A 144,179-nucleotide genomic window follows, 5' to 3' on the forward strand; every position below is an offset into this window, starting at 1 on the left:
TTCAAAGAACATGAAAACTATATTTTCCATAGTGTCAGTAAGAAATTTTGTTAGAAATAATGTGCCAAGCTAAACATAAAAGATAATCTGAGATTTCAGATTTTCTATACTTCTGAATGTAGAAGCTTTATTACATCATCAGTATTTAGTTTTTGAAAATTTCTTGGAATTACTGTTTCAAACTGTACTGTGAGTCAGGATCAGCTCTTCTAGTGCAGGCGTAAGTGCCTAATCCAGGGTTCTGCTTTTCACTGAATAGTCATAGTATTTAGAGGATTCAGCCCAGTATCCACATCCCATTAATTTCAAGAGTTTTTGTAGTATTTCTTGTTATTACGGGATGGGATGCCGTGAGAATTAGAACATCAAAAACTGAGAGACAGATTTTGCAGTCAGAGGGCAAGTTAAATGCTTTACACTGATATCCATGGGTAATTCATAGGTAATGACATTGTCAATCCCTGACTGTCTACAAGCAACACAGGACCTATGCAACTACTATAAATAGCACAAGGTAATTTGTTGAAACTGCTTATTTTTGAAGTGAAAACGAAAATAATTATTTGGTTTATGAAGGACTTTAGCAACAAAAATGCTATGTAAACCTGTTTCATTACAAAAAAGATACTAACCTAATAAAAAAAAGGATTTAATGCTACAGTCAGCCCTTAATTACTTAAAATTTAAATGAAATGCAGCAACTTGTCTGTGCTGAAGTAACGTGTAATGGCAAACACAGAGCTATGAATATCTTGTATCTTAACCAAAATCGAAAGTAAATTTTTTATTCAAAAAGGCTGAAAATTTCTCTTCCCTCTTGCTATCCTAATCTGTCTCTCTTCCTTCAAGCATTCCTTTATGCCATGTCTTCCTCTAGTGTTTGTTGACTTTAGTCTCACCTCTGATGACCTCAGACCCTTGGCTGTGCTGTGTCCTTACCCCAGCTGATTTTCCAGGCCCTCACACCTCTGTCCAATTTCCAGTCCTGGTTCAAACCTCTAGTGTGCTGAAATGGCTGTTTACTTGCTGATGCTCATCAAGAGCTCCCCTCTTTGTGATCTGTGTTGCTGAGTCATCTGGTCCCTCTGGGCATTGCCTCTCCTCTGTCCCAGCTCTAACTCCCTCCCAGGCTTCCGTGAGTATCATTATGACAAACCCATTTGGTGTGACACATGTGTTTGTTACTTCTCTCAGCAGCCCATCTTGGAGCTGAGGTTTCGGGCATCCTAAAGGTCTGCAAATGAAGTTTCTGCCCTGAACATCCAAGTCCTTTGATGACATCAAATTTCAAGAAGCCTGCCTCTCTCTTCCCATCTCTGCATTTAACTATACCCTTTTGCTTCCCTTGATGTCTTCTGTTAAACCAGCAACAGCTGATTTAAAAGAGGGAGGCCCCATTTATTCCCAGTGTGCCACTGCTGCACCTGCCAGTGCCTAAGTCTGTCCCATCTCCCAGCAGTTTGACCAGGCCCACATGATAGGTCCTAGTGATGCTCTCAGTGTGGGAAAAGCTCTTAGACCATAACTGGATCTTCTTGTCAATTCTCCCCTTGCAATCCTGAAACATCCATGCCTTTCTTCTTTCAGATAAACCCACAGTCACCTGAGTTACAAGCAAAGCCTTTGCTTGTTACCCTGAAAATACCTTCATGTCCTGCATTGCTACAGACCCTTAAAAAGGTCTGGCTCAAGCCTGCACCCAGACAACCTTTTCCTGGGGCACCTGGTGCCTTCACCCAGAGATATGTAGCAACCCCTTGAGCAGAGGGGAAAGACACCAGCCCCGTCATGTCATTTACAGTTGTTTTCTTCTTCTCTGAGATACTGTAGAAGTGTCTCCAGGTAATTGCTCCTCATCAGTGGCCTGTTCTCCTGACTACCATCTATCAGCACTCCTGGTCCGTGTTTAGTAGATGTGCTTTGTTTGTGGCTTAGAGAGTTGGTTAATTTGGTGGGTTCAGCTTGCTTTTTATCATTGCATTTATTAACTAATTGCACAGAACACTTGCAGAAGATCCGTTCTTTCAGGCCAGTATGGCCAGTGTGGCTTTGCCTGCTGGCATTTTTTGTTCTGGTTCAGCTGCTAATGGGGTATGTTTCCTGTGCTCTGTCTCTGGGCTGTACTGAGGCATTGAAAGAATGTAGGTAACAGCTGTATATGTGGGCACTTAAAAGCCCTTTTGGGTTTTGCAGGTTGGGAGTGTCCCCTTTCACAGGAAAAAGGAGTGTCTTCATGGAATTATCCCTTCAAGAGAGGAAATACAATAGAGGGGAGAGAAGCAATGCAAAAATCTAAGCCCACGCTGTATCATGGTGTTAGCATCAGCAGGAGTTAACATTTTTTTTCCTAAATGTTTTAGAAGATAAAACTCTTGGTAGATGTGGTAATAGGAACTACAAACTAACACGCTGACCTCCTTACTTGTAATTAATATGTTTTGCATCTTTTCTGTGTCTGGCTTTTCCTTCTTACCTATTCATTATCTACAAGTAAGTGAAGGGATTAGCATGCAATTGCACATTTGCCCCAGCCCTTCCGATTGTCACTAAGGTGCATGAAGAACTGTGCAGCTCTGTGGGGTGACTCAGACCATAGGAACCTAAGGAAAGCAGCAGCAGGATTCTTTAACCCCTCACGAGGCATGTGAGAATTTGAACAGTCTTATTGGGTGAGTGCCACTTAGGAAGCAGAAGCATTTTACACTGTTCTGTAACACAAAAAGTGATCAAACGAGATTACTGCAAACATGCTAAGTGAAGTGAGCTATTCGTTTATGTGACTACAGGTTGCACCACATGAGTGATGGGAAATGTGTTTGCCTCAGCAGATAAAGGAGAACATGGGTGGTAGAGGACTCCCCTACTGAGAAACCCTGTGCCAAAACCTGTTTACATGTATAGCTCTGCTATGTGTGTACAATATCTCGCTGTCTTCTAGAGTGGTAATGCTGCAGAGGAGGCCATCAGGGCCTCATTTCCTCATGGAGGAATACCATACCTCATGCATACCATACCTGGCCATGGTATGCTGGTCAGCAGTTAGCAATGGGTGAGAGCTGTGTGTCCTTCATGCCATTCAAATTTTGTACCTTTGAGTTCCTCCTGAAAGTGTGTCCTTGCAGGGTTCCAGTTGAAGCCCAGCACACTTTCAGTGTTCATAAAGCACTTCTCTCACCCCTCCATCCAACGATATCAAAACTCTAGGATGTCCTGTCATGTCTTCAGTTGCTTCCTCCTGGGGCCCTGAGGTCTCCTTTATATTCACTTCAACCCACTATTGCTTATCCAGATGTCACAGCCTGATTCCAGCTGCCCCAATTCCTGTAGTATTCATGCTTATTCCAAATATGACCAAACCTTCATCATTTAAACTTGAAGTTTCCAGAGGTACAATTACAGTACGTAGGAGACATGTGAGACAAAGGGGAAAGATTAAGAAAACAGAGGGTATAAAAAGCAAGGAGGGAGAAAGGAGAGAAGGGAAACAAACTATAATACTCAAGAAAAAGTGAAAAATTGAATTACAGCTATGTGGTATTGAGAAGGACAAAGGAAGGAAATATATATTTTGGAAATCTAAGAAGTCAATGGTAAAGAAAAGGTGTCAAGGAATGGAAAGAAGAAACAAAAGAGGAAATCGGGAACAAAAGGTGGTGAAGACAAACATTTAAAATGGAGATACTCTAGTTTCTTGAAAGCAGTCTTGGTAGACTGGTCCTTTAAAAAGAGTAGTAACTAAAAATCTCTAATCCAGAAAATGTCATAGCATTAAATCTCACTGCTGGGGTTCTGATCATTTGGTTTTACAGACACCTGATATGTACACTGTGAGCGCTTCCTAGCTCCCAGCTCTCTCTTCTTTTTTTCTGCCTTTAAACACTGGGAAGAGATGGCGCCTTGCCCTCTAGCAGACTGACTTTTCCTGCCAACTGCTGCTTATTGCGCCCTTCTCTCCCTCAGCTAATAATCTGTAAATTAGTTTACTCCCCTCCTATTTTCTTTCTTCTGCTGAGGTAATGGAGTATCCTCAGAGGCTGATAACTATCAGGTAAGGAGCTGCAAGTTTCTACATAAGTTAATATGCACTTCTAAATCTTGTGCAATTGACAGTTGCTTCTTTAATTTTGCAATTTCTGCTATTCAGCTGGATGTCATCCAGTCTTAAAAGAAAAATCATACTCCAAATCCCTCCTTAAGCTGCATTTCTTTTGGCTTAGTATCTACTAGCCCAAATATGACGTAATTTGGTTTTAACAGATGATATCCTAGAATTTGTTAAAGGTTAAATCTTTTGGTCCCACATACAGATAAGTATTCAGAAAATTCTTCATATTCCTGGTCACTCTTAATCTCTAGTCCATGATCTCTGCAGGTGCAGGAACTGATGGCCTGTAACCCACAGTGGGAGGAAGCATTATACCGGTCATATTGCTGGTTTCCATCTCATGAGGATATGATAAACTTGCATGTAAGCCTGCAGAAATGTTGAGAGTCAACAGTGATTCAAAAAACTTTGGGAACTGCTCTTCTAGTTTACTGCAGTCCTGGGAAACTTTCTCCAAGTATAGAAAAGCGTCCCACAGCGAGAGAACTCCAGGTGCAGAGGACTTTCTCACTGTACAGGTAACCATTGAGGACTGCAGATATGCACCATGCATAAAAACTGAGAGAGATAAAACGGAGCATAAATTACACTTCAATTAGGCAGCTCTAAGACTGGTATGGTAAGTTCTGGGCTTTATTCAGTGCATCAGTAACTGTAGCATGAAAGAAACATGAAGACTATTTAACTGTGAGTGCAGTGATGTACAAAGTCATTAATGGTATTAGTATCTCTACCGGGAAAGTAATAACTCTCAGTTTTGGAGCTGTGTTCTAGTTATATGCTACATGTATACAAATGCTGATGCATTTGTATAATGGATGTAAAGTGCCATGCTTTTCTCAGTATGGTCACCGTGTCTTAACTAGAATATATTCTAGCACTTTTAAACTTACTTTAAAATAATTTTCCAGAAGATTCTGTCTTACAGGCTAAGATAACAAACAGCAGTAGTGCCCCTGCTCCTGTGAATTTTCTCTCCTGCTCCACATCTCCTTCCTTTGCTAACTGCTAAACTGATGGCCTAAGACACCACTCCTCCTGCAGAAAGAGTATGTACCCGAGCCAGAATGCTCATCTGACTCTGCTCTCCAGTGCTGTTTTTTGTATAGGAATATCTATATGTCAGAGAATAGTGAGATGGTCATAGCCAGTCTTGGTTGTGTTTCCACCTTGTCAGAATAACCCCAGGCTCATTTTGCCTGGCCTGTTTGAAAGCTAGGCAAGCATATACTGTTGCAAGGCATTTAGGGGGACCTGGCTATCAGCAGTTTCAAACTAGTCCAAGACTATGACAAGAGAAATCACAAAGCTACATCTGAACATGTTGAAAAACATGTTTGTCATGGAGCTCCATTTCTCCACAGCTTGTCTCTGTGGTCAGATGTAATACAGGTACCTCTGCCAAGTTAGAGATGCTTCTACAAACTGCATTGTAGTGCGAGTAAGAAAACTAAGCAGTAGAGGATGTACAAGGTTGTACTGGTTTTGGCACATTCTGTGTGATAAGCAAGATAAAACTGTGATAAGTACTACACTAAAGGAGTAGTGTGTGGTTTGCTGCCAGGGCAACTACACTTAAATCTTTGAAACAGGTGGGTTATTTTGCTTAATCTATCCTTAAATTACTAAAATATGAAATGTGAATAAATAAAATCATTCCACTTGAAGACTCTGCTTTTCATTCTACAAGTTGAAACCATCCAGCTTTGTACATTCAGATTTTAAATGAGATAACACTCATTCAGTTGTTCATGAGAGCCTTGGAGTTTTCTTTCTTTATGGCATTCCCTGTGGAGTCACTCAGAGTAGTGACTTCAGCACTTGATTTAGCAAGATCATTCTAGATAGCTAAGCATGTGTATTATGAGGAATTCACTCTGCAGATATGGAAGCCTCTACACAAAATCCATCTTTCTTCTCCACAGGTTTTCTTGAGGACAAGGAATCTCAACTTTTGTAAGGTTCATCAACTTTAGAGGGGTTTCTGTTACATCACTTATGCTAATGATTCTCTGAACTAATCAGCCTGGGGAAAGTTGGCCTGCTCTAATAACAGGTATCATGGTATTTTTAGTGTCCCATGACAGGTTTTCCAAGGTCAACCAGGTCTTCTTTTCTGATCAGGTTAAAAAAAAAAAAAGGATGATTGTTGTTCTTTAAATTAGGCTGCAAAAGGAGTTCTCCAGGATGCAGCACAGTGTGTCCGTGACCTGAGGCCAAAAGATGCTCTTGAACTTCCAGTGTGGGCAGAGCTACTTTTCATGCTGCAAATGCAGATGCTATGACACAGCCTACAGTTACTGGAGCTGCTAGTTTGTTATTTATTTGTTTTTCTGTCTTTGAAGATGATAATTTCCACTGGGTATGCCTGGAGATGTTCATGTGCTCTTTTGTTCGTTCATGCTCTTTGGTTGAACAAAATCTCTGTAAAAATAAAACTAATAGAACTTAACCACTGGATACTATATTCCATTCATCTTGACAGAGGTTTTCCGCAGTTGTCATGTAAAGTTCAATTGCCTTTCTCTAGAAAATTTATAAAAGCATAACTTCTACCAGCTTTTCACAGCTATTACATATTTCCTTGCTTTTTTTGGTTGTATTTAAGGTACTGCCAGATGAAGCAGTAATCCTGGGTCATGCTTGCATGACTTTAAGACCTTTGTTAACCCCTGCAAATGTCCACTTCCTTCTCCCCCACTGTCCTATCACACACAATCTGATACTGCTGCTCCATGCTCCTCACTCACCTCCTCTACCTATAGCTCACCTCTGCAAACTGAAGACCCAGCCCTGTGCCCACAGCTTAGCCTTGCTCCCCTGGGAAGAAGAAATGGGAGCAGCCCAGGAGGAGCTGGGAGGTGCAGGTCCATGCAGTGATCTGTCAGGCAGTGGAGGTGGCCCTCTCCCAGGGGGTTACTGTGTGGCACAGGGCAATGCCTCTTTCCAGGCAGTAGGATCTCTTTTCGGGTCCCCCCTCCTATGAGGAGGTTTGACTAAAGTGCACAGGCTTGTGCCTGCACACAGATAAGTCAGCGGTAGCTATTTACACTCAGAGGCCTTTTTCAGGGTTCAATGTCCCCATACAGGAGCTGTCCCTGCTCAGGACAGTCCCTATGCCACAGTGGGGAAGAAATGGCTTTGAAGGAGCAGGTCTCAGTGGTGGTGCTTTCTGTACTTCTCCTCTGCTTGGCAGGACAGCCCATGTCTGCTAACCACAGCAAAAGGATGGCAGCAGTGCAGGACCCATGGGGCAGGCACAGGTTGGGAGAGGTTCCCAGCCAGAGGAAGATGCCACGTTCCTTTTGGCTGTTGTGCTTGTGCTGCAAGGTCCTTCCCTGGAGCAGTCTATCCTTGGCACTCCACTGTCTTCAGCAGTGGGAGGGGAGTCCTTTACTTATAGAGATGAGATGGGTGGGGCCTCAGGTCATTTTATAAAATAACTTGTCATTGACTCCCACAGGAGTACATCCTGCAAACATGTCTTGGGAAGTGCTGCCTGTGGAGGTACCAGGAATAGATCCTGAAAACCTGTCTCTAGAACTGCTGCCCATGGAGTTGCCAGGAGTATATACTGAAAAGACATCTCTAGAACCGCTGCCCATGGAGTTGCCAGGAGTAGATCCTGAAAAGACGTCTCTAGAACCGCTGCCCATGGAGTTACCAGGAGCAGATCCTGAAAAGACGTCTCTAGAACCACTGCCCATGGAGTTGCCAGGAGTAGATCCTGAAAAGACGCCCCTAGAACTGCTGCCTATGGAGATACCAGGAGTATATCCTGAAAAGAGGTCCCTAGAACTGCTGCCTATGGAGATGCCAGGAGTAGATCCTGAAAACATGTCTAAAGGATTCCTATCCGTAGAGGTAACAGAAGTAAATCCTGAAAACTTGTCTAAAGAATTCCTACCTGTAGAGGTGCCAGAAGTAAATGCTGAAAACATGTCCCAAGAATTGCTGCCCATGGAGGTGCCAGAAACACTCTATTACATGAATCCAGGGAAGACCATGATGTCATCAAAGGCAAAAGGACTAGAGGTAAGAAAATGGCTTAAAAAATTTGCTTCAGGTCCTCTGCATTTGACAGAAAACAAAATCCTACTTTGTGAGCATATTTGTATTCAAGCTAGTGTACAAACTTGCTGTCTGATGGGAGTAGGCAGCAATGTCTCTGCCTTAAGGAATTTAAGGTGAAACATTCCCTGAAAGGCTCTCAGCGGCAAAAGTCCTCCTGAATCCACAGGAACCAAAGATCTCATCTTCATAGAAAAAATGAGAGAAGTCAGGGTCTTAAGGGGACATTAAAAGACGAGAAAGTGGAAAAAATGAACAGGGAAGGAAACATTCTTTAGGGGCTGAATTATCAGCCTGAACCCAGACCCAGACTTAAAATGCCTTTTTTCTTTTGGAATTGAATACTACTTTTATTAAAAACTTCATATTTCTGTATCAATAACAAAATTTTTACATGTATAATAATGTCTCCAACCCATATTTTTTGTTATTAAAAATGAGATAAGGACAGGATAGAGACCAGGAATAGAGAACTGAATTTTATTTACACATTCCCTTTTTAGTTTTGACTTTTCCATTTTGCTTCGCATTCTCTTCATCATTTCAAGATCTGCCTTTAGTTTAAACTAGTAGTACATTATGCATTGTTCTGTGTGCTCCCTGACTGAATGGAGGCACATCATTTCAGGAAGTACCCTGGAAACAGAAACAGAATATTTTCAAAATTTTTTTGTAGGAACTGTCCTTTAATAGTGTTCTACAAAGTGTTTCAAAAGGAGGCACCCTACATTGTAGAATTGTTTTGTAACTTTCATTTCCTGAAAAAAATGGAAACATTAAATTTAAAATTTTGCAACTGCAAAAAGTTTCACACTCTGTGTTTGGACTCAGAGAATATGTTCTGGGATATTTCAAACTGAGGTTTAACACAGCTAAGAGCAGGAGCAGATTGCCAAAAGATCATATTCAAAACAAAAAGCAAACCTTTATTCACAGAATAATTACAGAGACACGTTTTGATTATCTCCCATCTGTGATGGCTCTTCCTTCATTAACTTGTTGAAAGGGTACCCCTGATATAGATTTTGTGCCAGTGTGTGCCAAACCATGTGGTGATTTGTTCATTAATCTGAGAGCAGTAACTCAACTGGGTGTAACCAACAGCTGTTCTAATCGAGGTTTCAGCATAAATTATTGCAAGTAGAAATTAATTATCTACCCTGATAATGCTTCTACTGTTGTTTTAACGCTATTGCTTATCATTTCTTTCTTTCTTCAGGATGAAGACTCAGACTTCAATTCTTTGAGAGATGGTGAACCTCAAGAAAAGAAAGAAGAAACTTCTGTGCCAGACAAAGGTGATTTCAAGGTATTATAAAAAAGAGAATTTGGAACCAAATGGGGAAAAGGTTCAGGTAGATAAATAATGATGACAATAGTTTGTGTGTTACAAGCGAAACACCCTAAAGTCTATAGTTAGATCATTTTATTCTACTTATATTTATGATTTTCATAGAATGGCTTGGGTTGGATGGGACCTTTAAAGGTCATGTAGTTCCAAAACCCTGAGCAGAGACACCTTCAACCAGACCTGGTGGCTCAGTTTTCATAATTACTTGTTGTATTTCTCTGTTACATTTTATTTGGAGCAGGCAGAATATCTACTATTTAATCCCTCACTGACTTGTAAAGGAAATCCATTGATAAGTGTGTTCCACGATATATTTTGTAATTGAAAGAGCAAAAAATAACTGTGATGCATGTTCTACTGTAAAGGCTTCAGCACTTCCTTGCTCCATCAGGAAAAAACTATCAAGTGATTCTGTAAAAGGAATGATGCTTGAATGTGGTAGGGCTATTTCTTGTGCTCGAGTATCAGTCATAGATTTATTTTTGTTAGACATTACTGATTTTGATTGGGGTTCTCATTCTGCTACTTTGTTGTTTGTGCAGTAAATATAAGCTTTGTTTCCTATATGTCAAGATCAGAGAAGTTTAAGTGTGATTTGTATTACAATGTTGTCCCACAAAATATCTGCTTCCGAATCATATAATTCTGTGGCAATTTGAACTATAATTCATGTAGACAGGTTCTGCTGAGCCAAAATCAAGATGAAAAGGAGCTTTATCTGAAAACTGAAGTAATAGTGTGAACAGGCAGACGTGAGCTTTGTTATAAGTTGCTTACCAGGTAGTCCTGGTAGAATTCATGCACCAAGAAATTTAAACAAATTCATATTCACAATATTTTTGGTTTTTTCATATGGATGTTTCAAAGGTTAGCTTTTGTGTTTGCCCAATATTAGGATTATTATTAAAAAAATAAAAATCACTGTCACTAAAAGATTATACTGTATTTTCACAGGATATACTCTATTAGTCTGGGGTCTTTGTGGCATTTCATCTTGCAAATATTTAGCTTACAATGTCTGGTATCTTCAGCTTGGTAGGATACTGAAATTCTGGACCACGTATAGGATGAATAATTTTGTAGACAGTAGAAACTAAAAAAAATTATTGTTCAGTTTTTGGTTTAATGTCTGCTCCTTACAAGGTGTAAGGAACCTAAAATCATGATGAGAGAAAGAAAAAAGTTTTGAACTCCTGGTTTATAATTATTTATCATAATTATACTTATGACAAGTAACTTCTTGTCTCCATTTCTTAATCCCACACAGTGATGTGTTTGTTTTTCCATTATGTGCTCAGGATATAGATTTAGATCAAAGACATTTAAGGGTCATGAAATTTCGAGGGGGCAGGGGTGACAGTAGTGGACCAAAAGAATCTTCTGATGAGTGTAGGACCATAACATTCTTCTGGACCACCATATCGCTCCTGTCTCACACTGACAGATTAGTTTTTACATTTCAAAATCCCAAAAATTCATGAGAATGCATTGGTGAGGGACTGAATTGTTGTTCTTGCATCTGGTTACAGAGACCTTGTGTTTTCATCCTTGAGCAGAATATGGGGATCTATCCTATGCACTTGCATGATCATTACTTGATTACTGCAATGTATCATATGTTCATGTGAAGAACACATACACACTTTTCCGCTCTGTTTTTCTCAAATGCAAATTTTTCATCACTGAAACTTCTAGAAGACTTAAATATGAAGGTCTCTGCCTGCTAAAAGGGATTGCCTGTTAGAAATGTATGACAGCATATTCCAGCAACTTCATGTGCCTTTCTGCCAACATGCTGATTTTTATCTGCATTAAGAAATCTGTATTATTCGGGCCTTGGCTGGTACTTTGCCCCATGATAAAAGCAGCAGGCAAGGCCAGCTCTGGTATATCCAAAATCAGTGTTTATATTAAAATATATAAGGATTGCAGGAGGTCTCATATAATAATACATGTGAAGGAAGGTAATGGGAACAATTGGATACATAGTTCTGAATTCAGCATAAGCCATGTTTTAACAAGGATAAGATGCACTGCATCTCAGGTCAAGTCATACCTCATGTCCCTGCCAGGCAAAGGCTCCTTGTTTTTGCAGGGTTTGTGCAGCTGGGAGAACAGCAGCCCATTAACAGAACAGGGGCAGGTTAAGCTCTCACCTTTGTACAAAGCAGGAGCTCTGGCTTCTGCTGGGTTTTGGAAGCTGGAAGTAGTTCTTGAGATCATGAGAAGAGTGATGAGCTGCCATGTTGCATAGCAAGTTTAGGAGCAAGTTTTGACATTTGCTTCTACTACAGGTCAGACTCTGTAATGTGAACCAGCGGCTGAGGCAGGCAGGAGGGCTGGGTTCCTGCTGGCGCCAGGCATGGGCTCCTTGGCTCCCACAAGGACAAGAGCCTCTGGTCAGGAGCAGTTCCAGCTCCAAGCTCAGCAGCAACTGGGAAGACAAGAGTCAACATCTCCTGAGCTACCCCCAGCCCCATGGTGCTTGCAGCAACATGACACCAGCAGCAGCTCTGCTCAGCTGCAGAAGTTGTTCTGAGCCCAGGTGCCTCTCCTGCCACCCTGAGTGGTGGTATGGAGATGCCTAAAATACAGACTACCGAAATTACATGTTCCAGCACACCTCCCACTTAAAAAATGAACCTCATAAAGTCAAATGAGGCCACTTCCCTCATAAGTTTGAAATATGGTTTGAGATAAAAAATGAAGAACATCTGTGTCTTAGATAGACCTCTATGTACCCTTGAGAATCAGTAGGGTGATTCTCTGAAACAGACATTTTCAGAGTATGACTTATGTCCTGTGGCAATGTTTACCCTAGGATGAGAATCCAGAAATGCTCAACAGGTGTCAGATGTAAACACTTATTTTAAAGCTATCTGAAATTAGGTGTAAAGAATCTCAATCCTTAGATGGTTAATGCTCAGTCTAATTTCTTTCTCTTGGGTTTGTTCTGCTTGGGAAGGGCAAAGCACTATAAAAGGGCACTGTTTTTTTTTTAAAATGGACTATCATATTCCCCTGGTTACAGTTCTACATATGGAAATAATTTTGAATATGCAGCTGAATGCTCTAAGTTTTTAAATAGACCTATTTTTCAAAACCTGAAAAAGTCTGATCATTAAACATCTGTAAACACTAAAAGATGGAAGGCAACATTGACAGTACTAAAACAGCTATGCAACTAGCCTGAATTATCATAAATCTCTGCAGATTTATATATTAAGTAATAGAAATAATAAATACATAATTTGTTTATTTATTAAATAGAAATAAATTAATTACAAATCTCTGCATTGATGGGATCACTGTGCCCTGAGAGTATTCATGTTGTGTTGATCAATAATTGAAAAAAATTCTTGTGGCCTCGCATACGCCTGTCATGCTCCTGTGAACACAGATAAATTTTCCCTGCTACAATCAGGATTACTGTGGCTGTATGCATGAAAGGGGCTTTTTTGTCCAGATGTGGGAGTTTTTAGTTCACCAATATCCAACCCAGACTTCCTATAATTCTGGTGAAAAGGTGGTCTTATTAGAAGATATATTATTAATAAAAACCAGGAAACATACAACTTGTGAAAACTACCACAGTGATCATCAGCACTCCCAGCACCCACACAGCCCCACAGCCCTCTGTTGAGATGCCCAGCCCCAGTGCCTGGAGGAGGTGAAGGAAGGAAGCAATTAGAGCATCTGCTTTGCCATTGTGGAGTCTGAGGTTGTCAAGAACAAGGAAGTGCTTCAGAGACGTGGCCAAACGCAGCAGCCAACCGCGCTCAGCCCCGGCAGCATGCCACAGGGGAGCCCCTGGCACATCTGACAGCAGTGGGAGATGGGTTCTAGCAGGCTGGGGAAGGGTTTGGCTGAGTGATTGACACAGCCTGGAGCATTTCACCTGCAACTGTAAAAAACTTAAGGATGCACACTCTTTAAAGAGACTTGACTCTCAGTCAGCTCAAGATACCAGCTCTAGCACCATCAGCAGTGAAGTATTTTCATTCTTTTGATTTGGTCCCTGGCTACCATCTAGTTAAGTTAGCACCTGGAGATGAAAAAAGGAGTGTCCTGTAACATCCTGAGAATGATTTCATCTCAACAGAATGCTGCTCAGGGCCAGGAATGCAGCGGTACCTTAGTCAAGGCAAGGAACTATCTTTGCCAGGAAAGGCTACTGTGCTAGTAGATCACATAGAAACAGATAGAGGTATTATTACTGGGTGATTGCCGGGAATGTGTGGATAGAGAGGAAGTTCTTTTAATGATTTACGTAGCTAAGACACATTGTTTCAGGTTGGTCTGTAGAAATGGCCTTTTTCAGCCATTGTAGAAGTAAACTGATTGTACTGAAGATATTTTTAAATCTTGTCTGATCTTTGCAGGGTGGTTTGTGGGGTAGTGTGTAGTGTAGTTGCACTTAAATAGGTAATGGTACCAGCACACTGTGGCACATACTTTTCTCTGCTTCCTCATCACTGTTTTCCCCCAAGCATGACAAAGGCCACCCACTCATGAGACCAGATGGAAGACATTCCGCATTTCATGTAGAAAAGCACCTGCTTGGATGCTTTTTGATGATTATACGGTTTTCACACACACAAATTGAATACGAATGTCATGATCTGCATTATTTTTTTTTTTGTTAGTTTATGATTGCTTTGAAATAAATGCCAATCTAAAAGAGCAACAGTCAAGTCTGAGAATGTGTTGGCTGAATCTGAGGGTTCAAGAATAAATTCTCATCTCTGGATCAGTGTTTTTGGATGACTGCTCTCTGTTTGGGGAAGGCAGCTACAATATTCTGTTATTTGATCAGACATCTGTGCTAAAACAAAGAGCTAACACTGAAAAAAACCCCAATCCACATTAACCCAGCACACATTTGACTGTACTGTTGTGGAGTTGTGTGACTGGTAGTCTACAGTAGGTGTTCATACTGTTGATATCACAAGCTGGGAAGATGTTGCTAGCAATAGCCCATGCTGGAAGAGTCTGTTAGATGAAGAACCCTAAAGGCTGAATCAAGAAAAGTACTGAGAGAAAAGCAAGTAAAAAACGGTGAAGTATAGCTTTTCTCTGGTCTCATAAACTATTGTCTCAATAAGGAGTACTGCCGTTTCAGAGCTCTAAAGCCACTTGTCATGTGACAGGATATATTATACAGCTAAACTAGTGGAGTAATTTACAGCAGTGGCTCTCAAGATGGATGCATGCCACACATACCTACATCTAAACATAAGCATGACTTTAAAGAGGGCTGAGAGAGACCTATGGAGGCACAAATCTGCCAGGAATGCAGACAGCCTGCATCGCCAGAGTGCTCATGACAGAGAAATTCTGTTCTCAAATTCTTACTCATCTGGTGGAAGAAAGCTGGAATAATTCACATGACAGAGGAATCCCTTACTTTCACCAATATAGTAATTTGTTTTTTACAAGAAGCACTGAAAAATAGGAAGAAGAGACCAGGAGATCTGCTCTGGAGACTACAAGGTCAGTTGGAGCTGCTGTTTGCAAAATCCTAGTAAAACTTAATGTCCCTGGGGGTTCAGAGAAACTAACAATGCCTACTCTGCTCATTCACCGGCATAGCAGAGTGCTCTACCATGTGCAGCTGTGCTATACACACATGAGCACAATTTGGAAAGCACAAAACTGAGGACAAGCTGACAAATTGAGAATCAGTGAAACAGTCACAGAGTGACTACATGGGTCATGAAAAGCAAACTTACTATGTGACAATGCTAAATGGCTTTAGTATGTCAGTACACACGAGGGCAGGACGCTGCTTGGAGACTTGCACCATTAAAGGCTGTGGTGGAAACCTCTCCATATGTGGAATACCATTGCACAACAGCAGCCTTTTTTTTCTTTTTTTTTTTTTTAAGTGATCATATTACAAGTTAAGTAAACAGAATAACAGAACTTCTGTCTTTCGTTTCATAAATACGACTGCTATTTTCTTTGTCTCTATAACTAGATCCTAGTACATCATGTTGTACTTGTCACAGTTGCTATTTAAATACATTTCTTTTGTTTAAGATGTTACTGGAATTAATTAAAATAGCAAATCCTCCTGGGAGCAGAATAACTAGCAAGGCCTGATCACCAGCTGATTTCTACTCTCCCAGTTGTCTTTGCTACTCCCACTGGCACATGCGAGGACTGCCAGGACAGCTGATGCCTGGCTGCTGCCTTTTCCTCAGGTAACTGGCTGGTGGCATGTACCTGTCCCCTAGTGCAAGCACAGGTCCTGATTTCTGTAGCTTTGATTAAGCCACTGATTTTTTTTTTTTTTTTTTTGTGAAATTTCAATAAGTCTTTTTGTGAAACCTGCATCTCTGAGAATTTATTTCCCCGTGGCAGATGGGGAACTCTGGCTAACATATTAGAAAGTCATTACATGGGAACCAAGAGGAAGGTGATCAGATGGCAGAAAACACGTAAAAATCATTTAAAAACCCCACCTTTTCTCTTATCTAAGAATCTCAAACTGCTTTGCAAATATTGAATTCATTGATTCTCACTCAAGCAATGCCACTTGTCAGAGGAAGCATATCTGGAGCTGATCCAGCAGCTGGCAGCACCTTGTGCAATCCCTAGAGATAAATGCCTGCAAGAATTTCCCCTGTGCTTATTCAGATCCTAAGGAACAATGAGTTTCTCCCTTCTAGGACATATGCTGAGGTGCCCAAGCTCATTCCTAACATGTGAGTGTGGTGATCCACCTTTGCTAATTACCCAGCTGAGAAGAAGGGTTAATAACCGGGTGTAGAACTGTATTATTTTGGCTATACTGTATCTGAAATGTGAATCAGTGTCCTTGTATGGGGTAGCTCTGAGGACATACCCTTTCATCAGTAGTTTGCAAATTTTGCAGCTTCTGTTAGGCTTTTCCTCCTTTGAGAACACTTGAAATAAAAAGTGGATGGATTTCTTAGTTTGAATCATAAAGAAGCACTGAAAAAGGAAAAAAACCTAAAGAATTCTTGAGGCACATATAAGATGGGTAGAAGCAGGAATGCTTTTCAAGAGCTCAGCAAAGAAATTTTAGCATAACATGACATGTTAGAGAGAAGAGAGGATTTTAACTACACACTGAAAAAGTAATTTTTTGTCACGAAGGAGACATAATTGTCTTTCCATCTGAAAATAAGACCCTTTTGCTCTGTTCTCTTGAAAAAAAAACTGGCCACATTACTTATATTGTTTTAAGTGAGGTTCTTCTGTCTTTATCTGCCTTAACATCTATTTTGTCTGCTTGTTTATAGTCATTAAAGGACGTCTCTGAAGTGCTGTAGAAATAGAAGGATGCTCCTAAATGAGAGGAAATCAGTTGTTAAAAATAGCAGTTGTCAAAAAGAATGATTTGGAGGACTGTTGTAATCACTTATGCAGGTGGAAATGTTTCTAGGAGTGTGAGGAAATGACCGCGTGTCACAGCCATGGGAAATGCTGATTTATTTATTGCCTTGGTCAGAAAAACCTTTTGCAGATAAGTTTGAGCTAGAGACAGGTTTATGTAATGAGCCAGCAGGAAATCGCCTTCCTTAGAAGAAGGAAATACATTTATCTTCCAATAATAAACAGGAAGAGATCTCTGCAATCACAAAATTTGGAGAGACTTGTTTTATAGAAGATTAAGGTTGAGACATTCAAACTGAACAAAGGAACTTAAGCACTTTCAATCTTCAAGGTTTTTTGGAGGAAGGTAGTATTCTTTATTTTTCCCCAAAGGCAACCCGCACCTAACTGTTTGCCCTCTAAATCCTCTGGAAACAATTTTCAGCCATTGGTTTATCTCATAGTTATGATTTACAAAAGCTCAGATTATTGTTACTCATTTTCTCCTACAACTGTAAATGGAAAAACAAAGAAATCTATGTTTTTGAAGCAGAAGGCAAAAGTACCTCTTAAAGACTTGTACTTCAGTTTTATCCCATGGGAGTCCAGGACAACAGATATTCTCCACAGGACTTTTTTCAGTGCGATGGCACCTCATGGGTGGTTACTAAGAGGATTGACTGCAACTTTGAGTAAGACTGCCAGTATTTTGACAACTCCACCATGGTTCTCACCAGTGCATTTACTCTGTTCAGGAGACTTACTGCAGCTATGTTGTGGAGCTAAACTCAGCAGTTTCAGAACAAGAGGTTTTCCAAGCATCTCACAGGCTGTATGAGTTTTCAGGGATTTATCCCTTTCTTTTCTGCTCTGATGAGCAATACACACTCAAAACAACAAAACAAAAAAGACAGTGAAATATAAAAAATGTTGATTTCTTTAACAGCAGAAGCTTATGTTGCAGATTTTCTTCTGCAGAATAGCGAGATGCTAAACCCAAATGTTACCAACTGTATTATTGTAGCATCCGGTTAGTTTGCACTTTTGAAACTTTTTTCCTACCAAAGGCTTATTCAGACTCCATTTTGTACTGTTCTTCTACAGATAGAATCCTCTCCCTGCTACCTGTTGACCGTAAGGATCATCCGGATGAGAAATCTCCAGCGAGTGGATGCCTGTAAGTATCTCCATTCTTAGTGGTGTTTTGGGATACAGGCAACATAATATTTTTTATAATTGTATAGCAACTTTTTCTTATTGTTTCTGAAATAACCTACTGTTTATGTAAACAAATTGTCATAAACCAGTCAGTCTGTGCTGCTTGCTGCAGTCTTTTTGAGTGTTATGTCTGTGCTTTCTGACTGGTTTCAAGATTTGAATGTGTTTCTGAGGATAAGTACTTTCTCTCAAAGAAAGGAGAGTTTCTGCTACAGGTAGATGAAAAAGACCAACCACATTGTGTGTTTTCAAAAACAAGAGGTGATTCTGGTAATGCTTTGTAGCACCTTGGGAAATGTATCTGGAAGGAGAAAATCTTTTCATCCCCCTCAATCTTGGTTCTGACAAAGATGAAATGAACAGAAAAAAGCTTTCTACAATCATTACCACCAGTCTAAGCGATTATTAATTACCCTGAATTGACAGTCAAACAAACTATGCTGACTGAGAGCTGGATGATTTGTTCCTTCTAACACTAATACAGCAGTCTCGCAGTTGAGCAAGACTGTGAGTCACACGGCAGGAAAGTGGTGGGAAGCGAGTAAGCAGGAAAGGAAAACACCACTGAAGAACATGGACTATCCTCTTGCACGGAGAGGTGTTTTACACAAAATAGACAAATTAACTGTTTGTTTTGTTTGAATGAATACAACTATGTGACCACCTGGACGAAAGGATGCTGAAATTATCTCTTGATCCTTTTGTTTCTCCTGTTTCACTGTAAGCAGCAATAATTGGTTCCATAGTCTCTTGCACAGGAAAAATCAAGGAAGATTTTCTGAAAGATGAAGGTCTGGATTTACTATGCAGTACCATTCCCATCTTACCCTGTGATTATCACATGTTTTTCTGAAAGATGCATCAGAGGACTTCCCTATGTCACAGCTTCGAGTAAGAGAGATATCAACTGTATCTGAAGTCATGTCATTGGGTCACAGTCTCTGCACCTCCCTCCTTGTCCATTGCGGTGGGACATGTGTGATGAAGAGACAACACAGAAAGGTCTCTTCAAGGTCTCTTCTTCTGTGTGTTGGGCAACAAGACAAATAATGAGGTTGTAGAAAGAGATTGAGCAAGCAGAACTGAGGCAATATTGCATTAAATACACAGTTGACTAGTTTGGCTGCATCTACTCATATAATTAAGGATTGCTTGATATGCTCTGTATCTCAAAGTACAATTAAGATGTAGCAATGATGAATCACACCAATAGAACAGAGTGCTTTGCCAGCCAAGCAGGCAACAGTCATTGATATCCAAGGATAAATCTAAAGTCATGGCAGTTATGCAAAATTAATTTTAATGCATTTTAAAATTCGTAGCATTACTTCTAGGTTCTCCAAATACATTCCAATACCTATTTTTGCAGTTTCAAAGTTCTTCAAAGCATTATTATCTGCATGGTATTTCACAGATTGAAAAAAATAAATAAAAACACTTGAGGAAATGGAGTAACAAAAGGAGTTGTAGAAAGGCACCAAATACAACAACAGATCTGAAACAACTTTTACATCCAGAGGGACTAAGTAGGCTACAGTCCTAAAGACTGGAAGCAAAATTATTGAGGGGGTCATGGGAACTGTTTCTTCAAAAAGGAATAGGGAAAGAAGGTGAATAAGGAGCAATTTTCCCCTGTTTTTCACAATATGAGAATAAATGTGAGCGCTCATGAAAGTATCAAACAGCAAGTTTAAAATAAATAACATGCAAGGAAACTATGGAACTTACCTCCACAGGAATGTGTGGATGTTAAAATATATATGTTCAACAAGAAATTATTCATGGAACATAAGTCTAGCAAGGTATTCAAAAATGCAAAGTCTTGTTTGGAAATGCCAAAGTAAGGATCTCCCTGAAAGATGGAGGGTAGATCAGGTGCAGTACTGCTCTAGAATTACCTTTTTTTTCTTCTCTGGAGCAAGGTGTACAAGGGCTATTACCTGGTAGTGAAGTGATTAAGAATTTCTTTTTTAATGTGAAAAGGCCTCATGCTTTTTCTTCTGTCTCATCTTTGTATAAAAGCTAAACACTTCCAAATGAGACTTCCCAGTTTGACAGAGACATGCTTCCTGGAAATGTGTAGACTTAATTTTGGAATTTCACAAGTAGCAGGCAGTTACAAGTGCTTTCTTAAGACAGAAGGAGGGCAGCCTTAAATGTTGTTCTTAAATCAACTCTGTCTGTAAATGACATAAAAGCAAGTAACTTCCTTTGCAGGGAGAAGGTGCAAGTGAGACTGTGTTCCTCTTTCTGGTGTGCCTAAACAAGGCAAAATATGTCAGGCAGCCAGACTTGTCAGGCTGCCTAGACCTACCCTTACTGGGGAGATGTTTGGTGTAAGCAGACAATGTTTTCAATGTTAGCAGTCTCCTGCAGGTAACCTGTAGCAACATGCATCACCTGTGCATTGCACTGTTTCTTCACTGTTGTGAATAGAAGAGACTATTTCAGTTGAAAGGGATCTACAACAATCACCTAATCAAACTGCCTGACCAATTCAGGGCTGACCAAATTAAAGCATATTACTAGAGGCATTGTCAAAATACATCTTCAACACTGACAGGCTTGGAACATTGACCACTCCTTTAGGAAGCCTGCTGCAGTGTTTGAGCATCCTCTCAGTAAAGAAATGCTTCCTAATGTCCAGTCTAAACCTCCCCTGGTGCCGCTTTTGACCATTCCCATACATCCTGCCCCTGGACCCCAGAGAGAAGAGCTCAGCACCTCCCTCTCTGTGTCCCCTCTGCAGAAAGCTGTAGAAAGCAATGAAGTCATCCCTCAACCTCCTTTTCACCAAACTAGACAATCCCCAAGTCCTCAGCTGCTCCTCACAGGACATGCATTCCAGCCCATTCACCAGCTTTGTTGCCCTCCTCCGAATGCATTCAAGGACTTTCACCTCCTTCTTCTTAAAATGTGGGTCTTTCGATGCTGCTTATTGTTTATCTGTACCACAGCAGTGGTAAAACCTGGTTCTGTTTCCCAGACCTATGTGCAAAGTGGGCATGGGTGTCTGAAGTGAAAAGACACGCCTGGAAATCACGATTCTCAAGTAATCAGTCTGCAAAGCACATCATGCAATCTGTGTGAGGGATAACAAATACTATTGGGGCAATTTCTGTTGTTTCTGCCTGTGGGCTTGAACACAGCAGGAAGGCAGCCTTTTCCTTTCTTTTGGGACTTGGTTTGGAGGGGAGGGGAGGGGAGGAGAAGGGAGGGGAAGAGAAGAAAGGGAAAGAGAGGGGAGAAGAGGGGACGGGAAGAGGAGAGGAGGAAACCTGAATACTGGAGGTGAAATGTCTGCTCAACTAATACAATCAGGAAGAAAGTAGAGGGAAGGAGGCCAAGAGACAAAAGTGATGGGAAGATAGAACTAAAGCAGATAATATGACTCTAGACAAGTGAAGTGAAACTGCTGTCAGAACCTTTTTTTTTTTAATCCAAAATAAGATAAGGAATGTGGAAAAGGGCAGGAGAGGGAGAAGGCTAGCACTCACTGAATATTTTGGAAACAAACTTTTCCATCAGAGGAATATTTTTTTGACTCTGTAGGAATATATTTATTTCTCCACAACTTGAATCTGATCATTTTTTCATCATCTTAATCATCATCATCTTTTTTATTTTCATGCTAATTACTGTTAAGAACGGTGTAAGGGAGGTTTTCAAGGCACTGAAGTACTTTGCATAACCCGTATGAAGAAACATTGCATTCCCCCAGCACAGAGTACATGGTATTTTTGGGTAGGCATGTTTGAGATATACCTTAATTTAGGTGCCTTTGAGAAATGGGATGTAAAATCCTTTACTAACCCTCAGTGCATTTTGGGAGAGTCTCCCTCTTCCTGCAAGTGGCAATTATTTAACATACAATGCCTAATTCAACCCTCACCAAGAAAATGACTGGAGGCAAGGCAGAGATGGAGACTTTTTGCAGTTGCTCTCAAAAGGTGGAGGAGGGTCCCAGGCCCCTATTATCAGACAAGCACTGGAGTGTGTGCGTGCATGTGTGTGTGCATGCACATGTGAGCACAGGAAATCTTGTTGGCTGAGAAACTGAAATGGCTGACTGGAAGAGGAAATTCTCACCCTTTTCTTTTATATACAATATCACTGTTGTCTGCAACTCACGCAAGGAAGAATAGAAACCACCTTCTGTTCTAGGTCATCTTATGGTCTGTGCTTTTTCCATTACAGAAGGAAATCTTGAAAAGAGTGACATTATAACAGGCATTTCTGTCCTTAAATAACTTTTTCTTGTTGTTGGTACCATAGAGTAACCTTTCCAGTGTCACGCAGCACTGCTGACTTTGCCACATTCCCAACTATTTTGTCTCTTCCCCACCCAGTAAGCCAGGCTGATTGCTACGTCTCATTGTGGCTGCCAACTGCTACATGTGAGAAGTCACGCACTAAAACTGTGAGAAACTCCAACAATCCAGTGTGGAATGAAACCTTCTACTTCCGAATCCAGAGTCAGGTCAAGGTAAGGATCTAAAGTCATCTGCCTGATGCAACCTGAAGACTTTGTGTATCTATCTTCTAAACTGTTCCCAGGAATTGTTTAAGGGATAACTCATGATAAAGGACTTTTCAAACTGTGTAACAACAGAGATAACCAAATTCTTATGTCTGATCGATGCTTCTGCTCAGGAGGGCCAGAAACTGAGCTCAGTATTGAAGTTTTAGGGAAACTAGAGACTTGTATGAATCAGAGCAGGATAGATTCAGAATCTGGGAGTTAACTAAGTTGTTTTAGAGGTATAGTCAATATAGTATGGTACAGCAATTAAAATGAACCAGGCAAGAATAAATATTCTACTTACAGTACATTTTTGCAAAGGAGGATGATACTTAATTTCTTAACTTTCTTCTCAAGAACATCCTCAACAATATTTCTTACCTAGAGCAAATTATGTCCAGACTGCAGAAACTATAAAAAAACCTCCTCTCTCTTTTTCCAGAATGTGCTGGAGCTAACAGTGTATGATGAGGATTTTGCTACTCCGGATGACCATCTCCTCTGTGCACTCTTTGATACAGCTAAACTTCCAATTGAAAGAACGGTGGTCCTGTACTTTAAGCCTAGCCCAAATGTGAGAGCAATTAAACAACTAAAGCAACCAAGAAACCACTGGAGAGTTTTACAACACTTTAAAAATATTTCTGAACCTGCCATAGATGACTTATCCCAATAATGAGTACTTGAATTGCCATTCAAAATATAAACACAAAAAATGTTGTAAAAAATGAGAACCTGAGACACTCTTCCAAATATTTTTATAAATTATTGAAGACCATAAGACTGAAACAGTGTGGTATGTAGGGGAGCTGTTACTGTGAGCTACCTCTGAGCAAGACCAAGGCTATGCAACTGTTGAAGGCTGAATAATCTGTAATTTTTTTCCCCATGTAATTCATAATCAGTACCACTGCCCCTTTTCTTGTATCTACTTTCACCCCAAAAAGCAAAGATGAAGTTGCCATGCTGTGTATCCCACACTGAAAGGCTGATTCACTCTGTTTCTCAGTTTACCATCTATAAAATGGGGAAAAGAATCTTGATTCCCTTTGAGATCTAAGGGTGAGATCAGCAAAATATCTCGCATGTAACTTCTTGCTACCATGTACAAATTGCTTCCAGTAACCAATCTAGGTCATTCACAACCAGCTCATGCAGTTCAACACTGCCTTACAGGAGGTTACACAACACTAACTCTGAATCACTCACTATTACCAGTCTCTGTTTATTAGGTTAAAGTGATGGGTGTAAAATATCTTAAATTTCCAAGATAATAGCAAGTACAGTAAGTCATGGCAGGACAGTGCCAGGAATAGTTGGCAGAAAAAGATAGAATTCAGAATATAAAGGCAGTTACAAATTGTCTTTCTGCAGCAGCTTCACACTAAGAAATAGAAGTACAGGTTGTTTTGATGATGCCTCAAGGAAGGAAGGAGGTGAGGAAGGAATCCTTAAACTGTCTGGCTGAAATGTTGATTCAGACCACTCAGTCTGAAATATATATCACAGGCTATGCATTGCAACCAATCACTTCAATATTGCCCATCAGGGACCTGGGTTTAGACAAGGGACAAAGCATTATGTAGCTATTTCATTTAATATATTATTCTTGCTTTCAGGCCAAGGAGGAGCTAGAGGTTGAATTCAAATTGGAGTCTGCGTAAGTGATATAGATATTATTTTAAAAATGCAAAAATCATTATATGATAAAGAAACAGAGTTAGAAGTCGTGCTTTGTGGTATTTCTGTAAAAATATGCCGGCCTTCTCCTAGATCATTACTGCAGTCCCCAACAACTGACTGATTAGCTTGTTCTATAGCTTAGCTGCTTTCAAAGACACACCTACCAGTTACCCAGAGAGGTTGTGGATGTCCTGTCCCTAGAAGTGTTCAAGGCCAGGTTGGATGGAACTTTGAGCAACCTGGTCTAGTGGGTGTCCCTGCCCATGGCAGGGCGGTTGGTACTATGTGATATTTAAGGTCCCTTCCAACCCAAACCATTCTATGATTTTTTTGATTTTTCTACCTGTGGACAAATCAGAAGGCTTTCTGAGTCTGTGAGCATTGATGTCTATCAATTTTTCTTCGCCTGTTTCAGGTTATGTATAGTACAGACTCTTAGTGTTGAACCATTCCGGTTAGGTTTCCAGTGTATCTGTGATTCCTCCAATTTTCCCTTGCAGCACTGTTTGGGACCTAGTAATTCTGTTTTCTTTCTGCCCAACATAATGACAATGTGTTGGAAACTCTAGTGTAAGGCCCTTCCTCCAGCATGGTCAGCCTGCCGTCCATTTGAATGAGTCTTTTTGTCTCTGTGTTACTACAAGATAAATAAGGCATGGCTCCCTTATACTAGCAGGGAGCCAAGGCCAGAAGTCACTCCACACCATCTCCTGACTTCACCTGAATGATCTGGAAAGCTTTTTTTCCCCCCATGTAATTGGTACCCGCTGTCCTGTGCCCCTTTGAAATAAGTTCCCCAGGGAAGTGGTCACATCACCAAGCCTGCCAGAGTTCAAGAAGTGTTTGGACAATGCACTCAGGCACATGGTGGGATTCTTGGGGCAGTGCAGTGCCAGGAGTTGGACTCAGTGATCTTTGTGGGTCCCTTCCAATTCAGTATATGCTATGATTCTATAATTTACATACCAGCAAATACATATAACTGGTTTCCCATCAGGAATATGCTGGTGTATTAGCATGTTACAGCTATAATATGTTTATTTTACATGTTATAATGAGAAGAATTTGACTGCCTAACTGCAGATTCCATGTTTGGTGATCATGAGATTGAACTGTAAAAAGATAGCCATGATACATATTGCTCAGCTTTGGTACAGAGATGAGTCCCCTCAGAGCAGTGGTCAGTCCAAGCAAGCATGGAAAGGAGCTTGTTACACACCAGCTGGGGTCCTGCTTGTTACGTACCTGCTGGGGTCTCTCTGTCATTCTTCTAAGAGGGAAGAAAGGGTAACATCTTGGGCAAGGATGAGTGGAATTTGTTTGATCTAAAAAATACATGTTTTTCATTTTGTTTCCCAGTTCTGGTCCCCACGAAACCATTGCTACCAACGGAGTGCTGGTGGTATGTGTCTTTCCTAAGATATTTTCTTTAAGTGATTCCTGAACATAAAGGGGAAGGCAGGGCGGGGGTTAGAGAAACCCCTTCTTCCTCTTTCTTCCCTCTTCCTATTTAGATACTTTGAGAATGGAGTATTTAATTTACCTGTTTGTTGGTGATATCCCATTATTTCCCATTTACTGTATACTTCTATACACCACAGTTCTCCTCTTGTACCGGTACTTCAAAATACGTATGAGAGAACAATGGTAAAAATGCTGTGCAGCCACTTATTGACAACCTCTCTTGCCCTTTCCTAAACTTGCAGATGAGCCAAGCTCTGTGGGTAAATTCTGCACTAAATATTAACCTATCGTAACTGTATAATGTTAAAGAAGAGTGAGTGTCATAAACAAAAAAGAAACCAACACAAAACACTAATAGCAATCCTTCTTCAGAAAGCCCTTCCTCTACTACTGACTCTTGATCTCTCAGCAACACATCTTTCTTCTGCATTTTTTTCCCAGTTTAACCCTTTGGATTTATGCTACTATCCTGAAAATGCTCCTGATTTTCTTCCTTTGTAAATTCCTCTCACTGTGTCATTGTCACTGGAGGATGCATACATCTCCCTCCAAAGCTTTTCCTTTTCCTTAGTGGCTCATGGGAAAAAAGACCAGAAATGTCAGGAAATCAAGAACTTCAGGTGACTAGACATGGCCAAAAGCTCAGGGATTCATAGCTCTCCATAATGAGAGTGAGATGTGATCTTTCTCACAGATTCCTGCACTCTGTCTTTCACAGTGTCGTGAACTTTGCTGCTTGGAAGTTGAAGTGGCAGAGAAGATGAAGCAAAAATCAAGTAAAGTTATTGTTTTATTATCTATTTACCAATAATTGCATGCTTAGTGATGAGGAGATGCCCCTTTCATATAATGTATTAGTGGAATAAATAGTACTTACAGTATTCAATGAAGTTAATGCCAGGTAAACACTGGCATTAAACTATTAAGTTGTTATAGACTCCAGTGACTGCATCTAAATATATGTCAATTAGGCCTATTAGATCTGCATTAAAGTTGAAATACTGGTTCCATATCACAGTGAGAACATTCAGAGTCATCTTTCTATGAAAATAACATCTGCTTTGCTCCTTTCCCTCTCCTGCCAGCATTCCCTTTAGAGTGCTTCCCACTGGGCAAGGCTTGGTCCAAATTCTACGGCTCTGCTACCTGCACCCCACTTTTAATCAAGCCAGCACAATTTTCTGGTTAAATCATATTAACATTTCTCACAACCTGTTTTGCTACTTTAGAGAAAGAGCTTTCCCTCACTGTGAAGGGCTCCTTTGAGGGGACACAGGATATCACGCTGGGCCCCAACGGAGTGGTCAACCCATCATGTCCCACCAAGTTCCACTACATCAAGTACGCGGAGCCAACACTGGATGTCATGTTGCCAAAGAAGAAGCGCTACCACCCAGTAAGTCTGAGTGGCCTCAGTGATGGAGTGATTATGAGTGTCTCTCAAGGAAGTGGGAGCAGGGAGAGAGGGTAAACTCATTACTGGTTTTGTCCTAAAGCATGTTGTTTTCCAGTGGTCCTGTAAGTTCAGTACAGAGACGGGCTCCCCAGTCGTGATGCTGAATTCACTGCCCATGGGAAGGAAAACGACCATTGCAGAGGTAAGCATCACTTTTAGCTGTTGGGAATAAAAGGTTATGCAAGTAGAAACCATTCCCCATAATGGTGTCCCATGTAGCTGCTAAGAGCATTCCGATTTTTTCTTGGAATTTGAACAAACAGGAACTTTGTTTCTCCAGAAGTTTTCTCCACAGAGGCTACTCTTTACTACTCTGCTACTCTCCATTATGTGCCAGTAGTGTATATGGAGACCAACAAGGATGTCAGAAAATAAGATGCTTCATTCAGTACGTCTCTCAGCTTACCCAAAAACTCACTGATTCCTCTTTTGCCTAGGGTCCAAACTGAAAGCTGCTCCTTGAGCACAAGCTAGGAAAATGTCAATAAACCTTCCCTTAGACAACCGTGTACTTCAAATGACAATATATTAAAATATACTGAAAATATTAGGCAGAGCATGGATTTGAAAGAACGTAATGAGAATAATTCTTGTGTAGGACCATTAAAACACATTCTCGGAACAAAGCACATTTTTGTCAGTTAATGTGAAGACTGCAATAATGATTTTAAGACAGGATGAAGCCTTGGCAGAAGCAAATGCAGACTTGCAATCTCTTCACTGTGAGACTATGGCCAGGATGTCAAACATATGCTATGTATTAGAACATAAAGAACAAGAAACACACAAAAAATGGTAATTCGGGATGCTGCAGAAAGCTTATGAGTAACACATGAAATGGGATCTTCTGCATGAGTCTCAGTAACCTCCTATACCAGGATTGTTAGTGGTTTCTGCAGTCTGGAAGGATTTGGGATTTGTAGGTAGGGCTATTTCATTAAGGGTAAGTGAATGCTTTTGGAAATATATGCTGAGAGCTCAGACATTTAGCTTTGTGATTGCCAGACTTGCTGGGGTAGAAATCAAGCTCTGACCCCAAGACAGAAAGGAAAAAAAGAAATTCCTGTCTTATTAAAATTAAAAAATTACAGTACATGCTCTTGTTTTCCAGGAGAAAAGATTTGACTTAAATGTGACAGCACAAACCTGGTAAGAGATCTCCTGTTTTTAAAGACTTGGTTCATCAATTTTGTTATTGTTTTAGCCACATAGAAATGACAGAAGCCAGCACTCTCAGTCTGAAAACTAGAATGAGGTCATAATAAAACATAAAATACACGCACAATATATTATACATGATTAGCCTTAGGAAGATTTGGTGTTAGTCAATAAACATTGATAAGCATGTGTTTATTTTAGCATTATCCCTCTCCTTCTGACCACAGAATATTGTTTTTGGTCAATGTCAGCCTCTGAAATTCACAAAAAGAACAAAGCAATCCGAAAAACCCAAACAAGAATAGACATGAGTAAACATTTAACTTGATAAGAAATTATGAATTATTTTTTGCTTAACTGTCAATATTCAGTAGCAATAAACCTTGTATTCTGTTGTGTCCAGTTATACTATATAATGATAAGGTAAACAATACAGATTGTGATTTGACATCTATAGATGTGCTCATTAATACTCATCAGCAAATATGAAGATACTTCTTGTAACACACAGAACTGGGCAAACTGATGTTTTTCTGTGTGTGCCTGTTTAAGAAATAAAAGGGAAAAATGAGACAATTTTGAATTCAAACAGTGTTTTCTACCATTTGTTTCAGAAAGGCAAGTGATCAATGACAACAGGAAAACAGTGTTGTTCCAGGACAGGAAAAACACTTCCTGCTGATTTATTTTACTTTCAGAGAACTTTAAAAACAGTTTGTTTGCATCTTGATTTACAATGGAGAAAGGCTTTTGCAGCTCCACCTAACTCAATTCCCCTTGTGTGTCTTCATTTACAGATAAGGTTATAATAATCTGGCTGATTTTATCCAAATATGATGGTGAAGAAAACTCACACATATATTTAATTACTAGTTTAATTGGAATTATGGACACAGTAGAAGTGATAATTCTGTCACTGAAAGAAAAAGAAAGCCCCTGCCAGTGCCATTTGACAGTGCCTGGCCAGGGCTAGCTGGCCAGCCAAGCAGTCCATGGGTAGCTCTGATCTGACCATAACCCCATATCTTGCCCGTTGATGGCTTGTAGGTGCAGGAGAGGAAGAGCACAAATACCCAGGAAAATAAACTGCAACAGTGGGGTCTTGAAGAATGACTAACTAAATTTCAGAAGAGACACCAATGAAATCTCCTCTGAGAAATGTTGTGCCTTGAGTCAAGGTTGATGTGAAATAGAACTTCCAGCACTGACCTGTGACACAGTTTGTGCAAGTGCAGACACAACAGAGTGTCGAGGGGAAGTGCTACCCCACTAAACGCAGTGACTCGCCGACACTCATCCAGGGGCTGGATGTCACCGAGGTTCCTTCAGCAAGCGAAGTTCCGCAGCCACTGTCCCTAGCGATGCTCACCGCTAGAGGGGGAAGTGTTCCCACTCCGGTTATTTAAAAGGCGAATTTTCCTTCGCGTTGGAAATGCCAACGTTTGAAAACTGGGATTTATTTTAGATTTAAAATGAGAAAATAACATGTGAAATGGGAATCAATACACTCCCTTTTGACCACTGGAACAGATTTTCTAAACTTGTCACTGTTTTAGTTTTAGAATATTTATTGTAATATTTTATTTTATTCGTAAGTATTGTACATTGTTTCTTCATCATTTAGTAATAACGGAGTATAATGTCACTAGTTAGGCTTACTAATTCATATAAGTTTCTTAATTTTAAAAAAAATTGAGAATATTCTCTCTTGCTCCTGTAAAGTTGCATCACCCTGTTAGAAGAAAAGGGTCATGTAGTCTATTTTAGTGAAAGTCCTAAGATTGATGTGAGTGTGTTAATACTTAATATATATGTCTGTTTTTATCTTAGTAATTGTTCGTGCCACCAAGACCTGGACATGCGCTTTGGGTTTGACTTATGTTCAGAAGAGAGGGCTTTCCTGGGGAAAAGAAAGAGATATGTAGCAAGTGCCCTCAAAACTGTGTTTCACCTACCACAGGAGCTGCAGGATCAAGAGGTACGTTTGTGTTGAGGGGGTAGAACTTGAATCCCTAGTGCCTTTATGTACACTTCTAAATGAGTGATCAGCAAAATGGGCCACATGCATCTGTTATGCAGGTACCAGATTGTCCGTATGTCTTAAGTACGTTTGCTTGTGCTGCTGAGGTTTGCTATTGTAAGAATCACTAGTTGCAGTAATTTCATGCTTCATTACCATCAATTTGGAATTTGTCATATTTGAGGTGTGTTCGTTCCTGCCATGCTGTGCTATTACTGGCTTGGTTCAGAAATGCTGAATATATTACACAGCAAAGATTTCTTCCCTTGTTCAGATTTCACCAGTTTGTAGGAGTTTAGGGCAAACACCTCTGAGTGCTTCTTATGTCTTCTTATATCTTGAAGTTTTGAAATTCCTTAAAATAAATATAATTTATTTTAGAGTAACTTCATGATACTGAAGAATAACAGCATTGAAGAGGGTAACTTAACAACAAAGGCTGTGAACTGAGTGTATTTCTTCATGGGATTGGAATGGAGATTTTCATACAGTAGTAGTCAATGTGTGAAATAAGAAAAAAAGTGGTGAAGGAGTGGGAGATGTAGAGAAAATACATTGTTCCTTCTACAGAAGGGTTTCTTCTTATTAATCTGTGCCCCTGTTTGCCCTAGAGATGGGCAAGAACCCAGATTTGGGTTAATCTCCAAACCCAAAGGGAAGCAGCAGTAGCAGTCATTGCTTGGTTTTGGAGTCCATCCTTTGAAAATGCATCCTGAGCTCTGTGATCAGGACCTGGGTGGAGTGTGGTGACCAGGCCTCACTGCAGTTTGGGATGCAATGTTGAATGCTGTTAGTGCGAATGTCCCATCCTCCCTCTGCCCAACAGGTCCCCGTTGTGGCTATCATCACGACAGGTGGAGGACTGAAGTCAATGACAGGATTGTATGGCAGCCTCATGGGACTCAAGAAATTAAATCTCTTGGATTGTGTAACATATATCAGTGGGCTGTCCGGCACCACATGGTAAGCCAGCTCAAGCAGGAGGCTTGACCAGGCCGTTTGAGGGTGGCACTGCTGCAGACAGTAGCTTCTAAAAGCGGACAAGACCAGATTTTCTTCAAACATCATAGAAACAAGCTGTTTCTCAGTAACAGGCCATTAAATATTACCTTGATTTGATGAACTCTTGTTTTTATAAACAGTTCTTTACTGCACTTATCATCTCCATGTTTGCAGCAGTTAAATGCGCATATGGCAACTACACTTGTAAAAGTGTTTTCTAATTAAGTAGTTACTGTGGGTGTAACTGTGGATGACCATAACATCGTGCCTCTTCATTTCTCCACTGATGTTCCAGCTGTTATGGTTCCCATTAACTTCTGAGACTTGTTCTGATTTCTAGCTAGTCATATGGAAAAAACTGCAGGATAGTGCACACTTACCAGCGCAACCTGCCAGTTTGTAAAAGGACTAGATTCTCCTGGACAGTGTTATTCCCTGCTCATAGGACCTATAGCTGCCTAATATGTGATTATCTCATGCAGAGGATGCTGGTAAAATAGAGGATAGTGTTTATAAAGGATAGCAATATCATAAGGTATCATAAGATTAACACTAAGTGTATCAAAGCCAAGAGACAGCAGCTGGTGTGAATGAATTTAAGGCTCTAAAATACAAGAAAAGAAAATTTATTATAATTTTCTGCCTAGTTTGTGCTCCAGAAATGTACTTACGTTCACACCTGGCAATTTTATCCCTTAAGCTTCTGACAGTTCTACTTAAAAAACAGGTCAAGAACATAAAAAACCCACCTTATTCTTCAGGACCATCTTTAAAAACAGTCACAGAAACTCTGGAGTGTTCATTCTGCTAGACAGAGCAGCAAAAACAGAGTATGTACAAGCAGAAGCGAACCCCTGAATGTAAACCTCTGTTCCTTTTGACTTTTGCTGTCTGTATTATCTTTCTCCAGGACCATGGCCAACTTATACAGAGATGCCTACTGGTCACAGAAGGACTTGGACTCGCATATTGGTGAAGCCCAGAAACAAGCAACTAAATGCAAGATGGGCTGTTTCTCTATGGATCGCATGAAGTACTACAACAAGCAGCTTTGTCAGCGGAAAGAAGAGGGATACAGGACATCATTTATAGATCTTTGGGGTCTCATGATTGAGTACTTACTAAATGATGGGGTATGATGTATATTCATTTCAATCATGTGTTTTTCCCTTAGTGGATGGAGAGGAAACTAGTTCGTCATTTCAGAGAATGTACCTCAATATAGTATAATTATCCACATTAACCAAATAACAGATTTATGATTTCCTTTATTAGTTTACCTAGGGATAAATTCATTCTATATGTTAATAAATTAGGTTGTGGATGCAGCCATTTGAACTCTGGCTGATATTTAATTAGAAGTGAAGGCACTTTCAGGAAGTCTGTCTAAGTTGCAAATTACTTGTGCAGAAGGAGTTCAAAATATAAGTCTGAAACAACTGGAGTTCTTGGTGAACTGCATCCACTGGCAGGTAACTTGATCTGCAAGTACATTGGAGGCAAGTACATATTTTGCTTTTGCTGAGAAGCACTATTCATATGGTTTAAGTGATACTAGTTTTTAGAAGTAGTTACAAGTTTGCTTTTCTGTTACTGGAAGTGGTTTCTACCCTTACAGTGACAACAGTCCACTCTCTCTTCTTCCTATCTGGATCACAATTCAAAGATGTGTGCTTTGGCAGTTGGAAAGTGAAAAAAGGTGAGTGGTTGAGGATTGGGCAGTAGTGTCCTCCAGCGGAGGCAAAAATGCTGCAGTCATTCAACCATTCATTTGGGTCAATTTATTTTTATATAAGCACATATATAGCATTATATATATGTAAACAGAAAATAAATACATACAGAGAGGAACACTTGGCATCAAACAAAAGTATAAGCTAGATAGATGCCTCCCTTTTACTCTCAGCTAGATGAGATCCCCCTCACAATCTAGCCAAGCATTTTTCCCTTTGAGCAGTGCTGACTATTGATGCAAAACCATTAACTTCTCCCTAATCTTCCAAAACTAGCTGCTCTTAAATTTTTCATGATATATGTTTTTTATAAACCTCTTCAATGAGAATATGCTTTTTCAGAAAAGAAGCAGAGTGGGATGCAAATAATGCCAAAGTCCAGTCCCCTTGCAAGGCTGGATTGAGATTGCTGTTGTGTAGTAAGAAAGAAAACTTAAGTATCAACATATTCAAGGGCTTCTTTCAGATTCAGGAGAACAAGGATGGCTCACTACACTCCTCAGCCTAAGGAGCAGCTTACCTCTCCTCCTACTTGTTGGGGAAGTACTTTCTAGGATGTACAGACGTATGCAGAAATAGTTTTCTCTCTCCTCTTTTTTACCTTCAAAACTAGAAAGACCCTCACAAACTTTCAGAGCAGCAAGAAGCACTCTGTGATGGCCAGAACCCACTGCCCATCTATGTGGCAGTCAGCGTCCGGGACAGTTACAGCACCAATGATTTCAAAGGTAAGGATGGTGGTTCAGACCATGTGAGGCTAAAACTGGCATCTCAGTTCCTGTGATTTCATCTTCTCCGCTTGGTAGCACTTGGAGAAAACAATCATGGTGTATTCTTTTGCTTTTTGGAGAAACAACCTTCACTTCCATGCCTTACAATTTTAATATAAGGGGTTTTGGGAGCAACACTTAACTGTCTAGACATACACTGTAGAAATTCTGCCAGAAATGCCATTTTTGAAATATTATTGGACCTACCTAGAATGAAGACTATTGGAATTATCTGAGAATTGTTTTTTCTTAATTCCCAGTTATAGTTTCAATATGAATAATAACCACATAGTTATGATAAAGTTTGGGAAGGTTTCCAACCTACTCCCTACTAAATCTGTTTCTTCTCTCATTTTTTTGGTTATTTTTTTTTTCCATGAGGGGAAGTAGATGAGGAGAAGAAGCAGAACAAAAATTAAGTTTTCATTCACGCTGCAGTTATATCGGACAACTGCGCTTCATTTGGAGAGGATATCCAATAAAGTCAAGGACTAATTCCCTCTTCCTTGGTACAACACACAAAGAGTAGAATTGGTCTCTTATAAAAATACAGTTTCTGAAGAGCTCAGTACCTGTCTTTGTACATAAACAAATTATTTAAAGGAAGTTAAATTGACTGTATTGGTAACAGTGGAAGTATTGTCACCTAGATGTGGTGTATGGAAAGGCAGAGCAAAGCCTTGTACATCCTGGAAAACCCACAGAATGTGTAAGATCTGGAGACTTGCCTTGCTTCCAGTGTGCACTTTCTGCCTTAGGTAACACCATCATTAACAGTAAACTGCTCCTGCCTCCCCATTGCCACTGTGTCTGAGCTCAGCTGCCTGTCCTGGAGAGGGTCATTTATAAGCGAGGCTTTGAAAATTCAACGTAGTAAACACACAGTAAACACACAGTAATCAACGTATACCCTAGCTGCCCCTCTCTCCACACCCATGTGGGAGCCCTCTAAGTGTCCCATTGTGGCTGTATTACAGAGTGGGTGGAGTTCACCCCCTACGAGGTGGGACTTCTGAAGTACGGCGCATTCGTTCGCACAGAGAATTTTGGAAGTGAGTTCTTCATGGGACGCTTGTTAAAAAAGCTCCCTGAATCCCGCATCTGCTACCTTCAAGGTAATGTATTGCATTGTCCTGTCACAGAAGCACTTTGGAGGGATGCAACGCTGTTAACCAGAGGGTAGATATTTCTGTTCTAACATACTGAACACTGCTATGATATTGCCTGCTAGGAAGTGGGAACGGTAGTCTGCCCAAAAAAATACAGTAAAAAACCTGAAATCTTATTTCAGTTTCTTGTCACTGTCTTGGTAGATGAGATATCTGTGTCTTTGAGACAGAATAGATGAGGCTCCTTAATTCTTTCCTTGTAAGGAATATTTCCCACTTCTTTGGTTATTCTTCTGATTCCTCTCTGAATGCACTCCAACTTAAGGCCAATTGTAGTAGTCAGATTTAAATTTAAAATGACAGATGAAATGATGGCACTGTGTTTTGTCAATAAAGCCACCAGTGCCCCAGTGGGGAAGCAGAGAGGGGCAATCCTCTCTGGGTGGAGAAAAGAGTGCACAGTGGAGCTAGAGTCCACTGCATCTGTGAGCCTTTACAAGCTGCGGTGTGAGATCTTGTCATATAAACCAAACATCTGAAGACCCAGTTCATTTCACTTTGAAAAAATTCAGGGTGTGTGTAAGGTGATCAAAATATGTGAAGAAAAAAAAGCTGGAGTAAGAAAGACAGGAATGGAAAGGATATGTTTGTGTCATATAAACTCTTATTTTGTCTCTTGAGTGAATCGTGTCTTTTCTCCTTTACTTGTCTCACATTCTCTTCTCTCTTTACCATTAGCAGAGCCATGCAGTAGGTTAGGCTCAAAGCTGTTGGTAGCATGACCTGGCACAATGCCATAGAAAGAGGAATTTAACAGTGTGAAACTTCAGAAATATTTGTATTAAGCCCATTAAAAAATGAGGCCAAGAGGTCAAAATAGAAGGAAAAATGCATTTTCTTGTTATAATGTGTCCTTGTGTTCACTAATTCCTTTTACAGGTATGTGGAGCAGTATATTTTCTGTGAACCTGTTACAAATATGGGGACTTTCCCACAATTCAGAGGACTTCTGGAAGAGATGGACACAAGACAGAATAGAAGAAGTTGGTGAGAAGTTATTAAGCCTTTCATTTATGGACATTTAGGCATTTACTCTTCTGGATAACTTTTGGCATCATCGTTTCAACTATGTTGAACCTAGTATCATAGGATCTTCCTAAGAGATAGCAACTTCTCCTCATACTTTATAGACTAATAGGAAGGGGGTAATGAGAGAAAGGCTCCTGTAATCACAAGACTTACTAAAGCTCTACTGATTCTTTAAAAAGAAGTTTAAAAGGGGTCAGACATTTCTTAAGAAGTGTTTTGGCATTGCCCACTCTCAGCTACACAGAACCAAGAACCAGTGGCAGAGAATATGGTTATTTATGCTGCCTGTACAGAAAATAAACCTGAATATCAATTGGTAAATAATATTTCCTGGGGTTTTATTTTATTACTCAGTACAGTAATTAGTGCATTGGATTCATTTGGGCACAAAGATAAATAAGGCCCAGAGGGTATTTTGCGAAGCAATATAGGAACCATGATTTTATTGCTAAATCATTTAATATGTTAGTAACTATCATTACAGACATCCTGAAAAATACAGAAATACATCTCTGCAATCATAGAAACCACCAAGTCTCTCCTGCTGCATTGTCAGCCTCTTGATCCAGCAAAGCAGGTTGTGATTTCAAGAAACCACACCTCTTGCTGAAGTACGACAGGTACCCACCCTAAAAATTAGACATAGTTTCTGAATATGAATGCATGACCCAGGTTTTTCTGCTCTCACTCTGCTGATTAAGCACATGCTCATGCTGCCAGGAGTGAATATCAGGTAGCAGCTGTCACTGTTGCAATAGACCCCATGGTTGCTGTTGTTGCCCATCTGACTGAGGAGTAGCATATGCGTCAGCCCCATTTTCTCCATGCTTGCCTTTGCTTCTAATACCTTCCTGTGAGGACATGTAACTTTCCTTCTGACAGAACATTCTCTGAATTTCTTAGTTCCCAAGGTGTCTCTTTTCCAGGACTAAAGACTGCTTCTGATGAACCGTCTTTAGGCCAAAGCTTAAGACCATCAGTAGAGCTTTGTTCAGCAGCCACTCTTTTCCTTTGGAATAGGTTGTGTGTATTTAGTGAATCATCCCAGAACAGACTCTGTACACCAGGGCAGCCAGAAATGAACATTATTTAACAAGCACTTCACCAGCTTTTCTGCCCTCCTCTAGATGAAGACCCCGTGTTGCCCACAAGGCCCCATGAGCTGAGGACTCGCATGTACACTCCTCCTGGCCCCTTGTCCAGTGCCTTACGGGGAGCATTGACAGATCGTTTCTCTGTCGCCCAGCACCACAATTTCCTGAAGGGCTACCAGCTGCATAACAACTACATGGAGAATGAGCACTTTTGTCAATGGAAAGGTGATGGGGACTGGCATAATTTTCAGGTAGTTTCAGGGTGGACAATTTAGGAAAGAAGCCTGTCAGGCTTGGCAGTGGAAAAAAGCCTCCTGAGAGAATGCTTATTTTCTGAACAGAAATAAGATACTAAGACTTCAGTGTTGCCACTTCTTTTAAACGTATGTGTTTATTTGCTTGGCTGAGCCCTCTGCAGTCCAGACTGATAGGGTAGGCTTGCAACTGGCAGAATCAAATTTAAAGTGGCAGAGAGCAGAGTGAACATGGGAGAAAGCTTAATTTGGCAAGACTATGCCTCTAACTTCAGATGCAACTGGAACATCCAAGAAAATGTCACCTACGAGAGAAAGCGAGAAAGGAATGGGGTTTGTAGTCCAAAAAAGAGGGGACTGAGGGGGAGGCACAAATCCAAATGTACAAAGGATTGAGAATATTGTCTTCTCCAAATCAATGATAGATAAGAGATGAAACAATGATTGAAATTAAGCAAGGCAGATTTAGGTTAATCATCAGATGTAGCTTATTTGCACTAACGAGTATGATATGCTAGTGGAATATATTGCCTGGAAACTCAACACAGAAGATTTTTTAGAACAGGAGTTTAGGCATTTTGCAGTCCTACTGGCACCTGTTTGACAGTCCAGTAGTATGGCAATTAAATTGAACCAGGCCTCTGGGATGGTCAATTCCACTTTACACTTTTTTTTTGCAGTCAAAATACATGCAGATCAATTCTTATTCCGAGAAATATTTTCCTTTTAGACACTGTGCTAGACTCACGTCCCAACCAGCTGGTGCAAAATCCTGATCAACTGGGCATGATAGATGCTGGATTTTTCATCAATACCAGCAGTGCACCCCTTTTAAGGCCACAGAGGGAAGTAGATGTCATCATATATCTAAGTTATACGACTGGATCACATACATCGGTGAGGACGTTCTTGTTGCCATGTGTTGTGTTTCCTTTTACTTGTAAATGTCCAGCCTGTAACATTTAGAACTGCTGGTTATTTCAGCTCTTCAGTTTTTAATGTCTGCATTTTAATGTCTGTTTTTCACCATAGGGATTAATGTTCTTATTTCTTCCTGTCACTCCCAGAATCCTTTTCTGGCTTATGAACACATCAAATTATTCAAGGGAACATCAGCATGGTCTCTTCCAGAATGATGGAAAGAGCCTCTTCTGTTTTATGCTGACTCAAGCACGTTTCCAGACCCTGCACAGGAATATTCATAAAGATGAGGAAGTGATTTCTTCTGACTTAGAATATAAAAAGGGTTAAGTGGATATCAGAAGCAGATAATTTCTGAGCTGACAAAGAAGATGCTACAAGTAAAATTCAGTGACAAGCATCTTCCTGCAGAAACCCCAGATAAAGTTAATTAGCTGTCTATAAGGGCTTGCAGTAAAGAAGATTGGGCCTTTATATGTCAGAAACTGAGGTTAATTGGAAACTCATTATTAGCCATCTTGGCCTACCTAAAAAGTAATTTCTTTTTCTGAATGAGAACAGCTGCGCTACCCCTAATAAGCTGTATGTTGCATGAGACATATAATTAATGAAGTTTAATTTCAATCTCATTCATTGTTAGATAAAATTTAGGAAGAAAGTTTGCTAGAGTTTAGGAGAAAATTTTTCTGCTTGATAGTGTCCACTATTAGATGGTGCAGAGTAAATAACGCAGTGCATATTAGGACGTGGTATTTTACTAAACATTTTAGGGAAAAGATACGGTTTAGCCTATAACTTCAGACTTTCTCAGTAAACTGTCAATCTCAATTAACACTGTGCCATAATGCCCGCACAGGTAGAGACATAATTGCGCATTTAAAATTAACTTTCTTATCTTCTGGCTTCCAGGTACACAATAAGATGCCTAAAAGATTTTCTTGCTATCGTTTTCTTTTCTAGTTAATTCTATACAATATATTAAACACAGCTCTTTTATTTGCTAAAACTCATGCTTTACCCTAAACTTCTGCAAATTGCTTCAATTTTTTGAAAAAAGCATTGTCCTGGATGAATTCTCCAACTCTAAAGTTTTGTTTACATCTTGTGATTAGAAATGTTGTTACTATCTTCTGTAATTATGTATGGAATAACTCTTGATAAGAAAGAACTCACCCCATGGATCTGAGTCACTAAACCTTAATACTAGATGACAATTTGGGGCCTTTAGACAACAAAGTTGAATTTCATTGCTGACCATGTCTGTGATCTTCCAGTCTCTAGATAAGGCGTGTAAATACTACTCAGAGCAGAAAATCCCATTCCCAAAAATTTCTTTGACTGATGAAGACAAGAAAAATCTGAAGGAGTGCTACCTCTTCCATGATTCAGATTTGCCAGGATGTCCGATTGTGATTTTTCTTCCCCTTGTAAATGATACTTTCCAAGAGTACAAAGCACCTGGTAAGTTACAAGTAGTGGCAAAGCATTAAAAAAAAAGACAACACTGCCTGCTTCCCTGACTCAGATGGAGCCTTTTTCTTTGTTGCTGGCTATCTTTGCTGGCTGGGTTAATGGGGGACCTGTCACTCTTTTTCTTCCAGGCCACATGCTTTGTATTCCTCTTCTTTAGCATGGATTACTAGAATGCACTTGTTCTGTTCCTTGGCAGCAGGGAGGTTAAGTCTAAAATTCTGCTTTTGTGGAATTTGGGCAACACAGGAAATGAAAAGAAAAAGGTGGATCCTGCTGGCATCCATCCAACCACAACTGGGATCACAGGAACTCTAAGTTTCCATATGTTTCTATTGATCCTTTCTCATTTAAATTCTATTCTCTTGCTAGCAACTTCTTCCTCAGCTGAGGTTCATAGAAATCCCAGCTGCTCAGAATAAGACCTGAAGTGCACCAGGAGTGGTTTTTAAAGTGCCCTTTCAGGCTGACATCCTTGCTGGATCCATGGCTTTAACGAGACAGATGTTTAGGAGTAAGCTGTAGATAACCATTACAATGCAATCCCTCACTTCTCCCTTCTGCCCTCACTTCAGGCCCACAATGTTCTCTTGACTAGGAGTGGGTATACATGACTTACATTGTTTGTGCATTTAAACCCTATGAATTTTCTTCTGGAGAAAAGACCCCTCTGAGTTTTTGTGGGCAGCCTGACACTGAATGAGATGAACATTATGTTACAGCAACAACAACTCTTTCTCTCCAGGTGTCAAGCGCTGTTGCTCAGAGATGGAGGGAGGACAACTTGATTTGACCAGCTGCTGCTCCCCCTACTGCATGTTCTCGGTCAGGTACACCGATGACAATTACCGCAAGCTGCTGAATCTCAGCGAATACAACATCCTGAACAACTCTCAGATGATTATGCAGGCCTTGCAGATAGCAATGCAGAGGAGAAGGCAGAAGATGTGCTGATTGCCCATCCAACTGCCCTTATCTTCTCAGAGGGGTTTTCATGCTCTAGGACACAGAGGGACATAGCTTTTTCAACACTGGCCATTCTGCACTACAGAAAGAAACTACCCCAGGTGGTGCAGTGGTTTGTTGAGGGTTTTTTTTATTCCAAGAAGTGGCATCTATAGGCAAAGATACTGCCTGAGAAATTTTTACATATGTTTTGTTCTCTAAAGTCAGATTGTCTGTAGAACATTCTTTATTGAAAATACTTGTTAGATTTTAAAAATAGAGTGTTTTAGGCCTAACTGATTATAGCATGTGACATAAAGGAAAATAATTTTTTACCACCAGAGTGCTGCAGTTATGCAACGCAGCCAACACACCTACAGGCCATAAGAAGGGAGTATAAACTTCTGCTCCCACAATTCTTCTTCATGGAACACAAGGTACAACCTGGAAAATAAAGAGAACCTGAGACACAACTGGAAGCTGGCACTGGATCCCTGGGTCAACTCTGTTTTGTGAGCATCCCAAAGAGCAACTACAGAGGTTGGAAGGAGGAAGGAGGGACTAGTGTGTGAACACAGGCAGCCCTATGAATTGCATCCACATCCTGGGCTCTGTTGGGCTGTGAATGAATTATACCTGATGGGAAGGAGCAACTTAGGAGGAAGTGGCATAAGACTTTTCACACAAATTTTTTTTTAAAGCAAAGGGTGTAATTTGGGCACATCAAAATTTCCTGTGAATTTATGTCAGTTTTGTTTTGTACTGAGACAGTATATAAAATCTCAACAGTTTATTTCAAAGTTTTCAAAATAAAACACCCTTAATTTTTTTTCCCAGTTGAATTACTTCTTATATTAAAATACTCTTCTTAAATTAAAAAGAAAAGGTGCTTGAAAATATTTTACTTCCAATAAATAATGAAAACTTTGTTGTCTTACTCAATGCAAACAGTTTCGGACATATGCCTGTCAACAAAACTGCTTACTTGTTCAATTCTGCCTGTACAAACTGTGTGGGAATGAATAAGTAGTCTGCAGCAACTAAGACCATCTTAAAACAATCTGCACAAACCATCCATGGGATCTAGCACAAGACCATAAATAATATTTGTTGTAGTTTTGCATTTTTAAACTTTCTTCCTCTTTCCTTTTATGGAAAGTATCTTTTTTGAACTGTTCTGAACTGTGCAGAGTGTAAAAATTATAAATCCATAATAACTTTCGCATTCCAGGAGCAAGTAAAATTAAAAATATACTTTGTTGTCCTAGCAACAACTGCAAAAATTTTGAATAAAGAGTCTCTTCAGTAAAAAAAAAAAAAAAATCTATCAACTAGATGTTATAATCTGTGAATAAAATAAACCAGGTTAAATGCTTGGGTAAGTTGAAACATTTCGTGTTGATATTTTACAAAAGATCTTTGTTTTGAAACATAAGTTCTTTTTAACAGACTGCCTACCTCGTCAGCCCAGGGAACCCAACCTGAAAATAACAGGTTTCATTTACACCCAAATAATATGTTTGGCTCGTTGCAAAATGACTCTTTGAGGATTTTTGTTTTGGCAAGAAGCAATGAAAAATTGTCTTACAAATTGGTTCACAATAACTTTTCCCAACACTTTTGTCATTCATGATATCAAACCAAACCTTACGTTTTTGTGCAACTTTAGCCTAATATTACAAGCCTAAAGATCACAGGATAAATATTAACATTCAAAACTTTAGGTTTTGAATGACTCTGAACTTCTGCTGATATCTTTTTTATTCTATGGTAGTTTCACTAGTCATAATCAGAAATAGGATGCTATGTGCTTTGCATATAACTCTGGGAATTGCCTCCATTTTTACTTGAAAATCCTGTTGTGAAAATATAAACACAGTTTTTAGCCATAAACTCATGCCGCCTCCAGTTAAGATGAAATGTTATTTACATGCAAATACTTTGTGTATACAGTACCAGACAATAAAGGCTTGTTTGCAAAATGAAAATTCTGCCTTGCTCCACATATTCAGACGTTTCAGTAGCATGCTCCAGGTTCACAGTGTGTTCCTTGTTCCTGGAAAACAAAACTGTTGTTATCTCTGCAATGAGCACACCAAATATTTGCTGTGAGCATTGTGGATAAAGGAATGTGTCAGAGACAGTTTGCAGGGGTACAGAGTGAGCCATGGTCCCTCCCTCCTGCAGGGGCTGTCTTTAATGTGGATTGCAAACACTATTCATGAAAATGAGAGCTATTTCACCCCTGGCACTGTGGGAGTTACAGCCTCAGATTCCCAGTCCTGGAGGACAGTCTGGTTTATAGCTTTGCCCTCCAAGGAAGTGTCATTATAAAGCATCATCTTTAACTATTACTGAAAGATTCCAATGTTTTCAAGGGTTTTCTGTGACCTAATGAAAAATGCATTTCATCAAGCTACATCATTGCAACTGGCACACAAATGAAACATGCCATATATGTAGACACAACCCTTTGTGGTGTTACGAAATACCGTAGCCTATGCCAAAAATTTATTCTACCAAGTTGACTGCGATGACTGTTGATGTTATTTTGCAGGGGAATATGCAAAGGGGAACTGGCTGGTGGCAGCATTTAACCGGTAAGCTCAAGAATACTCAGAGAATGAGCACTTTTTGCTCATAGACGATGTACTGTGGGAGCAGGGAAACAAAGGAAGCTCCTCCCCCAGAGATTTTGTCCTGTTTTGACCTGTTGTAGATGCAACAGTATTTGGCTGTCTTTTTTAATCTTCTTCTGGTGCATTGGGAGTCACACCAGTTTTGGTGGTATAGGAGTCAGCTGGGTGCTCACAGGGGCAGGTGTACTGCTCTGGCAGTGGTTTCACAGGTGTGATGAGGACTTTTAGGAAGGCAGCATATGGTCAGTGCTGAGTTTTGCCTCCGGCTGGCAGATTTCATTGGATCCTTTGTAGGCACTTAAACGCAGCTAGTTTGCAGCTGGAGTCAGTCTGAGCTAGAAAGTGATGCAGAAATATTCATGGGGGTGAAGCTAAGCTGAGGAAAGTAATTGCTTCAGGACTCTACATCTAAGCATGTAAGTAATAATAACACGCCATAAGAAATAAGAGGGAAGGAATACAATGACTTTAGGATAGACCCAGTGCTGCTGAACCTAGGTTGAGTAGATCTAAACCACCATGCAAATGTATCTGTCCTGCATGCCTAGACCTGGGATTGTAGGGGCATATGGTTCAGAAAGTCTTAAACTGTTTTTTGCAGTAACCTGTTTAGGCTCAGAGCAATAGTGTTGTGTCTCCTTTTTTTTCAATAGCTGTTTTATTCTATCTGCTTACTGTCACAGACAACCTAAATTAAATTTATGTACTTTGCTGTATCTTATTATAGAGTAAGTACTTCTGTAGACTTTGAGGTCTTGCTCGCTTGAAAGTTCAGTGCTCAGATAAAAGGGCATCCTTCCCTTACCATTAGTTATAAACCTGCCATTGACCAGTATGGAGCAAAGTGACTCAAATACCATACTTCCACACACTATATAGGCAAAGGTATTTTTTCCTACTTATTTGACCACAGGATTCATCTTCCTACCATAAGAAAATGGGAGGGTTTAACTGGCTTTAGAAACCAGTCAGAGGTGGGGCTCTGAGTCAGTTTATAAAATAGTTGCTCACCTGCATATGAGACATTTGAACTGTTGGTGTCTGTGGAAACTGAGAGATGTGAAATTGCATTGCCGCAGATAACACAGGACTTGTATGTGACTGCAACCACAATGGAACAAGATGGCCTTTTGTCTCAGGTAAGAAAGGTACAGAACAAAGCAAGGCATCTGGGATCTCAGCTGGTTACACTGCAGGCAGTGCAAAGATGATACTACTTTCTTGGGATACCATTGACTATAATAATTCTGCATAGGATGAAGAAAGTCAGTGCTTCAAGATCTCAATATCGAAAATTTAAAAATTATAGTAAACCATAGGAAGGAAGAGAAAAGTCCTTGGGAAATAAGAACTTATTTACAAAGGGAGCATTTTGAAAATTTAGGGGTTTTCTTAATTTTGGATATGTAATATATGCAACCTTAGAATAAGTATTAAGTAACATGGAGGTGTACTTCAAGGTGAAAGATTAATGACAGGGTGTGTTTATGGGAGACAGGTTTGCTGTTCCTTTAACAGCCAGAGCCAGGAGCTGCTTCCCCTCCCCACGTGTCATGCAAAGGGTGGACCTTAACTGGCTGCTACGCCTCTGATCAGGCTTACTGGGGCAAGCACAGCATAGGCAGTGGTACCAAGCACTGCTGGAAACTCCTGTACCTGCCAAGGCTCTACAGCCAGCACTGATCATGGGCTCCCTGTCACTGCGGTTCTGAAGTTCTCAATTCCCAATGAGGATTGCCATTAAGAGACAGGATGGTTTTTCCAGAGATAATGTTGGCCCTTCTGGTTGCAGGAGCTGATCTCTCAAACCTCTCGGCTAGGAGACGGAACTATGTGGCTGAATCCTGAAGGGGAACAGTGGACTTCTCTGACAAAGGTACCACAAAGGAGAATTTAAAAAGGAAACTATAAAAGGGACTTTCCAGCTGGGTGGAGACTGGGTGAAAACAAATAGGGTTCAGCATCTGCCAAACAGTCTAATTAGCTACTCTAACCCATCCAGTTCCCTCCGTGAAACAAAGTCCCGTTTATCATTTTGATCACTCCACTTACATAGTCTTGCTTCATGTTAAAGTCCTAATGTGGTTTCCTGTCCTTGGCACATGGGAAACAACCTCTGTTTTAACAAGACTAATATCTTTTAAAGGATGGGTTTGAATAGGCTTTCTCTACATATGTCTTGTTAAGGCCCAAGGGCAAAATTACTGCCAGTGTAGATTGTAATAGCTGGGAAATTATGCCATTTATTCTCACAAAGAATATGGCAGAACGTTGAAGTGGATTTTCAACAGCTGATTTCCTCAATTTGATCCCTTCTCTGGCTTCCACAAAAAACTAGTAGTTTTCAAGGAGACTTCAGACGTGACATCTTTCCTCTAGGAAATCAGAGGACTAGATATGCTAGAAAAGTTTTTTGTCCTTCTCTCTAGTTCGAGGCCATTTAGTAATGACTAGGAACTCCCCCTTGTTCTGTTTTGTGATGAGTTAATTTGCAGAGCAACTGTGCTTACAATTTAAGGAACAGCCAACACTTTCTGTTCATTGGTTGAATGGAAAACCCAAAGATGAGAAAATACACCCTAAAATGCAAATCTCTATACGTCTGGGGTCATAGGTTCAGAAGAAGACATCAAACATCTTAAATTTTTTAGGCAAAACTCACAATGCTGAAGGGATTTTGGCCATTTGTTATTTATAGCTCTGTGATGTCTAAGCTAAGGCTCCCTGGTCATGACAGGGCACATCGACAAGCCTGAGTATTTTATTCAATCTGTACTGCCTTCTTGGCACTTTGGACTCATCACACAGCATGAAGGTAGGTGCAAGGGACCTGAACCGTGACACCGAGTTAAGCCCTTCCAAGAACTGCCTTCTCCAAAGCCAGCCACTGGCAGCATCAGTTATAGGCTCTGTAATTACTGAACATCTTCTGTACCTGCCTCACTTGTATGCCTTAGGTTTTAGACATGAATACAAGTGCCCTTGATGGTCTGATCCACAGCTACTCTTTGGACTCTTGGCAGTGGTTTGACATCCTTGATTTACACAAACAGTGACCTGCTGTGCAGCTGAACAGCATGAGTGTGACTTTTCCTAGAAGGGAATACTTTAGTTACCTAGAGGCTGATTTTTCCTGTTTTTTCATTAGTTTACTTGCTAACTGCCCCCAATCTCAACAACATATATTCATTAGCCCCGGTTGCATGCGTTAATACATTTAGGTTAAACATTTTGAGAGACATCAAATGGACATATATTCCACAAAACCTATGAACACTGATGCTCTTCACTTTTTAGGAATGGTAAGCCCAGCACATTATTAACACGGTACATACCAAATTGCTCTGCTCAGACCAACTAGAGCAAAAGTCCTGCTCTCCTTTCCTGCAGTACCTGTGTCACACATCTTTCTCAATGGGTCTAATGAGGTCACTGTCATGCTAATGCCACTTCAGGACAGGCAGTCGTCTTTTATAGTAATTTTGCAGTATAGGAGGAGTATAGGTGGAGTCACTACCTGTGCATGGCTCTGTAGTTGTGATAAACACTTTTTAGGTCTATTGGAGCAAATTTTTTATGCTGATTTATATTCCAGCATGTTGTGTCTTCCCCCCCCCCCGCCCGGCTGTGACACTAGAAATGAAAGGTTAAGTGGAAATTATTTATTTGTTTATTTTATGGTAAAAGGAGAAGAGATATGAACTCATGTTTGGACTCCAATATGAGATCAGAGCAGCAATATGAGAGGCTAAGAAGTTATGCAGGTCATGAGGTCAGAGACATGGGCTAATATGAAAGAGGAAAGCCAAAGGGAACAAACAAGAGTTTCCTATCAGGTGTAAAACACTGTTTGCATTTCTTATACAAAACAGTGCAAAGAAACTCCAGATATGAAGAGTTTATGAGGTTCAAAACTAGAGATAAACTTCTCACAAGAAAAAATCAGAGGTGACCTTAGCTCCAGAGGGCAGTTATAACCCTCGTTATAAACGAAAAACACATACACAGTGCATAGCATGGTGGAAAAGCAAAGCAAAGCAGCAATCTCTTTCTCTGACCTTAAAATCAGTTGGAGGATCAGAGACCAGCATCTGACTCTGGAAGTACTGTACATTTAAAAGAGCAGGAATATGAGAAAATCATATCCCATAGCCCAGAAGACCAAATATGTGTAATAATTGGATAGGAGGTAATTACCATGATGATAATTTTATCACTTGCAAAAAGGCTAAGGCATCTTTTCCATGCTGGAAATGTCAAAAGTAAATCTTCTCCTGAGCTGGGTCTGAATGTTGTCACTTTATACCGCTAGATTATTTGAGAATTTATTTGCTTCTTATCTATAAGACAAATCCTCATATCATGCTATAGATGTAGAGAAGTCTTTCTGTCTAGTACTTGATATAGATATTAGCAGGAATAAACCTAATGACCATTTCATAGCTGCATAGAAAATTCAAATAAGTTGTTCATGAGTTGGGTGTTTATCTCTCTTGATCACTTCTGTCTTCTAAATGCTACCTACCTTTAGCATTCATTCCTGTTTTTTGTATGTTTGGTTTTGTTCCTGCAGATAGAATCATCTCTGTGTTACTTACTGACAGTAAGAGTCATACGAGCAAGAAATATCCACCAGGCAGATGTCTGTAAGTGTCTGTAGTGCTCTATGGGGTCCCATTCACCTTCACAGGCTACTAGCTAGTCCTGCTTCCAGAAAAAGTGCTTTCTAGATTTCTTCCATGGACAGAGAAAGTCCTCTCATTGGTGTGCTGGTTCCAGCAAGGAACACAGTGTGTTGCTCTTCTTTGTGTCAGCCCTTGTTCTGTGCAGAAGTAACTCTATAAAGTCACAGCTGTGCCTGTTGCACATATTTCTCTGTGCCCCTAAAGGCAGCAGTGAAAGCTCTGAAGTCTCTTGAAAGCAAGAAATGCGGAAAGATCTCCCATGTTATCCTCTGGAGTATATTTATGTAACAAAGAAGACAAAATATTTGGGATAATGGAGTAAATACTGAAAATTGAGTAGCCTTATTTCAAATTTAGTTTGTTCTCAAAGCTTCCTCAGTGCTAAGTAATACCACAATTCCCCATGTGCCGGCTTTCCCAGATAAAAGCCCATCGGGTGTTGTTACATTTTGTAGCTTCTGTTATGCTGACCTGCAACTAAAATATATGAGAAGATTGTATCTTGACTTATGCAGAAATCAGGAATCTTTTTTACAGTGTTTTGTTTGTTGTTTTTTTTTTTTTAACATTCTGTTTGGCTAAAAGAGAAACTATCACTTTGTTTCTTTAACCCTTGTTGCATTTGTCCTGGATTATTTTATCCTGGGCTGAAGTGATTGCTTGATTACACAGAAGGGGGAGAAACCCCTTTGATTTTAACATTTATTATATCTCTGATCACATTTATTCAGAGAAGAATCATGTCAGTCTCTTTTTTTTCTCCATTCCTATTACCTAAATTGCAATGTTTGTATTGGAAAAATATAACATCATGTATCATAGTGCCCTGCTTTGAAAACAAAACTTTATGTTGTTCAATTCGTTCTTTCTTCTAGAGCAAATCCTCATTTTAGATGTGTTTTTGTTTTTTAACATTCAGTAAGCCAGACTGATTGCTATGTGACCGTGTGGCTGCCAACCGCTTCAAATGACAAATTTCAGACTAAAACCATCAAGAATTGCAAAGATCCAGTCTGGAACGAAACCTTCTACTTCAGGATCCAGAGTCAGGTCAAGGTACTGAACTGGGACTTCCCTATTGCTGTGACCTAGGGAGCAACTGCCAGCTTTTGTCCTTCTGCAAAGGGGACGTAAAAAATTTTCTAAAGAGGCAAGGAGGGATGCAGTAAGATGTGAGAATAAGGCGTGTCCTTATGATGGTTTTCCATGACATGAAAGATGATTGTTTCTCTCAGCCATGGGTAGAATATGACATCTGAGACATCTGATTTCATCTCATTCCATCTCATAGGCTGATGCCAACATGGAGTTGATCTCCTCTCCACCTCCTTCCCTTCTTGTCCTCTCATGCCTCACAACTCTTAAAACAGTTGTCCCCAGGACCTCCTGCTTCTAATAAAACCTTACACATTTCTAAAGTCCTTCCTTTCCTTTTCCAGAATATGCTGGAGCTGGCGCTCTATGATAAGGATGTCATTACTCAAGATGACCATCTCTTCACAGTGTACTTTGATGTAGCCAAACTTTCCCTTGGAGAGGAAGTCTTCATGCACTTCAAGTGTGATTCACAGGTGAGGTCTGACATAAGAAATGGAATTGCTTGGCAAGAATGTTTGTCTGCTTTTCTGTCTAAAATGTTGTTTGCAAAATTTCCCTTTTTTTCTTCTTGGATATGGGCTGCCCAGCCACTTAAAGGAAGTTGCTTTTCAGTCTGACATGATCTGTAGGCACACTGAAGGGTTTGATATTGGCCACAGAGGCTCATGAATTTCAGGTGTCTTGGCAAAATTCTCACTTTGCTAAGATTGCCCCAGTTGAGGATTGAGGAGGGTGTCCATGCCGGTACTTGATGCTTTTCTCATACCATATTACTTAACCTAGTAATTAGGAAGTAATAACTCTGTGATCAGAACTAAGTGTCAAACCAGACTAGTTCCTGATTATGGACTGTGGCATGGGTGTTTAAATAAGGTTTCTAAGCCATGCCTCTTAGCTTGGCAGCAAGAAATAATCCTATTTTGAATGTCCAGGGAGACTGAAAGTTGTACATCTCACCTCCCAGTATGTTCTGTCTATCATTCTCCTTTTCCAGTTTTCTCCTAGCCTCTTGTGCGTGTCATGCACCATTCAGTTGAGGAATTACCTTATCTATATGCTCCCGAACTCCACCCTGTAGTTCATTGTCTTTAAATACCTTATTTGAGAATTTCTTTCTTTGCAAAATACCAGAGGGGTAGTGTGTGGACTTCCACTAACCCTTGGTGAAGTTAAAATTCTGGCTAGTTGTAACCCACCTAATCACTATTTGAGTGGTTACAGGCACCATATTCAAGCCTTTTGTTATAGTATTCACACAACTACAGCAGTTAGAGCTCATACACTTCAAGCCTTTGTAAATTTTTTTCTCCTGTATTATTAACTTTTTGTTGTCTTTAATTCAGTGGGTAATTTGAGCAACTAAGTAACCCATAGCATGATCTCACTTCACTGTTCATCATCTCTTTGCCTCCACTTTCGTTTTCCTCTTGCCTGTGCTTTCTTCCCCCTAGGGATTATACTCTTTTCTACCACTCCACAGTTCAGACCTTAATGTCAGATTTACCTCTGACCCAAAGCCCTCAACATGTTGCCAAACAAAGTGATTTTCCTCTTCCATAGCTGCTTTGCATGTCACCATTTCTCTTCCCTAGACGGATCGGTCCCTTCGGCCGATCCCCTTTTTCTCTCAGAGACAGCATCTTGCCTAGATCTGTCCCTTGTGCCCCACAGAAGCAGGCAAGCCAAACATTTGTTAAAAATGGCTATCACAGCCTTCCACAAGCTTCCTATCAATAAAGAATCTTGAGACTCAAGACACGCAGATGTGAAGTGGTAGGTGCTTCTATTTTAAATGCTCTGCCAGTCACATATAATGCATGCATACCTATACGATGAGAATGAGAACTTGTATTATGAAGACTTCCAGTAAACTAGTGCCAAAAACATTTTTCTTTCTTCATTTTCCAGAGACAAGAGGAGTTAGAGGTGGGATTTGCCTTGGATAATATGTGAGTAAACTTGAAATGCAACATAACCTGTAGCAAAAAGAAACAATTTAGAGACATGAAATAATCTAGTCTAATTGTCTGCAGTGCATCATTCCTTGATGATGCTGTTGATGAACATGGTTTCCCAAGGAATCTGTGTTATGAGCTGTGTAACAAATCAGCGCATGCCAGGATGACCTCCCATGAACTTCAGGGAGACAGGAAAAGCATCCTAAAACCTTTTCTTTGTCTAGTGCAGTGAATATTATTTAAGATCAAAATATTACTAATTTCTTATGCATTTGTGTTTGAGATCAGCGTGAGGGTTCACCTCCCTTAAAAGCACAACATGGAATAATGCACTGGATTTCTGATTTATAGCTTTTACTGTCCCATCCTACCACAAACTGTAATTTTTTTAAAAAATGGATTCCATGAAACCATCCATGGACTCAGCTTGGGGCTTGGTATAAAATCACTACATGGTTTGGCCTTGCAGAACCTTTGGGGTTTTTTTTTGCTTAACTCCAGGACTGGATGAGCCAGTAGGGTGACAATTGTGCCATGACAGAGTAGAGTGAGAAAATTTGTACCATGACTCTCCTTGGACTTTTCTTTCAAATCCAATGTGCAGCTAAAAATAAACAAGAGGAAGATCAGGAGAAGGGTGTGGCTCATGAACTATACTGTAATTTTAGTGAGTTAATATAAATGTATTTTTCTGTTTCCTAGTTCAGGTCCTCCTGAAACCATCATTACTAATGGAGTGCTAGTGGTGAGTGTTGTATTTCATAATCTTTCTTGTCCTGTTGCCACACTTATTTCACTTGACTCACAGTCATAGTACAACATACCCTTTGACTGAGCAAACCCAGCACCGAAACACTGCCATTTCCCACTTCATCACAACATATCCTTGTGGAAGGCACTGCTGGAGAGGCTGAGGCTGGAATAGCAGGGAGATCCCCCATACCAACATTCCGTTGCTGTTGCAAGGGCGACACTTGGAAGTGGTTTAGATCTGAGACATCAGTGCAGCAGTGAATTCTTCCTTAGAAGAATCCTTCCTGAAATTCCTGTATTGCCGAAGCGATGGCACACGTCATTTCCTGCCTTCGTAACTGTGGTTCTTACACAAGGACTTTCCAACCATGACATTTGCTCATTTATTAGCTTTGCTTCCTCATTATTTTTGTCTAAATCAGTCTTCTGAATCTCTGTTGAGATCCTCAGAGTGCTGTTTTTCACTTTGCCCTTATCTTCTCCCTTCTGTAAGCCATATTCATCCACCCTGCACCCCTACCTTGTCCTGGTTGTATCCCATTTAGATTAGGAACAGAATGTCAGACTGGAAAATTCTCTGTCATAAGGTATTTTATTGTTCATATCTCTTACAGTCTCGCAAAATCTGCTGCTTAGAAGTTCAGGTGGTTGAGAAGAAGAAGAAAAAGAAGAAAAAGTCTTTATCAAGTAAGGTTATTTCTCCAGCAGCTATTTTTAGCTGATGTGCTAATATTGTGAAGACAATTGTATTAATGTAAGAATGAAAAAAAAACCAAAATGTGAGAACAGCCTTGTGATAGTCTCTGCATGAATCTTTGTTACCAATTTTGATGATAAAACTACTCTGTGTCTGCTTTTATGTTGCTTCCTTAGAGAAACAATTCTCCTTTAGAGTGCAAGGCTCTTATGAGGGCACTCAAGATATTATGCTGGGATCTGATCTGGTCTTCAGCTCCTCCCCTCCTGCCAAATTCCACTATGCCAGATACAAGCAGCCAACGCTGGATGTTACACTACCAGGGAAGAAACGACCTCCCTCCTTGGTATGTTACAACTGAGCTTTTTAAAACATAGCAATGGCATATAAAATATCAAGAACCATCTATAGTAACATTAATTGTCATTGTGGACAGATAGTAACATTCCTTACAATATAAACTTCAATGTATTTGTATTTTGTCAGTGCTCACGTGTTCATGATATAGGCTCTCCAAACGTGGAACTTCATTCCATTCCAAGTGGAGAAAACATGATCTTAGCAGAGGTGAGTGCCTGCTTTTGTGTAGGAGAGGCTGAGAAACCTGAATGTGAAAGTCTGCAGCCCCCTAATGATTACCAGGGGGCTGATTCTGACAATGAAAGCCTGCAGACAAAAATGACACAAAAAAAAAACCAAACAGAAGTAGATCTTTTGGCAATTTGTTCAGCTTGTGCCTCGTTCTATTTGAATGGATGTGGGAATATGGAGCATCTTGTTACTACACCCTGGTCTTACTTCATGCTAAATTTTGAGGCTCTGTTTTGAAAAAAACACACCCATGGGGCATCTGAACTGTCTGAGGTAGCTTCAGTCTCCTGCTGATTCTGACCATGCTTTGCAAAGCACTTTTAGACTCGTGGTTAAAAAAAATCCATATAGAATGAAAGGACCATGGCTGTTCTGGGGTACAAGCCACAGAAAGGGAGAAGCAAATGCTGCTGTGTAGAATGGTATTGTGGCTGCAGCCTGGCTGTCTGCCTAAGAAAGGTACTGTTAGTAAAAATGGATAAGGTGTATATTATCATTACTCTGTAAACAGCAGTTATCCTCAGATGTTACATTTACTAGAAAACATTAGGAATTACTTAACCTTAGCCTCCCTTTTGGTAAAACACTACAGTCAATTCACATACACTGCTGGATTATTCAATTATGCATTGCTAGAATGGCACAAGCTAAAATTCCTCCTGAGGCTGCAGAGGTGAAGTGCTAAAGCAGGTTGTCACACTCACATTGTTCATATTCTTGCTTTCCAGGATAAAGGATTTGATTTATATGCGAAGGCAGAAGACTGGTAAGAGACTTGGCCACTCTTGGAGGTTAACTTGTACTTCGCTGAACTCATCTCACCCTTGGCTCTTTACTAATGAGGAGGAGGAACTCACAGTAGGATAATAGGTTATGTGATCAAGTGATGTGATGTTCACATGAGCTGAAAAAAACTATATGTAATGTAGTGTAATACATGCAGATAACCCATACTGAGACATGAATAATGAAAAAGATGCATAAAATAGAAAAAATAATATTACAAGCCAATCATGCTACCCAGTGTTATGCTCAGCATAGTCTTTCACCATTTCTATAACACTGTGCAAGAGCATGGCTGATCACCTAGCACTGTTGATCATGAAGTATGTAAACTTTTCTGCCAAATTCAAGACAAATATTAGAAGGTTTTACTAGCAGCTCTCAGTGCGGGCTAAAAGATGAGATAATACAGACAGCAGATGTCTCAGAAATTAGCTGCAGAAATGTCTTTCCTCAGGTTTTCTTTTGATAACTGCTTAGAAATTTAGTAGTCCCTTTTTCTATGATTCTTTCATGCTGCATTGTATACCTGCTTTGGAATTTAGAAAAGGATTCTCCTGCAAATGTGGTACTTTGTGGATCTGATTTATTTTATTGTACTGGAAACTCTGAGCTTGTCAACCAGTAATAGAATGGAATATTCCTTTTTTCTGATCTGTGCTCCAGCCCAGACCACCTTGATGTGCGTTTAGGGTTTGATCTCTGCATGCAGGAACAAGACTTTCTATGCAAAAGGTGGAATTACGTTGCTCCTGCTCTGAAGAAGGTCCTGCAGCTGCAACAGGATCTGCTGAACCATGAGGTCTGTCATGCAAATATTCAAAACCTCTGAGTGCTTAGCAGAGAGGGCATAATGGCATAATATGACCTCTTTTTCTTCCCAGCTAAATTTTTTCCTGGTCTTTCCTCATCTTAAAACTTATGTACACCTTCAATAATGCCATACCTCTGAAATCATCCTGCTGTTTGTGCCCCTTGTTGTTGCTATCCTGATTTTAACCCTTCTCCTTCTACTCCTTCATTGCAAGCCTGGCTAGATATTCCTTATATAGAAATGGTTTCTTCCACATCATTGCCCTATGATTGTTATCCTTTTTGATAATCCTTCTCCTCTCTTCGACCTGTGAGATTTGTTTTTAATTCCTGCCTTTTCAACTGTTTTTTTTTTCACTGTCTCTTTTTTGGTTAGAATTAATGCATTTTTGTTTGTTTTTTACCAAACATCTATGTTGAACACATTGGAGACAAGCGTCAGATGCCTCAGCAAAAATTATCATTGCTTTTATTCCTGTTCTCCTTTATGAAATGAATGGTAGCCTATATTTCAGTAGAAATCATTTAGAAGGAAATCTGTGTCTGGGCACATGTGGTGTGCTTTATGTATCATGAGGTCTCTGCTGAGAGCCCCAGTCAGCTGCAGATCACTGTGCCAGCCCTTTCTGTCCATGTGTTGCACAGACCCCAGTGGTGGCCATCATGACTACAGGAGGAGGGATGAGGTCCTTAACAGCACTGTATGGCAGTCTGCGGGGACTCAAGAAACTCGGTGTCTTGGACTGTGCCACATACCTGACTGGCTTGTCTGGTACTACATGGTAAGTAGGACTGGGCAGGTCTTGGCTTGAGTCTTCCTGATGACTCCGATGTGCTGAAGTAGGCTGGTGCTAACGTACAGGAGGCTATCTATAATATCTTCTCACCAGTCCTACTTTTCTGATCTTCTTCCAAAATTGACAGATTAAAGTCTTATCGTGGGGGAAAGTCACATACTTTGCAAAAACACAAAAACAAACCTTCTTCTAAGAACAGTTTATGGAAAATCACTCAAGCTGTTTTGACAGGGATGATGACTGTGACTTCAAAGGGAACATGGCAGTTTCTCAGGGAACTGAAGACAGGAAAGCTTAATTTCAAATCAAGAACTTGAAATAGAAACATAAAATGTGGCTACTGCTTATTTCAAACCTTGATGTGCTTTTTTCCTCTCTTCCATATGTGTTTCCTCTTCCTAGGACCATGTCAAACTTGTACAGAGATGCTGACTGGTCACAAAAGGATCTTGACAAGCAAATCAGTGAGGCTCGAAAACATATGACAAAATGCAAAATAAATTCCCTTTCCTTGGAGTATTTGAAGTATTACAAAAAGCAGCTGTGCCAACGGAAAAGAGAGGGCCACAGAACAACTTTCATAGACCTCTGGGGTCTTGTCCTGGAGTCTTTGTTGCATGATGGGGTACAGTATGTCATAAAGCAGCATTTACAGGGCTTACAATTTTCGGAAAATTTGTTTCTGGAGAAGATATTTTTCTATTTCCTCTGAGAGCAGTAGTTCATTATGAGACTGTGTGTGTACAAATGCATGGCCATTTCCAAAACATTTGGTGCCAGCCTTTTATATACTCACCCATGGTGGAAATCAACATTCTTGCTTGTGAGATTTTGGATGTGTTTTTCTGAGAAAACTCCAAGACTAACATTCTGAAAAAAATATTATAATTCATTTTTTTTGCATATTCTGCAAATTAGTTATTTAGAAATAACAAAACTGCAGACTTTATGTACACCCATGAAAGGTGTTAAAAAACAGACCTGCAGACTTTTGAAAGATGTGAGAGGTCTTACATAAACTTGCAGCATAATGAATTAAGGTGTTTTATACCAAAAGTATTGCTTTCTGCTCTTCATTATTTCCCTTCACTTTCATCTTAATGAATCATCAAATAATCTGTCATCAAATTGCATGTCTGCAGGTATTTCAGATGCTTATGGGAATTTTGAAAAATATGGAACATTTCAGAATATAAGCCCAGCACATATTATACATTAGAGGCACAAATTTTTCTGCCCTACAAGCTTAGATGAAGCGAAAATGTCCCCATGCTAATTTTTGTCTCAGTTTAACCATATTTCTGGAATCACAGAAAGACAACCATAGACTCTCTGATCAGCAACGGGCCATTGATCATGGTCAGAACCCACTTCCAATCTATACTGCAGTCAATGTCAAGAACAACTATAGCACTCTGGATTTCAAAGGTAATTAAGAGACTTCTGAGAGTCATTTGTCTTTGTATTTAAGGTGATAAATCCTGGGACTGTCTTTTTAGATAGCCTAAACCCTCCACCCTCATTTAAAGACCAGAACCTTGGCTGATGTGTGTTCATATAGTGTCCTTGTGGTCAGGTAAAAGTGTGACTGCCTGTGCAACACACTCAAAAACATTCCAAAGCCTTTTCATGTTCATGAGTTTTCATTTGTACCTTGCTTACAACTCATTGCTATAGGTCTGAAATATTAGAATTAACTAATTATTTTGACGGCTGTAGTAGAACATTGCTTCCTTCTTTGTGTTCTTTTTCACAGAATGGGTGGAGTTCACCCCATACGAGGTGGGATTGCAAAAATATGGAGTTTTTGTTCGCACTGAGGATTTTGGAAGTGAATTCTTCATGGGACGATTGATGAAGAAGGTCCCTGAATCCAGGATCTGCTTCTTGGAAGATAAGCTATCAAAAACATCAAATGATTTCATTGTTTGTTTTGTTGGGGGGTTTTTGTTTTTTATTTCTGAGCTATATAAACTAAGAACTAATAAAGTATTGGTGCATGAATAACAGGGCAGTTTTACCAGAGAGGATAAATATCTCATTGCTGAATTAATATTTACTGTAATGCATTCAGTTTACAGTAAAAAAGAAAATTCAAAATGACAGTCAAATATTTACATTTTTAAAGTTAGTTTTGAATAATAATAAAGTATTGTTTCCAGTCTAACAATAAGGTAGTCAGTATTTCATGTGCTCCCTATAGACATTTTACATAGCCTTCATGTTGATTCTCCACTGCATTGGGGTGTGTTTGGGCATGCCAGGCCCCCTTTGGTCCAGAGAGTCTTTTGGCCACATTTCACTGCCTTTAGTTTCCACACTGCCCAGGCAAGACTGGAGGGAAAACGGCACAGCCATACTCAAAACATTTCTGCTGTCGACTTAAGTGGAGTGTGGATATGTGTTTTCCAGACAAAGAGAGAAGCTGTCAGCTTGTGACTGATTTGAGATGCAAACTTCTCTTTGACTGGCCATTTCACTTAGCAGGAAGGAGTATGTACTGTACTATTTTAGCCTCAGTCTGTGCTGCATGTGCACACATGTGCACTTGCTGAATCAAAAAACAGCAAGAACTTGTGCCCTAAGGGGTAACCAAAGAAATTGCTTCTCAAGCTCAAAAATACATGGTCAAAACAGATGCCTCAATGTGTTAACAGGCTTATTCTCAAAAAGAGAATCCTACAAACTCAGAGGCTACAAGATCATTAGCCCTTATCAATATAATTTCTCCTCAAATCTCTGATTGCAACCTTTCATCTATTTTTTTTATAAAAACTTCATGATACTTGGATTTTTTTCCTAAAAACTTTAAATCATATTATTTCAAAAAGATCTCCAGCCCTAAGTACCATAAAACAAACTCTGGATATCAAAAAAAGGTTTAAAAATCAGCAGCCAAATTAAAATTACACCTCACCCTTTTAAAATAAACTATGGAAAAACATAAACTTCACAAATTTCATCTCATGATAACAGTTTTGAGATTCACTATAACAGTTTTGAGATTCATGATATGTGAATGTTTGAATTAGAAAGCTCTTTCCTTTTACAGGCATGTGGAGTAGTTTGTTTTCATTCAATGTGTTGTATATCTGGAATTTGTCCCATTCGTCAGAAGATTTCTGGCACAGGTGGACCCGGGACCAAATTGACAATATAGGTAAGTGATCATACTTTTTCCTTATTGTGTATTTATTGTTAGATGGACTTGGTGTTAGATGTCTCATACTGCAAAGCACAATTGAAAAATTTAAAAATCTCCAGTCCTGTGATCTATGAGGGCTCAACACTTATGTTGGTAGATTATTAAAATGTTCAGAAATAATAAGATTGATCTGTAAATTATTAATAAAGCAAAATGATTTTGACTGCTTCAAGTAGGAGCTATGGTAATACAAAGAAGGACAACAGTTGTCCTTTTCCAAAGCCTGAATTCATTTTGTTCCACAAATGTGTGTATGTCTGGAGCAGATTTTCATTGCTGCCTGATACCAGATCTTGTTTTTTTTATCCAAGTCTGGATTGTGTAAGGAAGTTATTTGAGTAGTAAGAGTAACTTTTTATTTTCTTTTTCATTTGGTCATTTGTGCTTGTTATCCTTTTCATCCTAGGCCTTTTAAATAGAGAAAGCACTAGGTTTTATTACATGCCCTGATTTCTTGAGTCATGACTTTGCTCTAGGCAGATAGAACTTAACAGCTTTTTCCTGTGCAGAGGAGGAACCTCTCCTACCACTGAAGCCACATGAGCTGCAGACTCGTCTGTTCACCCCTCCCGGCCCCCTCGGCAACACTCTTCGTAGTGCTCTCACTGACCGCCTCTGCATTTCCCAGGAGCACAACTTCCTAAAGGGTTTCCATATGCATAATGACTACCTGGACAACACACACTTCTGCAGATGGAAAGGTAAAAGTAGACCTGTGTGCCTAGAGAGAGAATAAACAAAGTGAATAAAAGAAAACACCAAATTTGATATTAGATTAGAAGGCAGATTTGGGCAGAATCACTATTAGATCAATCTATGATTGGTCATGTTTCAGGACGTAATATGGTGTAGTGTTGAGCTGCATGCCAATGGTTTGCTGGTGGCACACCTCCTCAGGCTGGGCCACCAGGTCCTGCTAGTGGCTCTCCTTTCCTCTGTTCAAAGACGCACTCAGTGGAGAAGCATAATAAATCCCCTTCGTGAATGTTGCTACTGTCCAGAACTGCATGTGACTGGAGGTGAGAGGGCAGAAGAGAAGGGATCTGGCAAATCTCCCTTCCCCAAAGATGGTAAACCAGTTAGGGCTCTGTGGCCATGGTGTAAGGGTGGAAAACAGGCTAACTAGTTTTGCACTATTGCACTTACAGCAAGAAAAATCTTTCCTTTTAGATACTGTGTTAGACACATTTCCCAACCAGCTGACACAATCAGATGAATTCCTGTCTCTGGTAGATACTGGATTTTTCATCAATACAAGCATAATGCCACTTTTAAAACCAGAGAGAAAGGTGGACGTCATCCTGCATTTAAATTATAGTGCAGGATCCCAGATACAGGTGAGAGTAATTGAAGCAGTCCTTATTTCTTCTTCAGCATGTGTATACCTAAAATTTTTTAACACTTAGGTGCTTTCTATATTACTCTTACTAAAAGTCTTAACCACTATCATTTTTGGCCTAATGCTGCAGTGTGATACATCATTTATAGGCTGTACATATTCTCTTTTTTCTACTTGTATGATACAACTGTATTGTGCTAAGACTCAGAAAAATCGAAAGCCTTCTCTCCAGTTACACAGTGCTTTCCAATAGGGGTTTCAGAGCTTTCACACAACAAGTTTGGAAAATGTCCGCTTTGATGGTGGACTCAAAGACTTCCTGAGCCCTGTAATCCTGTTTTAAGTCTTAATACTGCTTTGTTCCTTCATTCAGGCTTTGGACCAGACCTGCAAGTACTGCTCTGAGCAGGGAATCCTTTTTCCCAGGGTGGACTTGAGTGAAGAAGACAGGAAAAAGCTGAAGGAGTGTTACCTCTTTGATGGTGCTGAGACTCCAGGAGCACCAATACTGTTATTTTTCCCACTAATTAATGATACTTTCCAAAAATACAAAGCACCAGGTAAGTAATCAAACATGTTAAAAAACATGTACAGTCTATTAAAAGGAATATATTTAATACTCCAACTCTTGAACTTCACTGTTGGCTCTTTTCAGTACATCAAATCTCTCTGCTGCTAAAAGTTACTTTTTTTACCATGTCGGATTCAATGCCAGGGCTATGCTGTTTCAGTCCCTAAGCTATTTAGCTTGCAAGTAATTAGTTTGCAGGTAACTTTGATGTACCCATGTAAGTCTCGGGTAGACATGTGTAAGAGTAATAATCACCATTTTCTTTCCCCTCATGTGAAGCAGCTGATATTCACCTGATCCAGCGACTGAACTGTCAATTTTAATAAGAATTATTTGGTGGGATTTTTTTAAATTAAACATAAATGAGTAATTTAGATTGTGAACTCTGGAGAGAAATCTTCTTTCCCTCCTCTATTAAGAGTATACTTTTTTTATGAGCAGAGTAACTCCCTTCTCTCAGCAGTGATTCTCGCTCCTTCCTCCTAGGTCAGAAACGCTCAGAGTCAGAGATGGAAGATGGCAAAGTTGATCTCTATGGCTGCTGTTCCCCTTATTCAACATATTCAATTCAATACACTGAGAAGGCATATGACCGTCTGGTTCAGCTGAGTGAATACAACATCCTGAATAATGAAGACTTCATTATGCAGGCCTTGCGCACAGCAGTGGCACGGAAAAGGCAGATAAAGAAGTAATGTCAGACAAGGGGGGGATGCTTTTATGTCCCTTAACTTGCAGAGAGACTGAAGCTCTCTTACTATTAGCCAGCAGGCTGCAAAGGATTCCTGCTCAACCTTATTAAATGGTAATCTCAGATGAACAAAAAAGAGACTGAAGAGAGACTTTTTTCTCCAAAGAATTTCACTGCAGTAATTCATTGCAATTCAGCGACAACAGTGGAGTATGTGTCATTGTGCGGTACAGAGGATGGGCAGCCACAAAGAAGAAGGTGCTAAGATGATAATAAACATGGTGCTAGTTGCCTTGAGAAAGAGCTTTAAATGTTTAAGTTTAATGTGCTCAGGGCAGACCACATTAAATGCATACTTTATGAACTCGGCTTGTGTTTTGCGTTTGCAAGGTGGTGGTGAGACAAACAGCATGGCACATTGCATGCAAGTGCTTAGAGAAAGAAAGGCACAGGCCACATGGAGAGCGGCATTGTGGAAAGGGACCTGGGGGTCCTGGTCAACAGCAAGTTGAATATGAGTCAGCAGTGCCCTGGCAGCCAGGAGGGTCAACCCTGTCCTGGGGGGCATCAGGCAAAGCATCACCAGCCAGTCAAGGGAGGTGATTGTCCTACTCTGTTGTGCACTGGGGTGGCTTCACATCAAGCACTGTGAGCAATTTTGGATGCCACAATGTAAGAAAGATATGAAGCTATTAGAAAGTGTCCAGAAGAGGGCTAAAAGATGGTGAAGAGTCTTGAGTGGAAGCCATATGAGAAGTGGTTGAGGTCACTTGGATTCTTCAAACTAGAGAAGAAGAGAAAACAGAGGGTCAGGCTAACGTGGAGAATTTTACCTCTATTTTCCCAACAAAAAGATGAAGACATCCACAGTATGCTTGGCTGAGTCGTGTCACTCTGAAGCTTTAAATAGCATCATCAGTCTGGCAGAGGGAGTGGGACAGTGCTTCTGCAATGACACACCAGCCAAGGATAATAGTGCTCTGTGCAGCTCTCTGTTTTAGACTACAGGGAAGAAGAAGTGTCAGTGGTTGGGAGGGGTGTCTGGGAAATGCCTGCCTTGTTCAGAGAAAGGGAGCTCTCTGGATATAGTTATGCTTTTATTTCTGTCCTGCTGACAAGTTGCAGATATAACAGTGTGGTTCGTCCAGCGTAGATTCTCAAAAGATATTTTTTTGTGGATTACGAACAGGTTCTGGCTCTCAGCTCTTTTTTACTTTACATTTATTCTCCCAGAATTAAAGTCTAAGAATTGATCTTCTGGTAGTCAGGCTGGACTGGTCTTCTCATGACCAGTTCACTTTCTTTGCACAGTAAGTGTGCACATCTCAAATAATGGTTCTTACAACTACAAGCATGTCAGATGTAATTTCCTTGCAGAGAATCTCTCATGCTTCCAGCTTCAGCCCTTCACATGCCAGTGGGTAGCTGGGTATCTCCCCTGTGGTTCTATGCTTACCTTTTCTTCTAGGATCCTACTCTCCCTGCCCCCTCCCTCCCCTCAAATGGATAGGCTTTTTGAAACCACTCTGGTAGTTTAAAAAATGTCTCATTTTAGACATTTTCTGGGGCACAGTATTGCTCAGTCAGGCTTATCTCAAGATTCAACAAGCTTGAAGGAGGCTTTTTACACCTTTCACATGTGAAACCCAAAGAGGAATTTCAACAAGTTGAAATAAGGTTGAAAGGTCTTAGGAGATATGAAGAAGGCCTTCAAAGCTGTTGCAGGCTAAAACTAAGCCTAGAGTGATATTTAGGTTTTTTCATCCTTTGCCTTTGCACTCCTTGTTTGCAAGTACATGATAAGCCTTTAGCAAAACGTGTGGGGACAGTTTTCTGGGCTTTCCCAGTCTTGCTTGCTAAATGGTCCTACCACCTTGCACTTCTTTAGTAAGTCTGTTTTATAGCACGGAGCTCTTGAATTGTTTAGCTCTGATTAGCTCCTACTATGCCATGGAAGAACAAAGTAAAATAGCAGATACAGTTTTGTATTTGCACTAGATTATACATGTATCTTATTTCTTTCCATGACTTATAAAGCCCAGAATTACCATCAGATCATCTTGTTAGACTTGCTAGATGTCAGACCTTTTACCTGCCATGCAGCTACTTAAATGTTAATCCTGATCACCTGTGGCTCATCAAAGACTATCTTGAAGAAAATGGATCCCTCTTCTTCTACAAATATCAGGAATGGTGAAGTCACCACATTTTATGGAGGTACATTGCAGTGCCAGCAGTAAGTATGCACCTTGTTTCCATCCTCATTTAATTTAGCCAGAGCCCAGACATTAGCATGTTACATATTTTCCTAGTAATTTAAAAGCTATCTCATAATGACTGTTTCTTCATTAGGATCAATTTTATAAAATATACCAACCTTATATCACAGTTTTCTTTTTGTCAAACCAGTAGATTCAACCATTCATGTTCTGATTACAAAAATCCTTTTATTTGCTATATCCAGCTATATCTCTTTTTTTTGCACTCCCTTCAACTCTTCATTATCCCTTTATCAAATGTAGACTTCAGTACCCTTTCCACTACTGCTACACACTGAGATTAACGTTGCTTTGTTATTCTTCTGCTCTCACATATGAGTTACTAGTTTCTATACACAGAATCCAGTTGTCCTCATTTACCTTTAGAGACTTCTGACAAATTGTTTGTCTTCCATAAGCTGGTGAATTAGTGTTTTCCACAGTACACTCTTCCCTTTTGTAAGGGGGAGTAAATTGTAACATACATTTGACATTTCTTTGATCATAACTTTGCACTTCAGTGCATTAGATTTTACCATGGTTAATCAGGCCAGTTTATCAAGCAGGTCAGATCGTTCTCTATAATTGCCCTGTCCTCAGTATTACTCCATCAGTCTTTGTTCTACTGCAAATCTGGCAGTCAGAGTGCCTTGTTTATTTTCAAAACATTCACAAAACCAGATAGAGTTTGAGACTGGTAAACTCTTAAAAATTCCTCAGAAGAAAACTTTTTTCAGACATGTTTCTCACTGAGAACTAATTCTGAAATCATTTAGAAAACAAATTCTTAACCTTAGTAATATATACTTTCTTTTCAATATTTGCATAACAAAATCTTACTATCTTTGCACAATAGACTATTAGTAAAAAAATTTACTATTGCAGGATAGAACAAAATCTCCTTCATCTTGAAAAACACTACTTCCTACTGACTGGCTTCCAGAGATGGTTCAGGGCTTACCAAAATTGCTCATCACTTTTCAGGGAACCCCTGGCTAATGCTAACTCCAGAACGATTTCTTTTCCATGCAGTTACCTTGCATCACGATTTTACTATCCCATGCACCTTACTGGTAGAACTTCCTGTAATTGCTTTGACATCTTTTGCAGCTTCATTGCACTCTGGTTACTTAGAGGCAGATTCAGTATCCTGCTTTGCAAGATGAAATGTACATTCATAGGACACCCCATATCAATTTTGGCAACACACTAGCATCACCTCTACAACATATACTAAGATAAGTAAAGAAGAATTTCTGTGCATAATCCAAACATAAGTAAGACTTTCCCAAAGCTTAATAGAAATAGATTAAAAAAAAAAAAAAAAGGAAAAGAAAAAGAAAGGCACAATTATATCTGTCTTTATTAATATCAACTTCCAACAGCTTTCCTGTCCTTTTTCCCTGCTCTTTTAATTTTCCATGTTTCTTAAGCTCTTTACTGAATCATATGGCTAGGCATTCAGTTCATATGCAAGTGAGGTGTGTACCTCATTTCTGCCTTCGTGCAAAGGTTTCAGACATAATTTTTGCTTCAAATCTCCCCTGGTGTTTTTATACACACACACACGCACATAACACATACATATATGGAATTTGTCTGGGTGGAATCACCTGCTGTCCAGACATTAAATTGTACTAGTTAATGACTGGCCTAAGGCCAACTAATTGCATATCAACAGTCTTTTTTTTTGGAAAATACTCCCTGAGTGCAGTTTTCAGTGTATAATTGCTATGTATGCTGAAAGCTATATGTAATATAAACATGCATATTAACAAATGCTGTACAAAATGTATGAAACATAAATGCTAAGAATGTGTTCAACTTGAAACAACTCTTGACTTAAAATAAGTATTGCTACTAACTACTTCAGGAATGGTGGAGCATTTGATGTGCGTGACTGCCAGCCCACATTTTGAGAAATAGAAGAGAACCAGGAGTGGTAATATATGATAACTGGTGGTTTAATTAGTCACATATTGGGCCCATTATGACAATGGCAGCCAGGGTAAAAAAAACTACTGGCACATTACCATATCCCTCTTGCTACTTTTGAAAATTGGCACAATATTCACTTCTTTTGTCTTTCCGTAGTTATGCGGTAACCCAAGAATTAAAATATCTGAACCATAGACAGTAAAAAATCTTAGATAATACTTTAGGCACTAATTGGTAAGAATGATCTCTGTTCAGTCTTAATATGTGTTATATGACTGTGTTGTAAAGCAGTTCATATTTGTTGATGAAACGTAAAGTGGTTTCTTTCTGAATATGGAATAAAAATGTTTTATTAACATTCCTGCCTTAGCAGCATAATTAGTAATTATTTTTCTTTCTATTTGAAGTAATTAAGTCCAGACCTTTGATAGCATTTTGCATTCAACTCATATACATTTCCTTTATATTTGCACATATACATATGTATAGATATGCTTCCTAATGTCACTCTTGGAAATGATGTTTTTTTCTATATTCTTTAAATTTTGGTTTATGTTGAAAGCCTTGTATTTTCTATTTTCCCATGTACTGTGCATTTCGCAACCAGCTGCTGCCTTCTTATTAACTCTGCAAAAGTCTAGGTTTTTCAGCCAAAATAGCGAAACTGGGAAAGCTCATATCATAACACTGAGATTTCCTCACCTGCAGGAGAAAAAATTGTTACATCTTCGGAGACATCTTTTAGCTCTTCCTGACCTTTCCCACTGTTTTTTAGTGTGAAGCTGCAATGTTTAGCCTCCAAAGCAATAGAGATTTCTCCTTGTCAATCACAAGTTTATTTACCAACAGCCAACCTGAGCTTATAATTGCCTTGGACTTGTGGAAATACAGGGAATAATTCATTTTCTTTTCATGTTGTATCTATGCAATGTGATCTGAGTAGGTTTCAGTCGTTGCATCACATGGGATCAAAATATCAAAACTATGTGAGAGTTGCATGCAATAGCTGCTTTAGTAACATGTGCCTCCCTTACATTTATTATAATGGATATTCAGCAACGTTTGCCACTACAAATTTGTCTTTCTTTAATCTGTGTTTTCTTGACCTGACCTAAGAGTCACGTTTGTCTTTGATGTCTGTGAGTTTTAGCACAGTATCATGTTGCAATGATGATTTAATTTAGCATGTAATAGGATGTACTTACATAGTTGCCTATCTCGATCTCCCGGAGAATGCTTCTTTCCTTACACACTGAAACACTTCCTTAAGATGTTTTGCAACTGTTTCTTTAAAGTCTTTCCATGTGGAGTTGCTCACATAATTTAATCTTTGTGATCAGCTCTTTTGTGAGTAAGTGGCCACACTAGATTCCTGCACAGGTTTGTATTTTATTCAGTGGGAGCTTGTGGAATGACAGTGAGACTCTTCTGCCTACCAGCCCTAAATTCTCCTATACTTGGCTCCACAGACAACTGTAAAGCCTTTTGGACTCTCTGAGAATTGTTTTTTTGTGTCCATATGGAGTCAGGTATGTAGCATCATTGAGACCAAGTCCCATGAGCAGCCTGTATGAGGCATGGGTGATAGCTCAGATAGCACAAAATGCAGCTTTAGGGGATGTCTGCGTGACTCCCAACAGAGCCTGGCTTTGTTAAGTACTGCTTATACGACATGCCAGGTGGCCTGGAAAGGCTATCACTTCATATTCCCAATAACAACACACTGTATATAGGGCAAGATTGGCTGCCATGCGCACGGCTTCGATTACACAATGGGTCACGAGGCTTGAAGTCAACATGGCAATGGAAACACAGCTTCAGCACATGTGGAGAGATACTGGATTCAAGAGCTTCTGCAACAGCCAGGCCTTCCTCATACAGGGAAGACACACCAGGAATTTCAGCACTGAAAGATGAGCTGGAGTGAGTACATCACCTAATCTTGTGCTTCCTTTTCAGCCTGTAAGTGGGATGGGAAATGCCCACAGTGGCTGGGAGCATTTCTTCATCTGGGTATGCCTTACCTAAGGATGTCATTTTCCTGTAACTCATGTTTTCTCACCAGGGCTCTCATACTGGAGACAGCCACATGCCCCAGCTTGTGGAGGAGCAGGGAGCTGTGTCTTTTAGGGCAGACTCTCTCACCTGTTTCTGTCCCTCTTGGTTAATTAAGAGAGAAGGACTTAATTCTCTCACAGTACTGCATCAGAGGTGGGCTCTGGTCTCATAGTGCACTGTGCTATCATCTTCTGTAACAGAAAAGTTAGGAATTATAACAAATCCTGAGTCATTGCCTTGTTGATAAAAGGAGTCTCCTGATGTCTGTGAAAACACTCTAGCTGTACCTCTCTTGGTTGAAAAGGCAATGCACTCAGAAAGGTGGCCCGGTCAGCTTTACACTGAGGAAGTAAAAGTGATCCTTGCCAATGAGGAAGGCTTTGAGGAACTGCCAGAATCAGTGGCAAACCTGTCACCTGCATTGAGGTCCGCTTGATCTTGTCTGTGACTCTCAAATCACAGTCCTCTTGGGAAACCACATTTTTCTCTCTAGTCAGGAAATGCACTCTGGTGACCAATAGATTTATGTATGAACTAGATTCTTATAATGCATTTTATCCCTTGGAGATAACTGCAATGAACACCGGAAATTTGAAGTTGGCGATAGCATATGATATGACATATATTAGACAAGAATAGCAAGCTCAAAGATGTACCTCACCAGCGCATGCTGATTTTATTAAGATACTAAGATACCATTAACTTACTACAGCTGTAAATGTTTAGAAGCCAGTTATTTTAGGATAAGTTGCTTTAGCAGTTCCTGTGTCTTTTAGTGTTTGATGGGAGACTATGGTGATGGTGGTAAGAACTAGAATACATGCAGGGCATGCCTTACAAATATTTAAGCTCCATAATAAAAAAAATTGTACTTGTGCATAAGCACAGGTCTTCTACAAGTCAGATCAGAAGAGAGATTACGTTCCGTGAAAGAATAGGCCGACCAAATAGCCATTCAAATCTGAGCTACTGTCAGTGTTTGTCCAGGACATTAAGTACTTCTTCAACTGTTTTTTGAAATATTTTCTGTATTTACATTTGAGTTTGGGTAAAGTTAGTATAAATGTAACTACAAATATCTGTACTTCATATTTGTCATGTGGAGGAGCATACAGAGCCCTCCGAAAAGGAATATAGTACTCCCAGTGTACAGACACACTCCCTTTTCTGCTGATTTTACTTTATGGTTCAAATTTTATCAATCCATTTCACTTTTTCTGTCCTTATGCCTTCATTGTTTAGCAGTGGACTTGGCAGTGTTAGGTTAATGATTGGACTCAATGATCTTAGAACTCTCTTCCAGCCTAAAAGATTCTATTAATCTATATTTGAATTATAGATAAATATATTTACATATACATTTCTCATTATTACATACATATTTATCTTATTCAAATAAAGGGCATATGGCTCACCAGAAGCAACTATTGGGATCAGCCAAAGTTTCACAGCCATTGCCATATTAAAACCTGATTCTTCCAAGTGATATTTGCCACTGCTGTCATGGGGATTGTTATGATCTCTTGATTTTCTGACATGAACTTGAACATTTCTGCTTTTATGCAGATGAGCCACCTTGTAATATACTTTTAATGTCTGAAGCATCACACTGATGCACTTTAGCTTCATCTTGCTCTAACCCTGAGGAGTAGAAGATGTCTGTTTCTAGCAAAGATACTAATCAGGAATACACCAGAAGGGCTTTCAGTGAAGCTGGACTGTCCCTTTCTCCTATGTTCCAGTAGGTGGTCTGTAAAATCTGAGAGGAAGATGTGCAAAAGCCCATGATATAGGGATGAGACATAAAGAAGAGTCTGTAGGCTGCAGAGAAGCTGTGAGAGCTTCCCTCTGAAGAGAGGGATCAGCAAGAATTATTGAGAAAAGTAAAAAAACCCCACAAAATCTAATCTTTTGTTTGTCCTTAGCAGTCAGTTTAATAAATCTTTGAATAATTATATCTGATCCAACCTGTCTTTGAGCATTACTATTAAAAGTGGCCTAGTTCAGCAACTGGTTGTAATTTCAGAACATGTTTATTGTAGTCTTAGACACAATCAGACCAGTCCAGAAAAAAAAAGTCATTGCAGAAAAAACCTTAAATGACAATCAATTCAAGGCACAGCACTTTTGGGTGAACTGCATTTAACTAGTAGCTCACCAACTGAGAGACAGACCCCAAAATACCCCAAAATTGCAGTAAGTGTAAATATCTAGCGGTGGCCCAGCATAGTTTCTCTGCTCCTTGAACTGCACTAAATGTATTATTTGACCACTAGGGCTCTGCCCCACAAGTCAGGAGTGCATTACCTTTAGGGAGTTGTTGAAGTCTCTCCTGTCAGTCTTCCCCTCTGACATTCCCCATTTGTCCCAAACTTGTCTCAGATTTGTATAAAGCTGCTGCTGAACTTGCACAGATTACAGTCTGAGGTTTCACGGAAAACCAAGCTTACTATTTCTCCCTTACTGCACCTGGACATGAACAACAACAATACAGCCTGTGTTTTATGAACAGCAGTCCCACACCAGACTGTCCACTTCATGATCACAGGGGCCTTAGGTGATCCTGAACTGGAATATGGCCGGAAGTTTATACTTGTACTGATACTTGCCACATTGAATTTTGCATTCTCTGCCACCCTTGTAATCCCAAAACCTCTTCTTTGTTATTTGAATAAATCCCTGAGAGGATTTTTTTATTTATATGCTAATAGAGCTTTTGCCCAAGGGTGTTTTGCAGCTTCACATTGCAAGAGGGTGAATCATGTGGTAACAACAAAACCAAGTTCCTCAATGTCAGGTTTCTCAGCATCCGTAACTCTGGAAACAAGTGATTAAAGAGGACATACTGATTACTTAGGGTGGGATTCACCCCGGCTACCTCCAGACATTCAGAAGTTAGGCGTCAAGTATGATCTGGACGTTTGGGCTTCTCCAGAAGATTCCAGTATAGAGGGGTTTAGTCACTACTTGCAGTTGCCATGCTTTCCTTTTCCTCCATTTAGTATAGAGCAAACACAAGCAATCAGCTTCTACTCTAACTTCTAGATGACTTAACAGTCAAGTGTATCCTAAGTGCATGCCTTGTGAAAGGGATGTTTGCCTCAAAAAGAATAGTGCTTCATAGAAAAAAGCAATTTTGAACCTTGAACTAATTTAGGAAATTCAATACCAGTGTCAGCTCTGAGTCAAAGGTACCTTTGGCTGCCTCTGGCTTGAGCTTAAAGAACAGGTATTTTATGTGTGGAAGGACTGAGTGAGGAAAGAAAAGTTAGTTGTTAGGCAACAAGCAACTCCTGGTCAGCTTCCTAAGGGATGCTGGAGGCTTCTTTCCCCATCTCATTTCCTTTTGTCTTAAAACCAAAGGTACACTATGACAATGTGAAATGAGAACAGGATCTCATGCAAAGACCTCAGACCTATTAGCTTCCATACATCACAGAAACAAGACCTCGACCTGATAACCTTTGTGGGGCACATTTACAAAAAAATTGCAGCTAATATTCCTCTGTTGTGGTTCTGTACCTCTTCTAGCATTTCTTTCAAGGATACGAATAGGTTGTAGCAGAAGAAACAGAAAATGTGTGTGTTTTCATGTGTACAGTTAATTTTCTCTATATGGTGTCTGGTCACCCTTTTTACAGGAAAAAAAAAAGTCAGATTCTAAAACTTTTTTTATGGAAGTACAAGTGCTCATATTAAGTAAAGCATTAGCCAAAACGTGGGAGAAGCATGTGACTCTCCTTAAAATATTGCTGTAGATTATCTAATTCTGGCTTCAATTAAGCAGTTCCTGTTCCATCAAAAAGTTTCAATACAATGAAGATGAGAAAGGAAGTTCAAAGCAAATTTTTGGCAAAGTAAATGTTCTTATTTCATTAAACAACGATGAAAAAAAAAGAAAATGACTATACAAAATTAAACCTAAGAAATCAAACTTTTGGAAAGATGGAATACTGCATATAAGATCATCAGCTTGTCTTGTTCTTCTTGTAACAACAGCTTTTCATATTGATTCCTCAGTTCATACAAGAAAAGTATGTAATGAAACTGCTAGCAGTGACTGGGTTTGTGTCTAGTTTCTGTCAGACGGGGTCCTTGTACAAAACTCATTGCCACAGTCAGAGTGGCTGTGATTTCATACTTATACCTGACTGTAAAAGGAAGCATCATGCCCTGTCATCCTAGTAATCTCAAGTTCTTTCGTCAGCACTACTTTTAATCTTTTGGGAGGACTTTCAATACAAACATATGTATGCCTAATAATGCTTGTATAATGAATTAGAAAATTTAATCATTGAGCTTCCTAGAGATGTGCTAAGCATATGCAGATCCTCGTGAGATTAAAAAAAAAAAAAAGTAAATGTACAGAATCAGTCCATGAAATTCCAATAATCTGCTAATAGTGCCCAGCTGGCTGGTGATTTGGATAAAGTTGCTCACAAATCTGGATGTTTCTTGCATCGGAAAATGGCATTATTGTTTGTTGAAATACTTCATGATTTTTCAAGGTGAAATGTTTAAATCTCATTTAAATTTGTTAAGATGCGTACTGTATTAAATGTGAAGCCCAGAAATAAGTAACACATTTCAAACTGAAAAAATGATACATTGTGTTTTAGGGAGTACAAGCTTGTCAAGTCTTCTTTAATTTCTTTTGAAGTAGAATACTACAGTAACAATGAGTTGTACACACAGAAACCATGATGCAACAGCATTTTTCAGGGAAGATATTCCTTCAGAAGAATTCTTAACATCTTCCTATATAAATGTCTTTTTTCTAGTGATCATATCCATTGTTGTTTTTTTAAATTTATATTTTATTATGGAGGCTATCATGCATGGAATTCAGGGTCTTTGTGTGGAGAAAACAGGTAGATGTGTTTATTAGGCTATTGTTGTCCTCACTTTTAGAACATCACTGTAAGGCTGTTTCTCATAGATGATCTCTATCATATAATCAATCAGGTTATTGCTGTTATTGCATTTCCACGAGCCCCCAGGTAGGAACCATCTGGTCTCTCAGTTCACTCTGCTCAGTTACAAGACCTGCACATATGAACATTCATACCCTACAGCAGACCTGCTCTTTGAACAAATAACGTGGGTGGGAAATTTTCCGGTTTCAGAAATCATGGAAGGGCGGAGCTCTGACTCAATCTAATAAAACACCTGTTCAGCAACTTCTGACATTCTTCAAGACTGTAAATTTGTTTTAGGAGACACTGGCAACTGTGCAGCCTACTACTAAGGTGCCATTCACAGCAACTTCTTTTAATGTAGCAGCGATCTCAATGGCATCAACCTCTGCCTTACCTCAGGTAAGTGGAAAACAGAACCAGCCTGGAAGGAGTCTCTGAGTTTTTGATTCAGATTTGTCCCTGAACTACAACAGTTCAAGTGTACTGTTACGTGTAGGACATAAATCTCCAGGAAAACAAGATTGTCCTTTCTTGGATATTTGCATCTACCAGGACTGGAGTCCTTATCTTTCCATATAGCACAGTGCCACTTTCCTGGCACAATCATTTTATTCACCACTATGAGGAGGTGCAAATTGCCCATTTCACTCTGCAATTCAATCTCAATTGAGGAATTGAAATAAGTAGAAAAATTGATTTTTTCATCTCTCCTTTTCATCCCCTTTTCTTCTTCCCTCAGCAGCATTCAAGCAGAAAATCAAGACTCTTGGAAAATGAAGAAAGAAAGTGGACGATGCCCTATATAGCCCCAAGCGATGATGCTAAGGTACCAACTTCAACTAACCAGAAATATGCAGGACTAAACCAATATTTTTTAGAAGCGTAGGATATTTTTTCCCCAAAATTGGCTATTAAAGATTCACATGCTTATTTAGAAATAGGAATATTTAATGAAAGAAAAAATTTTTTAGGTGAAACATCTCCATTCCATTATTTTTTTATTACATTCCTTTGCCTATTTTCACAAAGTGTGTTATTTTCATGGTTTTATTCCTTAGAGAAATTCTTTAGTGAAAATGCTCTCAATTTTCTGTTAAAATGGGACTGACTTTGGCATTATTTTAATGATATCTATCTTTATGGATTTAATGGAGCTTTAACCCAGAAGAGGTAGAGAATGTTGCCAGAACTGGAGAGTCAGAGCATGGGTGTTGTTGATCCTTTGGGTTCTGGACATTAATGCCTATTTCCAGAAAAAATGCCCACTTTGCTCACTGTGCACCTCATCACAACAAAAGAACAGCTTAAGAAACATTTGCAGGGCCTGTGACAGAGATTAATTGCATCAATCATGTAGCAGCTATATCAGTGATGATTTTTGTCTCTGCTCCTGGTTAACTTGCAGCTGGCATTGTGTCAAACTACCTCAAAATAAAATTTGGGTACTCTAAATAAAAAGAAAATTTATTTTTGTTGACATCTTCAATGATGCGTGATTACAGCGTCTATAGTCCATAGGAGACCTGTATTTTAAATTTTTTTTGTGTGTAATAAGACTTCCAAATCAACAGAAAACTACAAACACTGTTTTGATTATTTATGTCATAACCTTATCAAACTAATTGATCAAAGCGATCTCTTATTAGCACCATTCCGGCAGCTCCTAAAGATGGAAATTAGTGTACAAAAGGGTGACAAACTACCAGTGGGGTGTGAAACTTGATGTAAATGGCAAAGTAGCATAACCAAAGCTGACATGGCATTTAGGTGTTCGCAATTTGCTCTCTGTGTGTCTGTGTGCTAAAGTTCAGCAAGGGAGTGTACTCAAGCAAGAAAAGCAGCTATTTGGGAAAACAATGACCCAATCTCCTTAGCAGTTTTGTAATGATTTCATGTGTTCATTCTGAAGTTGTGTTTTGCTTTAGAATATCCATGGCTAAAAGCATCCAACCCTTCTTTACCACTAATATTGTTACATTTACACAGAGATTGTTATAATCCAGCGTATATTTTTGAATGTACATAAAGTAATATAAAAAAAGGATTTTGTGGCCATAAACTGCTATATATAGGGCCTATGAAACCCTTTCCACAGCTTTAATGTATTATTTGTGTCATAATTTCTCATTACTAAGGGAACTTCTGAAAGTTCTATCTGCTATCCGCAGGTTTTTAACAATGAAGAGATTCTCAGACACTCCTTGTTTGTCTCCTGGTTTTGAATATGTCTTCTCTCCTATGTAATAAAGCTGGGTAGAAAACTGGCATTAAAGGTACAGGCTTGTCTGAGCTGGCCAATTTCTGCATGTTACTGGCATTAGGTTTCCTGGATAGTTTTCAGTAGTTGCCTGGATTTTTGCAAGTCATGGCTTGCCATCTTCAACAGGAGGATAATCATTAGCAGAGATCTATTAGAAAGGATAATATGCTTGTAGAAGACATTAAGCCCCAGAAGAAGTAAAGAGGGTATAAAACTTTCCTTAATGTGAATGTTCAAACATTTGCCCAAGTACTTGCTTGAGTCTGAGAGAACTTTGCATAGCTGTGTGATAAACTGAATAATTACTGGATTTGTTTTAGAAAAACATGCCTGGGGCTGTGCATGAAATTTAGCTGTGTCTCTTACCTATAGTGCAAAGCCAAATATGCCCCACTACTAAATTTTCAGAAAAATGTACCAACCTTGTGAAACTTCTTTTGTATTTTAAAATTAGTGAAAGAATCAAGAGAACATCTCTTTAGCTTTTTCAGGGACTCCTGAACTGCCAGTTTGCCTTAAAGCAGTTTACACATGAATACAGGAAAGATGAAACATACTAAAGGAAGATCATAAGTAGTTACAAAAATCTGGAAAGTTTATCATTGGATATTATTTGTTAGTGCATTGTCTTATATAGAATAATTACTTCTTTCCAAAAATTAAAAAAAAGGGTATTTTCCTTGGGAAATTTTCAATTTAAAAAAATAGATATTGGCTTATTACCTGTGTATGCAATGAAAACTGATACACAGTAATGCAAAGAGCAAGAAACCAAGAAGCATAATCTCAGCTCAAGGTTAGTACTATTAACATAAGGCAGAGAGTCTCACCAAAGTAATCTGCTGGACATAAAATCAGAAACCAGAGAATTTTAATCAGTTTTTGATTTCTGTAGCTGATAAACATTAAGTTATACATATTCCTTAACAGTTTGCCGCAAAACTAGAAAAAACCATGACATTACTTAGGGCCCTGTCACCCTTCCTTCTTATAAAAAAAGCATCTGTGATTGAATTGTGTCATGTAAGGTTACCTTTTGCAAGGGTAACAATGAGCCTTTGAGGGAGGATGCTCAGTCTGCCCATTACTCTGAATTGCAGGGAGAAGTTCAGAGGTTCATGGTACACAGACTTATCTTTGTTTGCGGGAACTGCAAGAGGATTTACTCATCTGTGTACTGTGGATTCTCAAACTTTTGGTAATAATTCCTTTATTCTAGGCATCAGGAGTTGCTCATGGCTTGGTATGGATTTTTAAGGTAACACAAATGATAATCAGCAGAGGCAGCACATTTGCTTTTTAGATTATTAGCATTGTTCAGTGTATTATTGCAATGACTAGAGGAAAAAAATTTTTAGTCATATGACTTTCATTGATGGCACCAGGGACTTGAGCTTCAGTTACACGAAGATGTTATTTGCTCTCTGAATTATCTGCAGTATTTCTGTCTGGTGTTTGTTCATCAGGAAAATATTATAGGAAGTAATTTTTCATTAACTTCTGTGAGGAGGATATCTCAGAGATTTCCTTTATAGTTAATAGTTTGCTTAATAATTAGCTCTTTTCAAAGGCATTGGTGCCTCAAATTATTATTATCAAAGAACATCGTTCTTCATTTTATCCCCTAAGGAGGGGATGAAAATATTTTCTAGAACAAAGTCGTTTGTTTGTTTGTTTGTTTCCAAAGAACTTCGATTTCTGTAATATGGCCATCTGAGTGTCATTGAGGCGTGGAGGATGACATTTCGGGGTACATACTCGTTCTGTGTGCTGTGAAAAACCTTTTCTAACTAGTTAGAAATGGTGAGGATATGGAGATAAAACTAGTATTTTCATTATTCCTTCAAACTTAAAGTAATCATGTTCTTGAGGGAAGCCTAATAGCAGAAGGGATTTTGCTGATAAATCATTCTGACCCAATGAATAGACCCAGGGAACAAGGCTCAGGCTGAGGGAAGATCAGCTATGACTTGCCTGACTCCATGTTCTCTGCCACAAAACACACTGAATGTATCTTTCAGGCTCCCATCACTAGCTCTTTCCTCTGTTCTTAATTCCTTGAGTCACTTTTTCCATTCTCTCTCTCGTGGTCTTTGTTCCATGACTGAATGTTGAGTGTGCTCCGGCTGGCATCGCCAGTACCTTGCTCTCATAGGACTCTCTAGGGCACTATAGTGAGATTTCCTCCTAGTACACAGTTTACACGCACAGCTCACACTGGGTTTTCTCCTATGCAGCCCCTGCTTAGAGCTGTCCTCCTGGAGGTGTGGAATAATTCTTGGTTCTCATTCAATCAAATTTCTAATCTGCACATTTGGTCTGATTGGGTTCTCTGCCCTATGGTTCCCTTGTCAAGCTCTTAAAATTTAAATAAAATCCTGCTTTTTGCACCAAGCTATCTTCCAGTGACACCAAATATACCTATCCACTTTCTCACCGTGATTCTACAAAAATGAGGTGTTTGTAGCCTTGCATAATCTTTAACACTGTCTAATCTGTGTCATAATTTACTGTTCTTCATAGAAACACTGGATATGTTTTAATGTTTTGTTTGGGTTTTTTGTTTGGTTGTGTTTGGTTTTTTTCCCTTCTTAATATAGCCCTACCATACTTTTTTATCAGTTTGTTTTCGTTTGCATGCAAAGTATGAGGTTTCTGTGATGCATTCGTCCCATAGCCTGTACTTTATTCTGCTGCAATGTACAAGCACACAAACAGTGCTTGGTGAAAGTGTGCCTTCGCAGAACCCACATTTATTTCTGCTTCTGTCATTCAACTTACAAAGTCATAGTAGTTCATACACAACACTGGCAACCTTTAAAAACACATGTTCCAAAATGCTGGCTGAAGGACTGGTGCCATTAAAGAAGGCTAAGAGATCAGCAATACTAAATGCAATTTCTTTAACTCTTTCCATTGTTTCTCCTGAAATATGTCTGCCAAAGTTTTTATGTGTTTCTCTAATTTGAGTACTATTTTTGAGAAAGTTATAGAAACAAAAGGACAAACCCAATGAGTGTTTGTTCTTCTAAGAACAAAACAGTTTAAGGTAAGTAGACATGGAGTGGTTCCTTATTGATGGAAGAGAAATAGTCTAACAATGATGGTTGAAAAAATATTGTGGAGCTGGCTCAGCCTGTGTCCTGACAATGCTGAGATGTTACTTCCCCTGTTTAGAACACAACCCTATAAAATATCCTGTGCCTACACACAACTTGAAGCAACAGTGATTAATTCCTTTTTTTAGTTTTGGAATACACCTACCCAGAAGACAAGATATTCTACCCCTTGTATCCTGATAAAGAGAATGCATTTATTTGGCAGTAAGCACTCTTGTTTTGAGTGTGATGCTTCTGTACCTCACAGCAAAAAGCTTGAGCACATGGGTAAAGCTTTCTGGTTATTTTAGGCTAACATCTATTTAAAATGTCTTTCAATTTCCCCGCATTTTAGAAAAAATTCAATCTTGCCACTTCATTGGATTACTTCATAGCCTGAGAATTACTGCATTTTTTTGCAAACTCCTTTTATGACCTTCATGTCTTTCCTTCTCATAGTGATAGAAATTATTTGGGAGGTTAAGCAAATTTTGTCATGAAATATTCCTTGTAGTCTAATGCTTTACACACTTCAGCTGATGTACTGTCTTGTGTAATTGATTTCTTATACTTCGACCTTTTTAGCAGTCTTTGACCTTTGTCACAGTAGCAGCATGTCTGTGTGTGCTTTATCTTGTTTCAGTCAGGAGTTTATCCCAGTTATTTTATTTGAAGTTTCTCAGAAAATAACATCTCTCAATTATTTCGTCATCTTCCTCCATTTATTTCAGATAATGTTTTCAGAGTTTTGGTGATTAGCTTTCACAACAACTTATTTCTTTGGCCACCTCTTCTTGTTGTTGGTGTTTTGTGAGGTTACCTTACTAAGAATTACTGAGCTATTTGTCTTCTGCCATTATCTCAACTTCTCCTTGAGCTCTTTCTGAATATTAGTGGCTACCATCAGACCTCTACTGAAGTGGCCACCTATTGCTTGACACCAATATGTACTGTGCCTTCAGTATTATTTGGCTGAATATTTTTTTGCAAATCCAAAAGTGTCATCATAATAAGTTTGATCATTTTATAACTTCCAAAGACCCTCGCTATTAGAACTGCAAACTAACACTTCTCTGTTCCTAAATAATTTTAAAGCCATAACATTTTGTTTTGATTAATGCTTTGCTCAGAAGAAATTTCTTAGTACTTCATAACCTGACTATCTCAAGGTGGCTTTTTCACATATATATTATTTATAGATATACTATTTATATCTTTCCCATTTATTGGAGATATCCAATTCAGAATCTGCTTATAACATATTTGTATGCAGATTAATGCTCTTCATGCAGCAGTAGTCTGACCTCAGGATATGACAGAGTTTGCATTTTCTTTCTTGTGCAGAACTTCATCCTCTGACATTCACTGCAGTCGTTCTGTGTTACCCCTTCTATTTAACAAGACCTGTTCCTACTGTAATCATACATCAACTTGGGAACTTATTACTTAATACAGTCTGAAATTCCTGAAATTCCTCATTTTCATCTGCTTCTGTTCGTAAACAGTGATACAGGTAACCACTCCCACTGCTGATTTACCCTTTTCATTCAGTCTCTTGCGTACAACCACAGTGCAACTCTCTTTCCTTTCTATAAACTTCAGCTATTTTGATAAATCTTCTACAACTGTTCCTGCAGCCAGGGTATCAATATAGCCATCTGTGCTGCTATATGAAGCTTTGCCTGTTTTCTGCCCCTTTCTGCCAATACCCTGCTTGCTCTAGCTGCTGCTAATGGACATGATGAGCATGTTCTCTGAAGATGTAAAATCCATAAAGTACACATGATGGTCACAACTTTTGCAGACTAAGGTGGTCAGGCCTGGCACCTTCAATAAGGAATTGGAGACAGCCTTCTTTGAAATTAAGGATTGTAGTCCAATCTATGTACTTCATTACACTACTCCACGTCTATGAATAAGCACATTTGGTAAGGAAAACTTGTGTTCCCACAAAGCAAGATGGAAATGTTTGTCCAAAGCTGTGTACTGTGTATGTCCTGAGACGTTCCCCAAGGTGCTAACACTTAGACACTTACCCACCATGAAAATGATTCTTTTAAAAACAAGCAAGAAAAGGTAAAAAGACCAATCTTTTTTTCCTCTCTCCAGTTATCCAAACATTGTATTAAAAGCAGAAACTTTTGTATAGGCCTTGATTCAATCTACAGCACAACACAGGTTGCTGGTGAACAGCCAACCAAATATAAGCATCTCTGATTTGTGTATTCGCTGAATTTTGTCTTCATATTGGATGCTAGTGGTCAAGTATATGATTTAATATAGCTAGCTAACTGAACTTTCTCAGGTTATTTACTCTCCCTCCACTTTCCTATTCACTCTCTTCTTCCACATCTTCTGTTTGCATGCTTGATAACTATACCCTTTAGGGGTCAATGAAGTTTGTGGAGAAAGTGCATTTTGTCACGTATTGCATTTTTACTGTGATACCAAATGGAAGAGATAGCTTTAACAGAACCTGGATTCTTTTCAGTGTTTGGTTGTCATTACAATCACTTATTCAAAACTTTAAAATATATCTCCTTTGTTGTTTTTTTTTCATCAGGAAGTGACACCTTACTCCTTGCTCACTGTGAGAATCATAAAGTTGAAAAATGCTCGTCAGGCAGATTTTTGTAAGTATCAGATTTTCTTATTGACATTACACAGCTCTTAAATTACTGTTTCAGACCCTGATTGTGCTAGATACTGTAAATCATACTAGCTAAGAAATCACAATCAAAGGCAATTTCTGCCACAGAATATCTATTTACAATTTCAGAGGTTTTTTGGGTTATTTGCTTTTTTCCTTTACATTTCTTTACATTATTTATCTGACAAGTTGTCTCTTTCAGAGGTGTAAAAATATCTTAACATCAGTTTTAATACACAGATGTTTATATCCCATGTCCATGACAAATGCATAGAATATAGAGCTGAAATCCTTACACATCAGTCCCTCTAAATTCTTTGCTCTAAAAAGCCCTGCCACATCTCAGAAGTTGAGAGAGGTATCTCGTGTACATGTTCCAGCATCAGAGCATCAGAGCATCATAACATCTGCCACATTGTTATATCTTGCACCTAAGCGAAAGATATCTAACAGAAATCTTTTGGAGACAGCAGTACATGATATGTTACAGTTCACATGCAAAGTGCTCTGAAAATGTGTGATATTTGGCCAGCCCTTACCTGGTGGTCCACATTCACAGAGGCTTTCCTCTGAAGAATTTTCTCCTGCCATTCCTACCTGTGTCTCATGAATTTGACACATCACTAATAACTACAATTTTACATATCCCTTTATCATACATCCATCTCTTGTTTTGCATTTTCCTTCCTTTTTGGGAGATCATGATGAAGTTTGCTGAAGCCATAATATCCTACAGATAAAAGTCTCACCATCTCTTTGTATTTCACTCTGATGTTTCAAAAACATGGATGTCACCACTGCTTATTTTCCAGTCCAGTGGAGAGAAGTGTTCAGCTCACACAGTCTGTAATATTGGGTTGCAGAGAATAGAAAAAATATTATAGGACAGCAAAAAAGGTAAAATTAATTTTTATTCCTTTTGACAGCTATGAAACACTGCATGTATGAGCAAAACCTCACCTTCAATCTTTTGAAGTGCTCATTTAATTTCTCTTAGTATCACCTTTGATCTATCATGGACATTGAATTACAAGATAAGATCCATGATTCAACAGCTTACGCAAAGGGATTGCACAAAGTAAAATGATGCTGCATTCTCAGAAATAGTATTACTGTTGTGACCTTGTCCTTCATCCTGAGGACGGTGTGGTTTCTGAGAAAGTCTTGCTTAGTGATATGGAGACATTTTGAAAATTCCCATTATCAGTAAAATGTACATCCCTGGAGTAGGACTCAGGATGTGTGGGCTCAGTTTTTAGCTCTGTTAATAGACTTTTCTATTTTACTTTAATAAGAAGTTTAAGTACATCTACACATCCAAATGCTCTATGCCTCTGTTGCCCTGCTAACAAAACATGGATAACCAAATATCTTCTCCCATACATTTTTTCTCTCTTATCTGTTTGAATCTTTTATTATGGGTAGAGGGATTCTAATTTAAGATGTGAGGTAAGGCCTAGAAACACTGAGAAGTATCTTCAGATTCTCTTGTTGATTACCAATAAATAAGATATAGAGACCAGCAGGTAAGAAAAGGATGTCTTTTCTGTCTGTCAGTAATTCCCCCAGGTACTCTGTGACTTCTTAAGGATGTCACGTCAAAATGAAGCACTGTAAACCAGCATGCTATTGAACAAGGAAGATAAACAAATATTAGATAGCTCTTTGTTGGCTGAGCAGCAACCTGCCCATGCTTTCAAAGAAGCTGGAGCCTCAAACGAAAAATAATGTGATATTATGTGGTTTAAATACTTCAGTACAATGCCAAAAAGATATATCGTATCTTTTAAGCGATTGATTTTGCACTGGTACTAATGTCCTTTTAGCTTAATGTTTTGTTTTTAACATCTGTATGCATTTGAAGTATCACAAAACTAATATAACCACATGTGCTATTGTATGCTGATAAGAATTACAAAATTATGTTTACCTAGCCTTTTCTCAGCAATATGATCTTTCTCCTGGAAAACTGATAATAAGCAGCTGATACAGGTGCTATCTGACTGTGAAATATCTGTGAAAGACTGACAATTTTTTAAATAACATATTTCAGATTTCCCAATATTTCCATCTTTCCTTTATCAGATCCAGGAACAAGCCACCTTTCCAACCAAGTGCAACAGATTCTTTGACTTGCTTTTTCTGTCTGCATGCTGACTTCCCATCTTTTTTGGCACACGCAATTATTTGCTTGCTAGAGTTTCTGTTCACTTCATTTTGGCTAAAAAATGCTCCGTTCCAAGTTTTTCTCTCAGTTTGTTGCAAGTACTAGCACACTAGGTGCTTTGGTCACAGAGTTTCTATGTTTTTCCCTGACCTACTTGCCAAATCTTGGCTTCAGGGAATGCCACTTCTATATATTTCCACTGACAGTCCTCACTGTCTTGTGCACCCAACTTAATCTTGGCTGTTTTTTAAACTCACACCTCAAGATCCATGGGATGTGTGTTTCACAAGCCTGGGGTGAAATCCCAGCTTATGCTGAAATCTGATGTTACACCTTTGCCTGTAGATAGCACTTGCTGGTGGAGTTCAGCACACAAAGAAAAAAAATCAAACCAAAAAGAAAGCAGCCCACTCCTCAATGGATCAATTAACCTTTTTCATATACTTACTGTTGCTCCACCACTTTTGTAGTCTCCTCTATACTTAGGTGATGTTTCACTCCAACATTTGTTTTGTAAATACTTCATACAACTGGTTATCGTGTTGTCTTATCATGCAAATGCTCTTGGCAGACCTGAGCTAATTATTTTCCACTGTACTCCTAAATAACCTCTATGCCAAGTAGTAGTTAAGGGTCAGACTCAAATATTTCTGGCACTCCCTGTCCTCACTGTGGGCTCTAGAAGGGAGGGTGCCCAGATAAGATCACTAACACTCATCCTGATGCCCTGCAGGCGCTGGGTGTCATCACCAGGCTCCGATGATGCATGCAGTTAGGCTGTAGAGGTGCTGGGCATACTAGAAAGAAAGCAATTTCATTGAAGTTTATGGGTCTCTTATAGTCTGGTATCTGCTTTGTGGTGGTATTCCCCTCCTCAGTCTGGAGCTGCAGACAGCCTTGGGTAAAAGAATTACTTTTTAGGTCATTGGTGTGTCCATTTGCTCCTTCTCAGCTGGAGGTCAGTGCCAAGGGCCTTTACAAAAGCTCATGTTTCCTAACTCTATTAATAGCATCACTTCTTCTACAGAATTTGCCATGTGTGGGAGGAATATCTGGCAAAACTCTGTAGGACTGCACTGGATCTCAGGTAACTCTGAAGACCTGAATAAAGAGGTCTCTGTGAATACTGCTCTCTGAAATTCTGGCAGCCTACATGGGTACTAGCTGATTCCAAATTCCAAGAGCTGACCTTTGTTGCTGGAGAGCATGTTCAGGCTCATTAACACAGATGGGGTGGAGAGTGGTGATGTCAGGTCTGGTTTGACATATTTGGCCTTGGTGATGCTGAGTGTTAGCAATACTCTGCCTGGACTACAGAGGTGAATTTGAGACGTATGTCCAATAAGAAATTACTTGGAGTGAGTTTCAGGCTGACAGGTGCTTTTTTTCTGGAAGATGATAACTTCTCTGAGAGGATTTGTCTTGCCAGATCAAGAGGCTGTGGGTAGAGGCATCCCTGTGAAGCAGCAGTCAAGAGTTGAAGTAGGAAACTTATAGTCTTGGATTGAAATATGACTGTGCGTATCAGGTATATTTTGTAACTGTAGAAATCAGGAGCATGTGGAAGCTGTGTCAGCTGTGGAAAGAAACCTGCTGGTCTTAACTGGGAGGTCAGAACAATAATTCCTCTCCCTCTACTCTTCCTTTTGTTTTCAGACCTTCCTCTCATTTTCAGACCTTCCTTTTTCTTTTCAGATCTTCATTTTGTTTTTTATCTTTGGATGAAGAGAGACCTTGCATATTTATAAAGGAGGAGCTCAGAGACTTAGTCCTCTAACAGCTTATGAAATTATTTTGTGGAAGCTCTTATTTTACCCTTTCAGAAGAAATGAGTCAGTTCTGGGGTGATACACTTGGAGTCTTTGCAAATCAGAGTGGTTCTCCAGAGATATTAGAGGTTATTATTGCTACAGAAAAGAAGCAAATTAAGTAGAGTACAGCTAGTGCAGGTTATACTAATGGCCCTGTTGCAAAAATGCAAGTGGTGCTGGTGGGAGCACAGTGGTGCAAGACGGAGAGGTGACCCAGGGTGCGAAAGGTCTGTGCTGTGACTGCAACAGGTACTGCACCCACTGAACCTGCTCCAGGGAGAAAATCCTACTTTGCCAGTGGACTTAAATGGCTGGACAAGGTGGAGGATTCATATGGGGACTCCGTTCATCCCTGGTAAAGGACATCACTGATTAAGCATGGTAGATCTACGAGCTTTCGTTATTTCCACAAGAAAGCTACAGAGAGTAATATTGTGCTTACAGATGAGTGTTGCACCTTTTAGAGGACTGAGTTCAGTTTAAATCTTGTCTCAGACAGACAAGCAGTACGAGGTAACTTCTTAATATTGTTTGTATCATGTTATGTTGGAGAGGAAAAATGTTCCCAGAGACCATGTCCAACGATTGAGAAATGGGAGTGGCTCTCCTCCTCCTTTTAGGTGAACTGCAGTAAACTAGAATTCAAGGGGAACCTGTCTGTGCAGGTGGAGAGGATTTCACTAGGAGAAAATTATTTCTTTGTTTTGATGTTATGAAACGCAGTAACAGGACAGATGGGACTTTACAGTTTACTTTCATTGTTCTTATAAGACTAGTTTTTCTTATATGCTTTGGTTTTCAGTGCTGTAATTTCCTTCTTACTTGTGATGGAGATGAATGATTTTAGCATGTGATGGTTCATTTTAGGTACAGCTCATAAGGTTGTATTCTCACAGGGTAGTAAGCAGCTGTCTGTAGTTCCGAACTTCTTGTTCCGGTCTTGTATTTTTAACCCATCTTTAGCTTGAAGACAGAGATGAGAAACAGTCCCACCAACATACATATTGAATCAGAAGTTAAAAATTGTGAAAGGATATCAGGGTCACTTAGTGCTGACTTTCAAAGAGACTGTGAGTTGAGAAGTCTCAGCATGCACATGGGGTGACGTTATGTCATCAGGAAATTAAGCTGCAACACGTGCACTGAAGTAAGGGCCTGGTATGGCATGGAACTGTTAATGAAGCCCAGCAACTGCATTACAACTAGAGTATGAAGAAAATGCAAACATGATTTTTTTTTTTTTATTAGCTCCCAGGTAGCAATGAATAAACTGGAACATTGTCGGTAGCTCTCTTGTACACTTTTTTCAGGGATAAGAGGGAGCAATATAAGCTGGTTAGCCATTTCAAGGGTTCCCATATAATGAGGGTATCATAGTTTTCATAATATTCAGCAGACATTCAACTGTCCTGTTGTTTGATTTCTCTCACTGTTTGCCTCACAGTTTAGCCTGGGCTCAAATGAACTGCCACTTCTGGAGAAAAACATAAACTCAGTTAAAGTCAAAGCATGGGGATACTCTTTGTCACGTGAAAGATGGAAATTCAGATTTTTGCTCATCAGTCCCCCAGGAAAGTCGAGATCCTGGTGTCCGACAGTCTGTCAGCATCTCGTAAGGAGACCCTTCACAAACAGACTCACAAGATGGGAGGGTACCTTGACCTCCTTTGTTGGAGGGAACTCAACAGAGCCAGGACCCCTCAGCAGGTCCCACCAAGGTGTTATCCGCTGCTGGCAACTGCAGGATTTACTTTAACAGTTTACAGAATAATACTTTCTATTAATACAAACTATGACAGATTAATGAGGTTAGAAGGTTGTTGGTGATAGTGTCTGCTGCAAAAATATGTTTAAAACAATCTACTGATACATACATTAAGCAAGCACAAGCTCTGATACAAAGCAATCTAATTAATATGCTATGGGGTAAGCACAAGCAAAAACTCTAGTCCTAAAAGCAGCATTCAATGCATGTAGAGCATATTTCTCACCCAAGGTGTCCCTCTGGGGGGGGAGAAGATGGACTCAGTCAGTCGACTGATCCCAGCAGTTTCAGTGGAGATCTTCTCCCCCTTTCCCCTTACCTCCAACTCACTTTTATACTATTTTCTTTATGTTTGGATGGAGTTTGAGTGTCTCTAGTCATAAATACCTTTTATTTCTATTGGTTTACCTAATGGGCGAGGGGTGGTGGTCGTGGTTTGGCACCTGAGGAGGAGGTTCGACATGGTTGTTGGCTTCAGCAGCAGAATATCTTGATTCTCCCTTATCAGGCAGGTACTGTACAGTCTTAGTACCACAGTGTTCTCCCATTCTGCTGGAATTAGAAAGGAGGGGGGCACATAGTCTCCACTTTGTTCCGCACTCCGTTCTGTTTCTCTGAGCAGATGTTTATTGTTATACTGGGGAGCATGTTGACCTCAGGCCACCCAGGGAGTTGCAGCTGCTTTTTACCTTAAAATTCTGAATCCTCCTAGATTTAACTCTGTCCAGCATTCCGCACTGTACAAGGAAAATATGGAAAATCAAAGGAATCCTATGGAAAACAATAACCTCTCCACATCAGTAGCGACTGTAGATTAATTGTGGCAAAACCATATGTGGCATAGTCCCCTTTCTTTACAAAAAGAAAGCATGCTTTTTCCTAGTGGTATCACCTCACATCATCTTCAAGGTCAAATTTGCACAGAGTAATTACCAACCATAATATGTAATTTGGCTGTGACCAACTAGCCTTGTTATTGCAGAATGACACAAAGTGGCTGAGGTGTGAAGGCACCTGTGGAGATCATGCAGTGCAGCCCCCTGCTCAAAATAGGGTCAGCTACAGAACGTTGCTCAGAGCCATGTCCAGTTGTGTTCTGAACATCTCAAAGGGCAGAGACTTCACAACCTTTCTGGGTAACCTGTGCCAGTGTTTGACCACCCTCATGACAAAACCAAAGTTTTTACTTATGTTTCAGTGGGATTTCCTGTATTTTGGTTTGTGTCCATTGTCTTTTACCTTCCACTGGGTACCACTAAGGAGAGTCTGACTCAGACTTCTTTATTTTCCTCTCCCCCAGTCAAGTATTTACACACATCGATAAGACCTCCTGAACCTTCTCTGCTTCAGGCTGAAGAGTCCTGGCTCTCAGCTTCTCCCCATGCATCAGATACTCCAATCTTGCATTTTCTTTGTGGACTTTACATCCTTACCTCTCTTGTACCGGGGAACCCAGAGATGTGGCCTTGCCATCACTGAGTAGACATGATCTTTCCATCTGCTGGCAATACTCCTTCTGATGCAGCCCAGGGGACCGTTGGCGTCGCTTGCCACAAGGGCACGTTGCTGGCTCATGCTCAGCCAGGTGTCCAATAACATGCGCAGGTCCCTCTCTGCAGAGCTGCTTCCCAGCTGGTCAGCCCTCAGCCCATCCTGGTGCATGGGGTTATATCTCCTCATGTGAAGGACTTTGCATTTCCCTTGATAAACTTCATGAGGTTCATGTTGGCACAGTTCTGCAGCCGGTCCAGGTCCTTCTGAATGACAGCACAGCCATCGAGTGCTCTTCGACATCTTCGTAAATTACTTGGATGCAGGACTGGAAGAGATACTAAGCAAGTTTGTATATGACAAAAAATCGGGAGGAGCTGTTGAGTCCCTCAAAGGCAGGAAGGCCTTGCAGAGAGACCTCAGCAAATTAGAGGGCCGGGTAATCACCAACATATGAATTTCAACAAGTGGAAGTGTCAGATTCTGCACCTGGGTGGGGCAACCCCAGATGTTCGTACAGACTAGGGAATGAGATGTTGGAAAGCAGTGCCGCAGAAAGGGACCTGGGGGTCCTGGCTGATGGCAAGCTGAATATGAGTCCTGGCAGCCAGGAGGGCCAACCGTGTCCTGGGGGGCATCAGGTAAAGCATCGCCAGATGGTTGAGGGAGGGGATTGTCCTGCTCTGCTCCGCATTGGTGCGGCCTCACCTTGAATACTGTGTGCAGTTTGGGGCACCACAATATAAGAAAAGTATTAAGCTATTAGAGAGTGTCCAAAGAAGGACGATGAAGAAGGTCAAGGGCCTTGAGGGGAAGCTGTATGAGGAGTGGCTGAGGTCATTTGATCTGTTCAGCCTGGAGAAGAGGAGACTGAGGGGAGACTTCATTGCAGTCTACAACTCCTTGTGAGGGGAAGAGGAGGGGTAGGCACTGCTCTCTCTCTGTGGTGACCAGTGACAGGACCCAAAGGACTGGCCTGAAGTTATGTCAGGGGAGGTTTAGGTTGAATATTAGGAAGATGATCTTCACCCAGAGGTGACTGGTCACTGGAACAGGCTGCCCAGGGAACTGGTCACAGCACCAAGGCTGACAGAGTTCGAGAAGTGTTTGGATGATACTCTCGGGTATATACTATGATTCTTGGAGATGGTCCTGTGCAGGGCTAAGAGCTGAACTCAATGATCTTTCTGGATCCCTTCCAACTCAGCATAATCTCTGATTCTGTGATTCTTTAATTGTCAATAGCTTATTTTACATAAATATTTATGAAATTGTGGTAGTTTGGGCTAGGCCTTCCTTGGTGACCAGTTTGTAGCCAAGGAAGGGCCCAGATTTACCCAGTATTCCCTACAATTTTTACGTAAGCCAGACTATAAGAAGAAAGGAGGAAAGGCCTTCGCTCTCTTTCCTTCCGGCGGCTTGAAGGTGCAGGTTCCCTGCTGTTGAGTCTGCCGTGTTGGGGAGCGAGGCGTGGTAAGGCCTTGTCGACCTTGGGAGGCAGAGGTTGCCGGTGATCATTCCAGAGCGACTCTCGGTTGTCCCAAGGAGAGTAGTGAGATATTTCTTTACTAACTCTTTTAGTAGATAAATATTGGGCTACTAATTGGGAGATATATATATATATATATTTTATTTTGGTTTTGTTCCTTTTCCCTTCCCCCTTCCCTTTCCCTTGTGAAATTGTATATATTTCAATTGTATATAATTGTAACATAAGTGTAAATATATTTATATATATCACTTTAGCTGTCTCTCTCTCGTTTCGGGTTTTCTTAGTTGTTTTTCTCCCTCTTCTCCCTGGGGTTTGGGGGGGGACGGGGACTTCTTGTGGTAAGGTTTGGAGACTTGGCAGGGAGCCAGCTTCAAACCATATCAGAAATCAACACACATATGGAAAAATAATTTTAGAAAGTAGCCTCACAAAAATATTTTGTCAAAGAAAACACTCCAGAATATCAGTAAATTCCAGATAAAACAGTAACAAAAGACATTCATAAGTGTTGTGGCTGTCCATTCATGCTTGGCTCAGAGTTTTAGTACTGCCATCTTTCTCAGTTCTATCATGAATCTTGTTTTATACACTGTGTGGTGGAAAGTCGGAATTTAATATCAGGCTAAAGCATTTTGGCTTTCATTAAGAAAAACAAAGGAAAAGAAAATAATTGGCCTTTGCAACTACAGCAAAAATATAGAAATGAGCCCTTCCTGCACCTTATGATGGCTAGAAACTAAAAATGAGAGAAATTATGTCTCAGATGAGTTCAGAAATGTCAATTTCTGTAGGATGTCCCATTTCAGCCTCTTTAGTGATTTTGGGGATGTTTTTGGAACACTTGAGACTGGCAGTGGTAAGTGCTCTCATTATGGCAGGAGGGATGGTCCAGCTGCCCTGAGGCTACATGTAATTCTTGGCTATTGTACCGGCTTCCTATAAGCTCTTGAGAAACTCTGTAGATCAGAGGCAGTGATACCACTTATCAGGACGAGCACATCACAGCTCAGCAAGCTGTCAGACAGCACAATGATGAGAGATGGTTCAGTTATGAGATCGATCAGCAATCAGAGCCCTCCTGCTCATAGTAAATTGAATATATATTATACTAAATAATATTATACTAAATATAATAAATAAGTAATAAGTAATAATATTATATTAAAGTCCATGTATTATTCTGTCACTTCCATTATGTAAAAATCTAAGACCCTGAAATGTTGTCAGTGAAAATAATTTCAAAGTCTGAAAGGCAATCTACTACCTTATTGAGAGAAAACTCATGGCAGTGTCAGGAAATTCCTTCAGATTCAGCATGAATTGTTACATGGGAATCCTCCTGCCTAATAGTCATCCTCCTCTGGAGATGTCCCAATCACAGGGTCTCTGGATTTCAGGCAACATGTTATTTTTAGACAAAATATCCCAAAGCAATACATCTAATATCCTGAACAAAGACACCAGGATAAACTCTCTTTTAACCTTGAGGAGCTGCCGCAAGACCTGTGCCATGCTTATACACAGTAAGTGTTCATCTCTCCACTCATGAGGTGGTTATCTCTGCTGACTGACATGGGACTGGACTTTTCCTCTTTTCTCACCAACGTCTGTGTTTACACAACAGAATGGATCTGTTCCAGTTGCTTCCGGAACAGGTCCTGTCTGAGGTCTGAGAATCTGTTTGGTGTTCACTTGGTTCAGGATCTATGGCAGGTGGTACCTTACAGCAAGTGCAGGCTCACTCCCTTCATCCACAAGATCCAAATCCTTTCTGCCACTTCATTTTTCCTGAGGAGAGATGTGAAGTAGGAAATAGCTTCCAGGTCTCTGAAGCATCAACAAATGCCAGGAAAGGGCTCCAGCTTGCTACTAACCTCCTGAAGCAGCAACTGTGCTCCCTTCCCGCCCCACCTAGGGAGACAATGATCAAGGTGACTTGAATAATTAATTTTCCATCATGAAGAGTTAATAACCATATATTTACTATCTGAATCAGACTGAAACCTGATTCTTTTAAGATTTCTCACAAAGTTAAGTTGCCTCAGATACAACTTATGCACAATCCCTCTCAGGGTCTGAAGTTCATATTGTGCTGCCTCTGTTGTGATTTCTCCTACCTAATTTTGTTGATCAGGAGCAATACAAAACTCCTGGCTATCCATACTATCCACTAGCTAGGACTGTATTTTTAATTTTAATGTGTGATATTATGCATAGTTATTTGAATACACTGCTTATTAAAAATAGTGTTGTGATGAGCAAATTAATTTTATCCAGCTATGTGATTTCTATCTTTCTGGTTTGGCCTATATATATCAGAAAGAACTGGCCATTTCTCACCCAAGTTCAAGCTATGGAGCATTTAAATGTTTCCACTGCTTGTGTTGTGATTCCTCTGACAGATATTTTGTGCTTATGTTTCTACAGTAAGCCAATCTGATTGCTATGTGAGCCTCTGGTTGCCAACTGCTTCAGACGAAAAACTCCACACCAAAGCCATCAAAAACTGCAGAAATCCCGTGTGGAATGAAAGTTTCTACTTCCGAATACAGAGACAAGTCAAGGTACACAAACCAAAACCTCTCTTCTTCACTTTGTCTCTATGTAACATCTTTCAGTTTAGAGCAAAACAGGAGGTCATGTCTTCTAATGTCTTTCTGAGTTTACTTAAAATTCCCCATGCAAGCTGGAGCAAAACAGCTCTGGCTTTTGCTGGAATCCGCTTTACTCCCAACAGATAGTTATTATTTATATATGGATAATGTGAGTATGACCTCCTTGGGGAAGGCTAACGGGACAATGACAGTTACAACAGAGAGACACTATGAAATGAAAATATAAAATTACACTATAACAGAAAAACACATCTTTTCCTGAGAGGACATGAAATGGCATATCAATGCCAGGAAGCTGCCAAATTCTAGTAAGATGAAGATATTTACTCGGTTTGCTGATGATGGTTACACTATACTCCAATGGCTGTGAACAGGCGGCTGAAAGCAGAATGAATGTCCAAGGATCCGGAAAGGTGACTGTTGATATGAAGTGTCCTTTATTACCTCTGTTGATAGGAAACAATATAGGAATATGGCAATCCATATTCCTCCCTAAAAGATTGCATTTTTCATGAGAGCTACTTAAAAGCATAAAAGGTGACCAGAAAGATATCTCAGTTCAGCCTTAACTGATGAGACTAAGAGCTGTTTCTTATAAAGTAGATAAGAATCACTTTCTTACTCTTCCTTGTGACATTTTTTCATCAATATTTTTCTATTTCCTCTCTGTAAAACAGATGCTAAACCTGCAAGAGCTGTAGAATATTATACTTCTTGAGTACATGCTAATGAATTGGTTATTTTTAATTTCTTTTCCCAGAATGTTCTGGAAATTACTGTTTCTGATGATGACATTATTCATGATGATGACCACGCAATTGTGCTTTTTGATGTAGCTAAAATCCCCCTTGGGGAAAGAGTGTTTATAACATTCCCTCTAAATCCACAGGTAAGAGCTCAGTCAGACATTTAGTACATCTTAATGTCCATTCTCTCCCCTCTGATTAAAAAGACATGCTGTCTCTTCTGTCTTTTACCACCAGGACCAACTTGGTAGTAAAATTGTAGCAAAATTTATTAAAATCCTGGAAATTGCATGCCAGTGACAGAATAGATAGCCTTCTCAAATTCCTCTTGCTTTCCTCTGGCACATGTCACGGCCAAAATCCCAAGCCCCAGTGTAGATGCAATTTTAGGGAAGCTTTGCACTTTTAATAATCTGATAGAAAATGACAATTTATGTAATCCTCACAAAGACTATGAAAAAAAAAAAGAAACAAGGACAGGAAAACGGCCTATTTCCACAATACTTTACTAAACATCAAGTCTTATCATACCATGTTCAGCACATGGAAGCTGGCAAAGATAAAGGTTTAGTAGGGAGACTTTTAAGCACCAAACACGCTTTAGTCTGCTAGTACAATTGAAATCTTATCCTTGGTGAAGAAAAAGCTATCTCTGTCTTTTAATGCTGACAATAGCAAGCACGAAACAGAATATTGTTACTTATGAAAACATAAAGGAAACTGTGCTTGCAAAAATGAAGGTCGCTTTGAAAACCTCTGCACATGCTAATGGAGATTGCTTCTTTTTTTATTGTCAGAGGAAGGAGGAGTTGGAAGTTGAGTTTGTACTGGAGAGCATGTGAGTAAAACCCCAATAATCAGAACAACAGCTTGGAGTGGTGCATTAGTGCAGGGAAACCTTCTGTAGACCAGTATCACGTCAATAGCCAAATTCAATATTTTTCCAAAGTTGATGTGTGCATTAACAAATCATTCCATGAAAGGAAAATGCCATGATGTAGAGGAGAGTTCCAAATTTTAATTCTCTGACTTTTTAGTAAGATTTATGTGTTACTTACATAGTTCAGAGTTGGATGCTAAATCCCTCTGCAGTAAGTCTATAGATTTACTGGACAGCATTCTCTGGGAAAGTTATGACTGAGGAGAAGGTTGCTACCCATCTTGTGACATACTTGTGTTACTAAGGCTATTACAAGCACATTCCAGGTACCTTATTGCAATTTAATCATTTATGCTGGGTCATTATGTGGCATATAGCATAAAGGGAGCATACTTCTGGAGACAATAAGAAGGAGCAAATAAAATAACTGTAATAAAAAAATTAAGAGAGAATAGCGTGTCCTGTTCAGGACAATATCCAGAATATATTGTTTGTAAAATACATATTATTTATTCTTGTTTTCTAGCCTGGATCCTCCTGAAACCATCATCACAAATGGAGCAATAGTGGTAAAATATTTGTTTTGTTCTTTTGTGTTCTTTCCCACATCATTCCTTACCCTAGCTGATCATAACATCAGTGACAGAAACGTCCCCACTCTTCATTCTTTAGTGATACTTTCTCTTAGAAGCTTTATCTTTAAGGAGGTCAGCATGATCTTAGAGAAGCTTTCAAACTGTTATGATTTCCCCCTATTTTGTCTGCATCCACTGAAAATTGCAATGTGTTTAGCAGAGCACCATCTTCCTATGTGACAATGAAGTGAATTCTCACTGTCACTGGATATGGCAAAAGCCTCCAACACAGTTGACCCCCACATTCAAGCAATGCCCCTGCCAACATCTGCCAGCATGGGTGGTGAGGTGGCTGGATGAGTTCTCTAATTCTCTGTCCCCATCATGCCTACTGCAGTGTCGCGAGGAAGCCTGCTTGGAAGTTCACTTGGACAGCAGAATGCAAAAGAAGCATTTTTCGGGTAAGCTTATTAATTGCTTAAATGAATATTACTGATTCTACTCTCTCTAACAAGGCCTAGAAATTGAATCATCAAAATAATAAGGTTTTAATTGATCATATCAAAGGTGATTTGTAAAAATTCTTCAGTGGAGAATGCTACCAGTCCTGCAGCAGGTGTAGGCTCAGGGTTCCAGCTTCATGGGGAGCCCTGTGCCAGAGTACAGAAACAACATCAGGTGCTTGTACAGAAGGTATCTAGATCCCAAGCTGAGATTCTGGAAACCTCTGCTGTAGTGCTGCTAAACCCTGAAGAAGCCTAATTCCTCAGGCACAGTAGTCCATAACCTTAACTTTCCTCAGCATTTCTGTCAATTCACCTTCTGCATATGCATAGCAACACCTCATTTTTTGCAGGGGTTAGCCACTCAGCAGCTGGCTCCTGCCTGACCCTGATCAAGATCCAGAATCTAGAAGTTCCTCTGCCCACATCCCCTGAGAGGCTGGATCTGGTAGGCAATCTCAGAGCATGTGTAACGCACACTGGCAGGATTAGCTAATTTCTTCATATAAATAGGGTCATCTGCTGCAGAGTAATATCTTATTTTAGGGGACTGAGAGCTTCTTTTGCTCATTGAGATGAGGATAATTTACAACGCAAAGTACCTGTTTATATTCATTGTGTCATGATGCAATTGCAACAGAAATGCACCAGTCTTAAATTCAGTGCCATTTACATCACACTCTAATCTGACTTCTTGCTCAGTACATTACAAAGAGATGTTTGGGGTTTGGATCACTTTCGGAAGACAGCTTTCCAAACACAAAACAAGAGAAGGAATTTGTTCAAAGCTACCTTTTGCTTCTTTTTTCCCCCTGTTCCTTTTTTTGCAATTATAAGTAATTTTGTGTGTGCATTTTATCTCATTGTTTTAGAGAATGAGCTAACATTTACAGTGAGAGGATCCTTTGAAGAAAGCCAGACAGTTTCAGTGTGCTGTGACTCCCGCTCCCCTCTCCCAGATCCCACTTTCTTCCACTATGCCAGATACAAGCAACCCTCCCTGGATGTTACACTCACAAAGAAGAGGAAGCTTCCCACCTTTGTACGTTACCCCAGAACATGGTAGAGAACACAGACAGTCCTATGACCTGACATTTACATGTGAGTAGGCAGCAAGAGAAGAACATTTCTGTCTTAACCAAAAAGCACTCCATGCTACTTTTCAGTGTGCTTGTGTGTCATGTGGAGCAAGGAGGAGAAGCATCCCCCTGACAATCCCTTTGAAGTCACTCCCCTCAGAGCAGGAAGTAGTTGGTGAGGTAAGTGTCTACTGGCCATGGGGAATCCTTTATAAGCTTTTTAAAATTGTGATTATCAAGAAGCAGAAACCGAAGACCACTTCTCTCTTTACAGAGACAGTTGTTTTCTAATCCCCCTTCAATCTAGGGTGATGCATAACGAAGTGACTTATTTGGAGCAAAATAAAATGGGGAATACAGGGGAGAAGGGGGAGAAGGAAAATGTCTAGGCTTTTTCTCGTGCTCCTTCTATTCTCCATGTACTTAACCAGGCTGAAATTCACTGGGAGCCACTGGGAAGAGGGGTGAGGCTGCAGCCTGGTACACTGCTCCAAGAGGCAACCCATGCCACAAGTCTGGGGTGCTCAGACTTTTTGTCTTCCCCTTGTATCTGACATTGTTATGTGAGAAGACGTAGTTTCAAGGTTTCAAAATTTAGTGGTGGACTCTTCCAGGGAGGTGAGGTATAGCACTGCAGCTCTCCCGTTACTTATTCGTGTAGCAAACTAGTACCAGCACAAGCTACACCTGAGTTTCATAACATAGAGAAGATGTGGACTACAGATGATAGTACTGAAGTCTTAATTTGTTAAATCTGTGCACATTCTGGGTACTAGTGAAACCTTGAGAGGAGAGCCTATCTTCCCAATTTCAGTTGATTAAGAGTCAGAGCTTCGTAGATGTAATGATGACCCAAAAGATCTATGTCTCAGTCTGCATGGGGGAAAAGGACTGTTTTAAACAAAATATCAATATTCATAATTTTATCTTTTTAATTTTCAGCACAGAAAAGTTGATTTGCACTTTAAGGTGAAAAAATGGTAAGACATCTCCTTAGTTCTTTGTATTCAGGTAGCTGTCAATCAAGTTCCAATCCCTTTGTTACTGACTTTGTGTCCTGAATGATGGTTTATCCTCATTTCAGACTATAAAATAAAATTAACTCAGTACGCAACACAAAAATTTTCAACAGCTGTGAATTTATGTGATGGGACAGTGAGTTAAGAATTGGTTTTATAAAGAACACATCAATTTTCTATTCATATTGTGCTGCAATCAATATTACGTGGTATGGGCCACTCTGATACCTCTAGATTTATTGCCAAATTCAGATTTTCAATAAAAGCATCATTTCAAAACTAATTGAAAGAAACCTTTCTGTTTCCCAAGGGGTTTCTTTAACTGTTTACTTTCACTAAAGGACCAAAATCAGAGTGCTCTACAATATGAAAAAAATTGAAACAATCAATGTGTACTCAAAGAGATAAATGCAAATAAACTCAATCAAATGATGCTTATTTCTAAACCAAGGAAACACATTATGTATTTTGGAATATGGTTAAGGCCTTAGTAAAATTTATAAGGTGAATATGTTGCATTGTGTACCACATTGTAACGGAAGAGAACTTCCAAAAAAGCAGGGACGTCTTCCATCATCCTCTTTATTTTCAGTAAATATGTTATGAGATATACGTACCATTTACAGCAGTAATTTAAAAACTTCCTTACCACACTGAAGAAGAATTTTCATAGCAGCTTCCAAACTACAAAAGTAGTGCTTATAAACATAGAAAACCCATCTGATCGTGTAAATCTACAACTTCAGTACACGTTTCACAGGTATCAGTGGAAGTTTGCACAACTTTTAAAAGCCACCTCTAAAACACTGCCCTCTGCAGGCTTCTGAATTCATGTTTGAAAAGGAACAATTATGTTATATGTAGCTATATTTAATTTCAGGTACCTTTGGCAGGGAGGAAAAAAAAAAGAAAACCTCTCAATTCAAAGAAAGATGGACTATTTTTCTCCAAGAACAAACTAGAACATTTAATATCTTTCTGCTTTGCTTTATATAGACCTGGTAATGAAGGCATGTCTATTTATGAAGTAGAAGAAATTAAAATGCTGATATAAAATACAAATGTCATGTAAGACACTTGATACTTGTTCCAGTCAGGAAGACCTAGATGTACGCCTGGGGTTTGACCTGTGTGTCCAGGAACAGGATTTCATTCGCAAGAGGAAGAAGGTGGTTGCAGCTGCTTTGAAGGACATTCTCCAGCTGGAAGAGAACTTGCAGGATGATGAGGTACCTGAGACATAGTTATTCTCTGCTTTCTCTGCAGATGAGTGTCAAAACATATCATTGATGTTTACATTTTCCTGGACACAGTGTACAGTTTCATGTACAAGCTATGGCTGACTTCTTTTTTCTGTGGCTGATTTCTTTATTCTACGGAAGAAATGAGTACTCATAGGAAACAATAATAAAAACCTTGTAGCCCTGTTGCTACAGAATCTAGCCTTGTGTTCAATAGCAGTCTGCACCATAATGCTGAGAAGGGTGAAGTGCTCTCAGAACCTAAGCCAAATCTTCTTTTAGGCCCCATAGGCATCTCAGCCAGATCTAAACTGTTGATTCAGCACTTCATTCCCTCACAGTTAATACTGGACTTCATTTTGTTTATCTTTTCTGCCAGCATTTACGTTCCTGTTGTGTAAGCCCAGCATGCTGCCAGCCTTACTTCATCACCTGCTGTAGCCTCTGCTTGCTTGGCAAAGGGGATTAATAACAGAGGTTCCAAGGCAGGAGGAAATCAGGTTTCTCTTTTTTAGTTGTGTGCCCACGACTGCAGTGTGAAGCCTGAACTCAAATGCAGAGATGACAAATTTTCCTCATTTTGACCTAAACTGGGTTTAGCTCTTTTTGCACAGCTGGACCTTTCAGACACAAGACCTTGCTTTGAAATTCCAGCACTAAGCTATGGACCATTTCCTTCCCCTCAGATGTAGAGGCACCCATACTTCCCTGCAGAACAATCTCTCTAGATTCTCCTGATGATTTGTACATGAGACTAATTCACCCCAGTGCATGGTAGCTTTACTGTTAAAGCAGCCAATTTATATTCACAAATTAATTCTTTTTCTAAGACTATCAGTCCCTGGGTTTCTGTATGATCACAGAAAGAAGTAATTGCAGCTCACTTGCATACCTAGTATTGTACACATGTGGTAGGTAGAGTGAATATTGCTTCTCTTTCCCTACAGTAAATGTAAAAGGAGATGGCATCACCAGCTTCTGGTCTCAGGTGTTCTGAACTGCTCTGTGCTCTTAAATCCATCAGTCATGACACCTCTAGTATGGTCTGTGAAATAACTATACAATACTAGAAACTGACCTTAGCAAACTTCAGGAAAAGAGAGGTTATTACTGCTCACATGGAAACTGTGAGATAGCACCGATGTTTTCTGGTCTATTGCGTCCGATAAAAGTCTGACTCAGATGGTAAGAGTTACCATTTCCTCTAGTTTTTTTGGCTGGCCTGTGTTAATAATTTTGCAATAGAGCACTGAAAATGTGATGTTTGAGAAGATGGATTTCATGTTCTAATGCACAGCTGCATGCCAGAGGAAACATGAAGTATTTCTTACTCCTTATATTCCCCATTATTAATTCAAGGTTTTCTTCACCTTGGACTACTGGCATGCAGAATCTTTACTATTTTATCAGTGCTGTAACTTTCTAACCAAAGATGTCACTCTCCCTTCTTAGACCGTGTCACTAAATGCACGTATTTTGGGATTGAACAGGTACCTGTGGTGGCAATCATGACAACAGGTGGTGGAACCAGAGCTCTGACAGCCATGTATGCTCACCTTCTCAGTGTGCAGGAAATGAGCATCTTGGACTGTGTCTCATACATCACTGGTTTATCCGGCACAACATGGTAAGACCAAGATATGCAAAGTTGTCACAGGAATTTTCTATATATGACATCAAGAAGTGATCTGAAGAGTTGTATGATCTTTACTATCAAGAAAGGGCTTTCTTTTTCTGCTGTGGCATTTTTTTGTTTCTTCCAGTGAATATTTTCCCACATTTGGAATTAATTAAATACGTGGATGGTACCACATACATGGTGTTTTTTCATGTAAATTAAGACATAATACACAAGCCTCCATAACTTCACAAAGCTCTACTTCATAACTCACAGTAACTCACACTTTCCTTATGGTTTTTTGTTTTGTTTTGTTTTGTTTTTCAGGACCATGTCAAACTTGTATGAAGATCCTAACTGGTCCCAAAAGGATCTTAAGGAAACAGTCAATGATGCCCGAAAGCATGTACTCAAAAATAAGTTTCTTACTTGTTTTGCAACTGATCGTTTGAAATACTATTTGAAGGAGTTGTGCCAGAGGAAACAGGAAGGACACCAGCTATGTTTCACGGATCTATGGGGACTCATCATTGAAGCCATGTTCCATGACAAGGTACAATAACAGCACCTTTCTCTTCAGATTTGAATATTTAGTGAAGACAACAGTGAGGGAAGACAGTAAATCAAAAATCAGTTGAGATTGAAGGGGATCTCTGGAGTTCGTCTTGTTCAAACAGGACAAGGAAGGGCAGGCTACCCTGAACCACAGGCTTTGAATATCTCCACACGTGAAGACTCCACAACTTCTCTGGGCAACATAAGTTTGGCCACCCTTACAGAAAGGGGTTTTTTTTCTGGCTTGTTTGTTTTTCATATAGATTATGGAGAGGGACTTTTCACAAGGGCATGTAGTGATAGGACAAGGGGAAATGGCCTTAAGGTGAAGGAGGGTAGGTTTAGATTAGATATTAGGAAGAAATTCTTTACTGTAAGGGTAGTGAGGCACTGGAACAGGCTGCCCAGAGAGGTTGTGGACCCCCTGCCCCTGGAGGTGTTTAAGACCAGTCTGGGTGGGCCTCTGAGCAACCTGGTCTAGTAGAAGGTGTTCCTGCCTATGGCAGGGAGGTTGGAACTAGATGATCTTTAAGATCCCTTCCAACCCTAAACATTCTATGGTTCTATGAACTCACATGTAAAAATTTAAATGAAAATCCCGCTGTTCTTTTTAAAAAGCTGCACAATATGACAACAAATGAAAATCACAGACCCAAACCCCGTATCTCTGAACTATTAATGGGATTATGCTACCCTGTAAACACTTCAACCAAAAGGCGATATTCAAGCTCAATTTCAATCTTCATTAATATTTCCCTCCCAAAAACATTCCCCCTGTAATATGATTAACCCCACACATCTACATCACAGTGCTAGAGACTCGCTGGGGGTCTCCTCAGCAGGAAGCTGTGAGTGTCCCTGCAATGCCAGAGCCCTGTCCCCTGACCAACACACCCCAAGGGAAGTCTAGTGGCCCTGGTGACACAGCCATACTTCCAAGGGCTGCTCTGGTGCAGAGGAGCACCTTCAATTCTGCTTTGAGAAGGATCTGCACTGAGCATCCTTTCAAACTTTGATTCTACTCCCAAACCATCCTGCCCTTTCTACCCTGCCTGAGTATGCTCTGCAGCAGAAACACTAAGGGTCAAGGCTCACTGAAGACTAACTCTGTTTGAGCCTTGTCTCTGTCACAGGTCTGAGGAAAAAAATGTTTCTCTGGGCAGTCAGGGAAAGTTTTACTCTTTTGAAATTAAATATTTCTGTTCGAAAGAGCTTTTCAAATGTTTCCAGACATTTTTTCTGAAACAAAAATGTGAATAACAACATTTTCTCCCTACCATTGAAATCTCATATTTTTTTCAACATATGAACTTGGACTATGTGTGTGCTCAAGTGCTGGGGCAGGGGAGGGTCATGACACTTTGAACTAAACAGGTGGGGAGCATCCCAGTTGGAGTCTTGTATGCACTGTGTTGTCACCACTCAGGCTTAGATGAAGTGAGAAGCTCTTTGTGTCATCTAACCGTCCTCAGCTACTGTCCTTATTCAAAACAGGAGGACTCCCATAAGCTCACAGATCAGCAGCAGGCACTAAATCAGGGTCAAAATCCCCTGCCCATCTACCTCTCTCTCAATGTGAAGGATAAAATCAGCGACCAGGATTTTAGAGGTAATAATACTCTAGAATTGCATTTAACATTTGTTCCTAATTGGGGTCAATTTAGGATTAGGTGAAGAAATCAATTCAATGCACAATTACACTAAAAGGCCAATCTATTTCAGAGCAGAAATTTAATAGTTAATTTTTTAAAGGACTTAGTATGTTTATCTTGTATTCAGGATCAAAAGTTGGATGATGGAGGACATTATCTGTATGCATTTCTGTAGAAAGCTTCAGAAAATTTGTAGAGACATTTAGATGTAAGAGGACAATTGGCTCTTAACGTTTACCACTGTGAAATGTACAGTGAATAAATGTCTTCTTGCAAAGTGTTATTTAGAAAGCAGTCTGTCTTAACCTGGTCAATATCATACGTTTTATTCAAATAATTATACCTCTGATGCTGTAATCAGACTGCCTTGTTCTTTTTCTTTTAGAATGGGTGGAATTCACCCCTTATGAGGTAGGATTCCCAAAATATGGAGCATTCATTCGTGCAGAAGATTTTGGCAGTGAGTTCTTCATGGGTCGCCTCATGAAGAAAATCCCAGAATCCAGAATCTGCTTTTTGGAAGGTGATTTTTTTGTTCTGGGGAAATGTAAAATAATATAATCTGCTCCTGCACAAACCCTTCTTCTGAAATGAAACAGTTAGTATTTTTTTCATCTGCCAGGAGCAGTATATGGTAAAATATTAGAACTGATAACAGGTTACCATCTGAAGGATTTTTTGTTTTCTCTCTGATTTTATTCAGCTGAACAGATTAACTTGATTTCATATGTGGTTATGCTTACTGACATGAGGCCTTCGCAATACTATTATGTCTTTGTCAGCAACAAAACTTGTGTATCATTGCCACTAAGTTAAATCATCAGTTTATTCTGCAACCCGAGTCTCTAAAATACCCACTTTTATCTACAAAGTTCCTGTCACACCTAGCCCTGATTAATTCTTAGGATAACACTTTCATTTCAGAGTGCAGATAGATCATAATATTTGTCTTTTTTCCCTCTTGCACAAGAAAGTGAAAGCAGTAAGGAAATCTTTCTTCCCTTTGCGAAAGCAATCTCTTGCCTCATTGTTCTTCCTACTTCCACCAACTGCATGAAGGAAAAAGGAAGTTTCAGGGGTTTTTTTTGAGAAGTTGAGACTTTCTGCTTGCGTGGAGATTCCACTATAGCTAGTGGTGAGGTGTAAGGAAGGAACTCAGCATCTTTCTCTCCCTGGTTGCAATTTCAGATAAGGTACTCAGCTCTCCTCGTCTGTGGTCAGAAATGCTGGCAAGTCACCAGTCCCTTCCTACACCTCCCACCTTGGTGCTTTCTTCCTCCCTTCTCTAGAGCAATACTGGGACATTTCTGCCCCTGTTCCCTGACAGTGAGCTAGAGTTCCTCCCCTCATACAGGCAGTGTCCAGCGACACATTATTCGAAAGGTTTTCAGCAAATTCCTTTGCACCCCAGCTCCTGAACAAGGCAAGGACTGATCATGTAGGTCCTGCGGTCCTTTCCTGCATGGCCAAACCCATCCCTATGGTTGCAGGCTGGCATTACTGGCTCAGGAGAACACTAGGCTGCTCAGGTGTGGCCTCTTCCTCCCAAGAGCACCAGTTTGAAAGGTTCAGGAAGGCACTGTAGGACACCTGGCACATCCAAGCATATCACATAATGATGTTTTATCAGGCTGATAGACTGCAGATAGGTGTCAGCCTGGACCGGTTAGTAGATGAACTTGAAAATGGAATGCAGATATGCTCCAAATCCTAAAAAAATAGAAGAAAAATCAAAAGACTCATACATTTGCACTTCCTATTCTCAAAACTTTTAAGCTGGTTTCCTCATTCTAAGGAATATTAGCATACAAATCTTGAATGTTTTGTGCTTGATCGTCCTGCATGACAACTGCATACCTGTAATAGGATTATGCTATAAACAAATGAAACCTTTAGAATTACAAATGCTGGGAACTTGGAGAGTAACAAATGATAAGGACAGATGCAAATACTAAGATGAACTTGACAAAATGTTCATGTAACAAAAATGAATGTGTTAGCAGATATACTAAAAAAGCTACCAGCCCTCTTAATATATGCCAATAAATTAGATTCTTCAAATACATTTTGGATTCCTATACCAATTTAGAAAGACAGTCCCTTCTATTTGTGCATTAATATAGTACAATGAATTAGTATAGTATAATGAATTACATTTGCTAGAGAATGCAGAAGATACCAAAGGTGAATGAAAATGCTTTCAGGTCTTTATCAGTTTATCTTCTGTCAAATGTATCCTATGCCACAGGGATCTGGAGCAGTGTATTTTCCTTGAATCTTATGGATGCTTGGTATATATCTGTTCATTCAGAAGACTTCTGGCACAAATGGACCCGAGACAAAATTACTGACATAGGTGGGTTATTCTTACATGATTATGTTATTTTATTTTACCTCTCTTCTTTTTATCTCTTTTTATATTTTTTTTCTTATTGTCTGTGCTTCTATTCTCTCACTGAATTTTTCAAGGCTGTTTTAGAACTTCCTTTTCAGGGATTTCTGTTATCCACATGGAAACCGGAGGAAATTAATGCCATGTATTATAGTATGTCAATCATTTCAGTTGTGTAAAAAAAGAACCCATGGAATATGTCACAAAAAAAAAAAAAAGAGAGATAATGGCCTTCTTATGAGATGTTTTCTGAGCACAGGTGCAATACTAGAGAAAAATATCTCTGTAGAGTAGAAGAGAATAAAAGCCTCCCGTAGCATTCCACAATCTCCCAGTTCTTTTCTCAGAAGTTGAAGTGTGGCATGAAGAATCACAGAAGCAAGAGCAAACATCATCTTTGCATCTCTGAAGTCTACAAAGCATTGATAGAAACTTCAGTACTACTGGAAGTCATTCCAAACTAGTTATAAGGATTAGACTTGCAAAACATGCTAAAAAGTTAAGAAAGATCTGCAGAGTGGGATTTCAAAGAGAAATACACAAGACAGACAAGTTACAGAGAAAAAAGATGAGAAGGAAGAGAAGTGTAGCAAAAAAGATTATTTATTTTATCTCCTTTCACTTGTGGGGTGTAGTTTCTTGTTCTTAAAACAAGGAGCTTACATTTGCTCGTGAGGAACATTAATTATATTTATGTGGCTGAGAGATTGTGTTTATGTGCCTTTTTATGTGTGTGTCTGAGAAAGAAACTGTAACATGGAGTAGAAAAGGAAGACAAAATAAGCACAAGATATTTAGTGCATAAAAGAGAAAAGCAATTAAATTTGTAATAGGCGAGGTGGATTCTTTTGCAGTACAAATAATGTCATTATCACTGTGAAGTGAAAAGAAGAAAGAGATTTTTCAAAGCTTACTAAAAAAATGATATTTCTGGAAATCCTGGAAATAAAAAGAGAAAGAAGTTACAGTTTTGCCAAACATATTAAACCAAATCATGACTGCATAGATTGACATCAACAATGAAATGGCATACAAGAACTGTTGTTCTTTCTTCTGCAGATGATGAAACCCTATTCCCTACAAGACCAAATGAGCTGGATACTCGAGTGGTTTGTCCCACTGACAGCTTTTCAGACATTTTCCGAGATGTTGCAATGTTACGTCCAGCAGCGTCAGAAATCCATAACTTCCTGAAGGGCCTCCAGATGAACAACAACTACCTAGAGAGCGAGTTTTCCAAGTGGAAAGGTATGGTAATAGCACCCTGCTTTGAGTTATTGTTTAAACGATCCTTATGAAAAAGAAACCATGCTTAAAAGATTATCTATCTGACTGCTTTTTTGTTTTGTGCCCATGTTCCGATAATATTTGAAACTGTTTGCACTGAAAGCTGAAATTAGGTAGCAGGAGAGGCTTCAAAAATATGTTCTTAAAAAATTTCATGAAGTTTCATGACCAATAGATGAGAAACATCTCTACCAGTCACTCAGCATATGTCTGCTGATGTGCCAGCCATCCAGCCTGCATGCTTGTGATGTGGCACTGATGCCATCAAATGCTGTCTCTTGCCTGGCCAATACTCATGGGATGTGGGATGGAGCCCTATTTCCTGTTACATTTTTAATTGTAAGTAAGATACAACCTTTATAACACTATTCCCTCTTATCCAGGTTGGGAATTTTCATAATCAAGATCTTCCAGATCTTCCATGTACCATTGTAGCTCTGTACCTGTTCTCATAGCAAGCAAGGCACCAAATGTCTTTAGTCTTTAGCATGTTGAGACAGTGAGATCCCATTTTAAGAAACAAAACAAAACAAAAAACCCCACCAAACCCAAAACACAACCCACCCCCCCTCCAACCTGATCAGACTCATACATAAAAGCAGAGGATGGAATTAACCCTGTTTCCCAGAGCCCCACATCAACCCCTTCTAATCAGAGGAAAGCCAAAGTAATTGCAGAGTAAATAGTGAAAAGAGGAAGCCAGATGAGGAACTGAGAAACGACTGAACTGCACCCATCAGCTGTATAGGTAGATCTAAGACTCAAGAAAAGTTAAATTCTCTTTTTGTTAACAATAAACTTTCTTCAGCACCTCTTTTGCATTGAGGTATCTCCTTTGAAAAAATATGCTTCTTTTCTAGACTGTGAGCTTGACTCTCAGCCAAACCACCTGACAACAGCAACAGATTACCTCATCCTGATTGATACTGCATTTGCCTTTGCTACCAGTTATCCACCCCTTATGAGACCAGAAAGGAAAGTGGATGTCATTTTGCATTTCAACTACAGTTCAGGCTCTCAGACAGGGGTGAGCCTTGTACATTCTTCTTTATTATTTTTGTGTTTCATCACTGAATTCCCAGAATAGCTGATCCTCTACTCATAGAGTATCTGCGAAGTGTAAATAAGTTAACAACTTACCAAGATTACAAATGTTTATTGAACAGTACAAGTGTTATCAGGAAGTAATAATTTAGTAAACTGAATCTTCCCATTTTTAAGTGTAAATGGTTTCAGCTGATTTGAAGGCAGTCAGATGCAGAATGAATGAAGCTAAATGCCTTTAAACATTGCCAGGATTTCTCAATGCAATCATACATATTCTTATGCATAAGAAAATATACTCTCAGGACAATACAACTGTAACAATAGAAGGATTTGATGCAGAAGGCCAGATATGCAAATAAATGCAAGAATAGTTTGTATTTAGGAATGTTAAATTTCTTAGGAATAAAACATCATCTAAAGACAGCTTTTTTCATATCCAAATGTGGCATGTAGATTTTCAGAGACAGGCATTTGGACTCAGATCCATCTCACTTGGCTCTGGCCTTCCAGGTCTTGGCTCCATAAACAATCTACATCTAAAGTGGGTATGTGCCATAATATGTCAGTACCTGTCCCTTACCTCACAAATATTCCTAGTGAAATTAGTTTTTGGTCAAATTCAAAGTTCTTCCTGTATATTCTGATGTTTTCTTTTGTTTGTTTGTTTGTTTTTGCTATTGTGGTAACTAGCCCCTGAAAGAAGCCTCTAAATACTTTGCAAAACAGGGAATTCCATTTCCTAGAAAGGTGCCAGATGATCAGGAAACCCCACATCTGAAGGAATGCTACATTGTTGGTGATCAAGAAAGCCCAGAAACACCAATTGTGGTATTTTTCCCTCTAGTAAATGACACCTTCAGGGAATACAAAGCACCAGGTAAGTTTATTGTTACCCATCACATTGAGGCAGCAGATACCCTCTTTTCCTTTTTCCTGGCCAATATCTGTTCTTCAGATCATGCTGTAAAAACAGACTTGGGCTCTCTTTGCTTAGATCTGAACCATATTATGAAACTTAAAATATGTGATTTGTCCTGGACAGTAGAGAAGAAACTGTGATCAGCCTTTGGCCCATATGCCCCTCTTCAGATTTTTTTTTTGGCTTTTCATAGGTAGGTTTAGAGTTTACTGAGCAAAAGTATATTCTGTTTATCTGCAGTGGCAGAAATAAGCAGGGTTATTTCCTCTCATACTTGTCGTCCTTTCCTGTTAAAGAATGTTCTGGGGAATCTAAGGATTTCATTGTTTAAAATAATTTCCAGGCTCACAGTTAGGCAGATAACCTTGAAAACAAAAGTGGGAACTAGCAAAGTGATGAAAATGTAGCTGTGAGACATAGTGAAGTGATGAAAGTACAACACAGCCACGCTGACAGTTTCTGTTCATTTCAGTGAATTTTACTTTGAAATTTAAAGAGTTTCAATAGCAACATTGCCAGTCACTTCAAAACAGATGAATTCTAAGTCCTGGTGCCATATCTCACATGCCATACTACTCTCTTGGTACCAAAAGTCTCAGATACTCCTCCAGATGCTACAATCCCTAACTCCAGTTGTGAGTTCACTCCAAAGCCCCACAGTATCCTGAAAGCCAAAAGTTCTAGGTTGGTATATGGCATAATAAATTTAAAATCAAAACAAATGCAGAAAATATTGTCCCAGTTGTATCCATCCTTATCCTTTTATTTTAAATAAGTTCAAAAAAATCATATGGTACTTTTGCTTTGTCAATATTTTGGACTGAGTTCATTGCATATTTGATGTATACAACTGGGGTTGTGAACAGGATTCAAATAGACTAAGGGTATTTATGCAGGTATGCACACCATTCTACTCCAGCTTTTTCCACAGATCAGATAACTGAAAGGTTAGTTTCTGCAGTTGCCCTTTGTAAAGGGAATTAGGAAAAAGAGAAAAGGAGAAAGAACTAGAAGAGTAACTGAGAATTAACTTCTGAGCTGCTCTTCTATAATGCATTCTGGAGAGCTCTTCTAGCTCTGTAGAGCTGTTGTGTGAGGGAGTTTGTCTCCCTTCTCCCTGCCAATAATTTCCAGAACTCATAATTTCAGGCTCATCATCTGGAAAAAAACCCATGCTGTCACAGGGCTCTTCCTGCTGCTGTCTGCTTTGGGAGAAGGGGAGGAAAGAGACAAAGAGTAATTGCCATTCACTTGCACCTTGGCTAAAAGTGTAGGGTACTGTGGTGGCTGGGAGGCTGCAGCAAGGCAGAGGCTGGCCTGGGAAAGTGTCAGCAAGGAGGAGAACGTGAGGACTATGCTGACAGCTCACTCCAAAGCTAGAAGAGGAGGCAGGGAATCTCACCCTCCTGTGTTCAAAAGAACTATTCTACCTGTTTTGGCATTTCCAAGAGTACCCAGGACAACTCCTACTTGACTCACCACTACAAGCTTCTCCACTCCCTGCTGCCAACCAAATATTCCAGCAATAAAACATCTACAAAGGGATAATTTTGGGTTGTGATCCGCTATTTTTGCATGCCTGAGAAACACTCAGACACTGTTTTCTGTAAATTAACCAAGTCATTGTTTTCTGTTAGGTGTGAAACGGAGTCCCTCAGAGATGGCAGACGGTGATGTTGATGTTGCAAATGCCTGTGGTCCATACTACATAAACAATCTGAGCTATTCAGAGGAAGATTTTGACAAACTTGTTAATCTAAGTTACTACAATGTCCAGAACAACAAAGATTTGATTCTTCAGGCCTTGCATACTGCTGTGGAGCGGAAAAAGCAGCATAAGAAAGAGCAACCTCTGCAAAAAGCACCTGATGGGTATGGTATGTGTGTGCCTGACAGAGGGTAACCTAGCATTTGGCTGACTGCCCAGCACTAGGGAATATGAAATAAAATATCTATGAGTCCTGTTAATGAAGAAGAAAATTAATTTTATTAGGAAGTGAAGAAAAGCCAAAGAATGCTAAGAATAGCACTTTATTTGTCATCAAAACTGCTAAAGCTTGCTTGTCAGTGGAGGGAATAAACAGAAAAAAACAGAGCTCTTCCTTAATAAACTGATGCACTTCCCTTGTTGAAAATCTCAGGATTGTGGCTGGATGAGGCTGTGCTCCATTTGTACTTGCAGAATTGACCTTCCAGACCAGGGCCGAAATGTGTGGACAAAGAAACATGAAGAAGTTCACACTGACTGTGTTTGTTCTCTGCCTGTGCTATAAAAACAGAAGATTGTCAGTTCAGAAATGCAGCAAAGAACAAAATTCATTGTCTCTAAAATAAAATCAAGAAAGCCATTTGTGAACTAAGGAGACTTTATGTGGCTGTAAATAAATCTTAAATTTATATAATAAACCACATTTTTTGAGTAAGAGTTACAGCAAATAAACATTTTTCATAGCAAATACATGTAAAAGCCATTTCTTTTAGGTGCTTCTTCCTCTTGTAGCAAGACAATTAAATCCAACATGCAGACATTTCATAGCTGTTGAAAAATTATTAAACAAGAAACTGTGCCTGCTCCAGACCTTGATGTAAAATGACCCAGAATCCTGGGAATCCCTTGAGTTTAGGATTACGCTTATTACATTTAAGATCCATCTCCACAAGAAACGACTCATGCTAATTTATTTTTTCCAGCTGGATTTAAATGTTACTGACATATAAAAAAGGTTTAAAGCTTTAAAATTTTTTGAGACTATTACATTGAAAAGACACAAGAAACACAGACAAAGCAGAGCTAAAATTGTATACCTAATACCACTCATGCAAATGTGATTTTTTAACTTGCTGTAGAATATTGCAACTGAAGTTAACTAATCATCAGTTTTCAGCTTTCTGGCACTTTGGTTGTGACATTAACATGGCTTCAAGGAAGCAGTCTGGTTTTTTTGGCAGATCGAATCCCAACTCTCCATTTATTCTTTTTCTAAGTTTTTTATTCAGTGCTATTGGTTTATTTATTAGACATCTTGTATCTACAAGCCCATGTTTCCAACAGGCTTCCTCACTCCTCAGTTCTGTTGTAGCATTCTTTGTCAAGAAACCCTGTTGTTGAGGGCCAAAAATGGAATTCTCACAAATTTCTTTGCCCTCAAGGTTGAGGGTCTCCTCCTAGGTGGTGCACAGAAATGTAATCCTCCTCTTTACCACTTGAACACAATTTACACACTGTTTATCACTGTGAACGTTTACCTGCACACTGCCAGATCCCATACAGCTCCTGTATGGACTATATGCCCAATATTTATCTCCCATGGAAATAAGAGACAGCAGTCGTGCTGATGAATGCTGGATGTCATCATAATATAGTACAGGACGTAGCCAGAGGGCACAGCCAGACCTGGGAATTTGGAAGCACTCCCAGGTTCCCATATACAGTTAGAGCTTTATTGTCTGAAGGGCAAAAATTATTTCACTGACAGCAGGAAGCATCTAGACAGGAACTCTGAAGACAAGCAGAACGAGGTGTGTGAGTGCAAACACTTCCCTTCCCTTTCTGCTGCTTTCCAGCAGACACAAAAGGGTCATGGAGAACAATGAACACTTTATCCCATTTCAAAAAGCTTGCATGAAATAATTACTCAGTACCTCCGTTTTCTATATTCAACGAGAATACAGAGGAAAATGACAGGGTTGATCAAGGAGCTGGAACTGCTTACACACAAGGCACGAATAGATAAGGAATCTGCAACCTAGAAAAAGGACAAGAGGCATCAAGAGCAGAGAAGAGAGACATAGAAAATCTGGAGTGCCCTGTGGAAGATGAACAAAGAATGACTGTGCACCTCTCTTCTAAGACCAGACCTGAAGGTAATCAGACAAAACTATCAAGTAGCAGGTAATAAAGTGAAGTCGTTCTGGACACAACATGTAATTTTCGCTAACCCTGGATTTTCTTGTTGATAAAAGTTTATGCATTCAAAAACTGACTGATGCATTCACTGGAATAATTTTAGGGACTGAAAAAATACAAAGGTTCTGCATCTGCCTCAGTCCTGCACTGAATCATGAATCTCAGAAACTAGGAGGACAGTCTGAGACAATGCCTGCCCTGTGGGGTGTGAGGTATGTGACGTTCTCCAGTCACTAAAATACTGGATGCAGCAAAGACAAATGGGAAAGCAGTCTCGCTGCACACTGCTGTACTTAAGTTTTCCATAGCTCAACCAGGAGCAGTCAGACCTCCTAAAGATGTGGTGATACAAGATTAATTTAAAAGAAATTACTGAAGTAACATGGATAAGATGTAAGTAATGAGAAGGATAACTTAATTACCTATGAATTAACCCATAGAGAAATACAATGAAAATGAAAGGAATACAAAACCTAACTATAAAAAGGGGATTTCAAAAAATGAGGAAGCCAGTCAGCACGACCCTACGTGAAATGGTATAAAATCTTTAGACTCAGCATGGAAATTGCAAGAAAAGAGTTGCAAAACATACGCACGGCCCTAAATAAAATGCCAAGCAAGGAACCAAGAAAAGGCAAAGTGGTTAAATGCCCAGGACTGAGAATTGCTAAAGCCTAACATCTGTTCTTTGAGGAACAGCATGGAGAGGAAGGAGGTGGAAAGGGCACATCTAAACCTGCTGATGTATTTAGAAAAGAGCTGGAGCATGTTGAAAAAATGTAGTATTCAATATGGGAATGAGAAGGAAGAGGAATACCTAGCTAAAAATGTGAATCAGTAGATGTGCTGGACCAGCAAAAGGGGAGTTAAATAAGGATGCTGCAAGGGAGCCAAGGCACAAAAGATAACACTTGTGACATAGTGTTTACAGGCAGATTCAGCAAAAAATGCCCCTCCATTGTTGGTTTTTTTTTCAGGACACCAAGTTTTTTTTCTTTACATAGTGAGCACAAACTTTCATGTCAGAGAAAAACATATTTGTTTTATTTACTTCTTCAAAGTTTTCGTGAATGTGGTGTTATATTCCACTACAATCTCTTGTAAAATCAGTGGAAAAGGTGATCCTTCCATGTGGCTTAACACGACACTGGACCTAAGATTAAAACTAAAGGCTGTATCGTTACACACGTCCCACAGAAACATTTCAAATGTTATACTAGGATTTTTCACTCTGTTTAAACCAGTTGCCTGATGTCGTAGCTAAACACCACCGCGCTTAGTCACAGACTTCTCTGGCATCCAGAGACAGCAACCATTATCAGAAAAACACGAAAAGTATTTGGGCGATTCTACGTTCAGATTGGAGCTGTCAAAAGCTCTCCGGATTGCATTGCTGAGATTTTAGCGTACAGGAGAAGCGCGTACAATTAACCTCCGGGGGAGGATCTGTGGCACAAAAATATAATCCTCTGATTATGAAAAAAGTAATAACCCTCAGAAAACCCCAAGCCGCACCCAGCACCCAGGGTGTGTACTGCAGGGAGAATGGCCCCGCCCGTCCCCGCCGCTGAGCCGAGCGCGGGTAGCGCCGCTGGCACCGCCCCTGAGCCGGGGCCGGCCCGGCTGTGCCCGCCCCGCGGGCGGCTGCGTGCGCGGGAGGCGCGGCGGCAGTGCGGAGATCGGCAGTGCGAGGCTCGGCAGTGCGAGACGGGAGCGGCGGCGGGATGTTCAGCTGGCTGAGCAAGCAGGGCGGCGGGCGGGAGCGCGCCGGCGGCACCGACTTGGTGCAGACGGTGACCGGCGGGCTGCGGGACCTCTACCTCCGCAAGCTGCTGCCGCTGGAGGAGCACTACCGCTTCCATGAGTTCCACTCTCCCGCCCTGGAGGAGGCCGACTTCGAGAACAAGCCCATGGTGCTTCTGGTGGGGCAGTACAGCACTGGCAAGACCACCTTCATCCGGTAGGCAACCCGCGGCCCGCCCCGCTCGGGGAGCGCCGGCCGACGCCCTGCGCGCCTCGCCCCCGCCGGCCGCTCGGTCCTCGTCGGTCACCTCCTGCCCGGGGCGTTACTGCCCTGCGGTTAATCCCTCCCACGCTCTGGCGGCGCTCCCCGCGGCGAGCCCGCCCGTGCGGGGCAGCGGCCGCACGCCTGGCCGCCCACCCGCTGCGCCGAGCCGTGCCGAGCCGTGCCGAGCCGCGGGGCGGGCGGCCGGCGCCCCTCCCGAGGAGCGGGACTTAGCCGAGAGCCTCCGTGGTGTATCGAGGATGATGCCGCTCCCGAGCCTGTTACATGCTCTATAGCTCGCCGCTAGCTTCCTGTTCAAGAATATTATCTCTGTTTCGTGTTCTGCCGAGAAAGTGTCTACTTCCTCTTTGTTCTTTTAATCTCTAAATTATTTCAAAGGAAAACCAGGCACTTCGTATTAAAACGGTGTGACTGCACCGGCTGTCACGGACCGTTTAACCTTCTCTCCTTCCCCTTCTTTCCCAAAAGTATCACGCACAGATTGCATGTGATGATAAAAGAGTAACGTGACGAGAGTTTTGGGCAAAAAGCACAGGGTACCTGGAACGGCTCACCACCCTCTCCTCCCCCCGCCCGTCCCTTTATTTTGGTCAATGACATTGAAAAAGCAGTATCACTTCTAAGGCAGCTTAACAGTGTTCTTGTTGTAGTATTTTCTGTCTTTACTGTATTCTTCATTTTTAAGTTTCTTAGAAGCTCATTTTTATGAAGCCGAAGCATGTCTTGGGTAAGCGCAACCTGTGAATACTTTGCACGTATTTGAGTGTGTTTACCTCTGATGTGCCTCTTACAAATCAATCTAAGGTTATGCCCAGCTCTGCAAAAGACACCAGTCAATTGGATCAAATTTTGACTTACTTATATCTGAGGTTCCTTATAGTCCTTCTGTAAATTTTACAAATATTTATCTTTCGGTTCCAAAGATTACAGGCAGCCTTGCCATAACACTGTTTTATTTTTGCAGTGCAAAAGACCTACCTCCCCTCTCCATTGAAGAGCAATGTTTACCTTTAATCACCTGAGAGTTTTTCAGATGTTTACAGAACTAATCATGTGTCTTTTCTGGTTTTACAACCAGCTAATTGCAGGCTTGAACTTGGTTCTTTACTGATTATATTACTGAATTCCTGCAAACACGTGAAGTGGTGTTGCTCAGAGGAATATTTTTAAAATAGAAATATATCTGTAATTAAAAGAAAAGAAACTTCGTTTCAGGATCCCCACATATAGTCACAAGAAGGTGTGTGTTTGTGGGAAGGATGATTTGGATTTTTCTAACATTTCTGTAGCCATGCTGATTCATGTTCTTCGTTAAAATTACAATTGCTTTGTGAGTCTTTAAATTTCCAGATAGGCATTGTTAGCTGGCTTATGGACAGGGAATAGGGAGAGCATGGGGTGGGAGACAGAACAGTCTCAAATATGTACATACCAGAACCTGTCCTGCCTGTCAGCAGAGTTGCTCTGTCATTTGCAATTCATAGGAAAAAATTTTCCCTTCCTGTAAGTTTGCCTTGGATGAGAACACAGTTTTATGGACATTCAACTTTTCTGTCCTTTATAGTTGTCCATATTTGACTGGAGTGCAAGTCAGTATTGTGCTTAGAAACACTGATATTCCTTGCGGTGCCATAGATGTATTTTTGGTACTGTTGCTTTGCGAGGAACTTGTTGTCACTGTCGTCATAAACTAGTGAGCAACAGCATTGACTGATACTAAGGTACAGTCTGAATGAGAAAAGATGTATAGTTTGTTACAGCTATTCCCAGCTTTTTTTTAGCATTGGTCACTGCTGGGTGAAGATTCCCAGAAAAATTTGAGAGATATAAAGTTTTCAAATATGTTTTCTCATGTGTTTTAATAAAATATCTGACGAAGTGGAGGAGGTGACTTCTACTGTGATGTGCCTTTCTCTTCATCCACTCTCTTTCCCTTTCTCCTGTCCCTGTTTTTTGTAGGTTGCAGAGTGGTTTAATCCCTTACTGGGTATTGGAGAAGACAGGCATTGACTGTGGAGCCCCAGTCAGTAATAGAACAGCTGTTACTGCTTCTAAAGGACCACAGTCTGACCGCACCATTATCAAAATTCATTACCTAAGTGTTATGTATGGAATAGATAATCATTGGCTTAATCAGCATGAGAAAACGCTCCATTCAAGATGGGCAGCAACTTAGACAATAGTGTCATAGGGACTGTTACTCAAAATCCAGTTTAGAGAAGAAAAAGAAGGGGAAAAAAAGAGAAGTTCTTGTATGTTGAGTGCCAAACTTAGATGAAGATATGGGAAAATATTATAATGTCCAGGTCAGCCAGAAATAAATTTCTCCTCTGGTAGGCTGAATTTCCCATGGAAAAAAGTCATACACTCTCAAGATTGTTATATAATTCTTGGTTTACTATAGATAGTTTTTCTTAGAATGATGTAGAAGACGGTAGTGGGTTTTTTTCCTGCAAACCTTTTAATAAACATTATTTTAAATCTTAATTAAAACTGCTTTTTGTTCTAATTTTTTCATTTCATAGTCAGGAGGGCATACTACATCTACCTAAGTGTTTACTGTTTGATTTACTTGTGAATATAACAATTCTCTTCAACTGTCAAATATTCATTTGGGATTTACTGTGATTTAGCCATTTTTGTGAGAACTTCACATTTTCATACCTCTGACACATCCATATCCACCCAGTTCCTTCCACTAAGGCTTTATGGAAAACACTGATCTAGCAATGACTGAATATCCTTGGGGATTAAATATGCAAACAAATACTTCCAGGTTTCTAGCAGCTCTTATGTTTTTTCACTTGATGCTGTTTATCCGCTTTGGCACTTGGAACAATGCAGTGAATTCAGCCAGTTTTGCTGTCTAAGGTGTAGTGCAGCGATAGTGTTTTATTCAAGTATTTGACAATGATGATAATTCAAACAAATATATCCACGCCCAAACGTTAATACTTGCCCGATTGTGTTTAATGAAGTGGGAGGATGGTGAGAGCCATTTCCTTATCTTGTGTATGAGCTATTTGCCATGCAGCTTCTGGAATGGTCTCAAATTCTTCTGTCTGCTTTAGGAAAAAAAATGGGGAAAGGAGGGACATGAGTGGAGAATTGTAGTGTATGAAAAAGAAATAGAAGGTAGTCAATGCAATTTTGTAGTTTTTGACCTTTTTCTTCTAACAGTTAATTAAACTTTTAGTCTAGTAATGTTTACCTTGTCATTAATTTTTCTATTTTAAAAGTGTAAGAGACTGCTGTTTTTAAAGAACTTATCAACACGAGACAAACCAGAAGTAAATTCCTCAGATTGCCAGGCAGTGCTTTTACTTTGCTTACAGGTATTACTCAGAGGTTAAAAATGGTAAACTTCCTGCTATTTAAACTCAACCAGAGCTGGCTTTTGTGAAAGCACCCTTTTGTGTGCATAGTATCTGGAGTAAGTACTGGGCAATCACTTGTACAGCTGCATCTATTTCTTCAGGAGTTGGGGGGGGTAGGTTCTTAATTTCTTTGAGTGAAAGCTGTAATTTTTTGATACTAGCTCTACATGAAAACCTTGAGTTGTTTGGAGCAGAATTCTTAAACTAAAGCAAACATCTGCTAGTTTTGCTGTGTTTAAAAACAAGTGGAATATCTGGTGCAGTATGTAGTATGGAGGTGAGCAGACTTATAAAGAAGCCTTGAGTTTGTCTCCCAGTGCATCACAGAGTACCCCTGCTTAGTGCTGCTCTGTCCAGCTCACCTGCATTTGTGCGTTAGTATGGCTTAGCTAAAGCGTTTAGACTTCAGATGAAGTCACAGAATTGTGAGTAATCTTTTCTATCTCTGGAACATTGTAAACTAGTTTCCCCTAGACTGGCAAACTACATCTTGCAAAGAAACATAGATGAATGTTTATTGGCAAAGCAGAAAGGTTATAGCCCAGGTGAAAACAAAGGGAGAAGAGTCAACAGGATGTCTGTTGTTTGAACTAGACTGTCTTTGGGACACTGGCTATTTTTAAGCATTCTTCCTGTAAACCTTTTTGAACTCCCTCTCTGCTGAAAATTCCTGAGAAGAGCATGCAACTGCAGATCTGAAAGTCCAGGTATTTTCCTGTGTTAATGTAGCATATGGTGCAAAACCATTGGCAGCTTTTCAGTTTACAGAAGGCTGCTCATAGCTTTTCTGTGGGTACTTTTCATGCTGAGAAGTATGATATAGCTTGGTGTGGCTTAGCCCCAGCTTGCAACCAAGCACCATACAGCCACTCACACCCATTCCCTGCAGTGGGATGGGGGAGAGAATTGGAAGAGTAAAAGTGAGAAAACTTGTGGGTTGAGATAAAGATGGTTCAGCAGGTACAGTAAAAGCAGCACACACAAAGCAAAACAAGGAATTCATTCACAACTTAACACAGGCAGGCAGGTGTTCAGCTATTCCAAAGAAAGCAGGGCTCCATCACACATAACAGTGACTTGGGAAGGGAAAATGCTGTCACTCCTAGTGTCTTCCTCTTCCTTCTTCCCTGAGCTTTAGATGCTAAGCACGATGCCGTATGGTATTGAATATCCTTTGAGTCAGTTGGGGTCAGCTGTCCCAGCTGCATCCCCTCCCAACTCTTTGTGCATCCCCAGTCACTTGCTGGTGAGGTGAGATGAGAAGCAGAAAAGGCCTTGATTCTGTGTAAGTGCTGCTCAGCAGTAATGAAGACATCCGTGTATTATCAAGAGTTTTCAGCACAAATTCAAAGCACAGCCACATACTAGTACCGTCCCAGCCAAAACCGTCACATTTTGTACAGCCAGTGCTCAAGAATGGGTTTATTTTTGTCTGTACTGATTATTGATGTGCAATTGTGAGCCAGTCTTAATGGAAGATACCTGCCTTGCAGAGTGATTCCTGTCTCTGTTGAATAGCTGTACCAGGCTCAGTATTGTGACTGCTGGGTGGGGCTTGGTATTTGGGAGATCTCGCCTTCCTAAATTGTTATCTAGGAAGCCAGGTTTTTAAAGCTGCATTTGTGACATTAACTTGGAAGCACCACTGCAGCTCAGTAGCACTTTATTCTTGTTCAGTCATTTCAGTAAGCAGCTAATCTGAATTTGCAGTATTGAGTTCCAAGCTGCAAATAAAGATGTTGGAAATCCTGAAAGATGCTCCACACTTTTAAATGTTTAAATTTTGCAAGTGTTACATGTGCAGCAACTTCATGAGCAGGCCATGAAATTACTCTTTTAGGCATATTGAAGATTGCCATCACTGCCTGTGGATAACCATGCCTAACAGGTTCGTAAGCTTATGATGCATAGCAATTATCCTGTTACCCTGGATGTGTCTTCTCCTGCACTCAGAACCCACCACATAGTTTTCTTTGACCTGGAATCTGGGACTTAGCTCCTGTGTGTTGATTCAGTACAATGTTCTTTACTGCTACTGTGGGAGCTTCTTGTGTGTGTTGTCTGTCATCTTATGAGTTGCTGCCTCTGTTAGCAGAAGTCTGGGAATGACAATTTGTATCAAGACAAGAATTTATTTACCAGTCTCATAGAGATCCTTTCTCTTTTAAAAGAAGGACAATGAGGAAGAGGAGAATTAAGAGACTTTGAAATAGAACATTTTATCATGGCAAGTTAAAAATCTTATTTTAGAAGATGAAAGTATAATTGATCTTTCAAAGTCAAAGTTGTGGATAACTCTTGTCTGGAAAATTATACTGGCTCCTATGAATTAGCCTTGGCGTCCTGTTTTGGAAAACTCTGGTCTGCAATGATGCTCTGTGAAGAGGCAGGAACACAGTTTTGTGTTTCAGGTGTTCCCCTGTTTGCTGCAACACTTGTCCTCAGTTTCCATGCATCAAGGATTCAACTGCTGAGCTATTAAAGGAGTTTTGTCTTCATTTTGTTACATGATCTACTTCATAAGGTGAGGGATCTGCTGCATTGTGCAATCCTGCATGTGCAGAGAGCTTTGAGAGTTGGGGTTTTTTGCTTTTGGAGAGGAGTCAGTTTTATTTCCCTGTTGATATGCATTGGGTACAGTTTATTCTAGAAGGAGAACACATTGACTTGGGCGTGTTCTGGCATAATTGTTCTTATGGTCCCCCTTTCCCACAAGTTTTAGCAGTGGCTTTTTTTTATTTGTTTGTTTGGAAGCAGAAAGCTGCAGGAAATCTCATGTAAATAAGTGTTATAAGCTCCCAGATCATAGGTTGAGCTAATTGGAGCCAGTTTGCTAAGGCTAGTGGAAAACAATCTTTGAAATATGTCACATATATTTAGTTCCTTAAGTTCAGCTTCTGTGCACTGATCTATGAAGTTAGGGAATGCTTGGGTATTTTTTTTAATGGCAGAAATTGTTCAGCAAGTACAGATACTGTGTAAAATGTTTTTTGCAGCAAAATCAGCCAGCAAGTCCTTTCAAATCAACATTGACTTAGGAAATTGTAGCAGAACAGACATAGTGCTCTTGGATTAAAGGCCAGAACAAACCTTTATTGTAAGAGAAATGTTAATATAGATGCACTGAAACCTAACTAGTGCTGTTGTCGTATGTAGGACCATCACCTGTGCCTGAAGAATTCTCATTTAGATCCCATTTTGATCATGTAAATAGTTAAATTGTAGTTGATTAAAATGACTTGATGAGATAATTTTAATGCTCCTGTAATGTCACATTACAGCAGACTTGAAAACATTTTGGTCTTAGTTTTGAGCACCAGAGTGGTGCTGATGTGTGTGAGAACAGTAGCACACATGCTTAAAGTTAAGCAAGGATTGTCGGAATCTGTTTTTGAATAGTGGCAGTTATCAAAGAATGCGGGCTAGAGGGAGGTTTGCTTGATTGGCTTGGGGCTTCTCTTACTTGTCACTTACCATCCAGGAAGGGATGCAGACAGGCCTTTTCTGTAAATACATGCTCTGGTTCCATTAAATTTTAATATTTAAATATGCACTTCATTTCAGACTTTGTTGTCCAGAAAGTCAAGACTTGGTCCACTGAGTATGTGCTGTCTGCATCTGTCGGTGGCCTACTCAAAGGGAGGTGCAAGGATGGTTTCCATTGGCATACACTGCCTGACTTGATGCCTTTTGGAAGTACTTTACTGTTAGACCTCAAGTTCTGCAGTTCTGACTGAGTTAAAATTAGTAAAATCATACTGAGTTCATTAAAGGGTTAGATCTGTCAGCCAACTGAATCTGCTCACATGCAGTTTCAAACCATTCCTGTTTAGTACAGCAGCACTTGTATAGGCTTGAAAAAACTCAGAAAAGCAGCCATGTCTTGTAGTGTAACTGACAGCACTGAGATCATTGGTAGAAGCAGCCACCTGAATGATTCGGGTGGTGCATTTGAGGGAATACTTTCCACACTGTTTTTGTAAAGGGATTTACTTTATCCCTTTATTAGGTTGTAGTGAAAAACTGATTCAGTTCTCTTCCTCCCCTCCTCACCAGGTTACAGAAATAATGAAGTACAGGAAAATAGAATCTATTCTTACAGAGTATGTATATCCTAGGGAATTATCAAGCAAATTTTCAAGCAAAAAAAAAAATGTATTTGCTCTCATCATAGTTCCCAGTCATTCAGTCTGTATGAATATCTCTGTATAAATATAATTATTCTGTATAAATATGTTTATGTATTCTGCATCTCTAGATACCTGCTTGAACAAGACTTTCCAGGCATGCGGATTGGTCCAGAACCTACCACAGATTCTTTTATTGCTGTGATGTATGGAGATACAGAAGGAAACGTTCCTGGAAATGCCCTAGTTGTTGATCCTAAGAAGCCATTCCGCAAACTCAGCCGCTTTGGAAATGCTTTCCTGAACAGGTGGGATCTGCTTGCTTGCTGTCTTCTGATGTTTATGTTTAAATTTTTGTATGTTCTGTTTGAACAGCATAGAATAAATATTTAAATACAAGCAAGAGCAGTGGCAGTTAAAGTGAATAAAAAAAAAAGGCAGTACTAGGTAGGGTGGGTGCTGTTAGGATAGAGAGATTCAGTTTTCTCAACAGGAAATCCTTGTTAAAACCAGTTCACAGAAAAAGGCTGAAGTGCTCCACTGGTGACTTGTTTGTAAGGCATTACACCAACTGGAACTGAAGACATAAATTCTTCTGCTCAATAAAACTGATAAGTTAGTACTATTAATAAAAACTACCATCAAAAAAAAGGGGAAAAAAATTTCCTTTTGATGCTGTCCTGTTCCTTTCCATTGATCTCACTGGATGTCTTGGTATGGCTCTTTAAAATTGTGAATTTCTGGAATATGTAAAACTGCCTACAAGAATGGAGAAGATCTGAATGTGCCTTCTGGAGAAAATATGTACTCAAGCTCTTAATTGTTTATTTTTGACTAGCTGGTTTTCACAGACCATAGTTCCATAGCGCACGGAGATAGTGTTAGCTTCTGGATGGCTACTGTGTATTTCTAAAAAGGGAAGAGTTGTTCAGGGGCTGTGAGTATTGCCATAGTAAACTTAAGTAGCGTGCTAAATATTTCCAGTTAAAGTTATTAATAACTTTGTTCACATTGTCTGAGCAATCACCTTGTTTTCTTCCTGTATTTGACGGTAGCTTGACATGGAGGCTTCACTTCACAAGCTAATTAATCTAAATTGGTTCTTTTTAACAATAAACTTTCCTGTTTGGCTGATAAACGCTGGCATATGTGTTAAAAGTTCATCATGTGCAGTTTTATCTTTTGCTGTGCTTATTCAACGAAGAACGTTTATAGCTGCTTATAGTTGGCTTGGCTATCACTTTGCTAAGATAAGAATATGTGCTGTGGGAAGCTGCAGCCAAGTCCCATTTTAAATAATAATTTTTAGATTATTGTCTAAGTTCTGTCCTCCAGATCACTGTTGTGTTTCTCCCTTTTGCCACCATTGTGCTCTTTCTATCAAAATTTAATTACTCTAAATTGTATTTTGCACAGTATTCAAATATTTGCACGGAACATATGATAATGGTATGTGTTTGTTTGAATGAATGGTATAGGCATAACTTTTTGCCTAAATCATCTCTCTAACTAGTTGTATCAGGTCCTGAATATTATGCAAGCAAGATTATTTGCTACCTAAAAAGATGTACATTCAAAGTAACTGACTAAATTATTTGTGACTGTGATATTGTTATATTGAAGTGCTGTGAGCAGCCTTATCTTTCCCAACAGTCACATTTGCTCTTTAGTTTTGCAGTGAAGATCTGGATGCTAGCATCACCTCAGTCTGCCTCTCTGATCACGTTGCTGATTTTCAGAATTTGCAAACTCCTTTCACTTCATGACTTCCCCTAGTTGAAAATGTCTTAGGCTTCAGTGTCTTTGAGTAACTTCCCCTGGATCTTACCTGCAGTCATGCTACATATTTTACTTTGCCTTCTCTCATTTACCATGCTGACAGTACTTTAAACTCAGTATCACATTTTTCACTCCTGCCTTAATAGACTTTCCTCTGCTTCCTCCTCCCTTCTCCCATTTTATGTTTAAATGATTTCCCAATCCAAGTGTTTTGCCTTATGGAAGAACTTAAGGCTATGGACACTTAGACTATGAAGTTAAGTGCCCTTTTCATCCAAATGTTATAATCCAAATGACAGGAAACAGGGACTGAGGTAATGGAGAAACTAAAACAAAACAAGAACACAATAGTACAATCAAGGCTTGTACTTAGTAATTAGCCACATTAATTTATTGATGTTACCTTGCTAGTTTTTTCCATGACTGCTTCTTATTTCCCCCTGTATCTCACTGCTTGGGAGAGATCTTCCTTTGAGACTCCTGAGTGTAGAAACTAATCTCTTATTTCTCCTGCATACTTTTAAGAAAAGTTGGGAAGGGAAGGGGGACAGCACCTAGTGTGCCCTTGGATGCAGGTGAGGAAAGAATATTGCATTATACCCTATGTAAATAAAGCAGTGCTGCTGAGAAGAAATGCGCGGTGCGGCTCTCTTATAATGTGTCATAAACCATTACAGTCATCTCATTCACACAACTGTTTTTGTAACACTTTTCTTTGGTGAAAATCTGTTTGTCATTCAGGGGGATAGTGTGTAGTTTTGCTTTTTATGGTGCAGCACTTGTGTGACCTGCATGAAGTGGGCTTTTAAGAAAATGTTGAAAAGAGATATTCAGATACAGCTAGCATTACAGTTTTAAGTTGTCTGAAATGTTAGTTTGAGGTAAGATTTTTAACCCATCTGTCATCTTGAGCTTATCTGGGTATATTCAAAAAGTAACAGCCACTTAATTCTGAGTTTATTCTTCTATTTCGTATGTGTTTCCCATGTACTTTTCTCGTCCTATTACCACTAATGACTGCTGCAAAGACAGCAGCGCCTACATTTCTGAGGCCTGTAGTTCTCTGTTTTCTGATACAGATACTGCTGTATTGTTCAGCTAACATAACAGGGCCTGTCTTCTCATATGATATGTCTAGAAACATCTCAGTGATACTGAACAAGCTGTCTAAGGTTGAATGAAAGTGATAAGAAAAAGCATACATGACAATTCACTCTGAAAAGTTCAAAATTTATGAAAGCTACTTTATGCTGTACATACTAGTGATGTATGCTTTTTGTAATGGCTTACATGATGAAATGTATTTTCTTTGTTGCTCTTTCAAAAGCATCTCTTAAGCTAGTAGTAAATTACCTTAGTGAAAAAATTTTCTTCAGATGTGTGGTATTTTCTACACTGGTGTCCCACTAAAAACACAAACAACCCCCCCCCAACCAACAAACAAAACCCAAGAAGGGTACTGCTGTTTACATACTGTAAGGTTTTATCAGGCCCAGATGGCTGCTGTTTCCTTATCCCCTCTTGGGTTTCAGGGAGAGGCATAGCTGATGCTGCAGTGTCTGTTGTACCCAGGAAGGGACGCTGTGTGCTTTTGTTACAGGCTCATTACTACAAGGTCCACTAAAAAACAAGGTGAAGTGAGGTGTAAGGACTTTTTTTCCCAATTTCCTTTGAACTGTTTGTATCTATAAAGTAGCACCCAGATTTCGATATAACTTACATTCTATATCCAATATTTGCCTGCCTGAACTCTTCCTAACTCAGATTATCTTTGGTCTCAGACTTCTTGTCTGACCTTGGCACAATTATGACTTGCTGTCTGTGATAAGCTGTTTTTGAGGCAGCACACCTTCTGAAGCCATGGGTTGACACAGGGCAGGCATCCTTACAGCCTGAGCCTGCAGCTTAACCCCGTGCTGGGCAGCCTCAAAGGAGGAGAGTAGGTTAACACTGTGTGCTTGTTATAAGTCTTCAGCTGCCCCTGATAAGAAGATTAAACTCTAATGCAAATCTCTTAAAGGCAGTTTATTATGAGGGGTGGTGAAGTTCTTCAGTCATGAACTATCTTAGAAGCGTGAGAGTAGCTTAAAGGTAACACACCTAGTGTTCTGCTGGGCTATGAGTCCTTGTGAATTATTTATTTTTCAATAATACCGCCATTGAATTTGTTTCCTGTTGCAGAGGCAGGAGGTTATTGTTTAGAGCATGCTGTGTGTAATTTGAACTCTTGGTTCAAGCAGTGTGAAAGTTCTGGCTTGGTTTGTGGGAGAAATACAGTTTTTTCCACAAGCCCCACCTGAGGAGAGCAGCAGGTTATGGAGTGGGGGCTGCTCAGATGCTGCTGAATCAGGTGAGAGGGAGATATGCCAGGGACTGGAACATAAACATATCGTCAGTTTGGCTTTCTTCCTGCTATCCTTTTCTTTTCAGTCTCTTTGAGTTTGGGCATAAGTTGGAGTATATGAACAGTTTTCTTTTTGTGCATGCTAATTTTGGTCCTAGCAAAAATGGTGGTTTGATGGAGTCTTTTTAATGTTGCATTTAAGGCCCATGTTATCAGCTCTTGCAAAATTTGGAGTTTTATCAGCACTTACACATACAGTTTTCCAATGTTTTCCTGTGTTTTCCTTTTTAAGAAGCTCTCTTTATATTTTTTCTTAAACATGTATAGTTGCCAAATAATATAAGGGTTCATCAGGGCTTCAGAAACTTTTTAAAATCTCACTTGAGTCTTTCTAAAATCAGATACATAATGGGGAGCTCTCAAGCAACAATCTGTATGAGAGCTAGAGCTATTGTTAATGTTGGGTTTTTTTCTTCCTTCTTTCCTGCAGGTTCATGTGTTCTCAGTTACCTAACCAGGTACTGAAGAGCATCAGTATCATCGACAGCCCTGGCATTCTCTCTGGAGAGAAGCAGCGCATCAGTAGAGGTGAGTTGCAGGGCTTGACAATAACCAATCTCACTAACTTTTTTTTGCTCTATTGAACAAGTCAGCATTGTAATCTGTTGGGAGTGGTTTTAGTGGTACTGACTGGTGTTGTGTCCAAAAGTTTCATACTGCAAGCCCTGTTAAACCCATGTTTTAAGGCTGGATGTAGGATTTGGAATTTTGTCTCTTGAAAACTGGTGGGGTTTGGGATTTCTGTCATCTGCTGCTGTTGCTGCAGTGACTACAATTACACAGTCTGTTGTCTAATTAGTGCTTTGACACTCCTGAGAAAAAGCCTTATTTTCATAATTTTAATTGCTTTTGGCAACGTTAAGATAAATAGACTCTTATATACACTACTGAAGTTCAGGAATGAAGATATGTTTCATAATAGCTATAGGTTGGTCATGTCTAAAAAATGAGGAGGTTGGACCATAAATAAGGTGGTTTTGTAGCCGGCAAAGCTGCTAGTGTTGCTTCTTAAGGTTGCTCAGTCATGCCATAGTATAATTTCCAGTCAAAAGACTTCCTGGGTGTAGAGGGAATGAGAATATTTTTAATAATATGAAAATTCTGCAAAGAACTGTATGCTGTTTAACAAGCTGTTTAAGAAATTAGCCTGTCTTTGAGAAACTATTTAAACAAAAGCAACATAATGTAAACAACTTCCTTCCTTGCTTTCTTCAGCTGCATTTAAGTGCATGTCAGTTTTCTGCGGAGTTGTGAATGGTAGTGATCCAGGGTGTGGTTTATGCCCTCTGTTCTCAGACTTTTGTTTAAGAAATGGAAACTTGTGTTTCATGTCTGTGTGAGAGGAAATAAACAGTTCTTTAGCATATCACACTTGGGATTTTTTGAGGAAATTCTGGTGTCAGCACAGTATATGGCAGCTGTGCAACAATAGTCTTGTCTTTACATTACACTGACAGAATGAGGGACTAACTTATTAGGACTGTAATCTAAATTATACTTTCTTAGTAATCTGGTCTACTAGATGTTTCTGGATTCTTTGTTCAGTGAAATTTTGTCCTCTATTACTCATACAGTCAGGTAAAAGCATTTATCATGAGGAGAGCGCTGTGCTTCCCTTTGCAATCTATTGGTGGACTAGTAGAGGTGAACAGTGTGAGTGCTCTGTGTCTGTGCAAGCAAAGGCTTGAATGTTGTGAAACCAGAGATAAAACAAATACTGCGTGTTGGACTCATTTCTAGATAGAAATAGGATGTATAACTAATGATCTTTAATCCCGAAAAAATCTTATCATAAATGTGTAGGTCTCAGCTTGCAGAGTCTGATAAAATCAAAGATGGTCTTAAATCTCCAACTTCTACATTGTGGATTCCAGATCCCTGTTACCTCCTCAAATAAAAATTAGGTGCATCTTACTCTCTCTCTGCTTGTTAAATTGAGAAAATGATGCTTGGCAACATTCAAGTCTCTGTTGCCACTTTCATAACATTATGGAAGTGAATATGAAATAAGCAAAAAACTAGAGTATCATATTCATATGACACTGAAAAGGTGAGCAGTTGTGTAATTCAACACCATTATGGATTCCTGTGGAAGTCTCAGACTTCCATGTGGAAGACAGTTGTGTCACACCAGGTTATGTTTAACTGATAGTCCTGTGTTGCCTAAAGGACTGTGGCTCTTCACTGCCATCTAGAATTGCTCTTCTTACTTGACAAAGCGTATGACTCTTTTTCTCTTATTGTTCAGAAACACTGTTTCTTGATGGTATGTGCCTTATCAATTGTTAGGGCCTAGGTGGCCTGCCCTTTGATATGGTGGACTTTCACCGAAGTTGACATAGCTCAGTGATGACCTCAAACTCTTAACTGTTTTGAAGGCTTTAACTTGATTAGATTGCATTTCATGAATTTTTTTAACATGTTAAAGATTGTCTTGAATGTATCACTTGTCATAGTTCTCTTATCACAAACGTGATTCTCCTGTATGCTGTTAGGTTTAATCAGTGCAGTTGAACCATACAGGAGGTTTTGGGAGTTGGCTTTAGAGTATTGTTCTCTCTGTGCCCCAGGCTTTAAGGGTGGGTTAAAGGTTTCATTTGCTTAGGCATCGGCATACATAAAGTTACCTACAGGGGACTATGGACTTATTGCATGCACCTATTCCATGCTATCATGATTAGGCAATACCAGGCTCATCTTTGGCTGAAATATTGCATAGTCAGATACATTTCCTGTATATGATTCTTGGGCTGTTTATGCTGTATCCATATAGGTGGGTTGTGGGGTACAAACTTGATTTGTCCTGTGATGCTGCACACAGCAAGGCTTGTGTGACCTTTTTCCAGAAGGAATCAGTCTGACTTAAACATATTTATGCTGTAAGTCTACGTTGGCATGTTTTGAACTTTGAGTTGCTTTGATTACTTTTTAAATCACTGTGTGCATATGTAAGCAGGATGCTACAAGATCTTTTCTACTGTCCCTAAATGCATCTCTGTCAGTGAAGGTTCTTTTTTCTAGAATTTTAGCTTGTGTCTAACATTGGTGAGCAGCACCTTTTCTTATAGGTGATGTTTTAAAGTCATTGATGGAAGAATAAGGTTGCAGGGCCTCAGTGTAAAACCTTAACTCTTTGTTGTTGGTGGGTTTTTTTCCCATCTTCTCACGAGCAGCTGTTTAATTGTTTCCCTATGAATTAATGTAATATCTGCATAATGATTAAATTTGACAGGTATCACTAGGAGCAAGGTGAAGCCTTCTGAGACCAAGGAGAGAATCAAATGTTAGCTTCATTTTAAAATGCAGGAAAACGATAAAGGGACTTTGTAAAAGTACAGGACATGCACCATTTCCCAGCATGGCTCTATTTTTAACTTTGGAAAGCATCCAGGCTGTGGATGAAGGAGCTGATTGCTTGAAGGGTCAAAAATATACAGAGTGCAACATTCAAAGATGTCTCATGACACACCTTTCCTGCTTCTGTTGTCGGCAGGAGGATATGCCAGAAGCTTCCTGGCTGTCACTTCAGGGGCTGTACAAGTGGCTGGAGGGGAATATGCAGACATACCAGAATTGTCCTGTGATCAGACAATACCTTTCCCTGTGCTGTTTCTGCAGCATCACTGGTGATGTTCACAACGTCTCTGTCAGATAGAAACATGCATATGGTCTGCAAGATTTGGAAGGACCATTGAGTGTCTGGCAGGATGTAGGAAGGAACCACTTTTAGCAAGGCGAGGGGGGTTTGGTTCATGATTGAGTGGCAAGAAAGCAAGTCTTTCAAGAAGTATGAGGAAAGAGCTCAGGGGAAAATGGTATTGGTTAGTGTGCATTTCTAAAACTGGAGTTACTTAAATACAAATAATTTTCACAGTTCAATCTGCTTGTGAAAATGTACTTATGGATTAAGTAAGGTGATATATATAGTTAGAGCATTGTGTCAGGCTTTCCCTTGCAGTGAGACACTACATTCTCCTTATTAGTCCTCCAACAGGAGAGCAGTAAGTGTGTTATCCAGGAGTGCTGGATTAAGACAAGCTTTCATTAATATAACTGGAAATTTCCACTCCAAATAGCAGAAGGGTACATCTTTCCATGTGTGACTGAGCTCTCTTTGAAAGACTGGGAAATTAGATTCTCATCTGTGGCATTAGAAGAACAGCAGATTGGGTAGGGGAGAAAGGCTGCACTTGTTCTTGTCCAAGTTGTGTGTTGTAGCCTTGGTTGTGTGGTGCTAAGACAGCAATGGCGGGTGGGATTGCTCTTGCTCTCTGCCCACGCCTGATTGATCTGGTAGGTGGGTGATGTTCTCTGAGCCTGGAGGCTCCTCATTGCAGCACTTACCTGAGAGATGATTCTCTGCTGCTGTGCCAATGGTGCCAGCCTCAGGCATAGAAGAACAGGACACTCCACCTGCCTGTCTGTGCTAAAAGAGTATGGGTGGAGTCCATCAAGCCTCCCAAATCGTTTTCTGAATTGCAAAAACTTTGGAAGATGATATTAGGTCAAGTCAGAAGTTATTTGCCTTGAGCCCACAAGGGAAAGACAACCATTTTTTTAAATCTGTATCACTGATTGGCACAGAAAATTGACCCATGCTCATACTGCACAACTGCAAGCTGTATCTTTGAGTATGGCTAGTGGCTGTTGTGCACAGGGCACACTTTGCCCTGTACTGATGACATGTAATAGCTCATGATCATTCATCAGTGTTTCCAGAGCTGGTAACCACATGCAGTTTCTCTCTGAGTTTTTCGTCTCTTCCATGTAGTTTCATTTTGTTCTCTTCTGTGGTCTCTGCTCAACCCATTACTGATGCCCAACAGTTATGCCTCTGTCTGAAACACCATCTTGCTCCCTCCTGCAGCTTGCGATGAGTTCAAGAGCTCCACAGTGCTGCTGGTGGATCACTGCTTTCCTCTATCCCTTAGCTGGGTACAAGGGTGACTTGCCACTTTCTAATATGCATTTACAAGTAGATATTGAACCTGGTGACATAAAGGTCCTCAATCTGGATGGAATTGTTGACATCAGTCATTGGGAACAATCCTTTGAAGAAATACCAACAGTTAGAGCAAAAAGAGGCCGAAAGTATCAGCACCAAAACTTTTTTGCTCAAGTTTTCCAGTCTGATCAGTGTTGACCTAGTACTGCTCAACTTTGAAAGCCACAGTCCACACAAATATATGAAAATACTTCACCATATAGTGCTTCTCTGTAGTTCAGATATACTCTAATGTGAAACTACTGAATCTGTAGATAAATTCACTTCTAATGACAAATTTTCATTAAAATTAGCAGATTTTCCAAATTTTTTGAGATCTTTCTTAGCCTCAAAAGACTTTTCTTTCTCAAAGCAAATGCTTCATTAATATTTAATCCACATTTAAAGTAAATTAATTTATTTATACACTTGTTGCCTGTACAGTTGTTTTTTTTTTAGTTCACAGACCATCAGATGTGTGGTGAGAACCTAAGTAACTGGGCTTTTAAGTCGCCTTCTCACATACCCATTTGTGTAAAACTTCATAGAATTTAACTTGCTTCAGTTTGCAATTTTGTTTAATGTCAACCATATTTCGTTTCATGTGAGTGAAGCATAACAGACCATTGCGTAGCTCAGCATTACTGCAGTGTTGCAGTTATGCTGTGACATGCAAGTGACATAGAGGATCTCACTTCTCCCTTTATTTCCTGCTAAATTTTTATAAATTACTCATACTGGTTTTGAATAGATGCATAGTGTAGAGGGAGAAGAGTTCTCTTCCAAAGATGTTTTGTACAGCTTTCCTCCTTGCCCCCTCAACTTTCAGCTTGCATTCAGCCCTTCAGGAACTGGTCGCAGGAAAGAACTTAGGAAAACCCCAGAGCAGCACTATCAGCTATTTAACGTGGCCCCCTCCTTTCAGTTTGATGTGTCTGTCTGTTTTTTTAGTGGAGTTTTATGATTTTTTTTAATTTTTTTTTGGAGGGTGGGGAGGGGGCAGGGCAGAAAATACAGGTAATTAGGGATATTTTCTTACTATTAACTAGAATTTCTGGATTTAATTTCATATGCTGTTTGTAATTTTTAAATGAAAGGTTTAAGACTGAGTTATTTCCTGAGTTGCTAAACATACACAAGTATACTCCATGACAAATGGGGAGGTCATTTTTTCCTACTACATTCATATACTTTTCTTGATGCTGGTCCTAGTCAGGTTCTGCTGGAAAGCAAAAAGAAAAAAAAAAAACCCCGAACAAACAGCTGATTTGCTTTTGACTTCCCTATTGAAGGCCAACAACTTGAGGATATAATAAATAATGACTCTTAAAAGCTAAGCAACTTAACGATATTTCCTCCTACACCATTTATTTTCACTGTTTGAAAGATGCTAGGGAGAATGAAGAGTGGTGAAGGGTCTTTTGCTTGTATCTGGACCAGGTTTATGAAGAGTCAGGTATGAGTAGTCTAATTGGGCTTTCTTTGCTGGGGATTGGAAGTTTAAAAGTTTATCTTGCACAGTTGAGAAATGACCAAAGACACCCTGGTAACTGACCTTTCTTTGCTATTGGCATTTAAATATATACTGCTGGGAGCAAAACTGTTGATTGTGTTTGGATTACTTTACACCTGTCATTGAATATTGACTGCTCCCTCTTTTGGATCTGATTTGTTTCTGAGAGGATGAGAAGGGGAGGGATGTCAGCTCCCAGCTCATACTTTGCTGTTCCTTACTCATACAGGATGAGTCACATCCATGCTAAGCCCAATGCCACATCACCGGTGGTGACTGCAGATTAGATGTGTCACTTTTGAATAAGGAGTTCCTGGATACTGTTTGTTGTGTGAATTAGGTACCAGCTGCACTTATAAAAGCATTTAGACAGGTACTTTGAATAGGCTTTCCTTTAGAACATGATAAAGCTTGTTTTAGATGATCAGAGAGGTCATTGCTCATGTTCTGTAATCTGTCATGTCCTCAAGGCCATCAGCAGTGCAATCATGTTGCGTGTAAATTGTATTTTTGAGTCTGCTGTGGCAGAAATAGCAGCAAGTGATGTAATGCAAGGAGAGATGAGTTTGGACATGCTTTTAAAATCCTAATATTTCTGGTTGCTGACTTGCATTGGAGTGCTGCATCTGCACCATTTTTTCCTTCTTAGTTCTGATAAGAAGTGCTACCGAAGTGGCCAACATTAGTAGTGATAAAGAGAGACTGTGATAAGAGGCCCACAATCCTGTGTAGCTTGGGTGCTCTGCTAGAGCCAGAACTTCTGGGGGAAGGCAAACATGGGTGTGAGACAATAGCTTCCAACAGCACAAAAGAGTGACATAAGAGATGGGTGGCAAGGTCAAAAGAAGGGCAGTGATAAAAACAAAAGCTGGTAGTAGTATGAACTGGTCTAAGGAAATGCGAGATACAGTTGTCCTGATCTCATTGTCTGCAGATACTGTCCTTCTGGTGGTCCATCTCCTCTTTTACCCCAGGTAGAGGCTATGATCACCTTGTTCTCTATCTCCAGCCCTACCTTCTCTTGCTTTTCTGAATGGTAGGACTGTAATAGTGTTTTCTTCCTTCAGGCTATGACTTCTGCCAAGTCCTCCAATGGTTTGCTGAGAGGGTCGACCGCATCATCCTGCTTTTTGATGCCCATAAGCTGGATATATCTGATGAGTTTTCAGAGGCTATTAAGTCATTCCGGGGTCAGGATGACAAGATTCGAGTGGTGCTTAATAAGGCTGACCAAGTGGACACACAGCAGCTGATGAGGGTCTATGGTGCACTCATGTGGTCCTTGGGAAAGGTGATAGACACACCAGAGGTCCTGCGGGTCTACATTGGCTCCTTCTGGGCCCACCCTCTCCGAAACACAGAGAATCGAAGACTCTTTGAAGCTGAGGCACAGGATCTTTTCAAGGATATCCAGAGTCTCCCACAGAAGGCTGCTGTGAGGAAACTCAATGATCTCATTAAAAGGGCAAGACTTGCAAAGGTAAGAAAAGAAAAGAAAACTAAATTAATTGAATGAGCAATCTCTACTGCTCTTTGATTGTGTCCTTTCTCAGCCTTCCTAATCTTTCTCTAGTAACTATGTGTTTGTAGCAAATGGATTGAATTGTCACTTTTTCAAGCCTTTTTTTCTGATTCTGGAGTGAGTTTTTGTAATACTGTAGCTGCTGTTAGGATAATAGTTAAAAGAACTGCCAAGCTGTTTGTTGTTTTGAAAAGCTCAAAAAACAAAATTTGGCATTTGGAAAAATGGAAACAAAGGAAAACTAACTTCAGAAATACTTAGAGAGAAAACTGCTGGTAGCAAACAGGAATTCCAATTTTCTGTGCAGTTATCAAACAGAATGTGAGTTTGAGTTAATGCAGTTGTCTTAGAACACATTTCCATGTGGACTTCGAAGCAAAAACGAAGAGGGCTTGCAATTACATTGATACATAAATAGTTGTTTCATGATATGCACCATTTCCTGTGTTGGCTTATTTGACTTTCTGAATATGATGATACACTTTTTTTTTCTTTTTTGTGGCTTGTGCTATAGGGGCACCTAGTAGAAGATGCTTCTTTGAAAATTCCGTTTAAAATCACAATGATGTTGTCTTAAAAGTTGCTCTAATCTCAGTTTGTTTTGTGCCTGTTGTTGGCAGCTTTTTGTTTTCAATTGTTACAATTGTTTTGGCATTGAAAGAGCATCAATTGAATAATTTTTAGTGTTTCTATGAAACGTAAAATAAAAATGGATAAACATGAATACAAAATACAATGCTCGTAGGGAAATGCTAATTAGACAGCTGCAGAAGGGGAATAAACTGTTTATCTGCAGGAAAGCAGCAATGTAATCCTTCCAGCGATGTCTTTTTATCTTCAAAACTGAACTCAAAAGTACAGACACTCAGAAATCTTTTTTTACAGCATTGCATGGATGGCTTTTTTTGCCCTATTTCTATGCTACCCTGTTCTTAATCTCTTCTAAAACTTGTACAGTGACTAGAAACAAAAGCAAACTCTTAATATGCTGTCAAATTTGAGCATTAGGCTTTTTGCCTTTTTTTTTTTTCTTTTTTAAGTCTTGTGACTCACTATCCCATTTTAAAGATGGGAACTGTTCTTATCTACAAGAAACACATGTGCATACTGGCAGACCTTAGGCCACTAAGCGTACACATGTGAAACTGTTAGTGCTTGTGAATTATAAACATACTTTTCTGGTTTTGGTAGAAGCATTATTTTGGACATAAGGTTCATAAAATTACTTACAATTATTTATAAACTTAGAAATGTCTTTATTGAATCCATTCTGTCATTATGGAGAAATAATTATATCTATCCTCTTAGAAAATTTCATGATTTTATGCTTATTTTGGGTGTGCAAATAGAAACTGCTTAAATAATTTTTATTGAAAACCAAAGATTTTTTTTCCCCCAGTTTCCTCCTAAATAAATAAGGAAATGAATGGGAGAGAATTGCCATGTGCAGATTGTGTAAGGTTTATATAGAATACTATAATACACATTCTGTCATGGTTTGGTAGGTATTAAGTATTATACTTCCACCACATCTAAGCAGTCACTTGTTTTACTGATGCTTTTTAAGGGTAGTTTGTCTTCCCCATCTTCAAAATGTCAACTTTTTATTGCTCACCAGTGTGCTGGACATTTTTCTTTTTAATATTTTTCTTCTGTGCATGTGAAAATTCTAAGTAACTTCTTTTTGTGAACAGCTGCATCCTTTTTAAATGAAGAAGGACACGAGTTCTGTAAAGGCATCCTGTTGTGGAGGTCATTTGTCTTTAGTGGTCCTGGCCAGGTCAGAGCTTAGGAAAGGAGTTTGGTAATATCAAGCTGTGATAGTCGTACTTTGCTTCTAAAAGAAGACTGCTCTTGTGCCTTCACTCTTATGTGCAAAACAAGTATAACTGACCACACAACGAGCTGGATAAGTGAACTCACCTCAGTTAAGAAGTGCAACCACTCTTTCTCTTCTGGACCTGATCACTCACTGTGTGGCTAAGTAGATCCTTTTGGTGGTGAAAAGTTGTGGGAGAATGGGAAGGGAGGTGAGATGAATAGTTAAGGATAAAGGTAGGAGGGTGCATGGGCAGGACGGATGTTTGGATGGCAATGTTGGATTGTCTCAATCATGGCAGATAGGAAGCTCTAAGAACTCTGCCAGTATCAATGTGTTTAAAGACTTGTTATCCTAAATTAATGTATTTCCTTATATGCTGAAAAGACTCTACTTTTCTCCCTAAGGCTTTGCAAGGCAGCCATTGCGTGCTGTTCCTGTAGTATACTGACTGGTCTGTCATCTACATAGGTGGCTGCATGTGTATAGACTACAGGCACTCACTTTTCTGTGAGTAAATAGGTAGGATTACAATACCACTTCAAATAGATAGCCCTGCCATTTAACATACTTGGATTATTTTTGGAATTATCCCATTGATTCCCACAACAGCTGGGAAGACAAATGAGTTACAAATCTCTAGCACTGAGACAGATGGACCAATATGGTTGGAGCTCCATGTATAGTGTCAGGTGTTTGGGGCCTTGCTTTTTCTCTCTCTGTTGTACCATGCTGTACCATGGTTCTTAAAACTGCAACTGTGCATCTGTATTTCTTTTAAATGGGTTTCCTTTCTCTTTGGCCCTCCAAGGAATGCTGAAAGCAGCAAAAGCTAGTTGATGTAAACACAAAGTTCCAGAAACAGTATGTGATAATTTCTTCTCCTTGAGCTGATTTAGGGAAACATGTTTCTGTTTCTTTTTGTGACCTGAGTGAACGACGGTATTGTGAAGTGTAGGTAAACAGTTGGCTTGATTTTAGCTTTGCTTCTTCTTAGGTTCATGCTTATATCATCAGCTATCTGAAAAAAGAGATGCCCTCTGTATTTGGAAAAGAGAACAAGAAGAAGGAACTGATCAACAGATTGCCAGAGATCTACATCCAACTGCAAAGGGAATACCATATCTCAGCAGGGGACTTCCCTGAAGTCAAGAAAATGCAGGTAAGATGATAGTATTATTTCAGTGGAATTGTACTCTAACTTTCTAACAGGAGTGCCAAGTTGGAAAAAGGTAGGGCAGAGTATCTCAGCGTTATACCTCAGAGTCTTCAGCAATAGAGCAGTTGAAGTGGGTCATGTGTATGTTAAGGGATTAGAGTGACTTGGAAGCAGTGCAGAATCCAAAAAAAAAAGATCAATAACTTTCTTAGTGTGCATTCACTGATAAAGGACTACGGAAATTGTCATAAGGAATCTGACCTTCTGTCCTTTTAGTCAGTGTTTAGTCCCTTATGGCAGATAGTACTAGAGGTCTTGTGCAAATAAAATGGCAGTGAACACTTGTAGGTTAAGCTCATTCTTGTTTCGCATCCTAAATGTGGTTATGTATATAATATTTGTAATCCTATCACATATTTATCCTTAGTCACAAGTTCATTTTCCCCTACTCTGTTCCTGCTCTTACTGGCACTGTTTGCCGGTAAGTAATAAAGGCAGCGTGTTACCAGAAAAGTCCAACTTAAAATATGTCGCTTTTGAAAATGGTCTTTCACTTGTTTCCTGTCCTGTTAAGCTTGTATTCTACAAAGGAGGGAGACAGAAGTTCTTGGTTTATACTTGCTGTTAATTTTAAATACCTTTTATCTCTTCCTCTTTTGAGCTTTCTGCAGGCTTATAACCAGCTTTCTGTCACTTTCTTGCCTTTTTCTATCCTCTGATTTGAGATGAGCTCTTTGGAGAGTATCCTAGGGAAGAACGGCTAATGTGTTAACAATGCTTTCCAATTTATTCCTCAAGCCTCAGTTTGCAATTTTTGGATCTCAGATCATAGACTTCTTAAATGGCTTTTGAATTGGAAGATAATTCAACTTCGAAGCAGAAGAACAAGACATCAGGAGCCTGCAGTTTGGTCTGACCATGGAGTAGTCATGAGTGTGTTGAAGAATGTTTTCCAGAGTGATGCTGTGTATCATTCTGATAGTATATGTGGTACACTTCATAGCTAATCATCAAGAATGATGATTGGCTGATTAATTTGTCTATAGCAACACCCAAGTTTCTTTCATGAACTAAACTATTTAACTTGGGAATCAACTATTGCCATGAAATACTAAATTATAGATGATGCGCAAGATGTATTTTATCTAGGTTTTTTTTTTAATTAGACTTCAAAAGGGGATTCTGTGGCAAAAGTTGACTGTTTCTTCCCTTGCTGCTTTTCTTTGTGATGCAAAATGGGAGAATGAGAAGTTAGTACATTGAGACAAAATTTGAATGAAACTCTTTCAAACTTAGAATTTGTGTTGCTTAAGCCTCAGCAGCAGATGGCAGCAAATATATGCAGGAGAGATCAGTCACTTCTGTAATAACAAGCAAAATTGTGAGAAAACAAAATTGTGCCAAAACAAACAGGAAGTTTGACCTTTGCTTCCTAAGATTTATTGCACAACATAAATTTATACTGATCAGTATAAATCAGGCGACTGTGTATGTCACCTGAACACAGTGATAGTTGTTGGATGACAGTTTTCAGCCTGTGCTTCAGGTTTGTTGGGTTCATGTCATTGTCATTTTTATATGCGTGGGAACAGCTCCCTGAGATGACAGATGTGATTTGTTAAAGCAGCATAACACCATTTTAAGGAAGGGTGTGGGCTGGTGGTGGTGTTTGGGTCTTTTCTAACAGTTTCCACTGTAACTTTCTCTTCCTGGCAAGCGTTTTGCATGTAGAAATAGTTTAATAATTGCCTAAAAGATTTTTAATTTCCCAACACTCTGGTGTAAAACATACTTGGGCTTATGTTGGAATAGTACATATCACCTAGTTAAACATCTCACTGCACTTAGTAGTTTATGTAAAAGATGAAACTCCACAAACTCTGCAGGGACCGTATGACTTCATGAGTTCTGGCAGTGCTACTATAACAGTGCTGCTGTTAGCCCAACTCAGTTTTTCCGTGTTGGTAAAGGACACTTCTTCCTGACCTAACTACAAACAAGAAGTTTAATCATAAAATCAGATCAATCCTGCAAACTTTTGCTTTTATTTTTAACTTTAAACACTTGCATAAGTGCTAACAGGACTGAGGATTTACTTACATGTTTTCTTTGATGTTTGGAATAAAATCACCAAGTGGAAAGTTGCTGGGTAATATTCATCAACTGCTGTGGTTTTATGCATTGTCATTTTGAAAATTGTATTGTAAATGTAATTTAATAGACAAACTCACACACTGGTGCAAAATTGTCTTAGTGTGTTCGATTAGTCTATTGGATGTATGATACACATGGATCAGTTTTGTTTCTCCTTCAAGAGAAATTTCAGTTATGGAAACACTTCAAAAGATTAAAGAATGAACTTCAAATTAAAATAATCTGTTAACTTTTCAATGTATTGGAAATGTTTCTAACTTCTGTCACTGAAATCTGTCATTCACAGGAGCTGTTGGAGAACTGTGACTTCACTAAATTTCATTCTTTGAAACCGAAGCTAATCGAAGCTGTAGATAACATGCTGGCCAACAAAATTGCCTCCCTGATGAACCTAATCAGACAGGAGGAGAGCAATATGCCCACAGAGATGGTACATGGTGGGGCATTTGATGGCACCATGGCAGGACCTTTTGGCCACGGATATGGAGAAGGTGCTAAGGAAGGAGCTGATGAAGACGAATGGGTTGTTGCCAAAGATAAACCTGCTTACGATGAGATTTTCTACACTCTGTCACCAATCAATGGCAAAATATCTGGGATTAGTGCAAAGAAGGAGATGGTGACTTCCAAACTACCCAATAGTGTCTTGGGGAAGATCTGGAAACTTGCAGACTGCGATGGCGATGGGATGTTGGATGATGAAGAGTTTGCATTAGCAAAACATCTCATCAAGATTAAACTGGATGGGTATGAATTGCCTGGCACGCTACCTTCCCACCTGGTGCCACCATCTCACAGGAAACCTTTCCAGACAGCAGAATGAACAACACAAGGAGAAGAATGTGGGTTTTGAAAATCTCTCAACAAATGTGTGGAAACCACCAAAATTTGAAATTAGGCTTAGATCCTTAAATCTCACAGCACATTTCAGGCAAGCTACTGAAATTAGAAGCATGGTAGCAAGGAAACATTCGTGTAGCTGTCCCTGCTGATCTTCACTCAGACATGCTTATCACAAGTGCCTTATATAGCTCTATCATATGGTGAAAATGTTTTTATAGTCTTGTGTCCATGTCTTGCTGCTTATGTAATCACAAAGCAGAAAAGACCATGTATAAAAGTTGCTGACCTTCACCAGTCCTAAATACTTATCAACCATAAGTTTCTCCAAATTATTCTAAATAGTGCAAGGAAACTCAATGTGTTAAATTCACCTGCCTATGCAAGGAACATTTATATGCTAAAAATGTACTTTAGACGTCAATTGGGTGTCAGCATCTCTACAGTCTAAGGAAAGGCTGATATAAAAGGAAATTTTATTTTTTTCTTTTTATTGTATTATAGGGGCTAGAGAAAGAAGAGTGATGGGGAAGTCTTTTAAGTGCTCAGAATATGAGCAGACTTGTTTTAAAACTTTACTGACTCTAGCTAGAACTGCAGTGTACTAAAATTATTCTTTCAATCTGTCAGTGTGTCTTTTTGTCTGAAGAACAGCTTCTTCAGTTTTACACAGCACTATATATTCAGTATTATCAGTATAAGAACTGAATCTTGTTTGTTCCTGGGACTGAGAATTTTCTTTGAGGTTTCAGTTTAGCTGCTCTGCAGACAACAAATTCCTGAATGGTTCAAAGTGAAAGCAGGATGTTTTTGTATAAGCTAAAAAAAAAAAAATTATGTTTGCATTGAAATCAAGTCTCACTTGCGGATTGCTTAAGGTCAGCCCCTTCAAAGCACATCAAATTATCTCGGGAAATTTTCAGTGGTATTTAACTTCTATTTACAGGTAATTATACAGTTATGTCTGTATTTTTCAGTATATTATATATTTAAGAAAGTTTTTAACAATTTCTTTTGCCAACATGTAGCTGACAACAACAAAAAAGAGATTTGATTCCTGTGCTGGCAAATTTGAAGGATGGGGAGGCTAACAGGAATCATTACATTGACTGTAATAAATGATAGACTTATCCCTCCAGATATTATTCGTGTATTCAAAACAATCCATGAAAGGAATAGATGCTTAATAAACATTAATTTTCTAACAACACAGTCAAAGTTGAACTTATTATCTGCTTAAAACTGATTTTTATCAGTACTTTAAAAGAATGCAGATTTTTGGCCCTGTGAACTTGAGTCTTTCAGGGAGGGCCAGTTCTTTTCAAAAATCAAACTTGGCAGTCAATTCTGCTCCAGGAGAAGGAATTGACTTGTATTCCATTTGTAGTATGAAATACCCTATACATCAAAGGTACTGTACTTTTCATTGAGTCTCAGTGGTAAGTGGCAGCAATAGTGCCTTCTGAGACAGAGCAATGTAAAAAGCATACTTGCAGTAGGGGTAGGGAGGGAAGTAATTTGAATGTTGTCTCCCAGTTAAGGTTTTAGTCACACTTCTGTGTTCAGATTTGTAGGTGATCTAAGAGAAGCTTCAGCTTCTTTTTTCAAATCGTATATTTGTAGGTTGTCAGTCAGATTTATTATAACTTCAGATATTTCTGGACCTCTTATCCTTCTGCATCTGTTCTGTTCTGATGTGAAATGAATTTTACCAGGGCTCTACCATGGGAAAACAATGAAGCTATTTTAAGGAATGGCAGAAGAACACCTTTACCTTGCCAGGCTTCTGGGCCTGTATCAAGGATGTCCTGGCATAGTTCTTGAGGACTTGATTTTTTTTTATTATTCTTTTGTGGTTTTCCTATCATTCAAGCATACCAGCTTTATTTCTCTTAGATCTAAATTAGGAGCCAAATTAACCTTAGTGCCTCTCTGTGCACTTTAGCAGAGATGTAAAACATGACCCTGAGTCTGCCTGTCTGACTGTACATCTGCAGAGTAACTGTTTTCTATGTAATTTATTTTTGACTGAACAAAAAGTAGTCTATAGATATTGCAGGTGTTAAGAAAAAAAAAAGTGGAAGTAGTAATGTATGCATGTTTGTGGGTAGTGTCTGCAGTCGGTAACAAGTGTATACACTGTTCACCAGCTTAGTGCTGTTGACTACCTTAAGAAGGAGACCACCAGGAGAAAGAATGCAGGCTTGTGTATGTGACTGCTGTAGTGTAGGCAAAGCTGAGAGGGTCTGGGAACTTGCTGATCTTGCGACTGCCTTACCTTGGTTTGCAGCAGCACAGGGTTACAGGGATGAACCAATGTTTGAGTTCCCACCATGTGTAGCTTCCAGGGGTGATGCTCCAAACACATTGGAGCTATGTGATCCTATGCCAGTAGAAATACACTCCTTCAGTGAGAAGAGCAGGATAGTTTCAGTGGTTTTATTTTTCTAGTTTTATTGGTAGTAAAATGGAGAACACAGCCTTTTCCTCAGTCTCCGTGACAGTATGCTAACTTGGTCTTGAGGCAGACAAATTGAAATACATCATTTGGTAAGTTAAAATATTTTGCCTAGATGAGGTTGTAATATTTTGCTTTGTTTTCCTGTAGAATATGGAAGGGGAAAGTATGAAGAAATGTATAGGAGTAGAGGCGGATTTTCTCTGACTGTCTGGAGGAATAGAAGTGTTTCACTGTTGTCATGCAGAGCTACATGAATGTATTTCTAGGTGTATGGTGTAGTGAACTAGCATTGTACTTAGTTGATAGGAATAAAGTACATTTCATGTGAACTTTAAACAGCACTTTCTTGCACAACTAAACTCATATAATAGGTTGCTGTTGCTCAGGGGAAGGGATCTCTTTTCTCACTACCTCCTTGCAAATCCATGGGCCTACCCCATTTGCCTTGCTGGCTGTCTGGCTTTTTGGATTCTCCAAGCCCATTCAGTTAGCTAAACCAACCACACACAGCTGTTTGGATAACATTTTGTGGGGTTAGTTGAATCTGTGTTAGAAGCACGAGAAGTGAGCAGGATTGCTTTCTCTCGTGACATTATGCTCTAAGTAGTTAGTGGTAACAGAAGTACAAGGTAATCTGTGGTATTTAGTTTGTTACTAATATTTGATGAAGAGAGATGAGGATGTTGGATTTGTTGGCCATTTTATGCTTAGGATTTTAGTTTTCTGCAAGATCGTTGGAAACTCTCAGTAGTTTGTCCTGTGAAATCATTGCTCACTGATGTAGTCTACTACCATAAGCCAAAGTAGAAACTGCTGCTTTTACCTCTTCTTCCAACTATTCCACAACACAGTTATAATTTTCAGTGTTCAATAGTTTCAACAGTTCTCTTCCCAGGAAAATTAGGAGTTTTTTGTTGTAGACTGAAACAGAAAATGTGGGACTACCACTCCTAACAACAGTATAGGACACCTTTAAAGCTGTGACAGCTTGAAATCAGTGAGTTTACGAAGATTTCTGTCAGGGTGAGGTCCCAGTTGTTAGTTGGGGATGGTGTGGATTTGTGTGGAACCTGATCTCAAAGCAGCAGGATTTTGGTCCCTGGCTTTCAGCATTGTTCATCACCAGCACTTGAAATTCACCCTCATCTTTTTGTCACTTCCCTCCCTTCACAATGTGCACTCATTTTGGTGGCTCTTTAAATTGTTGGACCTCAAGCAGAGTTTGAAGTGTATGGTTTGATGGGTATGTGTAACTTAGCACTGAGAGAATGAACATGAACTTCATTTTCTGTTTCACATGCTCACCTTTTCTAATATTGTTGTTAAATACTGCTTTCACTTCAAAGGCACTGTAATATTTGAGGAAAGGCTTGGTCTGTGCAGTGTGCTTCGGTTTGTCCAGCTAGGCATACAAAGTTGTAAGTTCATTATTATTGCACTTTTATTACACAATAAATTCTTTTGCAGATACTGTAATATATTTTAATATGCTTTGTATTCATTTTTAGAAAGTGGCGATAAAAATTGCTACTTTAATAAACTAATATTGAACTACTGGATATTTTCTTTTGTATGCTTCTTTCTGGAAATAATCTTTCGGTCGCTTGAATTTTGCAATCCTGCTACTTAAGACTTGTAGGCATAGTAGCTATTTGTCCCAAAAAATCCAAGGACGTCTTCCACACCATGCTACCTACTACTTAAGGATAACCAGTTATATCAGTAGAACATTCACTGTAATGTTGTGCTTAAATTAATTCCTCCCACCCCTCTCCTTCTCCCATGTCCATATAGTTTACTTGAGTCATCTCCAAGGATAAACCTGTGCCGTCAGGATGCTACAGATTAACTATTAACTATTGCTCCTACTGCTGTCAAATTTCAGTTGCTGCAGAGTTCATATGTAGCAGTGTTGGCAAGCTAGGCTGTTAGGCTCTTGATGGTCATGCCATATGTCACATGAAAGCAAGTGTTTCACGTGCAAACAACACATTATGGGTTTCTGGAAGGCTACATAGCTGTTGAATCACAATGACTTGTTTGAACTACTCCTTATGAAAGTCAGAAATAATCTGAAGAAGATGAGGTTTTAATGGGTTTTGGAGATGGAGGGTTGTTTTTTTTAAGAGTGTTGTTTTACATACTCCATTTACAAGATATTTCAGACTTTGAAAAATTTACAGCACACTTCATAGCTGTTCTCTAATCCACAGGCTTATATTTGGACAATAGGAAAAGAAGACAAATGTCCACGCTACCAGTGTGTAAGTTCTGTGGTAATTGTTGCTTCCAATATTTGGCACCCTTAAACTGTGAAACACTTCTGTTGTAACTTCCGTGGGGGTACTAAGCTTGAAAAATAAGAGTACTACTGTGCCACTTAGTTTCTCCAGACTTTATTTGCTTCCGTGTGTGGTATATTTGTAAGAGCTTTGGAGCAGACGATCCAAGGCTCTGCCATATGGTACAGAACATTTTGAAAGCTGGGCCCTTGGGCTCGCCTGCCTTGCCTTGCTTAGACAGATGAACAAATGCATCTGCTGAAGGTGCCTTCCTTCGCTCAGGACTCATGGCAATAAGCTGGAAATAAATACCCAAACCCAGCAAACACTTGTTGTGATCAAAACACAAGTCAAGAGGAAGAGGTTGTTTTTCACAAATAATGTTCAGAAG

The 144,179-nt window shown here is 39.7% G+C and overlaps 4 protein-coding genes across 4 annotated transcripts; all 4 read left to right on the top strand.

Annotated features, from left to right (window-relative positions):
- The first annotated feature begins 8,044 nt into the window (after nt 1–8,044).
- LOC113946639 (cytosolic phospholipase A2 epsilon-like) lies at nt 8,045–40,788 on the top strand. Its single transcript, XM_027642234.1, has 21 exons — nt 8,045–8,140; nt 9,396–9,485; nt 17,976–18,048; nt 22,439–22,575; nt 23,054–23,185; nt 24,231–24,271; nt 25,654–25,696; nt 26,477–26,534; nt 26,988–27,154; nt 27,270–27,356; nt 28,326–28,363; nt 30,203–30,350; nt 31,219–31,355; nt 32,305–32,527; nt 33,741–33,855; nt 34,875–35,012; nt 35,946–36,053; nt 37,223–37,414; nt 38,174–38,340; nt 39,639–39,825; nt 40,580–40,788. Exons 1-21 carry the CDS (start codon nt 8,045–8,047, stop codon nt 40,786–40,788), a joined length of 2,586 nt encoding a protein of 861 aa, XP_027498035.1.
- A 4,419-nt stretch (nt 40,789–45,207) lies between these two features.
- On the top strand, nt 45,208–61,408 carry LOC113946608 (cytosolic phospholipase A2 epsilon-like). Its single transcript, XM_027642147.1, has 20 exons — nt 45,208–45,294; nt 47,992–48,064; nt 49,023–49,159; nt 49,543–49,674; nt 51,110–51,150; nt 51,862–51,904; nt 52,527–52,599; nt 52,786–52,955; nt 53,096–53,176; nt 53,929–53,966; nt 54,638–54,785; nt 55,442–55,578; nt 55,996–56,218; nt 56,907–57,021; nt 57,350–57,485; nt 58,644–58,753; nt 59,308–59,499; nt 59,969–60,135; nt 60,511–60,697; nt 61,195–61,408. The coding sequence occupies exons 1-20, from the start codon at nt 45,250–45,252 to the stop codon at nt 61,401–61,403; spliced, it is 2,457 nt and encodes an 818-aa protein (XP_027497948.1). The 5' UTR covers nt 45,208–45,249; the 3' UTR covers nt 61,404–61,408.
- Nucleotides 61,409–68,445: 7,037 nt separating this feature from the next.
- Nucleotides 68,446–109,489, top strand: LOC113946640 (cytosolic phospholipase A2 epsilon-like). The gene is made up of 23 exons (XM_027642235.1): nt 68,446–68,457; nt 72,870–72,971; nt 73,315–73,390; nt 77,467–77,483; nt 80,494–80,563; nt 91,734–91,870; nt 92,682–92,810; nt 93,465–93,505; nt 94,074–94,116; nt 94,520–94,583; nt 95,498–95,667; nt 95,792–95,884; nt 96,647–96,684; nt 97,817–97,952; nt 99,455–99,591; nt 99,910–100,135; nt 101,632–101,746; nt 102,175–102,312; nt 104,038–104,145; nt 105,241–105,429; nt 106,329–106,495; nt 107,206–107,392; nt 109,072–109,489. Exons 1-23 carry the CDS (start codon nt 68,446–68,448, stop codon nt 109,335–109,337), a joined length of 2,661 nt encoding a protein of 886 aa, XP_027498036.1. The 3' UTR covers nt 109,338–109,489.
- Nucleotides 109,490–113,055: 3,566 nt separating this feature from the next.
- Nucleotides 113,056–143,065, top strand: EHD4 (EH domain containing 4). The gene is made up of 6 exons (XM_027642278.1): nt 113,056–113,301; nt 121,003–121,179; nt 125,485–125,582; nt 132,619–133,031; nt 135,890–136,054; nt 138,492–143,065. Exons 1-6 carry the CDS (start codon nt 113,066–113,068, stop codon nt 139,026–139,028), a joined length of 1,626 nt encoding a protein of 541 aa, XP_027498079.1. The 5' UTR covers nt 113,056–113,065; the 3' UTR covers nt 139,029–143,065.
- Nucleotides 143,066–144,179: the final 1,114 nt, after the last annotated feature.

The sequence above is a fragment of the Corapipo altera genome, unplaced genomic scaffold (assembly GCF_003945725.1).
Source record: "Corapipo altera isolate COAL_440 unplaced genomic scaffold, ASM394572v1 23b, whole genome shotgun sequence".
NCBI lineage: Eukaryota > Metazoa > Chordata > Aves > Passeriformes > Pipridae > Corapipo > Corapipo altera.

Excerpts from the sequence above, each read along its gene's own strand:
- LOC113946640 (XM_027642235.1), top strand. Across the intron at positions 94,117-94,519 it reads TCACAAATGGAGCAATAGTG|TGTCGCGAGGAAGCCTGCTT; the intron begins GTAAAATATTTG and ends TGCCTACTGCAG. Across the intron at positions 104,146-105,240 it reads AGACAAAATTACTGACATAG|ATGATGAAACCCTATTCCCT; the intron begins GTGGGTTATTCT and ends TTTCTTCTGCAG.
- EHD4 (XM_027642278.1), top strand. The coding sequence starts at position 113,066 with ATGTTCAGCTGGCTGAGCAAGCAGGGCGGCGGGCGGGAGCGCGCCGGC. Across the intron at positions 113,302-121,002 it reads GGCAAGACCACCTTCATCCG|ATACCTGCTTGAACAAGACT; the intron begins GTAGGCAACCCG and ends CTGCATCTCTAG. Across the intron at positions 133,032-135,889 it reads AAAGGGCAAGACTTGCAAAG|GTTCATGCTTATATCATCAG; the intron begins GTAAGAAAAGAA and ends GCTTCTTCTTAG.
- LOC113946639 (XM_027642234.1), top strand. The coding sequence starts at position 8,045 with ATGTCCCAAGAATTGCTGCCCATGGAGGTGCCAGAAACACTCTATTAC. Across the intron at positions 27,155-27,269 it reads AGAAGAAGCGCTACCACCCA|TGGTCCTGTAAGTTCAGTAC; the intron begins GTAAGTCTGAGT and ends GTTGTTTTCCAG. Across the intron at positions 27,357-28,325 it reads GGAAAACGACCATTGCAGAG|GAGAAAAGATTTGACTTAAA; the intron begins GTAAGCATCACT and ends CTTGTTTTCCAG.
- LOC113946608 (XM_027642147.1), top strand. The coding sequence starts at position 45,250 with ATGTGGCTGAATCCTGAAGGGGAACAGTGGACTTCTCTGACAAAG. Across the intron at positions 54,786-55,441 it reads AGGATCTGCTGAACCATGAG|ACCCCAGTGGTGGCCATCAT; the intron begins GTCTGTCATGCA and ends TGTGTTGCACAG. Across the intron at positions 56,219-56,906 it reads AGTCTTTGTTGCATGATGGG|AAAGACAACCATAGACTCTC; the intron begins GTACAGTATGTC and ends CTGGAATCACAG.